This window comes from Hemicordylus capensis, chromosome 6 (assembly GCF_027244095.1).
Source record: "Hemicordylus capensis ecotype Gifberg chromosome 6, rHemCap1.1.pri, whole genome shotgun sequence".
In the NCBI taxonomy this organism is placed as follows: domain Eukaryota; kingdom Metazoa; phylum Chordata; class Lepidosauria; order Squamata; family Cordylidae; genus Hemicordylus; species Hemicordylus capensis.
In genome coordinates, this window is record NC_069662.1 from 40673220 (window position 1) to 40788205 (window position 114986).

At 42.2% G+C, this 114986-nt stretch overlaps 6 protein-coding genes across 10 annotated transcripts; all 6 read left to right on the plus strand.

The window, feature by feature from the left end:
• The first annotated feature begins 2192 nt into the window (after positions 1-2192).
• Positions 2193-7904, plus strand: HOXB7 (homeobox B7). Of its 2 annotated transcripts, XM_053265135.1 has the most exons (3): positions 2193-2693; positions 6807-6843; positions 6939-7904. In XM_053265135.1, exons 1-3 carry the CDS (start codon positions 2294-2296, stop codon positions 6994-6996), a joined length of 495 nt encoding a protein of 164 aa, XP_053121110.1. In that variant the 5' UTR covers positions 2193-2293; the 3' UTR covers positions 6997-7904. The 2 variants fall into 2 exon arrangements, with proteins under 2 accessions (XP_053121110.1, XP_053121109.1); XM_053265134.1 differs by having other exon boundaries at positions 6807-7904.
• Positions 7905-10656: 2752 nt separating this feature from the next.
• HOXB6 (homeobox B6) lies at positions 10657-21744 on the plus strand. Of its 2 annotated transcripts, XM_053265132.1 has the most exons (3): positions 10657-11032; positions 18556-18728; positions 20825-21744. In XM_053265132.1, the coding sequence occupies exons 1-3, from the start codon at positions 10896-10898 to the stop codon at positions 21082-21084; spliced, it is 570 nt and encodes a 189-aa protein (XP_053121107.1). In that variant the 5' UTR covers positions 10657-10895; the 3' UTR covers positions 21085-21744. The 2 variants fall into 2 exon arrangements, with proteins under 2 accessions (XP_053121107.1, XP_053121106.1); XM_053265131.1 differs by lacking the exon at positions 10657-11032 and having other exon boundaries at positions 18308-18728.
• Positions 21745-24080: 2336 nt separating this feature from the next.
• On the plus strand, positions 24081-27225 carry HOXB5 (homeobox B5). Its single transcript, XM_053266584.1, has 2 exons — positions 24081-24687; positions 26027-27225. Exons 1-2 carry the CDS (start codon positions 24081-24083, stop codon positions 26272-26274), a joined length of 855 nt encoding a protein of 284 aa, XP_053122559.1. The 3' UTR covers positions 26275-27225.
• Positions 27226-46677: 19452 nt separating this feature from the next.
• HOXB4 (homeobox B4) lies at positions 46678-49259 on the plus strand. Its single transcript, XM_053263633.1, has 2 exons — positions 46678-47191; positions 48824-49259. The coding sequence occupies exons 1-2, from the start codon at positions 46771-46773 to the stop codon at positions 49147-49149; spliced, it is 747 nt and encodes a 248-aa protein (XP_053119608.1). The 5' UTR covers positions 46678-46770; the 3' UTR covers positions 49150-49259.
• A 3613-nt stretch (positions 49260-52872) lies between these two features.
• Positions 52873-92553, plus strand: HOXB3 (homeobox B3). 3 transcript variants are annotated; one of them, XM_053263631.1, is made up of 3 exons: positions 52873-52910; positions 83641-84244; positions 88428-92553. In XM_053263631.1, the coding sequence occupies exons 2-3, from the start codon at positions 83767-83769 to the stop codon at positions 89192-89194; spliced, it is 1245 nt and encodes a 414-aa protein (XP_053119606.1). In that variant the 5' UTR covers positions 52873-52910; positions 83641-83766; the 3' UTR covers positions 89195-92553. The 3 variants fall into 3 exon arrangements, with proteins under 3 accessions (XP_053119606.1, XP_053119605.1, XP_053119607.1); XM_053263630.1 differs by lacking the exon at positions 52873-52910 and adding an exon at positions 77360-77427; XM_053263632.1 differs by lacking the exon at positions 52873-52910 and having other exon boundaries at positions 83628-84244.
• A 6792-nt stretch (positions 92554-99345) lies between these two features.
• On the plus strand, positions 99346-103067 carry HOXB2 (homeobox B2). The gene is made up of 2 exons (XM_053258858.1): positions 99346-99871; positions 101671-103067. Exons 1-2 carry the CDS (start codon positions 99490-99492, stop codon positions 102348-102350), a joined length of 1062 nt encoding a protein of 353 aa, XP_053114833.1. The 5' UTR covers positions 99346-99489; the 3' UTR covers positions 102351-103067.
• Positions 103068-114986: the final 11919 nt, after the last annotated feature.

The window sequence follows — 114986 nt, forward strand, 5'->3', positions numbered from 1 at the left end:
TTCCGCCTGGGTTTTTGGGTTTTTTCCCCCCTTAGTTTACTGTGAAAAAAAGAGAATGTATACTGTATACGTGAATTACTTTATTGGGGGGGCGGGGAAACTAATGCTATATTTTGTTGTTCTTTCTTCACTTTGTTCTATTGTCGAAGCTGGAGGCGGCGGAAGAAAGGAGTTACAATAAAGTTTACAAGCCACAATTTCCCCATTACATTGTTCTTTCTTCATCCTGCTTAAAATGTCATCCGGGAAGACTGGGAGAGAAGGGTTAAAAACGAAACCCAACAAACCTCCATGCAGACACTTGCTACTGTGATCCCAGGAAGCATTTGAGGAGACACGGAAGGAACTCAGGGCGAGTGGTGAAGATGAACCTGAATTGGAGCGGGGGTGGTGGTGTTGAAAAGAGGCCTGGATTATTAAAAAGAGTTGCGAAAATACTCGCCAATACCTCAGCTTAGAAGGCTGATGGATGCTCTTAGTGCCAGCAAACTTGTGTAGGTAGCCATGTTGGTCCTTGACAAAACAAACAAACCCCAAAGCCAAAGTAGGGTAATAACTACTTTGTTATATTTTTGCTCCCTTGCTTTGGCTTACACGTATATGTGTGCGTGTGTGTATGTGTACGGGTATTGTTACTGTTGAATTCCAAACCCATCGGATGCCGTGCAAGTAGAGATCTTCTCTTTTCTCTCTCTCTTTCTCTCTCGGAGAATGTGGCACATTGTCAGTTTTGCTGTCCTCAACTCCGCCCCCCCCCCCAATGATGTGCTTAACCATGATGTATACACCCTCCCTGTGCGCCCCCCGTCCCCCTGTTTTTTTGCAACTTAACCTTGAAAAGGTGGACCTCTGCCAATCTCTTAACAGCAAGGCCATCTTTATTCTTATTTGTCGTAGAGGATTTTGATAAGTTTCAATGAGACGTATTCCTTTCCAATTCCCTCTCCCTCTCCCTCTCTCTCTCTCTCTCTCCCTGCCACCCCCCCCCCCCTATTTTTTGGAAGCCTTCCCTGCTTCCCCAGCAGAAAGCCGAGTAACCAGCTGGTCACATTTTCCTTCTCACTGTAATTGAGTCCAGCAGAAAAGCTGACACGCTTAAATAGAGATCTGTTGTAATCTTTCCTCCTTACCCCCTCCCCTCCTCTCCCGGCCTTCCGCCACCAGAAAAAGCAAAGCTAGCTCCTAGACCCAACGCCTGTGGCAGTGGAATAAATTACACGTACCACGGAATGACGTTTGAAAGGGGAGATATTGGAGCAGAGAGAGAAATATGAAGTATCACTGCGGTCAGGCGGGTGTGGGTGGGGGGTGGGGGGTGTTGGAGGTGGTCCCATTAGTCCCTTTGGTGGATCAAGAACTATCCCGGAGCCACTGGAATTAAGCCCGCCTTGAGGCCATCGGATAGGGCGGGATGCATATGCCAAGGTTCGTTCCCCACACGTGACAAACAGACAGACAAACAGAGAGACAGACGGAAGATAGATAGATAGATAGATAGATAGATAGATAGATAGATAGATAGATAGATAGATGATAGGCCTAATTGTGGTGGATAAATTATTGCAGAGTCCCCTACTTCAGTCTGTTCCTCCAAAAGGCACTGGAAACAGTCTGGCGGGAAGCTCTCCTGCGCAGGTCCCATTGAAATAAAGAGGAGTTGTAAGCTGTCATTCATTTTAATGAGCCTTGCCTCGGAGAACTTCCCGCCGGATGATGCCAGCAGTTTTGACCATCTAAGTGAGCTCCTCCGCACCCCCACCCACCATCTCCTCTTTTCGCTCCCTCTCCCCTTTTCATTGTATTTTGCTTTCCCTCTCCGGTTTCTTTTTCTCTGCCCGCCTTAGCTCTCCTCCCTCTTCACTTGTCCCTCTTTTCTTCTCTCCCCCTCCCCTTGTCCTGCTACTCTTGAGCAACTGATATCACCGGTGGCTTATTGACTCATGTGCACATTTCCTCTCTTCCCCCGCTCCTATCTTGGGAGGTTTTGTATCCTATCATCAATAATGCATCGTATTTTATAAATCCCAACCAGGACTCCATACATAGTGTTTTCCCCCCTTTTCCATATTACAAGGGGGACAGCTTGGGGGGCGGGGGGGAGAAGTGGAGGGGAGGGAGGAAGCTACGCGCTGATTGGCGATGCCCAAATCACGTGGGCCAAAGTCACATGGTCCAAGGGAGGAAAAAGGGGGTCCTTTTTGGTGTAAATCTGGAGTCTAATTCCGTAATATATCACGGTACCTCGTAAAACCGACACTAAAACGTCCCGGCCTACAAATCACCCGGCCAGATTATGAGTTCATTGTATTATGCGAATGCTTTATTTTCTAAATATCAGGCCGCAAATTCGGTTTTCCCCTCCGGAGTGTTTCCTGAGCAAACTTCTTGCGCCTTCGCTTCCAATGCCCAGCGCCCCGGGTATGGCTCCAGTTCCACGGCCTCTTTCGCTGCCTCCATGCCTGGTTTGTACCCCAACGGGGGAGGCATGCACCCCCAAGCCCCCGGCATGTACTCCGGCAGCTACGGACTGGAAGCCAGCTCCTTCAACATGCACTGTTCCCCTTTCGAGCAAAACCTCTCCATGATGTGTCCGGGAGACGCGTCCAAGCCCAACTGCAACAAAAGCGACCAGAGGGACGCAGACTTGCGGCACGAAAACAACTTGCGAATATACCCTTGGATGAGAAGCACAGGTGAGTCCCCTGCGAGGCGGGGGGGACCTTGGGGAGAAGGGAATGGAAAGGGGTGGATGGGAGGGGAAGTTGTGTTGGTGGTGGGGGGGGGGAGGATGTTCAGACAGAACTCCTTTTATGACGTTTGCCTCAAAATGCCTCTCTCCCTCCCCCCCCTCCGCCCAGACCTCATAAGAAAGCCACCCGTAAATAAATAATTAAATAAATAGCTGAAATATTTATTAGTTCTGCTGTTCCTGTGGCTGGTTTCCTCTACGCAAAAGACAGCGTTTCTTGGGAGGACAGAGCTACATACATGGGTGGGGGTAAGGGAGTCGTATCTTCAGCACCCCACATTTCTCTCTGTCTGTCTGTCTGTCTTCTTAAGCTACTCCAAGCACAAAAACTTGGGAATAAGTTCCACTGAAATTCTGAAATCCAGCTCAGGGTGTTTAGAGTGTGACTCTCTCTGTGTGTATGTGTGTGTGTTTGTGTGTGTGTGAGAGAGAGAGAGAGAGGGGGGGGAGGGGGGCTACTCTATAATACGCTTTTATTTCTTTTCTTTTCTTTTCTCTTTTTTATGACACCAGGAACAAAAAGGAGGGAGGAAGAAAGGGGAAAGGGGCCGGAGAAGACGAGGAGTGTGTAATGTTTGATCTTGCTAGATGATATTAGAGGGTGGGTGTATTTTTTAATTTGTTAAACCACCGCTGAATAGACGACATTGCTTCGGAAATGGAGTTTCACACACACATCTGGCTCGTCTTTTCCCCTCACTCTTCGTCAGAACCTGCAAATTCCACATGTAACTAAATCCTCAGCAGACTTCCGCGAAAGGAAATCGGAAGGGAGTAGAGTGGTCAGAGGAGAAGGGAAGAAATATCGTCCCTTTCCAAATGTACTCAGAGTATCTGTGTTGCCTTTGGGAAGGTACACCTATTGAAGTTATTTTTTGCATTTGCGAAGATGGGGAGACCCTTCTGGGTTGCTTTACAATAGCTATGCTTGTTCTATCCAGTTCCCCCACCCCAAGTTATACATGAATTCGCTCTGCCCTGTAATCTGTCCATCCACCTCTCCATCCATCTGCTGTTGCTATTATTAAAGCCGATGTAATAGATTTGCTTAATCTATGAGTTAACCAGAGTATCAGAACACCTTACAAAACAAACAAGCAGAAGGTGTAGCGGAGGAACGCAGTCAAAAATGACATTTAATGCTCGAACCTCCTTCCTCCTGTTAGACACCGGCCGGTAAACACCTTGAATGATGCTCATTTCCATCTTCTTGTGAGAGGTTACAGATATTCTCCTGGTTTGGTGGGACTGGTGGCCCCCTCCCGAGTCCGCTCAAGCAATGTCAACCCTGTTACAGGGCCAGAAGAAGAGCACCTTTTCAAAGGTCCAACCAGAGTTAACCATGCAGTGGCTGAGCTTTCCAGTTACACAGAATGCTTCTTCAGAGTTGATGTTCAGGGGGGTGGGCAAATTAAAAGGAAGGAAACACAGCGTTACGCTTCGCTTGTCTGTAGACTTCCCAACCTAAAGTAAAGTAATTCAGGAAATAACAGGTGGGGGTTGAAACTTCAGAAGACCAGCAGCGACTGACTGCATACTTATTTCTCTGTCCCTTCACTGATACAAAAGGACGCAAGTGTAGGAAGACTGAATAGACCTCTGAAGCGCCAGAGAATACTTTTTTTAAAAAAAAAATTCTGCTAGGTGTTCTGGTAGACGGTCTCCAGGTGTTGGTAGAATTCTTCATAACCAACCTATCCCATTGCTCCTTTCCCCCAAATTGATAACAAGAGAGAATTGGTGGTTGGAAAACTGGAGGGCAACCTCCGCCCCTGACAAACACACACACACACACACACTCCTCCAAACATAACCTTGTCATTCGTGACTAATTATCTGCATATAAACATGATATCGTCTTTATATGAGGAAAAGCGCAAGGCACTGGGGAGTCTATGAGCAATTGGTTGATCATTGCCAGTTTCTTTTGATTTCAGGGCTTGAGAGCATAGCCACATTCATACCTAGGTACATACACCAGGGTGCATGGGTTGTAAACAAAATGCAAGACTGTTTCATGCCCTGGCAACTTAAGTATTAAAGCTGTCCGGTTAGGAACTCTACCCATCCCATTTCCCATCTCCCACTGTATTCACTTTCCTAGCGATTTGCCAGACTGTAATCTGATAGTGTGATAAAGGAGTTATCTTTAAAGACACATCATCTGCCAAGTAGCTTTTCAGTAGATGTTGGGGGTGGGGATGGCGGGAGACGGAGGGGGGAGACTAAAAATCCTAAGCTGCGTCTATATGTAAATATCAGGGGGCTTGGGGGAAGCGGGACACATCAAGGCACATTTCTAAAAAGCTCTGCTCTAATAGGTTGGCTATTTCTTTCTTACTTCTTGATCCATAAACCGTGATTTACAAATGATATATCAAAGCCGATTGTGTGTATTGGAGTGGGGGGACTCTCTTCTCCCCAATTCTTTGAAATACTGGCTACTAGTGGTGGGGCCGAGTGTTGGTGGCTTCTTGTCAGGAAAGAGAATCGGACGTGTTGAGTACAGTCTGGAGACGACACATTACGAACTATGGATTCCTTGCCAGTTCTCAGCGATTAATTCGACCTTAAATACTGTTAGGAGGTTTCCTTTCTTTTTTCTTTCTCTTCCCTGCCCCACTTTAATCTTTCTTGTCTGCTCTTCGGCTGGATTTGAGCGATTCTGTTGGCCAAAGGAGAATGAGTCTTGGTTCAACCCCATTCAAGAGAAGTTTATGGCGCTCCCTGCAACTGATTTTACAACCCCACATTCCACAGACATCTTATTTGCCCCCTCTTTACAGCCAGGCTGACTTTTCTGCTGTTCCTTTCTTGAACAGAAGACCATCGCCGCCCACTCCTCTTCACCCGACCCCACCTCCCTGTTTTGGTAAACAACAAACACACTAAAACTCCAAGAATGTTTCAGATGTAGACTCGTTTTGCTGGTGTAGGTACCGAAGATAAAATCTATCTCTTCAAAAGCAGGAGCGTCCAGTCTGCTACTGGATCCTACCCACCCACAGGCCGGCTCCACGAAATGACAGGGAAATTGATTTTTGGTTTGAATCCAGATTCTTTGGACGTCCGCTAAATAGTTGCGGTCAACGACCTGACTCTTGCTTTGAGGAGTTCCCACGTCAACCAACTGTGTCCAGCTTCCGAATTCCTTCACAAAAAAGACCCACATACAATTTTTTCTAGACCCCCCCCCACCAAAAAACAACAACAACACACACTCACACACAGAGCCTGGAATAGGAACACTCACATATAGCACGAAATGGGAACGAAACCACATTGCCCACACATTAACATTACTATTACATCAATACAGCCACTGAATTGAAGAAGCTGGCCAGATGTGGAAATTAAATACAGGGAAGATGATTCCTTGTAATGAAAACCATTCCATTTTACGCTGTATGAATAAAGCTTTATACTAGGGACACCTTAAGACAAGACAAATAACACAATTTTGTATTTAATAGAAAATTTCCACCGCAAGCATCCATCGCAAAGAATGTTTTGAGGAGGGTGTGGGACGTATATTCTAAAAAAAAAAAAAAAAAAAAAGCGGGGGGGGGGGCGGGAAACGACATTTTAAAATACCACATTAACATTCCTGGGGCAAAATGCTAAGCAATAGCAAATTGTCCTCTCTCTATTAAATCTGCAATCCTATGCACAGTAATTGGAGAAGAAGTTCCATTGGACTTACTTCAGGGTAAGCATGCAAAGACTCAGGCTAGACATCGGATAAATACCAATTTATGTTGAGACTAATGAGATTGCGGGAAAATACTGAGTAAGGGAACTGAAACATGGTGGCAAGGGAAAAAATACACTGGAGTATATGTTGGTTATTTAATTTAATTTTTTATCCTTCCTTCCTTCTTTTGTATTTTAAATTGTTTTTTATAATACCTACAATAACTTTTAATAAACAGTGGTTTGATTTGATCTGCATACCTGACTACTGAATCCAGACAGGGATAATACGAATTAAAATACAACACAAAAGAAGAAACAAACCAACAAGAACTAATCGGAATCTCATTTATTGTTTCCACAGGGACTGACAGAAAGAGGGGGCGCCAGACCTATACCAGGTACCAGACATTGGAACTGGAGAAAGAATTCCATTACAACCGTTACTTGACCAGAAGACGACGCATTGAGATAGCTCATGCTTTATGTCTTACAGAGAGACAGATCAAAATCTGGTTCCAAAACAGGCGTATGAAGTGGAAAAAGGAAAATAAACCCGCGGGCCCAGGCTCAAACAGCCAGGAAAAACCAGACGTGGAAGAAGAGGAAGAAGAGTGAAGAAAACGAGGGGGGAGGGGAACAAGAGTGTGAGAGTGTAAGAAAGAGAGAGAGAGGGAGAGAGAGAGAGAGAGAGGTGGGTGAGAAGAAGCGTGAGACAAACTGACTGTACTGTCCAGGAAGTTAAAGCAAGAAACAGAAATGTAAAAAAGTTAACCAGTAAAGACTGTACATTATACAAGAAACTAAACATCCAAACAAACTGAGTGGATGATCTCTTCTGTTTCTTGACACTTGGAAAACTACCTATATTAACATTTCTCTCCTTGTTTGTTTGTGTTTTTTGTACAACAAAAATCGATAATAAATCTACCTATTAAGTGTCTCTTTAGAATCAATATAAATAATGTTTTGTTTGCCTATGTGGGTCTTCATATAGTCCAAGTATTTGTAAGTCTTTTTAAAAATCTCTCGTGTATTTTTTTTAAATGGTATATGAAGTGAAAATGTGGACGTGTTTAGCACTTTTTCTTAGAAAACGTGAACTCCAAACGTGCGAAGGGAACACAACGTTTAGCATAAAGTGGCTGTTGTATATAATTCTATGAGATTTCTGTATTCTCCTCCTCCCTTCTTGGTAGATTTGTGCCTCTATGTCTGGTTATCGGTGCTGTATTTTTTTTTTATTTCTTTTGCTTATTTTTATTGGTGTATATTTTTACTTGTTCGACAATGGACTTCTTTTTGCCGTCACTAGAGATACCGAAATTAATATTGTGCTGCGTAAAACCGATGTATATGATAGCAAATAATTTAATAGCTGGCCAAGCCTTTTTATTTGTATTACGTGATTACTATGAGTAGAGAGAGGGAAAAAAGAAACATTAAAAATAATCTTACTGAATCGTGTCCAGTAATTTGTCTTTTCTTCATTCCTGCCCCCCGCCCTCAGGCACTGTGGTATGGGCACTATTTTCCTATACAAGCCCTGAATTTTTTTTTTTTTTGCTCAGCTCCGCTTTATTTCACTAGGGCTTCTGCAGAAGAAGTTCCTCATGAATTCTGATCTGTGTTCGGGCTCAGTTTCTGGATTAAAAATGAAAATTGGGATGTCCTCTTGAAACCCTCTTAATGTTTTACATCAATTTCCTTCAACGTCATTGCTGTACTTTAAAAACAATGTTCAGTGAAATTACTCCAGCAATGTAAAAGGGTCACAATACATTAAAGTAATCGTTTCTAAAACAGAAACACAGACACACCAAATACCTGCTGATGGCACCATATTTGTGGTTTACATCTTCCCGCTTTGATCATTCGGAACCCCAAAAGATGCAAGAAAAATGAAGATCACAAGAAACAACAATTAGCAGCAGCAAGAACTATTATTATTATTATTATTATTATTATTATTATTATTATTATTATTAAATCAATGTTATAATACCAATTTAAGACCACTGGGGGTGGGGGGGGGAGCAATGAGTTTTCTAGTAGGTTTGAGCACATTTCCTTTTTATTTATCCTCCCACTTCGGTTATTTTATTGCAGAGATAATTTCTTCAATTATTTGAATTTTTTCAAATGTTGCATCAAAATGAACATAAAACAAATTGTTGCAATTAAATGTAGGAAAATGCAGGAAAACAAAACAATCTCTACCATTTTCTACACTTCTCACTTTTTAAAAAACCACAGTATATGTTTACAGGTTTCAGCGACAAGAGTTTTGAAGTACGTGGGGAATTTGCTGCTATGAAATTGGCCTATAGGTAAGAATAATAGGGAACAAAAGAGATTAAAATGTTGTTTTAAAAAAATGAAAATCCTTCCTTCCTTCCTTCCTTCCTTCCTTCCTTCCTTCCTTCCTTCCTCCCTCCCTCCCTCCCTCCCTCCCTCCCTCCCTTTCTTCTTAAAATCAAATATGGTATGTTTAATTTTTAAAAATCCCACACACACATCCCCTCCACGATGTTCACACATTTAAAAAAATCCATGAACTAACAATTTTTAGAGATAGCATTTCAAATGAACAGGAGGGCTTCTGCTATCAAAGATTGCTATCTTTCCCATATTTCTTGTAAGGAATATCCTAAAAGATAATTACTTACAAGTTAATATTCTGAAAAATGGGAAAGCAGATCTGAGAAAGCAGCATCATTATCTGTCTGTCTATCTCACATACCTATAAACACACGTTCACACACGCATAGGATGTATGTGTATGTGTGTATATGAATAATATACACAAGCAGAGGGAAATATATACACATACTCGATGAATGCATACACATACCTATAATTATAATAATTATAATAAATAGAAGAATCATCATTGATTTACTATGGATGGACTGCTACACAGATTGATACACATAATCCCATGCTTGCATATATTTGTGTCTGTTGTGTGCTAGTGTTTAGGTATATCTCTATCTATCCATAGATATAGATAGATAAATCCATCCATGGTAACCTAATGACAGGGATTACGGTGCAGTATTCCTTCTTACTTTAAAATAGGCCAAGACCAAAAAAAAACCCCAACCCCAAATAAGCGGAAAGGCATATTTGCTTTCTTGGCAAAGCAAATTCTTTCAATAGATATCATTTCAAAGGCCGAATTAATTCTAGAACATTTCTACCTCCTACCTAATCCGATTTTGCTGCATTGGATCACTACTATTGTTTTCGTGGCATGTACCACTGCGGTAGTGGAAGCTTTTGAAGACGCTAGTGCGCCTGTGCATAAGATATGTACGTCCTTTCTCTCCCTTCCTTCCGTCCTTCCTTCCTTTCTGCATCTTATGTATGTACGTATGTATGTATGTACGTAGACATACACATACATATATACACATTCTTACATTTATACACATTCTTACCTATATACACATATGCGCATGCACACACGCGCATAGAGTGAGGGATGCGTGTTTCATGTCTGACTGTATAAATGCTTCTAACAACCCTTTGTTAGCCTGAACACAACACATTTCAACAGCGCTGGGGTTTTAAAAGGGCAACACTCTTAATTTCTTGATGAATTTCCAGAAGGGAAATCGCTCAACCTTACATACCAACCAGTTTCAGGGGTGGGGAAAACAAAACAAAGATTAGACCGACATCTCCTGCCTCCTTTTTAAAAAGCCCCCACCATTAAAAAAAACCGCACACCTATTGATTCCTAAGAATTGCCCCATTTCACCCACCCAACCACACGGCAATTACGGGCATTCATATAATTAGGTAACCTACAACATTTTAGTGTTCTTAGAGGTATGAAATACTCTGGAATATTTTAAGTTTTATAAAAGTAGGTTCTTTTTAACCTTTAGAATATAAGGGGTTGTTTAAGACCCCCGCTGGGAGTGGAAGGGGGAGGCACAGAATCTTTGCATATTCTTCTCTTTTGGTTTTTTTAAAAAAAGAAAAGATGGCGGCTGAGAAAAAGACTGCTGTTAAAGCAGTCATGAAGAAATGCAATAAATTCCTTGTTGTTTTATGAAAATTTACAACTTTGTGATAGAACTTTATGAGTGGCTGGGTTCTGCGATTGGCCAGAGCTGGTCATGTGGACTGCTAACCGTGAACATGAACTTTTTATGATTTCCCATGTGGTTATTCTACCATTCTTTTGGCCGCTGTACCTTGGGTCGGATCACTGTCCTCTGTAGGACTCTAGCCTCTTTTAACATTTTTTTTTAAACTTGCATGTATAACCTCGATAGGGCTAAAAATAGAGGAGGAGAAGGGGAAACACACACACACACACACACACACACACACACACATCTAGGAGTGAGTTTAGATTGCTAATATTATCGATTTTCCACCCTTCCCTTTCTAATTCTCAGTGTTAATTTTCCGTGCTGATTTTGGGTTGTCTGTGCTAATGATGGTGGGGGATATGGAGAATCTGTACTGGATGGAGGCTTTTGTCATTTTTCAAAGAGGGAAGTTACTCCATTTTCTGTGCAAAAGGACTCGGCAAAGGAAAAGCTCTCAGAAGTCGCAATGGACGGCTATCAGGTTGGGACAATATTTCTCAGCTAACACATAAAAGCAAACGCAATTCTGTTTCCCCCCCTTCTCCTCTCCTCCTCCTCTCCTCCTCCTCCCCCAATCCATAGAATGATGGGCGTCAAAAGGTAAGTTAATATATTTATCTTTTATTCGAGGTTATCTGTCTATATATTTATTTTAAGATTGTACGTGTAGATTCTGGTTTCTTTTTCTGGTCTTAAAAATATACAGAAACATAAGAGGGACACGAGGGCAGAGGAAATAGATTGCAGGGAGATATATACCGATAAATGTGGTATTTTTCTGTAAGTAAAGGGAAATCTAATGCTGGAAGGAAGGAAGGAAGTCTGCTGCAAAACGAGACTTGAAATATCCATGTCACCTGGGCATGGACTGTAAAGAGACTAGGTACAGCATCTATGTGGTGGTGGCTGCATTTTGCATACAAGTGGGGGTGGGTGGGGATCCAACCTCTGTGCGTTTCCCTTGTTTTTTCTCCTATCCCCTTCAAACCTCTTTCCCACCCGGCAAAGAACGATCTTGTCAGACTTGCTTGTCATCGAGCGAATCCACTCATTTTAGGAAGTTTTTGCACAGCAGCCAGTTCGATTGAGAGGCTTCTCTCCAGGGGGCTCATCCACGACGTAGGCGATTTTTCTTCCAAAGTGCTATTTGTGGGGATGGGGGAGGAAATATGATACAAATAATTAATAAAGAAAACAATGCTGAAAATAATATGCAGCGCTGTGATTTTAACTAAAGAGGAGGTAGGTTTGATTTTTTTTTTAAGCTAGCAAGAAAAGGAAATTAAATATGCCAGATGGACTAAGATCCAGTGCCAGTGTGGACTTCTTAGAAAAGTGCATTGTGTATAAAACGTGTGTGTATGATTGTATATATCTTTTTTGGATATTTGAAGCTTTTGTTTTTCCTGTGTCTAGGCACTTAAGAATGTATCGTGTCAAGGAAAAGTACATAAATCCTTGTATATACTGAGATGCTTGCTTTTAAGACGGGGGAAACATATGTAGAAATCTCAGACATTTTTAAATGTTTCATGTTCAGTTGCTGGTGGTTATTTTGTGCGTTTAGGTATGTGTTAAAAATAATTGATTATTATTTGAAAACGAATATACCGTATATAACCTACGAATCTATTGCTCATTTTAGCATAGAGTATATTAGTTATATAAGACTTTAAAAATAAATATAGCAAATATAAAGCTTTTAACTTCCTTTGTTTCTGATTATTATTTCATTGAAAGTACACCGCAGATCACAGCTAGGAGAAAATAAGGAACTAGGCATTTTCATATATAACTGTGATTGTTGGACATGGGCAAGACATTCTCTCTCTTTCTCTGTGGGTTTCCACCTCTATCCGTTGAAGATATTTGAAGTTGTTCAATAGCCATTAGAACTCTTCAGATTATCTGCCACTTCTAAATCAGCCCTTTTAAATAGGTAGCTCTACTAAGGAATTATTTCTGTATCTCCGTATAGCTCCTGCACATCTCCCATTCATTTCAAAAGGACTTGTGCAGGGAAGCTTCTTGACGGGTTGTGCCCATTTAAATAAGGTCACTAATTAAGGAATAGCTCTTGCTTAAACACCACCAAGTTGTTTATTTCCACACCCACCTCCCCAAAAAACAGAACGCCTTTTTCCTTTTATTTGGTTAGGAGTTGCAGTCAGTTCATTCTGTGCTGTTTGCTGCCATCTACCGTCCAACCCGAGAACTCTTCGGTTTTGTTTCCATGCTTTACGATGATTAATTCCCCATGAAAACTAGTTTAACTAGACCAAGATTTTCATTTTCTACAGATAATATATTTTTGTCACGTAATGGATTAGGCATGCCTTAAACATTCTGGAAACGAAGCTGTAGAGAATTTCCATCCATCCACTCCTTCATGTTGCTTAAAAAGAATCCGCACATCATAACATGGTATCGTTTTCATTTTTGGATTGTGTGAAATACTTTCACAGCCATCAGATTTTAAATTAATATTGAGAGACTGGATTTAGCTTTGTGTCTGTGTGTCTAAAATGACTGCTTTTATTAGAGAAAGAAACAGATGCGTGATACTAGTACACTGGTAAATGTACTCGGTGTTTTCTTGGTGAGTTGAAAAAATATATTCATATCGGGGAAGTTTCTGGTCATTTCTCAGTTATTATGTCTGGCTTTGCTTCTGTTCCAGTGAGCAAATCTCTAGTGGTGTCTAGATTAACTGGAGTGCTAGAAGCCTGGGTACATGTGTACACCCAGCATGATGATGAATCATTGCAAGTTACAGTGGATTTAGAAAGAACAATGACTCTTTCTCTCTCTCCCTTTCTCTGTTGCTCCACATTCCCGTTATGAAATAATGAGAGCGGTGTAACAAACCTATTTCCCTCTCCTCGGGCTCAAACCACCTTAACTCAAGCTACCAGGCGGTTCTCCTGCGCAAGCGCTATTAAAATGAATGGGACTTCCGCCAGAGACCTTCCTGGAGTTTGCCCACAGTTCGTTCTTTCATTCAAAATACTTTCCTCCCTTACAGCCACCAACATTCCTCTTTTGCCTCGGTGTCTTCCGGGTGTTTAAAATCTGTTCTTGTTGAAACGCTGCTTTTAGTATTCCCTACTCCTCGCCTCCTCTTTTTTTAGTCAAGCAAATCAGACAACACGCCGGCAGATTTTTGTTTTTGTCTTATTTTGCCCCCAAACGCTCATTTTCCCTTTTTGTTAATTATTAGCTAAACTCTTTTGATAAAATAATGAAGGGTGTTCCCCCGGCCTTCTTTTTTAGTCTTCTATGATCCCATTAACAAGATTATTATACACTGCAGGGGAAGTCAGGTAAATTAAACGTAAATTACTGGAAATTAAGTTTCAAATGGTTATGTGCTTGAAAGGAGGGAGTGGCGGGGGGAATAGGAGATTTTATATATATTAATATATGCCTGCAGGGGTCATTGTCTTATACATGCCAACAATGTAGGAAAACATCACTTAGGTGGAATTGGAGCAGGGCTATATATATGACAAAAGAAGCTCATCTCCTGTGAATAGCTTTATGATCCTAAATAAAGTCATGAGGGCTATTCATCTCTGTGTGCATGTCTGTTAAAGGGCCAGCCCTTCACTTTATGGTACCAATTCAAGTCTCATTTCTGCCAAAAAGAAAAAAGAAAGTCCTGCTAGTTTCACACTTCACAATGATGCTGAATTCCAACCTTCACATTTAAAAGGAGAAGCAGCTAGATGTTTTTGAAGAAGGGGAAAACATTTTCCTTCGCTTGCAAGTTTCTGGGCTGCTTTGACTTTTCTCTAACTTGCCCCCTCCTTCTTCCACAAAGCATTTCTCTGGCCCAGTCTGCCCAGAGAAATATTTGGGTGTTGTTTTAATCTTCTCATTTATCTGCCTCTTCTCTCCAACCCCCCAACACCCCCCCCCCTCATTCCTGGTGCTTTGTAAAGTTGGCTTCTGTGAAACAGAAAAAGCTGGAATGACCAGAGAAGAAGGAGTGTTGGGGGTGGGGAAGCAGAAACCTAGAGTACTTTCTTCACTACAGAGCACCAACTGCACAGTTGTAAATAAGACGCTTTAATCTTTATTTATTCGCTGCCATTTGAGTTATGCCAGGCAGTGGTTAAGATGGATTCCCCGGTCTAAGGCAAGGCAGGTCCGTGCTCTCCTGCAACAACAGGCTTCAGATAAGAGTTTCTTTGCTTTATGCCCGGTGGTTTGCAAATGATAGCATTTAACAGTCCAGGCCCAGAACAGAACTCTGGCAAGATATTATCGAATACGCCCAAGACCAATACTACTAACAGCAGCAGGAACAACAACAACTACTACTACTACTACTGCTACTACAGCAGCTCTGTAGATTGCTACACAAAGATACATGGCACAAGCACCTTTTACAAATACTCAAGATGGCATTAAATACAACGTAGAAATTATCTCGGTACCCACTCACATCCACATTCTGCCCCCAGATACTGTCAAGATATTCCATTAGAGAGAAGCAAAAGTGCTGGTTTATGAACAATCTTATGAGCAACCCGAGTCCCCCACTTTATCTTCCCTCCTATAGCAAGCAAAGCTGGGGAAGTGTTGCATACGTTCTAGCAGCACCCTCACCTTTTAAAATCATTTTCAGAGAGTGATTAATTCTTGGGAAATTAATCATTAAAAGCTCGTAAATTAATGCGAATCAGCGACACTAAAGAGCAGACCTTCCTTGTAGTAGTGGGAGGGGGGAGGCGCCTGTTTTTTTCTAGTATTTGGACAGTTGGCAATTAATTATTAGGAAGCGAACGATTTTTACGTGATTTAAACAAAAAAGTTTTCGCCAAACACATTAGAGATCATCCCAATGCCCCATGTTTGAAAGAGTTAAGTTTCTTAGTCTCAAACTGGGATAAAGACAGGCATAATATCTATTTCCCATTCGTACACACATTCTGTGTTTTAAAAAACTAACACTTTTACAAGTTTTTCAAAAAGCAAGTAGCACATTTACTCACTTATTTAACCATGAAGCTTTCAAAGGTCAAATATAAATCCTGATATCCTTGTTCACATGTGACATGTGCCGGTTTCTAAACAAGAACCTGAAAGGTTGTGTTGTTTTCAAATATTACACAGACACACACACACACAATTTGGCCAGTCCAACTTTTAATCCCCCCATCCCTCTTCCCAATTCCTTTTGTTTCCCCACACCAAAAGAGCAGTTCTATTTAAAGTTTGGATATACTTCTCACACAAGGGGGAGGGGGAACCTGCAGGAACCATTATTACAGGCATCAGAAAAGGGAGGGATGTGTGTGTGTGTGTGTGTGTGTGTGTGTGTGTGTGAGAGAGAGAGAGAGAGAGAGAGAGAGAGAGAGAGAGAGAGAGAGAGAGAGAGAGAGAGAGTTAAACAAACCCAACACCACCACTTCCTCTGCCTGTTATTTCCTTCAATTTAAAGGCGTATGTTCGAGGCGGTGTTGAAACTATGGGCTTCCTTGTCATTAAAGCTGAAGTTTACATCGCATCACATCTACATCGCAATCATGACTCGTTAATCCTCGTCAGGGAAAATTCGCACTGGTCATTCTACAGGGATCATGTAGCCGTGTAAATCCGATCTGGGAGCAACTGAGTGTAAATGTGCTGGATTATTTCTAGGAGTATGTGTGAGCAACAATTCCTAGGATTACAGGGAAGATAGATAGATAGATAGATAGATAGATAGATAGATAGATAGATAGATAGATAGATAGATAGATAGATAGAATTACAACTTAATTTGTCCAGATTGTGATGGAGACATCCTGTACATTCGGATAATGAGAAGTCTGGGCAAATTCGAGAGGCATTTATGTACTTTCGCATTGACATGAGTACTACTGCGGTTCATAGTTTCGCGTCGTCAGAATCTTTAGAAATCTATGGGAATAAAATATATTTCTTTATGGACAGACAAGAAAAGAGAGATTTTAGAGACTGGTGATATTATAGACAGACAGGCAGTGGAGGTGAGAGAAGGGTACAGGCAATTTGCAATGTACAGCTTAAAGTGGTTTAGCGGTTAAGGACGAAACTGGAATCTTGTATTGGACTACAGGTTTTATGTTCACAACCAATTTAAAGAGGAAAGGCAGATTAGAACATTCATCTATCCCAACAACTGTGCGAGACTGAAGGTTGTTCAGAAGGCAGCGAAATCGAAACTCGCCATGTGTGGTGTGGGACAGGAGAAGCCCAAAACTTCTCTTTTGACTCTTTTATTTGTGGGTGACTCTTTTATTTGTTTGTTTGTTTAAAAAAGAATAACCTAGTGAGTCCGAATTCGGAGAGACTTTTTCCCCTTCCGGAGTTTAATCTGTTCCCAATGAAAACTCCAGCGTGCAAAGTCAAGGGAGTCAGCCTTCCTCCTTTGCACGGATCACCAAAGAGAAGTGCAGCCGGCTCACCTCGTATCGACCACCCGGACATCATCTACCAGATGACCATTCCCTGCTGCCGTCAACATTTTTCGATGCTTGGTGATCAATAAGGAGTGTTCTTGGCCGTCAGACCAACCGCTGCCCTTAACTCTAAGCTGTCCGCAGACCTGGCCTTAACCGTAAAAACGCAAGAGGGCACAGTTCTTTAAAGAGATACGGAATATCCTCCGAGCCGAGCTTTCCAGTCCCACCAATTCATCTTCCAGATGAATATACACGGCGCCGCAGAAACTTATAGTGAAGGTTTGGATTAGGCTGGCTGATAATATGCATGTGAAGGGAGAGAGAGAGAGAAACGCGCACGGGCGCATACACACGCATTTTCTTTCAATTTATTAGGACAATATAATAGCAAAAGCGGGGTGAGATTGGGCGAATGTGTTAACAAAACGGTTCCCTTCATCCGTGCTTATGACCCGGTTTAAAGTACTTTGAACCAGCTCTTTGAGGCACTTCGCAAAGTATAGCCCCCTCCCTGCCCAAACACACACACACACACACACACACATACACACCAGGAGTGTTCAAACTTCCCACCCCCCAAGATCAAGAGAAGGGACTCTCTTCCCTTCTACATACACACGCACACACTTATAGATGTCCCTCCTTGTTCCTTTCTCCTCCAAAAATCCAAAGCAAAAAATACCCCAGAATAACGTCCCGCAGCCGGCCTCCCACGATGGAAATGACTAAACTTTTCCAGACGAAAAGAATTCACATGTTCCCCTTTCCCTGCCTCCATGGTAGCAGCAGTGATAATATGATATCTAATTTGTTTTCTTCTTCTTGTCTTTTCCCCATCTCCTCTTCCTCCACCAAATAAACCAAAAACAAAGCAAACTCTCAAATGTTGCATGAATGTATCTTTTCCTGGATAATTAGTATGTGGTTAAGGGGGGGGGAGGGTGTCTATTTGTGTATGTGGGATGGGGGGCCCGCTGTTGTTGTTTAAAAGTGATGGTGTTGGTGGCAGAGATGCTTTCGCTGGTTTGTTCTAGGGGGGTCCCCTGTGCAAAGCTAACCCCTCTAGGGTGCTATTTCGCAGTCTTCGACTTCTGCTATTGGTCAGCGCGTGATCAGATGGTTCTCTTTCCTTATGTCCCTGGTTGGCACGCGGCCATCCCCCTTCAGCTAAAACCCAATCTCCCATATACTGCTAATAGCTACACCGCTTGGACTATAAAACGCAACAAATCATAAAGACCAAGGGAAAGAACAGCCGACGTTCCTCTGGTTTATTATTATTATTATTACTATCATTATTATTATTATTATTATTATTTCCAATGAGTTCTTATTTTGTCAACTCTACTTTTCCGGTGAGCCTAGCCGGGGGTCAAGAACCGTTTCTGGGACAGCTCCCCTTATATTCCACGGGGTATGCGGATCCTTTAAGGCACTACCCCACCACTTATGGAACTGGGGGTGGTGGCGTCCAGGAGAAGGGTTACCCGGGCGCGCCTTACTACCAGCAAGCTAACGGAGCTTACAGCCGGAGCCCAGCCTGCGATTACGGGACATCTGGTTTTTACAGGGAGAAAGAGACAGCCTGCTCTCTTTCGAGCTTAGAGGACCCTGTTCAGTTCGGCCCGGAACAAGTCCGGAAGTCAGAGTGCTCGCAGAGCAAACACGTTTTTGGGGACAGCGAGGATCAGAAGTGTTCCACCCCAGTGTATCCCTGGATGCAAAGGATGAACTCCTGCAACAGTGAGTTGCCCTTGATTCTTTGTCATTATAATATATACACACGATATAATTACCAGCATCTGTGACTATAGACTTCCAGCCCATTTATTTCTAAATAGGAAATGTTATCCTTGTAGTCTGAGCTTCCAGTCAGAAGCTCAGAAACTTTCTTCAAACTTTTATACTACTTAGCTCATACTTCTAAAACGAATGATAGTTTCCTTACTTGCCTTCTTAAAATGATAAAATAAAAAGCTACATATTATTTGCTTGGGCTTCCTTCAGTTAGTTAATTCGTGTCCTTACCTAACTTTGTGTATCTATGAAGGCACGTAGATTATTGACTGAACGCCTCTGTCTTGTAGAACGCAGTGTTAGCTGTCACTCACTAGGAATGATTTAGGGATGTGTCTGGTGTATTTACACACACATGCACGCACACACACGCACACATACACACGATGCAATCCATAACACTCTGAAGTCACCCCGAATTGATTTTAATTTATCTGAATTGCATCCCCCCTCCCCCATCCACACACCTACCTACCTATGTCAATCCCTATCCCGGGGAGTGTCTTCTGTAACCCCAGCCAGCTGAATAATTTCAGAAGGGTTTAAATATTTGAAAGGAGAGAGCTACATTTTTAATGAAACTCACGCATAATGAAATGCCTGTCTGTAGAGGAGTTGCAAATAGTTTCTCTTTCACTCACTCACTCACTCACTCACTCCTCCATCCCCCTCCTCTTTCTGTGATGGACAGTTGCCTCCAGGTGCCATATTTTCCATGAAAATCATTTTTTACATAATAAAGAGCAACAACCCTTCCTTCTTCCCTCTTTATCTCAATACTAATTATTCTTTTACAACTCTATAACTAGGCTAGTGAGGGAGGGGCTGGAGGGGGGGTTATATCGCTTACATGCTGGAATCTATATGAGTTACCGATAAAATGGGGGGAAGGGAAATCATAGAAGGAGATGTGTAGACAGAGCCAGTAACATGTGATTTTTACATCACAGAAGAAGCAGGGCCAGCGATGCTGCCCAGAAGTAAAGTGGGCCGAGGAATTAATAACTTCGGACTTTAATTCTGTCCCGATGCAAGCGCAGTAAGAGGGCTATGGAAGAGGCAAACGCCTTCGCCGTTTTAGCACCACAAAATCCAGCCAGCTTTCCACGGCGACACTAAAAACACGCGAGTTGGAAAGCAAAGTCCCATTGATTTCTATTGATGTGCCTTGACATGCCGGTGGCACCTCCATCCTAACTCATTTACATGGAACCAGCCAGTCTCTTTGGTTCTCTGAAAATGGCATTTCTCCAAGTTAAGTGACTTTAAGATCACGGCCTTGAGAGTCACGCCATCCAATCCGCCCATTTACTCGAGAAGTCAATCTCACTCATTCCAGTGGGGCTCACTCCCAAGTAGGTCTGCATAGGACTGCAGCGTTAGAGTTACATAAACTCCGCTCAGTGGGGGCACTCGAGTCCCAAAGGCAGGGACAGCAAAAGCAGCACAGATCCCTTTAATTAGATTAGCTAATATTTAAAACAGAGACAGCAGGCTTTCGAGTTAGACTGAACTGCTCCTCAGAGGGTTGACAACAACACAATACACCAACACAAAAGTAAAACAGGTATCGGATGGCGAGGCAAGAAGTTTTCAAACTGAGACTGACGGGAGCCCACCTCACTGAGGCGACTCCAGAGATTCAGCCTCGTGCGTGAGGGATCCTATCCCCACAGCCTCCGTTCCAATCAAGTACGTTATGATTTCGGAAGAAGGCATAGTCCACAGTTTCCGAACGTGCCAAGGGGAGGGTATCCAGTCTAGGTTTTGTATTTCGGTAAATTTCTTTTCGTATGCAAGTTTATGTATATTCTTTGGTCAGAGCGTTTGGGTTGGGAAGAAAATCAAAAGGAGAGGAAAGAATGATTGGAGGGAAGTCAACACCCTGACACACACTCCCTCCCCCGACTCTCTCTCTCTACACACACACACACACACACACACACACAGTTAGCCAAGTAGTCATTGTCATGCATATTAGAAACTCCAGTAAATGTTCGGAGTGTCCCATCCATGAATCCCTTCTTTTTCTCTCCGCTTAGGTTCCTCTTTTGGGCCAAGTGGCAGGCGAGGACGACAGACCTATACCCGCTACCAAACTCTGGAGCTGGAGAAAGAATTCCACTTTAACCGTTACTTGACCAGGCGTCGCCGGATCGAGATCGCCCACGCTCTTTGTCTTACGGAACGTCAGATCAAAATCTGGTTCCAGAACCGAAGGATGAAATGGAAAAAGGAAAACAAGCTACTCAACTCCACTCAGCTGAGTGCTGAGGAAGAAGAGGAGAAAACAACGGAATGAGACAGCAGAGAGAGAGAGAGAATGAAGGAGGAAGACAGCAAAAATGCCAACGGGGGGGGCGGGCTCCAAAGGGGGGTGGGGAGAAGGCACAACCAAGACACACATTTTGTAAAATATCCGAGACTGTATGGCGGTGTTGGCCCACCTTCCTTTTGCACCCTCAGTCGCGTCCAGTAATCTGTTGTATCATAATCAAGGTTCTAGTCCCGTTTATTTTCCCACCCTTTCTATTGCCCCTCTCCTCCCACCACGAATGGATCTGTGGTGTTTTTTGGTTTTTTTTAAATCTAGGGCGTCCTTCTTAGGATTCCTACTAACTCTTGTATTTAAATGGAGGTGCTGCAATATATGTGTCAAGTTTGGGGGGTATTGATTGTCTTCATTTTGTAAATCACACGTCTCATGCACGCTTTTTACTTATATGTTACCTTTAAAAGATGTTAAGTTAATCAAACCCTAGGGTTTTTTTTGCCATTCAAGTCTTTTTTTTTTTAAAGGAAATATCTATTGAGAAGGAACAATTGCTACCCGAAAAGTATGGCAAAATTTTTAAAAGGGGTGTTTTTGTTTGTTTAATTTTATTACAGTTTTGTACAGTGTTGTGTTTGTAGTTTTGTGTTAGCTATGGAGATTTAAAAAATCCTCGAATAAAAAGCAAACAAACAAGTTGAGAAGAAGACTTGCCACATTCGTATTTTGGGGTGTGTGTCTCCGCTTCCCGTCTCTTTTCTTCATTTCTGAGGAAATAGTCTACCTACTGGAGCTTGTTAAAAAGGGAAAACCCTGCTGTTTGATAGAAGTTCTTTCTCTAACCTGAACAGTAAAGCAATTTTTTAAGGTTTGCAGGTTAGCACTGAAATATAAATTGGATTCTCTCCCGCCTCTCCACCCGCCCCACTCTCCAGCCTAATCTTAAATGAAAGACCTTTTCAACAGGAATATCTCCAAGTTGACATTTAACTTTAATATGGATTTTTCTTTATTGTTAGCGCACAAAAGAGTTATGAAGGGGGGAAAGCTCACCACACATATCTATAATAAATCAAAGAAAGAGACAAAACTGTACCCCATCATACATCTGCTAAAAGATGTCTAACATTTGTGTAGCCTCTTTCAAACATTTGACCCACTTCCCTAGTTAATTTCCCCCCAAACAGAACTAGTATACAACTCCAAATTAAATTAAAATGCGAGACACAGTCTATTCACTCTTTCAGTGCATGAAGCTGAAAGGTTATTCCAGCAAGGAAATAAATGAACAATATAAAAGCAGCTAGACCCATTCAAGGAGCATTTAAAAAAAACAAACAGATCCATGAACTATTCAAATACCTCCCCCTTCTCATCCTTTCTTAGAATTTAATTTTTGCATTAAAACAAATCTTTTTCCATGTTTAGACAAAACATGTTCAGAGAGTTCATCTGCAAAGAAGATTATCTAATGTTATTTAAGTATGCTTAAAATTAACTATTCACTCATTTCTATTGTCTCTCGTTCTCTGAGAGGAAGCAGCAAGCGAATAATTCATACTTTCTGCTGTTTCTGTGGTTTCCTTAGATGCATTTAAAATGAAACAATAGGTAAGGTCCTGAAACAGTAACGATGTTTTGCTTTGGCTACCCCAAATATACAGGTATAAATGTATCCCCTCCATCTTGTTTAATGACAGGCACTTTTAAAATCCATTAATGCAGGAGCTTCGCAGCTGCAGGACACTTAATCCTTATTGCTACTCTTTTCATTGACCGTAATTATTATAATTATATGTCACTTGCAATATGGCTCATAATTTCCAATGTGTTGCAGACTGGCTTTTGGAAATTCCTGAACTGTCTTGGAAGAAGAAAGGTGGGGGGGATGTTCCAAAAGTGTGGAATAAAACAAAAGATTTTTTAAAATAAACAAATTTGGCCCATTTTACTAGGATTCCATTACTACCAAATATATATTTGCTGTTTTAATGAAGGGTACGCTACAGACACCCTTCCTTTATGCCAATTCCTTCAATAGATTTCAAGTTCCTCCACTCACAGATGCCCCTTTCTGATATCTAAATTACAAAGATACTGAAATGGTGAATACTGATATTAATATTAATACTACTACTAATAATAAAAATAACACACAGTGCCAGTAATAATTATAGTATTGTTCAGTGCAAGGGTGTGCAGGCAACAATACTAGCATATGTTAATGCTGGGTGTTATAAGGTTTCCTTCACAGGGAAAGAGGAAAGGGAAGGGAAGGGAAAAGGGAAGGGTAGGGAAGGGAAGGGAAAGGAAGGACTGACATATTAGTTTTTCGTCAGGATGGACGGACTCTTGTAGTGTCTTGTTTAAGAAAAACTCTATAAAAGTATTGGGGTTATACCTTATTATAACTATAACTACTCTTAGTAAAAATAACAATACAATACACAATAGAGCACCAGTATTAAGGAAAATTCGATACCGCATTAAAAAGACATGTTATTTTCAGAAAGAAAGAGACAAAAGAGAGAAATAAAGCATCTGAAACCAAACTTTTCAGGTAAATGTTTATTTCAATAAAAAAGTGAACACAGAAGCAACGCGCCTCACTATTAAGGGGGGATGGGGTGAGTTAACCTCCATGGCTGCTAACTCTTCCTTTGCCCAGTAGGTGGCGCACTCCGCCAACAAGGAGCAATTTCTGGTTTCTGAGTCCTCCCCCCTTCTTTCCTCCCCCTTTTGGAAGCAGCGCATTGACATGGGCCTAACGATTCTCGGATCGTCATTATTTGTAACCATAGAGCATGAATTGCCTCTTGAGGTCATCAGTGAGAATTTACGACTGGTCAACAAAAGCACGTGATTCCCAAACGCACCCCCCACCCCACCCCCATATTTGGCCGCATACATAGCAAAAACGAAGTACAGTGCATCGCTATAATTCATTAATACATCATAAATCCTCAAGCACAGGGGTTATAACGACCACGAGCCCCACAAATCAAGCCCTCCAAAATACAACCCAAATGAGTTCTTACTTTGTAAACTCGTTCTCAGGACGCTATCCTAATGCCCCAGACTATCAGCTGTTAAATTATGGGACCGGCAGTTCCATGAACGGATCTTATAGAGATCCAGGCAACATGCACGCCGGCTCTTACGGTGGATACAACTACAATGGGATGGATCTGAGCATCAGCCGTTCAACCTCCTCCTCCAGCCACTTTGGAACGGTTGGGGAGAGCTCCCGCGCCTTCCCTGCCCAAGCAGCGCCAGAAAGCAGGTTTAGACAGGCGTCTAGCTGCTCCTTGTCCTCTCCCGAGTCCCTCCCTTGCACCAGCAGCAGCAGCAGCAGCAGCAACAACAACAGCGGCAGCAACGGCGAGAGCCATGGAGGCAAAGCAGCCTCGTCTTCCCCCGCCGATCAGGCTGCCTCTGTCGGCACGGCCAACACCACCAATTTTACAGAGATAGACGAAACCAGCGCGTCCTCGGGAACCGAAGAGAGCGTCTCCCAAGTCAACAGCAACGGCGCCAGAGCTCAGACAGAACCCATCGCCACGTCCACGCCAGCCACAGAAGGACAGAGCCCACAGATATTCCCCTGGATGCGAAAGCTTCATATTAGCCATGGTACACCCTCCTTTTTAATTTCGCTCTGTGTGTGTGTGTGTGTGTGTGTGTGTGTGTGTGTGTGTGTGTGTGAATATATATATACACACACACACACACATACGTACATATATGTATGGCAGGGCAGATTGGGAGGGGGATGGGAGAGGGAAATGCAATACAATCGCCTAGGGAGACCTTCTTGGTGGGTCTTTTATGGCTTCCTTTCCTGTTTCCCTTTTTCTCCTTCTTTTCCTTCTTCTACTTTTTGGGTTTTTTTTTAAACAGCCTTCCTGAGGATGGTTTGCATATCTGGGTGTCCCCCCTCCACATCTTAAAAAAGAAAGAAAGAATGACTGGTATGCGGGAGATAGGAGGTCATACTAGAAATACTAATACTAATACTAATACTAATACTAATAGTGGGTTTTTTTATAGTGGGGGTTAAAAAGGAAGGAGGAAAGACATGAGCGAGATTATTGAGAGAGAAAATAACAACACTGTTTTGGGCACAGATAGGTCTGTCAACCTCCCCACCCCCATTTTAGTGGCTGGTGTGACTATATGGGATAATGACAAACTCTTTTACTCTCCCCTCCCCCACGAAAAAAATGAAAGACATTTCAAAGGAGGTTTGAGTTGCAGAGTTCCAAGGGTGAAAGGATATTGACTTGCTTTAACATGCCAATGCTAAACACATTGAAGAGAAAGCAAGCCCCAAGGATTTCAGCGGAACTTGGTTCCAGTGAAATGTGACTAAGATCAAGGGGCGAAGTCAAAAGACACTGTTATGGATAGACAAATGTCTGCATTCTCTCGCCTGTCTTTCTCTCTGCTGGTCTGTCCATATCCACATATAATTATAGAGACATATTAGCACACACAGATGTGGAATTACGGATTGGACGGTCAGACAAATCTGAAAAAGCAAAGACTGGTATTCTGTACACCCTTACTTGGGAGAAAGAATAATTTAATTCAGAGGGGTTTACTTCCGAGGAAGCATGTATTGGATCGGGCTGTGAACTGTATAAACTGTCTAGGATCGAAAGAGAAAGAGAGAGGAAGGGCGACAAGGTTATATACACATCTATAATACTAGGTGAAATTAAATTAAGCTGAAATTAGGCGGAATTAGGTAGGCTGGAGTATTAAAATGAGGGATATTGACTTGAAGGAGCTGGCTAGGAGGGAGGAAAGCGAAGGTTTACACGTGCATTGAGGTGGTGGGGCGTGATTTTGCCGTAAGCGGGTGACCTTTTCAAAGTAAGCAGGAAACAGTTGAATCTCTCTGTCTATGACATAAAAATGAACGCAAGACCAACAACACCCAAAATCTTGTCCATGTATTATTATTCAGATATGACTGGACCGGATGGTAAACGGGCCCGAACGGCATACACTCGCTACCAGACCCTGGAATTGGAGAAGGAGTTTCACTTTAACCGCTACCTCACCCGCAGAAGGCGAATAGAAATAGCCCACGCGCTGTGTCTCTCCGAAAGACAGATAAAAATCTGGTTCCAAAACAGGCGAATGAAGTGGAAGAAAGATAACAAACTCAAAAGTATGAGTTTAGCGTCTGGTGGCAGCGCCTTTCAGCCATAAATTATATCAAGGAGGGATATGAATGAAGGAATAGAAGTGGGGTGGGGAAAAGAAAGAAGGAAGGAAGGAAGGAGAGAGAGAGAGAGAGAGAGAAAGTCTAAAACAAAAGAAGCAACAGCCAGTTTTTGAGTTTGGAGTACTGTAAAGTGAAGCACTTTCCATTCAGCATGCTGTTGATTTTTTTATTATTATTAAACAACTTCCGTGGTACTATTATTCCAGGACTGTGTCCTCCTTTGCTGCGAATTCCCCTCTTTAAATTAAAAAAAATAAGGTTATTTCCAGAGGCTTCTTTAATGCTCTAGGTGTTCTAAATGTTTGTGTCCGTGCTCTAACGATGCTTTCTGGAAAAAGCTAGCATGTTTTTTATTTTTGTTTTTTAATGTGCGCTCTTTAAATGTTTTAACTTATTTATAATCCACTGTGGAGAAGTAATGAGGGATTCTTTAAAAAGTTTACATCTTTTGGAGGGAATCCTACCTCTTTTCCTTCTTCTCAAGTCGGGGCATCCTGTACTTCAATGGCAGGGGGGGAAATTGAAAACATCAACCACAACATTTTTAAAAAATACAGTATATCTATATATAAACTCATGTATCTTTCTGTCTTTGAAATTGTCAAGTCTGTGATTTGGTTCATACTCTCTGGCCTTGCTTTGATCCCAGGCCAGTTCTGAGATTTTTTATTATTTTTTTTAATAAATGTGAGTGAAGTTCACTTAAAAAGGGTATACGATTGGACCAACCATTGTATGTTTAAAATGTTTGTAAATACTAGACATATTTCTGCAGTGACTAATAGGAAGTTTTAGTGGGCAGGGTGAATTCAGTGTTCTGTGTGTCTGAAATGGCATTTGTCATGTCTAAGCTGCCTGTTCCCATCTTTGCCAAGAAGCTTTTCGTATCCGTTTGTAGCCTTAACTTGAAGTCAAATAAACGTTTCTCCTGGCCAGAAAAATACCCTTATTTGTGTTTCTTTACACCGCACGTTGGAAAACGCCATCCCTAATATCACTCCTACGCGACACACACTTCAAAAATGCAGAAAAGTGTCTTCACACAACGCTTGGCCTATCTGCCAGGTTCTTCTTGGTGGCATTACCCCAACCCTACAAACTCAGGATACAACAACGTCGCCCTTCAGACGGTGTTGGTGCTGAACAGGAAAACGCAAGCCGGAGAAAAAGAAAACAATCCAGTTGTTACGTCCTTCAACTTTGCTTCCTTCCTTAAGCCCCTACCCTAAACACGTTTACTTGACAAAAAGTCCCCATCGATTTCAGTGGCCTTTACTTCCAAGTAACCGTGTTTAGGCTTGCACCCGTCTAAGTCCATACACCAAGTATTTTGGAGAACATCTGAAGTCATAACATTAAACAAATTGTCCTCTGAACTGCAGAGCGAAGTAAAATATACTATTAAGTTGTTTGGTATGTGATGATCATATTGTTCCTATACGCACAATTACATACATTTAGAATAAGATCCTATTGCCTTCAATGCAACACGAAAATCACAGCTGAAGTAACTTGAGAGTTGTAAATTTTAAGAGTTGTATAATTTTAAATTAAAGTTGTATCATTTTAATTAGAGAGCATTTAGTCTTTTTACTAAGCTGGGAGGCTGCCCTTCTCTACATCAAAGCGACACCACTAAAGTCTGACCGTTGTAATAAGGAAATGAATTACTGCTGATCTCCTTACATTCAAGTTTATAACTGTCTATCTCTCTCTCATGAAGTAAAATTGGTCTTGTGAACTTACCTCAAACTCTTTGGATACTTCTTAAATGGTTTTGAGAGGACTGGGATGTGAGTTGTCATTTCCAAAACAACCCATATTCTCGCCTTCCCTTGAATATACACAGACACACACACACACACACACATATATTTTACCCATAGCAAAGTAAGTAAGTATACCAAAAGTGGCTATGACATTAAGATGTCAAATGGATAGGGTTTTATCTAGAAGTTAGATCGTAAAAATCGCCCAGACCTCAGCCAGATACCCCTCACTGGCTCTCAAAAGTCACGTGAGGTCCATAAAGTTAGTTTTATGGTTTTGGGGAGTTGACAATGTACAATATATTTCACATTCTCCAGAATGTTAAGTGACATTTTAACTGCCTGCGTTGGCTTGGAAGGGGGCAGAAATGGGAGAGCACTTTTCCAGGCGAGATAAAGGTTTCTTCATCGCTGGGATAGGAAGCATTGATGGCTCAGTGTTTACTCCAGCGAGGACTTAGAAGCTGCTAACCTTAAAGTAAGTTTCCCTTGAAATACTATCTGCTTAAATGACTTTTAAAGGGCTAGGTTGTAATAGACAGGGCGCGGGGGGTGGGTGGGGGAGTCATGACGTCTTCTTTCCCAACTTTCTTCTGTAAAGAATCTTTTGCTTAAATCAAAATAGCGAAGGCCCCAGTTCCACCCTAGAGTGGCCCACGAGGATTTTAAAAAGGTGTACGTTTAGCGGAAGAAAGGGAAGACCTAAAATATCCCTTAAAGATGAATGGCGATAGCAACATTTGTGTGGGGGTGGAGGAGAGAGGTATGTATGCTCACCGGGGTTAGGGTCTTAACAATGTTAAAACACTTCAAGGGCTTATTCCGTGCTTGGAGGGACGGTGTCGATGTCCCATTTGTAAGCACACATGGTGAAGTGAGTTCCATCGGAACCAGGGGGACCGATTTCCTTGCCCCTACATTCAGCAAAGAAAGAGGAGGGGTGGGGTTGGCACACAGCGGAAGCAAAAGGCAGGTTTTCAAGAGTATTTCTGTCTGTTTTTAAATCCTGAATAAGTTCTGTGCAGGGCTTGGCCCCTTTGTAGTATTTTTTCGATTTATGAGAGAATTTTTGACATATAGGGAATCTCACGTGGCCTACCAAATTACACCTTCCCTCTTAAAATGTGATATATAATTTTTCTTCAGCATCCTTGTAAAGCATGTTGTACAACTCCACTTGTTGCTCTTTTGCATGGGAAGTTCTCCTGTGCAAGCCTCGTTCAAATGAAGCCAAGAGCAGGGTACTTCCGCATGGAAAGTGTCGATGTTTTCCTTGTGTCTTGTGCAGCCCGCTGCTATGCCTGTGTACTCAGGTGTAAGCCCCGTCAAGTTCTGTGCAGTTTACTTTCAAGTAAGTGTACACAGGGTGGCAGCTTGGGTGATCTAAACATGAGAATGGCCGGCCTTTGCTTTATAGAGCAAACTTAGTTTTTCCACTGAGGGAACTTGGTGTGAAGCGTGTTGCCTGTGGCCGGTGCCTCCCTCTTGGAAGCAGAAACCGAGGGAGGGAAGGGAGAGGAGAGGAAGACACAGCTCCATAGCCCACGAATGTGTTCTTGTTTGTTTTTTTAAAACTTCTCTTCTTTCAGTCCAAAGAGGACAAGCGTTCATGACAAAGCTATCAGGCAGAGAATTTCAGGATGGGACCAAATCCAGATGCTCAGCAGTAAATGGCTTATAGAGTTAAAAGTCCTTTGTTCTAAGAATACCTTAAAAGCATAAACATCCAGCAACAGTCCTGCATTTATTTTTCTGGATTTTAAACCTTTCGCCCTAAACGCGTATTGAACTGTTGTTTTGTCAGTCAAATCAAATATTACGAACACCACCGAGAAGGGGGTTGGTGGTGGTAGTAAATCTGATTAAATATTTCTGTCTTTCTATTTTTCTTTCTATCTTCCTTCTTTCCTTTCTGCCTTCCTTCCTTTGGAAGGCCCTAATTCTATTGGTTTCAAGGAAACTTTCATTCATGGAAAAGGAAGTGTTTAGGATCTCCTAGCCACTACCCACATAAGGCAGAGTCTTAGGGCTCCAAACTGACAGCTGTATTCTTCAGTTGTCAATAGGAGCTTCAGTCTGATCTCATGCAATCCTAGGCACACTTACTGTGGGATAAGTCCCACTGACACCAATGGAACCTACTTTCGGGTAAAGATCCTTAGGATCAGACTGTGCATCAGATTTTAAAAATTCAACTCTTCAACTTAATTGACTTGCTGATTTTGCTGGGAATTGCCTATGCTGGAAGCTTGTTAGCACCAACCCAGCATGCCCACCCATTTTTTGTGCTGCCATTTTGTGCTCTGTAAGGGAAACAACCAGTGAATGAGAGGCTCCAAGAGGATTTGCTTCTCTGCAAGCCAAGCACTTTTTAACTGATTTGCAACAATTGTGTTTTATATTTTCACTTTCCCTTCAAGAACTAGTGGGAGAATCTGACCAATTTTCCAACTTGAAATGTAGAATTATTCCCCGAATTTGCACACCAAATTTCATTCCAATAATGTTCAGGGGGCATAGCACATAATAAATGACCAGAACCTGCCAGAAAATTCCTATAAATACTAAGGCCTCAGGCAGCTAGTTCAGTTCAAACAAATGAAAGAGAATAGCCTATGGGCATTATGTAGCCAGAAATGCTCCTGTGCCAGCTCCTCAGAAATGGATGGGGCCTGAGCAAGAACACTAGTCATTTCAATCAGGCTTGTGCAAGAGAACTTCCCGCTGGATTCTGCTCTCATGTATTGTGGGGGCGGGGGGGGGGATCATCTTATCTGACATTTCCCAGTTGTTACTTCTTCATCTTTCCTCTCCATGCCTCCTTGGTTAATTCTTTTAAGGTAGGATCATTAAGGTAGGGACACATTTGGCAGACACACAATCTACCAATATCGCCTAAATGGCACCATGTTTGTGATTCCCCCCTCCTACCACCTTTAGGCGACACTTCCTATTATTTGTTAGGCTGTCTATGTTATTCTGTGCTTCCTGCATGTAGATAGGATCTGCATATACAAAGCTGTAACCTATACAATCTGTGTGATGATATTGACTGATCTGGATGGGGAGAGAATGTCTCAGACTTTATCCTGAATCTCTCTCTCTGTTCCTCCATCCATAACACACACTTGTTTTTGGCAAACATATGAGGCATCATGACACAGTCACAACTCCGCACTTTTAAGTCCCATTTAAATAAATGGGAAAATAAAGCACCTGCTTAAATATCTCTCATAGAATTAAATGGGATTAAAGGTCTTTAACTTTGGCTGAATCATAGCCTTGAACAGGAAGGACATTACTTGGCCCTCCACAGCAGCAGCTGTGACAAACCATCACCCACTGAAGTTTTTTCTTTCTTAAAAAAAAAAAAAAATCACACCTCTACAAGATAAGAAAGGGAAGCTACCCATTAGGTGAGGAGTTTAGAGGATGTTTACCAGTCACAGGATGGTAACTTGATAAAATATTGTGATCTCATATGATATACACTTTGCCAAAGGAAGGACTCTAGTGTTAATATATTGCAATATAGAATACTAGCTAGTGCTGATATTCTATATACCAACCATAGTTATTAAAAAGGTAGCACAACTGAAAGCTGTTAGACATTAGACAAAATTTTTGACTAGATATGCAGAGTAAAAGAGTGATAGATACGGAGCCAGACAATTGAACTTTGGATTTCGAAGACTGGAAGGAATACTGAACCTTATAGCTGAAGGCATTTTCACGATCTGTCGGAAACCTTAAGGATCCCATAATACTCTTTCTCCTATTTCTTTTTCTCAACCTTACTCAACCATTCTTTCTTCCTAACTAACTATCATTTCTTCTGTAGTTCTCTGTAGGACTAGGATTTTCTCCTTAGTGGATGGGGCAGTTCTGGGAAAAGCATCTGCACGCTTGCATGCAAAAGGTTCCAAGTTCCCTCCCGGGCATGTCCAAGATAGGGCTGAGAGAGATTCCTGCCTGCAGCCTTGGAGAAGCCGCTGCCAGTCTGTGTAGACAATACTGAGCTAGATGAACCAATGGTCTGACTCGGTATAAGGCAGCTTCCTATGTTCCTAAGGCATAGTAATACCTCACGCACCTCTTCAAGAGGGCTTTTCTCTCAATATTATGCTGTAGATCCCAAATCCAGAATTGCATTGACGCCTGCGGTCATGTTTGTAGGGCTGATCCCAACCGACACCATTAAATGTTAATAGGGTCACAGACAATAGCAAGAACAGACTGTCCCTAAACAGACGTGGCGGGTGTCTTGTTTGGCTTCTGTAGTGCCAGGCATATTTAAGAAAGTAAGGAGCTAAAAGAAAGATCTTTTAGTTCTGTTAGTCAGATGTTGAACGGGGGGCTATCCCTTGCACACCAAACCCCATTAGCTCTGTTCAGCACCATTAGCAAACAGAGAAACTGAAATTCTTTGCATTTTCTGTTCAATTGTATTCCTACCAAATTAAAAAACAAATTCCCATCTATATGGCACTATTAATCTCCGGGTGTTTTTCAGAAGGCTGTTTTTATTTCTCCGCAAATCTATTGAGAGGCTTCCTGTGTGCGTTGCAGATGGTGGGCAATCACTGGACAGTCAGGAAAAGTAGGAATTCCTCTTCTCCTGGCTTTTCTCTTGCTCAGGACTCTCCCCATCCCCATAAGGGGCTGAGAAAGTCTACACAGGAGGGTAAACAGGAAGACGATTCTGAACACATAGAAAACAGAGGATTCCTACAGAATTTCCTCTGTTGAATAGTATTGCATTCTTATCATGTGCAAGAATACGTTCTGATGGTATATATTTCGCAAACAGGAAACAGAAACATTCATCATAGATATACAATGTTTTATCTTGCACATAGTGTTTTCTTCTATACAGTAGATTTTATTTAGTATTGGTATTATCCCCCCCCCCACAAATGTGTTCAAAATCCTATTCTCATATATTCCTTTCTTCTGAAATGTGCTGTTTCCAACGCTTTCCCTGCTGTACATGGTAGAAGAACATGGTAGAAAAGGTTCTACTCCTGAACAATGAGGGGGGGGGCAAGGGCAAGAGATAGATAGATAGATAGATAGATAGATAGATAGATAGATAGATAGATAGATAGATAGATAATTACTCATCCTAAAAACAATTATATGACAGTAAGGCCCATTGGTTTCAGTAGGAATGGTTACTACATCCACTGTTCACACGGTTGGGTTTAGGATGGGGAATTTTATCCTTGCTACTAACGGGATTGTAATTCAGATGGTAAATTTGCTATCAGTAGTGGTACCCATCCTACCATAACTAGTGGCTGTAAATAATAAATTGCACACAAACAAACATGCCTGCATCCTTCACACACCCTTGCAAAAAATTAAATTAAAAAAACAACTAATGCAGTCCCCCTCCCCAAGTGTTTTGTGTATGCAAAAATAGTTTGAAACTATTCCAATTAATCTTTCAAATATTTCCTCACAGATTGGGTAGGGGGTTGTGGAGGAGTGGGGGATACAATCTGCTCCAGACCAGCCAATATACACCTCTCCAAGTAGTGTGTTTGTCAGGCGACAATAGTTGACTTCTTGACCACAAAAGGTCAGATCCAATGTTCTTTGAAGTCAATGGATAAACTCCCCTTGAACTCTGTTGTCCTCCTGATAACCAGTACAGCCTATTCATTGCACGCGCATGTGTGTGTATAAACCATTGTATGAATGTCCCTTTCTCTCGCACACACACACATCTCGCGCACCTTATACCCATCTACTAACTTTGCATGAATATAACCCACACAGATAAACATATTTATATAGATTTACTTATAGGAATCACAAACCATTTACTTCTACATAGTTTCATAGTTTCGTTCAGAGGGTGGGGTGGGGAAATATCCCTAGCATATTTGGTTTTTGACTCGCAGATTCTGCTGCTGACTTACTTTGAGGCAATTGCCAGGGATTTAAAATTGAATTTCACTGTTAGGTTGTGTGTGTGCGTGTGTGCGTGTGTAAGGTTTCCTATGCTTCTGGTGATAGCCGGCTGTAGAATTTCTTTGGGAGTGTTGAAGATTGGATATGTAGCTTTTGGAACAAAACTAAGGCATTTCCTAGTTTCTGGGAATGAAGACATACGGCGTTTGCGTGTGTCATTGTATATAATCAAGGCTTCATTTCCCTTGCCTGTATAGCAATGGAGAAGATGTTCCCATCTACTGCTCCTTCTCCAGTCCCTTAGAAGAGAAAACAAATTGACAGTAACATAAAGATTTGGGTTTCCTTCATCTCCCAAAGAGCCTCTGACTTGTGATCAAGCCAAATATCAGAAGACCCTACAGTGGTTCTAATGGGAAGCTTGACCATTGTTTCAGTCTGACTTCATTGGGATAAGCAGGATACCGTTTTCAATTGTACCCCACCAGATTCAAAGGGATGAGCTCCAAATTGAAATAAATAGGGACAGGTTTCCACCAAGGCTGAGCACTACTAAGTCCAATTCGTTTCAGTGGAAGAGATGTATGTTTAACTCCCCTATTGAATTCAATGGGACTTAACCGTATTTAACTTTGGCTCTCTCCCTCCCCTCCCCCGCTCTTTCTACACACACACACACACACACACACACACACACACACACACACACACACACACACACACTCTTACAGCACAAAAGCCTGTTCATTCTTATGCTACCATCCAGGTAGCCTTTCATGGCCTTGAAAGGATACCTGCCTTAAGTTTGAACCCCGCTCTTAAAACTGCAGTCTGAATTAAGCACAAGCAGGAAATGCCAGCGTCTAGCTAGGATTTGATTTTGTAAAAATCATAATAAATGTAATGTCTATGATTCTTGTATGTAAAAGGCTACGCATGGTCCTTGAGGTGCGTTCTCTCCCACCCACCCCCTCCCCTCCTTTCTCTTTTACAAGAACAAAAAAAAGGAGAGGAATTAAAATCTCTGAAAGGATTTTAATTAAGAAAAGTAAATGAAAAGGGGGCACAAATGAGTTGTGTTGAAGGGCGGGGGAGGGGGCACAGAGGAGGCAAAGGAAAGCTATTCTAAACGATTAAATCGCCATGTTAACAGTGTAATGGGGTTTGCATACTGAAGGCGGGAGAAAACGGTCCTTATAGCTCATCAATAATTCATAGGAACTCGGGATCATTCCTAGGTCAGCAGACAGAGAGGTAAAGAGCAGCAGCTAGGAGAAGGAGCTCCCGCGGCCCCCCCCCATCAAAATGCAATGGGTGACTCTTCCTCAAGTACCAGAGGAGCGTCCCGTTTTAAGGCCAAGATTCACTTTAACTCCTCCCCCCCCCTTTCTTTGTAAACTCACTTCCAAATGTTCACCATTCCTAACCATCTTCATTTGCTGGGCATGTTTTCTTTAAAAAAAATTTTTAAAACAATTACAGTCAGAGGAAAACATAATCCACAGGAAAGAGCGTTGGACAGGATCCCTTCTCAACCACTTTCAGTGCAGCTTTGGGCAAGTTGCTGTCACTCGCAATCAGTTTTTCTCAGACTGTAAAATGGGAATAATGGTGAGTCCTCGCCCCCCTCCCCCCCCCCAGTCTGTATCACTGCAATAATTATGAGGGCCTGGAATTTAAAGGTGTAGGATGTACAATACGTCCAATAAGGAACATGAAAAAAAGGAGAAAATGTTTCTGACTAGATCACACGCCGAATCATTACTTCTGGGGTGTTTTTGTATGTCTGTATTCGTTTAGTTTGCACATTAAACGAACATCCACTGTTTTCTAATCTATATTTTGCTGCAGTCCTCAAAGTTATTTGGTTATATCACTGGGAATTACATCCAACCAAATGCACTCAACGGGGTTGTTGAAAGCGCAGTTACAACTGATACTTAAGTCTGTGTCTTTTCTCTCCCCTCTCTGCCACTTTCATTTTTGGTCGTGTCAGATTGTAAGCTATTATTTTAGACTGCAGACCGCCTTGAATGTATTATCAGAAAGGCGGTACATACATGTGGTAGATAGGTAGGCAAGCAGAAAGTTCTGAATGTTCTTTTTGTATCTATAGGATGGGAACGGGGGCGAACTGTGTCAACCTGTCCCTTAAAAAGCTCTTAAGTTATAGAAAGATGTATTTCTGTATAAGCGACCCTAGGCTGATGTAAATCAGACTAGGTGACATATTGGATTTCACCAAACTTCTGCTGTTTACTGTTGATAAAGCTATGCATGTTTCCTCCTTGCCCATTTGTTTCTTCCTTTCTCTTATAAAACATAAGAAATGGAGCGGGGGGGGGCTTCATTTAGTAGAGAATGTGGGGCTTTCTTTGTTTAAAAAGAGGCAATAGAGGACGTCTTAAAAGTCAAGGGGTAGGTGGAAGGGTTCTACGACGTCTCCTCGAAATATGGTTTATATGTGTCATTCCTGAATATCTAACAAAACATTGGATTGTTAATTTTAAACTCATTCCCGTAACGTGAATGAACTTTGCAACATAGAATATTTGGGGATGAGGGTAGGGAGCTCGGGATGGGGAAAAGCGGCGCATTGCAAAGCTTGTAACAACTCCATACAGCCAGCAGAGCCCGCTTCAGACCAGTTCACAGCAGCCGTCCTGTGGTACTCGCCAAGCCGTTCCGGAGAGGTCTCTGAACCCTCCTTATCCCCACCGAGGTTCGCCCTAAGAACCGTTGTAGAATCCACTCTCCCCTCCCTTCGGAAAAAACACCCACACCCCGTCTTCCGCAGTTTTCTAGCTCCCCAACTCTAAAAGGAAGGTGGGAACGGAGGGAAGAAAGGCCAAAGCATTAGAACGGAGCAACGTGTGGAATCAAAGAGAGAAATAATCGCCCAGGAGTTGATCCTGACTGTCTCTTCCCTTTCTACCCCCCCCCGCCCCCTCTCTAATTAAAGAGACGAGTGCAGACTGGGAAGTATAAGGACTGGAAATGTTGAGGGAGAAGAAAGAAAGAAAGAAAGAAAGAAAGAAAGAAAGAAAGAAAGAAACCAGTTCTGTAGTCTCGGGAGGTGAATATGGTCTTTGGAAGGTTGGATAGCACGCCATTATAGCTTCAAGGGTCAAAAAGGCGAGGGGTCAAAAGTTTAGGCGGTGTGAGACCCGGTCTTGTGTTTGAGGCTGATAGACTGGATGTCAGTGCTAAAGAGGACAGGAGGGAGGGAGAGGGCGGGAGGCGGAGGTAGTGGTGTGTCGTAGTGGTGGGGGAGGGAGGGAGCGGGGGAGGGAAAGGAGGGCCCTTCCTTGTTTACTGGCCGGAGATGAGAGAATATGTTCGCGAGGTAAGAATTAGGAAGTGTAGATACGGCTCCCAACGTTATAAACTGCTGACCTATGAAAGGGGGGGAATAAGAGAGAGGGCCAGAGTGGAGTAGCAGTGTTCTGCGCTTGACATTGGCTGATGTGCTGGAGATCTCTCTCTCCCTCTCTCTCTCCCTCCCTCCCTCCCTCTCTCTCTCTCTCTCCCTCTCTCAGGAAAATATGTAGAACTCTTCAACATTTGTGGCTCAGTCCAGCGGGAAGTTCTCCTGCGGAAGCCCCACTTAAATGACCGAATGTTGCGGGAAAGATCAGTAATGCCCCTTCCCATTGCAAAGGCGCTTGCGCAGGAGAAATTGCCTCCGAAATGCCCTTTTACAGATCTCGAAAATCCTGTGCATGATCTAACTTTTATATTCCAAACATTTTTATAGATACGCCTATATGTATTTGACTGATGCGATCATGTACAACAGATTAAAATGCTAGAATAAGAGGTAGCAAGATATGAGTAAAGTAGCAGAGGGTGTTGTTGTTGTTGTTGTTGTTGTTGTTATTTCAGCACATTGACTTGTTGGTTCACAGTTAATATTAAAATATATTCATAACACAATATTATCATTATAATAATTGCTGTAATCTTCTGCATCGTCTCATGGGAAACATTTGCAAAGTTAGAGGTGTGTGCTAATGTACGAATCATAGTAAAAACATAACTGGAAACATACATATAAAAATATTAATGTGAAGAAAGTACAGGGTTGTTTTCAATAATACTAATACTAATACTAATACTAATACTAATACTAATACTAATACTAATACTAATACTAATACTAATACTAATACTAATACACAGAGGGAATAAAACTAGGGTAAATATTATACCCAAAGGCATTTTTAAAAACTTTGGATTTAGACTTCTTAAACAGAGTTCCGAATTTTAACTAAGGTAGAGAAGTTAAGAAAGTGAAATTTCTTCTAACTAATATGGTCCTACACAGTTGCCGTTCATTTCAATAGAGTAGAAAGGGCAGAAGAAATTATTGTTGGATCCTGACCTTATCCTTTAGAATCATATATGAAGGGCGTTCTCCTACGCAAATCCAGTAAATATTTAACGGCAGATTATCAGATTATTGGACTGTCAGGCTCAATATCCATTCCTCCTGAGCAGAATATTATAACAGTTAGAACAACAACAACAATGTATCTGTTTTATATCTAAACGTTTAGGGAAGAAAACTGCTGTGGTGACTTTCCTTCCTCAAAAGAATGAAACTGGATTAGTATCTTTTTATTGAAATCTTCTATTATCCTGATGGGCCTTGAGTTAGCTTGTTTTTTAAACGATTTGGCAGCCTTTTTTGTGTGCGTTTGTGCATGTTAAGCAGGAAAAAAAAATCCATATTTCCAAAAATGTATAAAGAAAATATTAAAGATTATTATTTCACACTTCAGAGAAATTGCCCACTTCCCTTATAACTCTTTTATAAGTGCCTTCATAGAGGTGTTTCAGTGTTTTTGTTTTTTAAACTGAATCGACTCATTCGTGCATTACTCCATTAAACGGCAGAATAATCGAATATTTTATTGGCTGACCAATTAACTTTAAAAACGATTGTTGTAAGAGTGGTAGTGGGTTCTGTTAAACCTTATATTAGATAAATATCCTATTTATCTTTGGCATGTACATATTTTGGATTTATGTCGCCCTTCCTTCTTAGAATTATTAATGCAGGGTATACTTTGGGGAGGGGGCTAATAAATTCGGATTTGTTTTCCCCATGGGGAGGAAACTCCATCATTTCAAATGGTCTTGGTATTCCTCTAGGAAAATAGGTGAAAGGAAAAATAATTCTTTTAAAACAATTCACAAAAAGCCAAGGAATAAAGAACCAGTTTAGGTTCTGTTTTAACTTCCTTATTATACCCCTGTTCAACAGTTATCTTGGATTTTAGCCGGTTAAATCCCATTTAACTGAAATCCCTCTATATGAAAATCACTTCAGTCAATCCGTATGAAAATATGCATTAGGAACGAAAGAGTCACTGCGTAATCCCAGATAAACCGAAGTACCCTGCTTAACTAGAATCTCATTGATCCTGTGCAGATCCTAAAGGCATCACTTGGAAGCAAGTCTCATTTAAACAAGTGAGATTTGTTTCCAAGGAAGCCTGCACAGGATCTGGGATGCAAAGCCCTGCTAAGGATTCAAGAAGACTCCAGTCCTAAACACAACATTCGCGAGTAAAGTCGATAAACCAAAAATATAAATATTTAAAGTTAAGACTGACAGGCTGCGGTTTTAAGCCCCTTGCTTGGACAAGTTGCAGATTGAGATGTGTTTAGGATCGGCTATTAAATCGACTTAATGGTTGTGGGCTGGACTGTTCCTAATTCGGACTGCTCCAGTTAACGAGTTTAAGGAGGGCGTTATCACAGACTACAGCCCGATCCCAAAGTGGCAGTCGTACTAACGCCAAGATCCAATGTGCGTTTATTTAGAGACGAGTCCCAAATAAGTTACTGGACATCATTTCCAAATATGCATTCTTATTCCCATTGGGATATATTCCTAGATTTGTTGAAATGGGGGGGGGGGAGAGAGAGAGAGAGAGAGAGAGAGTGTGTGTGTGTAAAGTGACAGAGGTTAATTCTAACGAATTGCAGAGGCTTTGCATGGTATTTATGAAATATCTCCATAAATGGGCTACCGTTTAAGAGTAACTTGGACAATCCATCTGGAGGCGCCTTTAATTACTTCACTTATCTCTGAAGGACAGTTATCACCACTCCAGGTTTGCACAATAATAAGGAAGAGGGGGAGGTGTTAAATGGGTAGCAACTCCCATTTGTTTCCGGAAGGTTCAAACCATCCAGGTATGAATCCCTGGCTCAGAAACACCAGCTCACTTTACTCCTAGCAAAGACCTCCTGCACATCCTACCCCTGAAGTTTCCATTTGCAGGCATAGTCCAGACGTCTAGAAAGAGCTCTTAGAAATAAATAAAACTAGAAGGGAGAAGCCGGCGGGTCTCTACTATTGGGCAACATTTATATCCCCGTGTAATATTGAGAACCTGGACAAGAACGAGGTTGGCTGCTTCTTCAAGGCAATTAGTGTAATTAGTTATTCATAGCAATGCTTTAATGCCAATTGGCGTTCCGAGGAATTATGCTAAATCTTTGCCCAGTGTGGTTTCACAGCTTTCTGCGTGTATGTATACCTGTAGCATAGATTATAAAGGTACAGCATATAAATCCAGCAACACTCACTACCAGCCAAAAAAATCAAAAATAAAAAATCAAATATCCACGATCTATTATGTTCTAGAACCTCCTAGACCCTTGATGAGTTATTAACACCTCTGGTGTCTTCAAAGGTAACGGTTTTCTTTCACCAAATGTCCTTCTGGGTATAGTTAAATCTTGTGGTAGATGTGGGAATATATGAAATAGGTAATATTTGACTGAAAAATGTAATTTAAATTTTGCTTCTGGTGTAAAAAGAAAACCAACCTTCCTTCCTTCCTTCCTTCCTTCCTTCCTTCCTTCCTTCCTTCCTTCCTTCCTTCCTTCCTTCCCCAGGCTCTTTCCTTCTGCTCTATAACATATTTCAATTCTGCTTGGAAAAGTCCTCTCTCCTGTTGGTGGCAAGTGTAATTTTTAAGTGGCAACTTAAAGTTTTCCTTCAGATGTCAGAGCAGTTGGATTACTAGTGGGTTGGTGTGATATTCCTCTCTCTCTCTCTCTAACGCTGTCTCTCTCTCTCTCTCTCTCTCTCTCTCACACACACACATATATTTATAAATCGAGAAATAAAGGTATCTTTTGCAGACATATGCACATACATATACAGAACGGACATTTACAAAAAAGGATAAAGAAGTCGCTGGCACTTGCAAGCGGTAGAGGAAAGTCCGCATTAAAATTCCTCGTTGAGGCATCTCCCCCCACCCTCCAAAGTAATGACCTGGGTAAAATTCAATATGACCGAGAGAACTATGCAAGCGTATTATAGAAAATGCGAGGGGGAGAGCCCCGGAGTGGGGTGAAACTCAGGTCAGCGCGTCTAACAAATATTAAAATGTTGGAGGCGCTCGGGACACGCCTAGCTGTTTAACAAAGACTGACAAAGTATGGAGATTAATACGAAAACTTGCGGGTATCCGAACCGAAAACGCTCAGTTAGGCCTATAGCTTCCTGCACGCTGGTAGCCAGCTATTCCGTAGGCTTTTTAAGACGATCGCTGAAAAAGGAAAGAAAAAGAGAGAGATTTCCTATGGGGGGAGAAATCTTTGACATGGAAGCGGGGAAGATACGGCAGAGGGATCCAGTTTTCCGGTTGGTATTAGAGGTTGCATTTTTGTGGTTGCGGCTGGGCTGTCTGGAACAGAAGGCTGCATTTGGTATCCTGAATTGGAAACGATGATTATTTTTAACTGCGTGAGCAAGAGGGAGATGGGGTTGCAACGTTTCAGATTTTGTACCTTGGGGACTGCAAAAGTGCGTTCGGGGTGCGGGGAGAAGTTTGTGGTGAGGAGAACGCTTCAGGCAGCCCAGCCCTCAACCTGTGGAAAAGTGATGGGATTTCAAAAAGGCTCGATCCCTAAACGCATTTCCTTGGGAGTAAGCCTGCCATTGGAGCTTGTTTCCCGGTCAATGTGTTGTAGTCTTGTCTGTGGGGTTGTGGTGATTGGAAGGGCAGTGCGTACCTAAATTAGGTTTTGAAAGTAAAATCAAGGGACGCAATACACTGGGAAGTTCTCTTGCGCAAACTCCCGGTAAGATAAAGGGGGGCCCCGTATGCATTATGTCCAAAGCAGTTAGAAAAGAGCTTGATTTCCTTGTGTAACTGATTTTCTTAATGGAAAGGAAAGACCTTGAGAGTTGTGTCTCTAGATCCTTTGAAATAGTAACTTAAGATTTGTATTGGCAGGTGCTTTATCTTGTTGGTTATGTGTGCAGCTTGTGTGTGCGCGTGCGTGTGAAATCTCTAGCTTCTGGCAAAGTTCCCCCAGGACCTTTAAACGTGTTATACCCTGTGTAGAAAGAACTGGCGAACCGACCTGTTCTATCTGGCTTAACTTTATTGTACCAAGCATGCCTACAGCGTCCCATGGTCCCATCTGCTACGGAGCTCTGTCTGCAGGGCTTCATTAGCTTGCCTCTTTGAAATGCAGAAGATGCCTGGGCTAAACGTGTCTTTCCAAACTTCCGAAAAGTTGAGACGTTTTTATTAGAGCAATCGAAAGTGACAAAAAGAAAAAAGGAAAAGAAGGAAAAGAAAAGGCTGGTGGTCTGGAAGGGGGAGAGGTGTATATGTGGGTAGGATAGTGTGGGAACATGGTTTATCTTTTGATTTTGGATGTGCGGAGACTGATGCAGAGAGGGGGAAATAATCTAAAATTTCTGCCAGACGCTAGGGGTGCTGGTGATGCTGAGATGAAACCCGCGTTTGTCTATTTGTACGAGGGGTTGTAAAAAAAGAAAAGAAAAGAAAAGTGGTGGTGCCTCTTTAAGGGGGAGACAGAGAGAGGGAGGGAGGGAGAATAGGCCGAGCTATTCGTTTCCCCCAGAGCCTATGTCTTGTGACAGCACTGGACTGACTACAGACGAAATAGGAAAAATTAAATCGGAAAGAAATCTGGGTCAGGCGGAAAAGGAGAGGGGATGCATCAAAGGTGTAGCGAGTTTACCTTTGTAGATCTCCTCGAGGGAAAACTTGAGAGTTTTTCTCTGCCCATCAAAGTTGTCCTGTAACTCTATAAATGTGACCCTAGTGTTAAGCATACTTACTTAGAAGTAAGCCACATTTAAATAAATTATTCGAGTCAGTATGGTTAGGTTGTGTCTTCTTAGTAGGAAATTGCAACTATTATTTCCGACTTTTTCTTTAAGTTCCTCCCAACATTACTTTTACAAAAGCCTCATTGAAATCTGTGTTGAATAAGAGTGCAATGACATTTTACCTAGAAATAACAAATCTTTAGGCTTTTTAAAGCTGAACAAGTTTATTCCTGCATAAACTTCCGTGGTCAAATAGTCCACTGTGCATTGAGAAAATTGTGTGTTCGTGTCAGCTGAACTGAATCCCGCACCTCTTAAAATGTTTTAGGGCATTTCTAGAGTTAGTGAATGTCCGCATCCTTACCTGAAAAGGAATCCGGTGGAAATCAGCAGTTTTTACTTCCAAGTAAATATGTTTAGGATAGGGATGACAGCTTGCTTTGGAGAGCTGATGCTGTTAATCCTAGAGGATGTGACAACCCCATCCTAAGTAGATTCACCTGAAAGTTAGAATTGCGGGTTTCAATGGCATTTAATGGTATATAGCGTGCTACATAATCCTATGCATGTTTACTCCTAAGAAAGGCCCATAATCTCCAATATTCCCTCTTAAGTGTGTTTAGCACTGAAGTTTTAATATGGTAATATCACTTAGACCCATACTTTGTATATGACCAATATCTGTTGATGGAGGAAATAGTGTAGAGGTGGGTTATACATTAATGTAGCCTTCACGACTTAAAGTTTTTCTTGGGGGGTGGGGGGCAAAAGAAACGTTCCAGTGCATGTTCTGAGGCTTTCCTTTGTTCCCTAACATGATGGATTAAAAACAAAAATTACGAACACCCTTACATGAACAAGTGTGTTCATCAGAACACTTCTCTCTCTGTCCAAGATATGCTTGTCTTGTTTGTGATTTTGATCTATTAATCGGTATTTGAGGATTCTATGCAACTGTTTGTAATTCGTAGTTTAAAAATCATCCCTCAACTGGATGGTGTTTAAAAGCAAAAATAACACTCCTTAGATATATATTTAGATGTTGAGAAGTCAGAATTCTGGTGATTGTGGCCATGACATGAGAAAGATTAGTCCATGAACAGTCCATAAGCAAACAGAGAATAAATCGCCCAGAACCTGAGGTTAGAAACACTAACCTACCTGAAGAAGAAGAAGCTTCCTTGTTCCTACTTTACCCTTCACTATTATTACTCTAAAAGAAGATTGGGGTCGGTTGTGTTTTTTTTAACCAGTTCTATTTTCCAACACCATTACAGGGAACAGCTGTCTACAGGAAACCGCACTCCTCTCCTCTTCTCCTACCCACAAAAGATGCATATTTTATTGCTTTATATCCCCCTGTTTCGGAAACGAGATGCCTTTGATCCTTTTTCCCTTCCTTCTTCCCTGGGGTGTAAAGGAATTGTCTTGAAAAAAGCTACACCCTGTTATCCTACCTGTTTTGATATTTGATTTCCAATTTCCCTTCTTTCTGTATTATCAATTGCAGACCAATTATGTGATCCAAAGAACTTAAAAAAACCTTTCTGATATGTGTACGTTATTTCATATTACAACGATATCTGACAAAAGGGTAATAATTTTCGTTGGAATAACAGTTCTAATAACCGTGATCTATCTGCTTGAACTGCAGCGGGAGGGAATTTATGTCAGTGTTTTTGGTCCACAAGTCTGTCTACTTACCTAATATCCATCGTTCCTTCCCTATTAATTTTTTCGGACTACAACTCTGAATCAGGATTCTTTTTGTGAAGAATCCACAAAAAATCCGGGTTGTCTTAGAGGTTCAGGCTAATAATCCCGCAATTTTGCAACTCTGTGACATAATGGTGTGTGTTGAAAGAAAATATTTCCAAATATACTGTCTCCTTTAAAAAAAAACCCCACCGCCAACCTTTTTTTAAAAAAAATGTTATTCGCTGTAAGCCAAGTGGAAGATTGGTAGCCAAATGAAGATGTCTCTCTGTCTTCTGTATGTACCCTGTAGATCCGAATTTGTGTAAAAGAAGCTGCGTCACAAATTCGCATCTAGGGGAATATGTAGTTGACACAAACGCTACGGAGCGCCCTCAAATGAAGAAGGAGGCGGAAAAAGGAGAAAGTAAATCATAGAATACTTTTCTTAGGAGGATGATTCCATATAGATATATGGCATATGTTGCTATTGGTTGGAAAAACCACCTCACAGGCTGCGTGTTTCTACCACCGCGGTGTGATCATCCTGATCGGATGATTCTCACTCAGGTATCTTCTGCTCCACAGATCGCAGGGAGAGAGCAACATTTCTCATCACTGCAGAAATTGTTCTAGAATTATACCCATTTATAAGCTGCGAGGAGGGTGGGAGGGACATTCTTGCCGGTAAACTTATTCAGTGCCAAGGGTGCTCCACTCAGAACAAAATAGCAGCAAGTCTCTGCCCCGATGGCTTACAAAAGGTATGGATATAGCGAGTCCTAATGACACTGCCATTCATATCTATGTGAATGTTGGATGTGTATTATGTTTTTCAGGACTTGACTTCTCCAGTTCATGGCAAAGCACCTATTGATTTTAATGGTTTGGGTGATTTCTGATGTGGCTGCACTAATAGGTTTTTGATGGTTGTTCATATTATTATTATTATTATTATTATTATTATTATTATTATCATCATTATCATCATTATTATCATTATTATCATCATCATCATCATTATTATTGGTATAATCTACCCTAGCCTTGCTTGACCCTCCATTTCAATGTTCTTTCGTGTTTTCTACCCCTGGCTGGGCGTGGGGGTGAAGAACCAGTCTAAACCAGAAGCTAAGTGTCCTTTAAAGGGATGGGTAACCCGAATTTGTTAATGACGTTTCTATCGATCTCAAATGAGCTCTATCTGTCTTTGCCACTGGCCCGACTCTATCACCTACCTTCATAACCAAAATGTAAGCACTAGCTAGAGAAGATGAAAGTAACATCGACCTAGAAGAATATTTGCTTTCCTCTCAATATCCTTTTTATTCCAATTAAAATATTTTGTATTTTGACTTTAAGACAAAACCTTCCAAGGAGAATGGAGTGTTTACTACAATAATTTTAACAGTGTGTGTTGGGCGGGGCGGGGAGCACAGCTGGAATTTGCGATGTCTTGGTCATGTAGAGATTATGGGAACCCCAGTATTCTTTGGGGTATGCAATTAAAAAGATTCAGATTTTTTAAAAAAGAAAAGGCATATAGGGCCTTTATTGTCAGTTCCGCTATTCGGAGTCCCACATAGGTCCTGATGCATTATTTCGGAAAGTAAGTCTAATGATTACTTTAATGCAACTTGCTTCCAAGTTGAATGTGTGCTTGCAAGGGAAGGCTAAAAGACCACCCCCGCCCCCCGCTTTCACCCTCTTGATTATTTCCTTATCCGGGAATCCCAGACAACCTTTCCATTGGTTCCTGGGGTCACATGGACATCTAACTTTGTTCACTTGACGGCAAAAGTAGGAGGGCTCTGAGAAACAGGAAAACGAGTGAGAAGGGGAGGGGAGGAAGGGAGAAGGGGGAAGGGGAGGGGGGACGAAATAGGAATAAATTTTAGTATATTTTTGGGGTGTGCGTGTGTGTGAGTGAGCGAGAGTGTGCGTGCCGGCGCGCGCGCGCCGTTGCAATTCCAAAATTAATGGCCATGAGTTCTTTCTTGATCAACTCCAACTATGTGGACCCAAAATTCCCACCATGCGAAGAATATTCCCAGCACGATTACCTTCCCAGTCATTCTCCGGAATATTTCAACGGCCAGAGGCGAGAAGAGAACTCTTTCCAACACGAGGCGTTGTACCCAGCGCGGTCCGCCTGTAACCAACCATCCTATCCTCCGTGTCAGGGCTCGGGGCACCAGCCATCGGTCCTATCTCCCAGGAGCCAGCATGTTCACGCTCCATCTGGACTTCAAAGCCACCTCTCCGAACCAAACCACACTTGCGAATCCATCACGCCAAGCCCACCGCCTTCCTGTAGCCAAAATTCTCTCAACCAAAGCCCATCCTCTTGCAAAGAACCGGTAGTTTATCCTTGGATGAAGAAGGTTCATGTTAGCACGGGTAAGTGAACCTTAAAGTGCCTTTCGCTTTATACTAACCTGCACCTCAAAGTCTTGTTGGGGGAAAAAAAAGCTTATTGCCCCCGTTGTAAAAGAACCATTCCCCTTGGAGATTTATGGTCTCCCTGTTTGCAGAGCGCTATAATTACATCCTCCATAAATTTTATTGCTCTTCTTGGCCAACTGCCTTTGAAGTCCCTGTTAACATCCTCCTCCAGTTTCTTTCTTTCTTTCTTTCTTTCTTTCTTTCTTTCTTTCTTTCTTTCTTTCTTTCTTTCTTTCTTTGGATCGTTCATCAAGGAAAGTTTTAAGGCGGACGGAAAGGTTGTTTATCCTTATTATTATTATTATTATTATTATTTCCACACATCTGTGTAGAAGTAGTGAGTGGAAGTCAACTTCTAATTTATCTTTCTTTGAGATTTTAAAAAGTGCCTTCCAGCCCGGAGTACTTAAAGGGATATTTAATAGAGTTCAGTGGCACTGACTTCAAGAACAGTGTGTTTAGAAGATTTGTTTTCCATATAGAACTTTATAAAACTTTGGGGTGCACAGTCAACTCTTCGATACAAGTGGACGTACATACATTAGGTAATAGTAGCATGCTAGCACGATCCACAAGGTACTTAAGGCGGAGTGTTTGGGTCTATGTCTGTTTAGCACCACTGATTTCGATGGGGTGTGTAACGGGCTGCAGGTCTATTTCACACCTAAGGATCGGAGTACTTTTAGGGATTTGGCTCATATATGCATGTGCCTCTACCCTTGCCTTTCTTTATGTTTCTCTATAAGCTTCTAAGATATTTTAAAACTGAAGTTCTGGACAATTCGTGATTTTGGACTCTGTAACTTAATGGTTCTCTCTCCGGCTTCACTAACTTTGAGATCTCAAATGCCGCTAGCCTTTGGAGTAATTGCAGTCACATCAATGGAACTACTCGGGAGCTAAGAATAGTTGAAGGTTTTGAGGGTTTCAGCGAGTTTGAGCCACGCATATTGTGTGAGCTTTTCATAGACTTTAGGGTTGTGCAAAGCTAGACAGAGACGTAGCTAGGTAGGAAGGCAGATGGGAAGATAAAATTATATGAGATGCAGTGGCAAAAGTGTTCATGGTGGGAGGAGATACATGTTCAGAGATCCACATTGAAGCAATTCGAATAAACGTGTGCTATTCTCAAAGTTCGAAAAATTGAACGGATCCTTCATCTGGATCCACCTCCAAGAACTGATGGATTTGCAGAATTCAGTCTTATGTATGTGTACTCGGAAGTGCCCCGAGCTCAAAGGGACTTATTTCCTACTCTGTGTGACCAGAGAGTGGAATATGATGCTGCGATCCAATGCACAATTATATGAGAGTAAGTTCTATTGAATTCAGTGGGATTTGCTTCCTAATCGGATTCGGAAGTAAGGATCCAGCCTGTTGAAACATTGTATGGTTTGGGGGTGTGTTTTGTTTTGTTTTGTCTTTTTAACTGCCACATTCCCCTTGTTTTGTTTTCCAAAAGAAGATCGCTTGTTTTTTAAAGGGGCAGTATAGTAACGTTCCAACCTCTCCTCCCCCACCCTGTCCTGCTCCCCTCCCTCTCTCCCTCTCTCCCTCCTCCTCCTCCTCTTGTGTTTCTTCATTCAGTCAACCCCAACTATACGGGAGGGGAGCCGAAACGTTCCAGAACAGCTTATACCAGGCAGCAAGTACTGGAGCTGGAGAAAGAATTCCACTACAACCGCTACCTCACCCGGAGGCGACGGGTGGAAATTGCTCATTCGCTTTGCCTGTCCGAGCGCCAGATCAAGATATGGTTTCAAAACAGGAGAATGAAATGGAAAAAAGACCACAAGTTACCCAATACCAAGATCCGGTCTAATTCTGCTGCCAGCCTGCCTGCTCAAGATGGGGGAGGAGGCCCCCAAGACCGAACCAATGGACCAACCCCCAATCCTACTACCAATCTATAACAGAGCGTGTTGTGTGTGCTTGCGTGTGAGTGTGAGTGAGAACGTGTGCGCTCAGAACTGATGTATGAAAGGGAGGAAGCGTCCTGGCTTTACTGTTCCCCTAGGATGAAACAAGGGGGCGTCGGGGGAGGGGGCGAGTGGGTGGGCGGGAACATTATTTATATGAGGGGAGAGGAAACAAAAGAGAATGAGGGGGGATAATTCCGTTGGCCGGAAAGCAGGGTTGTGTTTGGGGGTTAGCTTCTCTGTTCTATAGGAGATAGGGGTTTTCAGATTTGGCTAAGATGGATCCCTTTTTCATCCTTAATCAAGCCAAACTCGGGCCCATTTGTCATGTTTACTCTCGCGTACAAACGAAGGACCTTATGCCAGCCATTAGCTCGACAGCCAGAGTCGTCTTTAATAAATGAGGCCCAGTTTCACCTAAGGAGAATTGGACTCTCTCTCTCTCTCTCTCTCTCTCTCTCTCTCTCTCTCTCCCCCCCCTTCTCTTTTTCTCTTTCTCTCTCGGCATCCCTCTCTCTTCGTCCCCCTTTTTCCTCCTCTAAAAGCCACAAACCCAGTTTCAATCCAGACATTTCTCCATTTCCCCAAGGCTACAGAAAGCTGTTTAACAGGGCCCTAGATGGGAGAGCGGTTGGAAGGGGAAAATAAAATTCTTCAAGCCCTCCAAGGACTTCTTCATTGGATGGTGATATTACAATATCCCAAGAAAGGAGAGGCGCCATTGGGGAAAATTTTCAAGGAGGGGCCAGAAAAGAAAAGGGAAGGGAGGGTGGGGCGGGAGACAGGAGCAACCAATGCAATTAAAAAAATATATCTTCAAGTTAATTACCTAACCTGGAAGACCTGGAAAGCAGAGAAGGGCTGAACATTTAGGTCTATAAAGTTGATTATAATATAAGGCCATCTGGGTTCCAGTGGCTATGGGGGTGGGCTTCGTAAATAAGGATGCTCCTCCGCTGTCTTCACTCCTGCTTTTGAATAGAATGTGTGCATAAAGATGGATTTCAGGGAATTCCCTTGGGAAGTAAGGGGAGAGGGATGGAATATGCGTTTACTGTATTCTCTGACTCTGTCTGTCTTTCAGACTCTTTCTCTTTCTTCTATATACATGACATTCCGAAATGGTGTGATTCCAGAGGACTTTGGAGAGGGGAAAAGAATGCCCCCTCCTCCAGTTCTGTATAATTACCTCTCGTTGTTCTGTGTGATATTCATAAGAACATGTACATAGCCATCCATGGTGGAAAAATGAATCCGAAATAAAACATTTAATTGTGAATATGGCTGTCTGTGTTTTTCAGAATAGCTGTAGCAGCAGTAACAGCAGCGACACAATTCCTTTGTTCTGATAGTTTGCAAATCCCTTTTCCTTTCGATCAGATTTGTATTGTTGTCCGTTTGCAAGCCTACACTCCCCTAATGGAAACAAAAGATGTTTGACCATAGGGTATATCCTCCTTAACTACAACTAAGCCTTATAAGGGATGATTTATTTCTTCTAAGCATGCATTAATGTGGTTACATTTTGCCTTCCAAACGGGTTCAAACTCAACTTCTAGTCTGATCGTTTAATTTCTGCCTATCCAAACTATAAAGCACCAGTATGTTCTCCAACAGATGTTACTCAATTCCTTTCTTTCTTTCTTTCTTTCTTTCTTTCTTTCTTTCTTTCTTTCTTTCTTTCTTTCTTTCTTTCTCCTAGCATCTACCTTTTTCAAGGTATTTAATGCACTTAATGATCATAATTTTTGCACAGATGTTTCTCGGTGTTTGCAGGTTTCCCGTGTATTTTTATATTACAAAGGAGCCAGCCACTGCAATAGCTCAAACTCTGACAAGCAAATAGATAATCAAGAAGACAAATGACTTCTTTTGTGCTCCATAGCTCTTGTATTAATTTTCATTTTCTTTCTCATACAAAGTATCGAAAATACTGTTTAGGACGAAATAGCATTCCAGTTCTAAGTTACAAATTAAATATGGGAGGGGTGTGTGTGTCTGATACCATACAAAGCAAATGATAATTTTCTCTTTTAACAAATCTCCTCTCCAAAATTAACACAGCCTTAACTCAGTTGCTGGCTTAGGGCAGAATGCAGTGGGAAGTTCTGCTACAGGAACCCCATTGAAATGGAGGTCTCATTCATTTTGATGGAGATTGTGCAGGAGAAATTCCCACTGCATTCTACCTTTAGAATTATCTGAGAAAGTCTTTTCAACACAAGGGTTAATATATCCCAATAACCTTCCCTTGGGTCACGTTCTATCCATTATTCAAATAGTGCGTTATTTTACTGCTTTTATTGTACTATCAAAACTTATATTTCAATAAAGTTAGGAGTAACAGTGCAATCCTCTATTATTTGAAATTAATTTATACATACGTGTGTGATCTGCTTTGATAGATAGATAGATAGATAGATAGATAGATAGATAGATAGATAGATAGATAGATAGACAGACAGACTGCCTGGAAATCTGCTCAAAAATTCCTGTTTATTCTAATGAATATGAACATTGCTGCTGCCACCTCATTATTCGAAACCCTGTAGTTGTGGAACAATGTATTTAAACCTACCAGGAGTACTCTTGAATAAGTGGTTTATAATGGTAACCCCTAAATACAATCCAAACCACTTAATTCAGGATGTTTACCTTGATTTGAACAGGACTATTTGGGAATCAATGGATTGCAAGCACAAGAAATTTACTTGGGGAGGGGGGGAATCCCACTGAAATCAGTGAATTACTTTCAAGTAATGTTTTCAGGCGATGGTGATAGCTTGCCAGTGATGCGAACATGATATCCTGAAAAAATAATTGCTCTTGGTATCTCCAGCACTAAAATCATATTATGATGTTACCTTTTGAAAATGAATTGTTCATGTTCACCATACAACAACTCATACTTAAGCAAACCATATGCATGATTGTTTATTATTATTATTATTATTATTATTATTATTATTATTATTATTATTATTTAAAAATATACTTAACAGTGAGGGCTTTAGGGAGGCATGTGCCTTAGAGTAGGAGCTACAGCTGCATTTATACCAGCTATGGCACATATGGGGAAAGGAGAGACTCTTTAGAAAGAAGTTTGCATTTTGCATAGAGGGAGAATTATCCTGACCACAGTGGCTACATTTCAATGGCTTTTAGAGATTCTAAGGGATGGAGTCCTGCTGCATTTCAGGGTTACAGCAAGACTTTCCCTCTCTCACATAGTTCCAAACAAAACTTTAAAAGCATATGCTGGTAAGAATGTAGCTTCTATAGAACCAAATCAAAGCTGAAGGCTGTGAATAGAATTTAGGATGGAAATTTCTATAGGCCCTAAAGGTTCACAAGCATTGTAAGCAGACAGAAGCTGAGAAAAATGTGAGAATTATACCGAAAAAATCATTAATCATTTCTTTTCTTCAAATACTTATCCTTTCCCTATTGTTATTCAACAGCAAACCTCCGCAGACCTTCTGTTGGGAAAAAAGAGTACCCGGGAGCCTTGAATCTTTCAAGAGATCTTCAAGGGGAATATATATATATATATATATATATATATATATATATATATATACGTATGTGTGTATGCATATATAAATATATATGCGTGTGTGTGTGTGTGTCTACACACATGCACACATAGGCACACAATACTTTTACATTTTTGTATTTTTTTAAAAAATGGAAGCGTCTACTTCAGCCATGAACACCTTTGAGAATCTGGAGAAAACTCGTGGGAAGCTAAAAAGGTAACTTTTAAGAGGCTTGGCTTGTTCTTTTGAAATTGTATATTGCTTCACTTTTTCAGAATGGGGGCGGGGCAAAGTCTAACGTGTACTCATCTTAAAACCATGTCTTATGGAGCCCGATCCTATGGAGAATGCTTACTCGGAAGCAAGTCCCACTGTGTTCAAGGACCTTACTCCTACCTAATAAAGTGTTATGATGAGTTTCCTCCGAAGCAATTTTTTTTAATTTTCCTTGGAAGGAAGGGAGGGAGGGAGGGAGGAAGGACTCAGATAAGAGAAATTTGTTTGAACATACTCCATTTCAATTTTATTTTATTTTCTTCTGTAATGTGAACTGTATAGTTGAGCTTTCCAAAGAAAGTTATTTTCTTTCATGATAATGTGGGTGGGGTGGTGGGGTAGAGATGGGGCTCTGGGATTAAATGGACGTTTGTTCTGTCTTTATTTCTGCATGGGTGCAGAATGGTTGGAGTCTCTGTTGCTTTAGAATTCTATCCCAGTGAATAGTATAAGAATAATGCCATATATTGCATAGGTTCAGCTAAAACAAAGGAGGTGTGGCTTGTGAATATCTGGTAAAATTCTCGTGTGTGAAGTTTGTGTATAGATTTGTTTAAGGTTCAGTAGCAGAGGTGTGAATGAAGGACTATCTATCTATCTATCTATCTATCCATCCATCCATTTCAGGGTGGGGAAAGATTGCATTAAAAGAAATTGATTTAAAATTTGACTCTGGCGAGCTGTGGAGTGAGCATGGAGTTCATCCAAGGGACACGTTTTCTAAGCGATTAGCCTGGTATTGCAGCTACAGAATGACCCCTCAAAACCCCTTGACCTTTTCAGGACTGGACATTGTGTGCTGTGTAGCATTGCTCGTACAGAAACAGAGGCGGGCTAAAGCAAACTCTGGAGGCAAACGGGGAAACCAGGGCAATAAAAAAGCAAATAAATAAAACCCACTATCTCTGTAGACCTCTCCACCGCCTGCTCCCTAAGAGGACAGCTTTCCTTTGTCTGCGCTCATGGCTTCTTTCTCCTCCATTCAGGATATGTTGCTTAAGGTTTCTTTAATTATGGCCTTGGTTGTGTTTCATCCCCTAACCCAATAAATCCAGTCAGAAGTTCTCCTGCACAAGCCTAATTTAAATGCATAGGAGCTGCACAAGAACTCCTCAGGTTTGCTTATATTTATGCATGCATGCAATAAAGCAATCCTACTTGGAACTATTTGGATATCTTGTTCATTGTGGGGGTGATTGGCACATTTCCTATGGGTACTATTTTATAATCCTCATATGATATTGGATGAGGAGGAGGAGCACTGGTAGTATTAGTGCTGGTGGTGGTGGTGCTGGTAGTAGTAAGAGCAGCCACAGTACTAGTAGAGCCGCTTTCAAACATTTGCATTTGATCTGTTTTCGCCTTTCTGTTTCTCACAAGAACAAAGGCAGTGTTTTGATGTGTGTGGTGCTGAGAGTCACTCTGGGTAATTATGGCCTAGTTGGTTTACTTGGACACCTGGGTTTGCTGGAAGAGGAAGTGTGGCTGAGCGGGATGGGGAATCCAGCCCTCTTGCATCTTCTTCACCCCTTTTCTTCAGATTCCCTCTATCTTTTATTCTGCAGCCCCAAATGGTGTGCAGACAGACTTCTCTGTGATAGGCACGAAACCTGAAAGAATAAGCAGGCACTGCTGAAGGCGTTGATGACGTGGGTGGGTTTTTTTTGGTTTTTTTTTTTTTTTGATAAGCAAGTGTATTGCTTGGCTGAGAAGCATCAGCTGGAAAGCATCTTTATTGGGTTAAACTGGCTGCTTTGTCCGTCTTTGCTCTTTCTCAGGATGTTGATTTCTATGTTAAATGTCAAGCTTTCTTTAAAATAATCAAAATTTTCTGGTCATGATTTTCTAGGAATCTTATATATCCTGCAGAATGGAGGGCTGAGGCCCTCAAAGCTTAGTCAGAATGAAAATGCAGTAATTTATATTGTGTTTTGAAGACGATTTGGGGACACGACAAGCCAAGCCTCGTTTTACAAGGAAATAAAATGTAGTGCTTATCACCTAATACATCCTGTTGTAAATATATCAGTGGGGACATTTATACCTGCATGCACACTTGGACAGGGCTGAGTGAGACCCCAAACCATTAGGATCATGGATGCGTTGCCATGAACCATGAAACCGGCCATATATTGAACTTTTTGCTAATGTGAACCTTTCATCCGTGTCTCCGAACAAGTTAAGCCGGAGTAGTGGCATTTAGATTAATGCAAAGTGAAGCCGGGAGTGCTGAACGATCTTCAGCGCAGCCAATGCTACCTAAGTGATTAGTGAATGATCAGCGCCTCCGGGGTCCCCAAAAAGGCAGCGAGTGTAGCTCTTTCAAACGTTAGCTTTTGGCTGTGGAGAGGAAGTAGACTTGAAATACCAACCACCAAAGAGGTGTCATTCGTTGTCATTCATTGTCACGCCAATCCAGAGGAGAAGACATGTCCCTGATCGGCCCTCCCCGATGTGCATGTCTGAATATGTAAGGTGAAAATAACGGCAATGGTTTTCAAACCCAGAGATTGCAATATAGCTTCTCAATACATTGGTGGCGGGTGGAAGAGATACATGGAGCAGGGGGAGGGAAGATGTACCATAGCTGATAGCTAGCTAGATGTTATCTATCGTTCTATCTATCGATCGATCGATAGATAGATAACATGTGAGGACCAATGCATGCATAGGAAGATGTAGGGGCGGGAAGGTGTACACTGAGAGAAGGAACTTGAATTGGTTGTTGTTGTTGTTGTTGTTGTTGTTGTTGTTCTTCGGTTCAGGCACCGATGAGGAAGATTCCTCCAAGGAGTCCCATTGAAATTAAAATGACAAATGTCAATGGGACTACTCGAAGTAAGGTTCCTCAACACCGTACCTTTGTCTTTCCTACAAAGTGCGGGCGTTGCAGCCACCAGCCAGCGGCTCTGCGGCCTGGAGGCTCTTGGGCCCAAGCGCTGCGCTTTCGTTTCCCAAAGAGGGAAAGTCTCGGGCTCAGGCCTGCCTGGGAGGAACCCTCCTCTCCACTCACAGACGTTTGAAGCCCCGCCGAGGCTGTGGTTATTCAACAGTGAGGAGTGCAAGCTCTGTCCATGCTCTGAGACATTCTCTTCTTCCTCATTCTTTCGATGGTCATTTCTCAATTGTTTAGATGACTGCTAGTGTGGCTACATGTGTTGCAGGAATTTAGAGCAGAATCCAGGGATGGACTCAGGTGCAAATTAACCACTGCTTTTGGTTAATTTGGTTAAACACTCTCCCTTCCCTCCCTCCCGTCCCCACCATGTATTGTGTGTGTGTGTGTGTGTGTGTATACCCGATTCCTACACACACACACACACACCCCTCTGTTGCCAGATTTGGCTTTTTTTAAGCCAACACACACACCAACTCTATGATACAATCCTGCCGGCTTTTCCTTTGGAAACGTCCCTTTCAGTGACAGAGAAAGAGGAGGGGAGGTTGGCTGGCCAGGGAGCGGAGTTTGGGAGCTTTCTCAGTTTGATCGGTAGCACCCTGACAGATTTATGATCCCCAATAAAACCGGCGTGTTTAAATTCGTAAATCAATCTGCCTTTCCCACTATATAAACGTTCATTTTAGCTTGGGAGAGAAAAACCCGCTCGGATTCTCGCACCTACCAGGGCGAGGCGAGGCGCTTCCTTTACTTTGAACTAGAGAAGACAGAAACATCTTTTTGAATCAAAGTTGCTATTTTTTTTTTTTTTAAAGAGAGAAGGGGGGTGGTTTGGAGAGGTAGGCGGGTTTTTGTTTTCTTTGCAACCCATGGATTACAGACATGTTTTCCCCCCTTCTTTTAAAGATGTCTTTAAAGACATCTTTTAATTGGCTTTTTTAAAAAAAATGACTCGATACAATCCAGGCGGCTTGAAAACCCGAACCTTTGTTTTGAGGGGGAACTTGCCCTGATTTTTCCTCTGTGTGTTCAGTCAGTCAGTTCCGCGGGCCAAGACATTCCTTTTCTTATGCAACGTCTCCTCACCGCCGTGGAAATCTGTAGCGAGTTCTTCTTTTGTTCTTTGCATTTATCTCCTCGTTGGCTTCGAAGCAATACAAAACCGGCCCCAAACGCATTCTCTGGTAGCAAGTCCCATTCATTGCAATGGGATTTCCTTCTACACGGCCAAGTGTTTAGAGTGGGATGCTGTTGAAAATCAATGGGAGTTATGGTTGATTTAAAGCAATGAGACTTTCTTGGAGGTATGTTTTCACGAAAGTCAGCGCCACTTGCATCCTGATCGAATAAAACATTTGCCTGGTCCTGACTGGTTTTAATGGAATTTGATTCTAAGCATGAGAAGACTGCAGTCCTATTTCTAAGCAAATCCGCTTAGAAACAAGGCTCTGTCTCCCTTTGTGTTTTCACCCCAAAATACTGTGAGCAGGATTTGGAGGTAGTAAGATTCACAGAAATGAGAAGGGGGAAATGTCATTTTTAAAAACTCTTCTTTTTCAAGCAATGATTCTCTTCAGTCTAATGGGTTTGATATGCCTCCTTATTCTCAGCGACTAGCTCTCCCTGATCCTATTGTTCCAGAGACTTCTTGAAGAGAAAAACCCCGGGTTTGCTTTAGCGGATCACTGATTAATGCATGCTTCAAACGCTTTCCTTCTACGGAGATAAGGGTTCTTATTCTGTGAGGTGTGCTTTCAGCGTTAGAAGAGCCCAGAGGTCCAAGGACCATCAGGGAGTTGTACACACGCTGTCTGTCCCTCTTTCTCTGAGTGAAACGCAGAGCTTCGCTTCCTAGCTCATCCTCCTCTATCCACCCCGCCGTGCCACTGTTTGATTTGATTTTTCTGTCTATATAAGTCGCTGCCCGCCAGGCCCTATCAGTCCCATTGTCTGCAGGAAAGATGCCGGAGTTCTTTTATCACCTGGAAAAGAAGATCGGGGGATTATTTTTTCCAACAAAAATCGCACACTTAAACATATAAGCGACACTTGCTTCTTTTTCTCTCCAGCGCCTCTCTTTTATATATAACAGGACGGCATTACCGATGTTTGCACAAGCACGTGTAACTGTGTTTTACACTCTATTGTGTTGTGTAGAGGGATGGGTTCCTTAACACGGTCTCTTCAAAGTTCTTGTCAAGGAGATTCTTTTGTTTAAACATTCGTCTCCAAACTTCCAGAATCTGACTCAAAATTTCTTCTTCTTCTTCTTCTTCTTCTTCTTCTTCTTCTTCTTCTTCTTATTATTATTATTATTATTATTATTATTATTATTATTATTATTATCGATCGTTATTTGACTCTGCACTAAATGCAGAGTCCCAGACTTGCTTAGCACATTTATTCTTAGTTTCTCAGTTTACAGAAAGAGTGGGAGGAGTAGAGTAAAGAGAGAAGAGGTGTGTATGGAAGAGAAAGATGGAAAAAATAAAGATAGAAGATAAACAAGGGAAGGCATAGAAAGGGAGGACCACGTAGGTGGATAACAATATCCAAAGCGGTTTTAGACAATTATTGTAATCTCTGTAAGTAAGCCACTCATTCTGAAGCAATATAGCCGTACTTTTCATTTCTGTTCAATATTATTACATTCTCCTTCTGTTGAAAACCGTGACTATATTTATTCATAACACGTGTCTTTCCAATTAACCACTCCTGGTGTCTTCATAACGTTACATTTCGTATAAATATTTTTACCAAATAGATGTACCCATAAGTATGCACACACAGAGGCATACATGCATGCATGCGTATATGTGTATAATGTGACAGAATGTGTTTATACGTGTGTGATATCGATGTGATATATATAACGTATCGTTTCAACGTTCCAATGGAAGGTCACAGCGGCCCTCTCTGTGGATAGAAAGGGAGAGAAAGAGACCCCCCCGCCCCCCTTCCCGAGTCACGTGATTCATTAAATAATTAATGCAGAGGTTGCAGAATAGATATGTATTCGTCAGGAAAATCGCAGACATGGTCTCCTTGTGTCTGACGTGAAATTCAACTGTCTTTTTTTTAAAAAAAGCTCGCTCTCTCTTCACACACACACACACACACACACACACACACTCTCATAAGCCTATACCAGAGGAAGGGGGGGAGAAAGAGAGCGAGGGAGTGTGTGAGAGAGAGTGAGAGAGAGAGTGAGGAGGAGAGAGAGAGTGAGGGAGAGAGAGAGAGAGAGAGTGAGAGTGCTGCAATAAAACATTTCTCAGGAAGCAAGAAACCACGCCGAGGGCTGGACTTATTGTAAGTAGCGGGAGATCCCTTCTTGCCTCCCAGTCTGTATGTCCATGTAAATTTATTGTTTGTTATTAATGTTATTGTCGTAAAATGTGACAAATAGCCATCTTCATTTTCTCCCATTTCTCTTCACCCCTTGGTGCTGTGTATATTTATACCCATCTTGGAGATATATATATATATATATATATATATATATATATATATATATATATATATATATATATCACACGCACACACGCACACTTTTATCTTTTTCTCTTCTCAGACCTCTCTCTCTCCCATTCTCTCTCTCTCTCTCCTCTTCTCTCCTCTTTCTCTCTTTCTTGATTTATTACAATAAACATGTCAGTACCAGCAGCACCAACAGAGTCTCTCCCATTGTATGTGTGTGTGTCTTTGGGAGAGAGAGTTGTGTTGTTTATGGCATCGTCCGAGATAAATCATTTCTCAAACGAAAATGATGTGTGATCTTTCAGAACTCCTCTCTCTCTCTCTCTCTCTCTCTCTCTCTCTCTCTCTCTCTCTCTCTCTCTCTCCCTAGAGTTGATTATTTCAGACGACTTACTGTAATAGATCAAAAGCTAATGTGAAAACTGTATAGCTGGGGGTCTTAAATTAAAGCATCTGTGATTACCAATTAAGGAGAGATTTGTATAAATTTTGGGTGATGCAGGAACTGGGAAAACCTAACATCAAAGTAGCGGTTAGAAATCTTGGAGACCGGGACTTTCCCCGGTTTGCCAACCTTTAAAAACCGTCAGCAGTAGCAGATAGTGGTAGTGGTGGTGGTGGGGCTCTTGTGTAGTTGATGTGCTGGTTTCTCCGAGCTGAAATTCTCCGGGGTGTATAAGGATTCGGGGCACCGCCGTAGGGGAGATTCTCCTGCTCATGCTCTTGAACATCTCCTGTGCATCTTAATGGGACGTAAGCGGGAGAACTTGCCTGTGTATTGTGCCCAAAGTTTTTTCGAACACAAGGAAAATCCAGCCAAGTGGCTTGTAGCATTGTTAAATTTAAACATGACCACCTCTTCAGCGAAGGACAAAGGCGAGATGGTTAAGATGCTAAGTATTATTGTGTCTGCAGTGTAGGATCTAATACAACCGGTTGGCAAGATTGGTTTAGGTTGACTAAGATGAGCAGGGTGTCTGTGTGAGGTGTGTGTGTGTTTCCTTTTACTTTTGTCGTTTGAGGCTACGGTAGAACAATAGAGGTCACTTTTCCAAACCTGTAGTAGAGATCCAGCAATGACAGAACAATAGAACCCCCAGCAGGAACTTTGTATATGGGGTCGTTCTCCACACCCCGCCCGTCAGCAGTCCACAAATAATGTACTCCTCTAAACTAGGACTGCTTTTTATTAGAATTAAGGCCTTTTTTTCTTGTAAATATCGTTCGCTTTTTGGGTGGAATATGGGTGATATTATACATCCAGTACAGAACAGAGGAGTTAATACGGTGAAAGGTGAATGTCCCTAACAGCAAGATTTTAGGGTCTGGGGTCTTTAAAGAGTCTATGGTTTGTTTGAGTAAAGTCTTGGAAAGTAGTATTTGAAAGTATAGATGGAGAAGCAAACCGAGAGGCTTCCAGGGGGGAAACATTTGGTAAATTTGAACATCAAAAGACATTTATTCGAGGTTCCGAAGGTCTGATCCAAGGTTTAAGTACAATCGAGGGCAATGATGAGTCTGAGAAATGTTTCCGCTGACTTACATGCTTCGCTCTTTTCCTGTAAGTGAAAAAGAAAAGAAAAGAAGCCCTAAACTTCGAGCGTAGTTTTGTTTTGTTGCTCTGGGGCAATGTCAGCCTCATCTCTGCGCGCGGGGAAGGCGCCCAGCCACAGGTTCCCAAGAACAAGGGGCTGCCACAGACCTCACCCCTGGATGGGGAAGTGTTGGGAATGACCCTCCAGGCCAGTCGCTGGCAGCTCGATGAGAAAGGACGGCGTCAGAGGTTAGAGATGTTCTGGAAGGAAGAGAGCTCGGGCCGAAGGGCGGCGAAGGTTGCCCTTCTTACAATGCAGAAGGGCCCAGGAGTGAGGAATTTCCAGTGCAGACTAGAAAGTGGCAGCCCCCAGCCAACTGCCTTGCGGGTTGCCAGCTGAATCCAGAAAGTGGCCAGGAAACCGGCCTCTAAAGGATGAAACGCGGAAGGTGGAAGTCAGACGGGGCGGAGTTTGGCCATAAGAAACACTATCGCAACTTGCGACACGCAGGAGGCGAACAGAGCTGACAGGCAAGAGGAGGAGAGGAAGATGAAAAGACAGTTCGCACAGGATGCTCAGCTGAGGATCCTTCGCGCCCTGCTCTCCTCGGCTCCCCAGCCGAGTTTTAACACCGCCCCGAGTGGTGCTATTTTGCTCTGTCTGCTAGTGTAAACCTTTATGTAGTGCAATTAGGCCAACACGGCGACTTTCATTAAATATGAATGGCGACAAGGAGGGAGGTTCAAAGAACCCAGGGAAAGCCAAGTACTCCTCTTCTCTTTGTCAACGACTCTCTCTCTCTCTCCTTCCTTCCTTCTTTCCTTCCTTCCTTCTTTCCTTCCTTCCTTCCTGATCTTATCTATGATATTATTTCTTTCATCCACTTACTCAAGTGAACAAAAATTCAAGGAAGGAAGGAAGGAAGCTGGGAGAGAAAGAATGAAATGGTTGCTCAAAAAGACTTCTGAGCAAAACGGAAAGGGAAGGGATTCGGTATAGTTTAGGCAAGATACATAATTAAAAAATTGAGATGTGGCACTCTGACTATCCTTACCTGTTAACTTAATGGTTTAGATTCCCTAGCTGGATTTCAGGTTCTGTGGGGGCAGAGAATTCCATAACTCACTTGCCTCCCAATGTCTTGCCTCTCTTCCATTCAGTAGAAGGGGTCTGGAGGCACCTGATTCTCTCCTTGCACTGTCTCACAGAAGTCAGATGTACTCGAAAGAGCGAGATTATTAGAAGAAGGCAATGCGGATTAAACCGTTTCACTCCCTTCCTCCTACCCTTTTGTGGGCACAAGTATCTAACCGCTCTCCAGTCTGATCAGGAATTTAAATATTGGTGGCGCGAGATGAGGGAACGGAAGCCAGAGGTCTTCTAGGCCAGGGAAATGGAAGGATTTGCGCACACCTAGATCTCTTGACATGTTTGCTGAGAAATACATTATTTTACTGTCAGTGGATATTAGTTCTTGAACGGGCTCAATCCAACCAGAAGTCCTCCTGGGCTCCTGTCTAGGTCCCATTCTTTTTGATGAAGTTGGTGCAGATGAAATTACCACTGGATTGTGTGTGGCGTGTTCGTGGACACCAGCTGAGTTTTTATGATAGAATGTGCAGAATGAGCAGAATACATGAATGTGTACAGCTCCTAGCACATCATTAGACAAATAATAATAATATTTCGGGAATGAAATCTTCCTTCCTTCCTTCCTTCCTTCCTTCCTTCCTTCCTTCCTTCCTGTTTCCCCTTAACTTGGATCTGCTGGCCACCCGATGTCATTAAATCACATTTCCCCATCTGTGTTCATTATCAGTTTATTCATTGATCGGAGATAATATAATAACTTTCTGCTCCCGTTCTTTTCTACAAGCTTATAACAATGTGAGAAATCATTACAATTTTCGTTTGTGTTATGTGCATATTTCTTTATTAACTCGGTTAATCTCCAATGCCTCAGAAAGTTAGCAATACTTTTATAGATGATTCACGGAGAAATGAGATAAATAATATTTTAAACACTCGATACTTTATTGATTACACACACACACACTTTCAAATTGCTTATATTACTTCGAGAGTTTCTTAAACGTTTCTCTGACTACCATCACCACCTCTGTCCATTAACAAAATGCTATAGAAAGCCTCCCTCGAATGTGGGGTTCTTTCCTATTTTTCACCTCACACATGTTCCATATCTTCTATTATTATTATTATTATTATTATTATTATTATACAGATAGCCATTTCCAAATATAGTTTATTTTGTTTGGAAGTAGTCTTCATCGATATCAGTGTCCGAACATGTGTTGGCGTTTAAACTCTGTGTGCAGTCCTCATCCTTTTAAAGAAAAGTGAGTTTTATTCATTATTTAATTTATATATGTATTTGTATTTTTCCATACCGTCCTTTTCTTAAAGGCAGAGCAAACTGCAATATCACATCTTCCCTCACCCAAGTTCCCAACGCCCCTGAACAACACTTCAAACACGCCTTATAAACCATGTAAACCAATATTCTGGCAAACCCGCCACGAGCCAGCCCACATAAACTAATCTTACAGGAAAAGTTTCCGGAGGGTTCTCAGGTTCGAACTTTGGAGAGCTTCTACTCCCCCCCCCCCGCCCACCCTTGCCATTGGCTTCAGTGGATGACTTCACCCTATTTAATGCGCTCTGCTAAAGAGTGGTTTGAGATCAAGTAATCTCAGGACAACTTAAGTGGGACTTAACTTAAGTGGAACAATAAGATAAAATTCTGGAACCCCCTGCCTAAGAGGAGTGAAGGGTGAAACAAGGCCACTGTGAGCCTGCGTAATGCGCACTGCCTTATGTTCCAAAGAGTGCAATCAGTATCCCACTGAAGTCAATATGAAAGGTTGCTCTGAGGTCAGTAGCCAAAGATTCTGGCTATATCTGCACCAACAATCGATTTATTCTGGCTGATCATTTGCAAAGGGTTATATCAGCCCTGGGCGAATAAAACAAAATTAATCTGGTCATTGCACACACCTTAAAGTCATCTACTCCAGCCAGGGCCCTTCACGTCAGAACCCCATTGCACATTCCTAAGTTTGTCCAGTACAAAAAGGCTTGAGATGCCAAGCATTCTGCCAAAAATGTTACTGATATCAACGAGACCTACATAAGAGTCTAGGGCATGGCGTAAGTGGAGACCATGAAAAGACCGAGTTCTCCAATGCCAGAGGCGCAGGTAGGAACAAAGAGGTGGGTGGAGTTCACACATGACGCTAAAAACTACAATGATCCTCTCTGTTTGTCTGCACCAGTGAATGTCGCTCAAGTGAGACAGAAAGGAAGAGAGCCGCACTAGTCACTGCAGGGTTTTTGCAGAAAGGAGGGTCTGCATGTAATGGTTGTTTCTGCAGGTCCCGCCTTTGTCACAGGAGTTCTTAAAAGTATCTTGCGAATACTATTAAGAAACTCCTAGTTCCGAACATCAGTTTCCCTAAAACCTAAGCAAACAAAACAAAACAAAAACGAAACGAGACAACGTTGGCACCCCGATTTTTAAACTACATATACATTCATAACTTTTGGAAGTAAGTTACATTGACTTCAAGAGGACTCACTTCCAAGTAAGACCAGGCAGTTATGCTGATTAACTTGGAACGGTGGCGATTTTACTCTTGCACCCAAGTGGGTGTTCATGACTAAAAGTTCATGACTAAAGTTATGCTAAGTTATGCTATGACACCTCGAGCTGACGTGCCTCTTTTGTTAGTGAGTTCCATTCACTTCACCTCAGGTTACTGTCCTGTCATGAGCCTAACCAGGTTGCAATACAGAATAGCAATACCCGCTAATGTCCAGATCCAATATCTATTGGGCACAGCCTATCTAGTTCTCCTGCACAAAATCTATTGGAATGTATGGGAGAAATGTTGAATAAGTTCAATTTGTTTCAGTGGGCTGTATTTCCAAGTAATATGCCTGAGATCAGACACCAAGTATATATTTTAGAAGTGTTCTCAGCGAGTGTGTGTGGGGGCGGGGGGGGGGGGCGGGTTGTGGTGAAAAATGTTGATGGATTAGGAATAACAATACATTATTAAAATATACATAGATAGTGTGCTCACAACATATTTAGTGGCTGATAGGAAGAGGAAAATTACTCCAAGTAGTTCACTTGAAATTAAAAGGACAAGTTGGGTTATACCTAACTTATTCTTTTAATTTCAAGTGAACTCCTTGGAGTAATGTTCCTCTTCATATCAGGCACTAATTCTAATTATCATTATTCAAACCCACAATAGCTGGTATTCTGAAGCCTATAGGCCAAGATAGGAGCATAGGACACTGCTATACCGAGTCAGACCAGTGGTCCATCTAACTCAGTATTGTCTACACACAGACTGGCAGAGGCTTCTCCAAGGTTGCCGGCAGGAATCTCTCTGCCCTATCTTGGAGGTGCTAGGAACTTGGAACCAACCTACTGTATGCAAGCAGGCAGGTGCTCTTCCCAAAGTGGCCCCATCCCCTGAGGGGACTATCTTACAGTGTTCACCTGTAGTCTCCCATTGAAATGCAACCAGAGCAGACCCTGCTTAACAAAAGAGGCAATTAACGCTTGCTACCACAAAACCAGTTCTCCTCCCTAGATCTTCAGAGCACTGACAGGAAAATCCCACGGATTTCAACCAGGACAAGTTTAGTGTGCTGCCCTTTCTCATATTAATGTATTTAGGGATGAGGATGTATTAAGAAATGTTAGCCTGCGATCTGAATTGTGGATGGGAAGTTTGCTCATGAGACCTTCCTTTTGTATTATGCTCACTGTGCGGGTGTTACTGGAAATAAAGAGCACTTAAATCAATTGAGTAAGCCACCTAATGGCGCAGCGGGGAAATGACTTGACTAGCAAGTCAGAGGTTGCCCCGCTGGTATGTTTCTCAGACTAAGGGAAACACCTATCGGGCAGCCATGATATAGGAAGATGCTGAAAGGCATCATCTCACAGTGCGCAGGAGATGGCAATGGTAAACCCCTCTTGTATTCTACCAAAGACAACCACAGGGCTCTGTGGTCGCCAGGAATCGACACCGACTCGACGGCACACTTTACCTTTACCTTTAAATCAATGGACCTTATTTTCAGACAATTTGTTAGGGTATTTGTTAGATTACTTTGTAGTTTACAAATAGTTAATTGGTTAAAAGACGCAGAAGTAAATCTTACATACAATAAAATGTGGCAGACAGCAGAGTCCAATGCCATCCATATTGGGTGTATTAAAATAACCGTATTTGGTTTATTAAAAATAAAACGACGAGAGAGAGGAAGGCAGGCAGGAGAGGGAGAAGGGGTGGTGGTGGTTTTCTCTCTCTGAGAAACCCTTACTAGTTTTTTTGGTTCCCCCCGTCCCAGAGGACTAAGCAAGCGTTTGGAATCAGTGTTCCATTCCGATCACTCTTTGGAGTAGCAAACAATTCATGTTAGTGTTTGATTACTACTGTCGAATCCTAAACACGCGGTAATAGGAAGTAGATCCCACTGAACACAATGGGAAGTTCTTCCAAGTAATCGTATCTTGGACCAGGCTGCAAGTCATAAACTAGTTAGATGTGTAGAGATGCCTTGTAGATTAGTATTGTTTTGGCCTTTGTAAAAAGAGACTTTCGTGTCGTATTTGACTTCAATCCGTTTTAAAACAACGACACACAACTTCGTTTACTAAGGTTTCCATTCTAAGGATCAGAGGCGACAATTAGAATTTAACAAAATAAAAGGCCAAATCAGCCATAGACTAATTAAAAAAAGTCGAAGCGTATTAACACCGGAGTGCTCCCAAATATGGCGGCAATGCGAGGGTCTCTAGGACTGGGAAGTCGGTGGCTGAACCAACCTAATCCTGCAAAAAAGGCTAGTCCTTTGTTAAAAGGCCAACGTCTCTGAGCCCTTGTTTTCCAGACAAGATCCAGCGCCAGCTGCAGGCAGCTGTAGAAAGGGTGGGATGAGGAGGGGGAGGTCGGCCTCCCGATTCCACGTGAATTTATTCCTTTGTTCCTGGCTCGCTATCACCCAAAGGATACAATCCGAAACCACTTCCATGTAAATCAATAGTTTCAAGAAAATCCATTTTAGATCCTGGTGGAAAGAAAGAAAGAAAGAGAAAGAAAGAAAGAAAATGCTAGATAGTGTGGATGAATACAATACATGTATAGAATAAGGATAAAAGCAGGGAATGGTGCACTGGAATAAAAATTAGAATGTTTCATAGAAAGATAGATAGATAGATAGATAGATAGATAGATAGATAGATAGATAGTAAAATTAAAGGAAGGAAGGAAGGAAGGAAGGAAGGAAGGAAGGAAGGAAGGAAGGAAGGAAGGAAGGAAGGATTTGGGATTCAAAGAGGAAGGGAAGGCCACTTTTAGCAAAGTATGAAGACAGAGAACAGCTACCTAGACAGTCAGAAAGACACACAGCTGCCTAGATAGATAGATAGATAGATAGACAGATAGATAGATAGATAGATAGATAGATGGTATTAACATGCCATGAAAGGCCGTTCCCATTCAAGACCTTTTCTCCATGCCTTACCTTTCCTTTCGTGTTTAATGATAAACCCGTAGATCTGCTATTTAAAACATGGCAATAGTAAAAAATCTCTCATCTGAGCCACTTTGGCTATATAAATATATATTTACAAAAAGTGATAACTTGCTAAGCCTTTGCTTTTCTTTGATACATTTTGTGGGTGTGAGAGAGTCTGTTGGAAAAAAAGACATATGGAATCAATTTTGTATCCTGACGTTGAGAACCAGCCAATTCCTGTTGGCCTCTTAAAACCAGAATCCATTTGGTCCCCCTCTCTCTGGCACCTCTTGTCAGTCAGTAGGATCCCCCTCTTGTAACATTTTAAAGTCTTTAAAAGGAGAAACAGTCTTGGCAGGAGACGGTAGAAATCCCCCCCTTCATTTTTGTGGGGAAGAGAGGGTAAAATTGTCCTTAAATAAAATAAAAAATCCCCGTATCTTCGACTTGCGACGGATAGACTTCGGGAACTACTATATTTTTGCTTCACTCAAGTTGGAATCCAAGCGAGCTCCCCAAAAGCAAAGCATCCTTGCGGTGGAAACCTGAGCCCCGAAATCCACAGGACAGATCTTAGCAGCAAAATCCACCGAACAACCGTCCTGTAGTCTCTCTCCTTCTCTTTCTTCGCTTGCTCCAGGTTCTTCCGACCCTCTTCTGCCGCCTTCGCTCCTTCTCCTGAAACCCTTTGGTTGCGAATTACTGCAGGTAAGGAGTTTAAAAAACAAAACCAAAAAACCGCCACTAAACCGCTACACAACTTCGGCGGGTCCTAGCATAGGAATTCCAGGGCCGTTGAGATTTAATTAATAGCCATGACAAAGCTCGGAAGGACGTCCATTGGTCGGTCTGAATTCTAGCTTTAGGCACAGCCCCCCCCACCCTCCACAAAAACACCCTGTAGCCTGTTCAGGAAAAGTTGGAAGCTGGTGATATATGAAATCAATGATATTAATGATCTCCTAATAACGCATGAATATGGGGCGTCCAGTACAAATAACATAAATGAGAGGCAGGTTGCTTCTTGGAAAGTCAGTGTTTGGCCCAAAGCAGATTCTCCTCCCCCCCCCCCACTACATTTGTTAAAGGTTTAACGCCTCTGGACTGTTTGAAAGGAAAAACTACAAACGCTTTTTGCGGGGTGGGAAGCTGGGTGTTAAACAGGGGGATGTGATTTATGGCGCTGAGAAAGTTGTGTTTATTTGAGGTGACTGCAGTCAGGATCAGCCTTTTCCTAGAAGACCAAATCTGTATCTGTCGAAAGGAGGTACCATCCCCTCCCTCTACACCCACCCATCCACCCTTCATACTTGGCTCTCTTTTGTGTTCGCCAGTTGTGGTTATCTTGCTGGAGTCTGTAGTAAGCAGGCTTGGCCTCCACTGAACGAGCAAGGTCTGGCAGAGATGGTGGGGATGCCTTCTAAGGGACCGACCAAGTCTTTCAAACACTGGAAGACTGAAGCTGGTATTGGTGCACCTTACCAGTTTATTTACTCCCCCCGCCAAACAAATGGAGTACCTTTGTTTAGCCCGTACAAGATTTTGGAGAGCAATCCAATGCACACTTACTTGGAAGCCGAAGTAGCACAGCGTGAGTCCTGTTTCCGAGAGAAACATTATAGGATGGGGCTGCACGATTGCATAGGACTGGAGGAAGTATGTATCACGTTTACTATGTATCCCGTTTACATAGGAGGAAATCCCATTTAACTCAGTGCGTTTGCTTTCAAACAAACAAACATCCATAGGATCTTCCAAATGCATGTTAGATTCTTCCTAATGTTTCATAACGGAGGATTCCAGAGACGTTAAAGGCAAATCTTCCTTATATTTTAATAGCCAGCCAGTATATAGTCAAAAGAGTTGTATTGAAAGGGATGCTTTTAGTCTAAGAGACAAAACTCTTCCTCCAAAGGGGGAGAGGACTCTTTCTTTCATTGCTCCTTAAAATTACTCCTGATATAAGTTTCTGTTTATTAGGAAGAGAAGCGCCTTTTCTTTCTGAATAACAGTTGCTCATGCATAATCCTTAGGAAATGAGAGGTTACTATGAACATGGTAGATACAAAACAGGAATGTAAAATGCATAAAATGGCATTTGTTGAGAGTACAAAAGCCTTCTGAATTCAGGGTGGCTTGTATCTTCCATGCTAAATAGTTTCTGAGACCATGCTGCCGCTATAAACATACACCTTTTTATTTTAAAAAAAGGAAAAAATCCACCCCAGTGTCTAAGATTTCCTGCGGCAAAGTAAGGCCATATTGGAGGAGAGCAGGAACTCTGCTCTGTGAGCATCTCCCTTTCCTGAAAATTGCTTTGCATTAAATTTCCTCAGCTCCAGAATCATCTTCCTTACTAGCCTCCAGCTAAACTTGATTAAAAAAAAGCTGCTTGATGCGTTGACAGATGAAATCCAAGAGGAAACCACAAGGCCCTTAAGTGACCCTAATTTAATCGATTTTATCATAAATCATCAACTTGATGAAGAACCAAAGTTTTCACTGAAGAAAATTGATATTAATGGAGTGGCTGCTTCTTTAATTCAGATGTTGTTTTCCACCAGCTCGAAGACAAACTCTGTTGACAAGATTTGGTCACAAACATATTTGGGGATCATGTTTCAAAAAATTATCTTATCTTAATTGGAACCATTTAGGCACCAACACAGCAAAGAACTAGGAAGAGACTCTCGGACTGTAGCAACTCTTCATTGCAGCTTTAAGGGTTCTAGACCAGAATCAGGTTTTAATATTTGCAGCATCAAAGATCAGATAAATAACCTCTGGTAACCCATGAGAGCAGGAATATCAGTCTTCAGAGAATAAAATGAAGTTGGACCATTAGTATCTCCCAACCTTTTTTGGGAGAGGTGGGCTGAAGATAACAAACGTATTTTGAACAAACATTAAAATGCAGTTGCTTTTTTGACCTAAAGTTTATTAAATAATAATGGTGGACATTCCAAAATGCATATGTTTGTACAAATTCCTTACTTTTTCAAGTAGGTTTGAGATGCAACTCCTGACTTCAACCTAAGGCCTTAATGTCATGTATCACAATAAGGCTATTGAGGCACTGTTAAACATTGGCCAGTTTGCAATTCTTCATCTTCCAATTAAAAATTAACTCTTGACCAGTTATGTACCAGTCTGTTATGGATGCCTAGGTCCCAATTAGGCTTTAGGTATGCTGATGAATTCCAGAGATCAAAGACAGGAAACTGGCCAAGAAAGCTACTGGTTAATATGTGAAACCTAACAAATATAGGTAGACATAGAAAACACAGAGAAAGGCACACAAATCCTAACCATATATATCCAAGTAAGTGGCCAGGCTCCCACAGACAGAGACAGAGATTAGAGTTGCAGTCAGGAGGCAACTAACTCTGGTTTACTGTAATCGACTGCAAGGAGTTTCTTCCAAATAAACTGAACTGTGGCGTGTTCACTCCACAGCCTCCTTATTATGTATTTATTTCTATGTTCTGTCAGGAAAAGTGGATAACATTAAATGACAATGGGCTTTATGGCTTGTTCTGGTTTTATTTTCAAATACCTCAGGACTATTATTTTGTTATGACAGAATTAAAAACTAATTTGTCAACATCCAGACTAGTTCCATCATCTTGTTAAGAACAGCCCAGCTGGATCAGGCCCCGGCCTCTATACGCCAGCATCCTGTTTCACACAGTAGCCCACCAGATGCCCCTGGGAAGCCCACAGGCAAGAGGTGAGGGCATGCCTTCAGTGGGATAGGTAGTCCCACTTAAATGTCATGACTAACTTGTGGGACTACTCATGAGTAATTTAGTCTGGATGACAGCCAGTGAAGAATGCGGGTGACATGAGCTCCAAAAAGAGTTGTTGGGACATTTGCTCCTGTCTGCTTCTTCGTACTTTTGCCAAGATCCAAAAAGCACAATTCTGCTTTGTGTCATCACATCAGCATGCTCCTTCCCATAAAGAAGCTAGTTTTAAATTTAAAGTAGTGTGTCAGGAAAATGAAAGATTGACTTTTTCTGAAACTGAATGAAATGTTGTCCAGCAGAGACCAGTCTCTAATGTCCAGACCACTGGCCAACCAGTTGGGGTTGTATATTCTGCATGTTGCTAGAAAATGTAATTATCACCTAATCCCTTTCCCTGTTTTTGTGTGTCTTGGAAAGGAGATTTTCACACCAAGAAAAATTTCTCCCTGAAACTTATTGTGCTCTCCAACTCCTCATTATATTGCTATTTCTGACTGACTGAAACAAAATTGAAGTTCTGCCCTCAACAGTTCCACCTTCCTCTAGGATTATTCTTGTTATAATAGACAGATGTTAGGTCACAGAGAGCTTTTGTTTTATATACATTCCAGCCCTTAAACAAGTTTATCTGCAGTAAGCAACCCACCATAGGATTTCTTTCTAAAAAGTTTAGGATAGCAGTGTTAGGTGTTTATAAAGTTTGACCTGAACTGAATAAGGAAGGAAGGAAGGAAGGAAGGAAGGAAGGAAGGAAGGAAGGAAGGAAGGAAGGAAGGAAGGAACTGGAATTCAGGGAAGGAAAGAAGGAAGGAAGGATGGGTAGGTGGATGGATGGATGGACATGGATTTGGGATTCAAAGAGGGAGGGAGGGAGGAGGGATGGATTTGGGATTCTAAGAAAGAGAGAGGGAGAAAGAAAGAGGGAGGGAGGGAGGATCCCAGATATGCTATTTTCTTCCAGGAAAACGCTATTTTCTTCCAGTTAAAGCTTTTATTGTAGTTCATGGTGTTAAGAGATGGAGCGTGGGTGTTAAAGTGAGCCCCCTCCATGCTAGCTAGCAGTAACTTTCTAGTAAAGTAGGAAGTGTCTCCTCAGGCATCCATGTTCAGCCCTAGCCAGGAAGAGATAACAATGCTGAAAACTTTCAACACTGGAGGAGGCCACGAAGGGTAGAAGGTTAAGAGAAGCAACAGAGACGTCTCTCTTTCCTAGTCAATTCCACCCTTCTCTTCCCCCCCTTCTTCCTTTCTGTTTTCCTTTGTTTGTTATGGCCTTGTTAAAAACAGAGACTACACCGCATTGTGTGTGTGTTGTTTATATTATTCCCCGCGCTCCACTGTTTTCCTCTTCTCTCTTTTCTTCTTCCATATCTGTAAACATATAAAGTTTAAACCAAATAGCAGCCTCACAAACAACCAGTGTGAGATAAATCAGGAGATGGGTGAGACTGAGAAGCCGTGTGAAAAATCAAATTAAGGGGGCGATCAAAAGGGAGAGCGTAGAGAGGAAAGAGTTGGTTCCAAACGTCTAGGTATAGGAGTCATGTGAAAGCATTACTTCACCCCTTATTCTTGAATTTGGAGGAATTTGGGATAAATATGGGGGTGAGGGGTGGGGAGAGCCCTTGTCCTGCGCCTCAAAGCTAAACAGCAGAGTAGATTCTTATGACTCCAGTGGAACGTGATTCCAAGTAAGACCGCAGTCTTATGCACACTAAAGAGTGATATCCCACTGAACTTATTGGTATTTATTTCCGATTAAATATACCTAATAGGATCGTGCTGTAGAAGTCTTAGCAAGGGCAGCCTCGTACCCCGATCTGAAATAAACTACTTGGTAGTATGTATCCTTGAAAGAGACTTCCATGCAATCCCAAATGAATATTTTGGCATATGGTGGAAGATTTATTCCACTCATCTAATCTTCGTGCTTTTAAACTATCTGTTGGACTGTTACGTTGCACACACATGTACCCCATCAATGATCAAGGGTGAAGAGGTACAAACAAGGCAAACATACATACATACATACATACATACATACATACAAGGCAAACTGGCTTTTCCCAGAGGACAGAAGATGGGATGGGTGGAGGTGCGAAACAGAAAGAAAGAATACAGGGAGTTTGTCTCCTCCTCTTTTCTGTTGTTGCTTATGTTTCAAACTTCGGAGGCAATTTAAAGCAACTTCCGTTGATTGTCCATTAATCCGGTGACTTATTAGGTTTCGAAACCAAAGGTCGTTGGGGAGAAAGAGTTACAATCCATCAAGGGAACCAATCGGGTGGGAATGCTGTTTTATTCGAGTGGGTTTCTGGATAGAGATTGTGTGCATGTGTGGCGATGAGGGCATTAAGAAAGAATGAAGAGGCATAATTATTCTGGCTAACTTGCCCTACACACGTACACATTCCTTTTCCAGTTTGGCGTACCCATGCAGTAGGTGGTAAAATGGACTATACCACTTCAGGTTGTTGATAGGGGGTGCCTATTTAGAATGCTTCCCCATGTAACGACGCTCTCTGAAAGCAAAGAACTAGTGCATTAGGAAGAATGGTTCTACCCAGCCTGCTCCTGACTCTGCTAGCTTTCTACGGGCAAGAAACTTGTGCAAGGAAGCATTCAAATATGTTCCCCTTCTACTTGCGTTCTGAAGTGGTGCAGTCCATTCTATCACGCAGAAGTCTCTAATTCTGCTGTACGGACCATGGACCAGGCCTCCCTTATCACGGTTTCCCAAAGTCTTTTGGTTGATGGTTGGATTAGTTCCTAACAGCGCAGTTCTATGCACGTTTACTCAGAAGTAAGTCTTACTGTGTTCAGTGGAGCTCACTCCCAGTAAGTATATTTCGGTCTGCTAGAGTCCATCACCCTAAAACGGTGTGTTTGGTAGTAGGTCCTGTTTATTTCAATATGATTTACTTTCCAATAAACGTGCACAAGATCTTTGCCCCAGCCTCGCCTATAGCCCCATTCTAAAAAGGTTTACTTCGGAGATTGCGTCTCTGCGTTTACTGGAATTTGTTGGTTGTAAGCATGCTTAGCATTGCAACTGTACTTAGAAATCTTGCTGCAATACATCCTCCAGAGCATGGTCTGAGGGTGCATGACACAAGTGCCTTGCTGAAGCTAAGCAGGTCTAGAAAGGAAAAGGTGGGATATACTTAAACAAAACAGATGTGCATAGGCTCAGAGTGCGCACGCATGGGATCCTACTCAGACGTGATCTGGAAAGGAGGTAAGGTCAGTCGGACTGTTTATGATCCATATTCTAGATCAGGCTGAGATTCCAAGCTCATACACTTGATGTAAGCTTCATTAAACCAGTGGCAGCAATTGCTTATAATCCAAGGTTTTTAGGACTTAAATCTTAAACCAGTTCTTAAAACTTGCAGGAGATCGCTGCAATCCTAAACTTTTTACTTTGGAGAGATCACCATTGATTTTCAGAGAAACTCACTTCTATGCACACGAACAGTCGTCTTATCCACTGTACATCACGACACCACTAAATCCGCTGTTTGGAAACCACATTTCAGTTTAGATTATTAGAGCTATGAGTATAAATAGTATAAAGTAGTATAAATAGTATAAAATAAAGAGAGAAAAAGAGGGGAGGGGAGGAAGAGGTCCGATAAATGGAACAAGACTTTTCAGTCTTTTCAAAGAAAAGGAGTAATATATACTGCAACCTGCTGCTACTATAGTAACATTCAGTTCTAAGGAAGAAAAATGAGATATCTATCTATCTATCTATCTATCTATCTAGATAGATAGATAGATAGACAATCTATCTATCTATCTATCTATCTATCTAATTTTTGCAATTATTTTGCTATGTAAACCTTTTGTGAATTTTTTTTTTGAAAAGCGATGTACAAATAAATTAAAAATTTAAAAAATGTGATAGATAGGTAGGTAGGTAGGTATGTAGATAGATAGGCAGTGTTACTGAAACCACCACCACACCAATAGCGTTTAAACACGTTATAAATGGTCCACGTTATGCACAAAACTTTAGGTTAAGGAAGCACAGAGAGACACTCTGATTTATTTCTTAAACAGCAATCACAACAAAATCGTGAATGAGAAATCGGAACGTCTTGTTCATTTCTGCTGCTTTTCCTCATCAATTCGCATCCTATTGGAGGATCCTGGGCACAATCCAGTAAAAAGCTCTCCTGTACAAGTTCCATTCAAATGAATGGGAGCTGTGCAACAGCTTTTGTGCTGGGCGAGACAGGGCTGGTTAGTCTAAGAAGAATTGTCCCACTTCCCTTTATAATTGCAAATCCTCTAGAACTGGCCGTTACTTCTCCATCATACTAACGCTCTATATTTATGATAGGTGTGATCCGTGTCCGCCCCATCTCAAACGTATAGCTCCACCTCCACGCTGTTTTATCCTTGACAGACAAAAGCCGGCAGTCGAGATTTAAGAACATTAAAATCGAATAAACACGCCCTAAAGGTGCCCAGGGCCGATTCACAAGTACATATATACCACTCCGTGTCACTGGACTAACGCAGCACTGGATGACTCGCAGCAGAACTGTTAACTGTGATAGTGAACAACAACAATAGTAGTGGTAATGGTAGTCATGTTAGTAACATCCCTTCGTCTGCGTTGCCTTCACTTTCTCTCCACTTGTGTGTTTTTTTAAACTGAAAAGGTGTTGTTTTTGTTGTTGTTGTTGTTGTTGTTAGTAATAGTAGTAGTAGTACTAGCAGTCGTCGTATTGACAGATGTCGTCTGTTGGATTTCAATCGTGCTTCAGAAGCACTCCAAAAGAAGCAGTCGCTTTATTTATACTCCGCAGAACGAATAATTTAAAGGCGATGGAAGAAACGGCAAACCTCTCAGAAACTGGTGTAAGTGGACCGGTGCCCACTCGGTGGCGGTTCAGATGGGCGGGAACCTCGAGCAATAACAACAACAGCCCGGGATGACGCTGAAATTATTGCCAGAGGCCTCCGCATGTAGAAGGGGGGGGGGGTCCGAGGCCTCCCGGGCGTGATTTATATTGCCCAGGTCCCGTGACACGCAGGGATGCCGTGCCGAGGAGGAGTGCGGCTGTGTGGTTAGCGGACGTTTTTATTACAGATTAATAATATTAGCATTCAAAACGGAAGGCCGGGTTATTAGAGCCCAGGAATGTTTCCCCAAACGAAAATATTTTTAAATGGCCTCTCTTCCCTCCCCACTCCCTACTCTCTCCGTTTTCTGAGCCATCCATTCCCAGCCTGCAGCGATCAGTCTCCGAGTGGTCCCCCTTCTACATATTCTCGGTTAATTATTGGGCGGGAAAACTTTCTTTTTCTATCAACAGTGGTTAGGTGCACGTGTGAATGTCAAAAGCCTTGTCCTCCTGTAGCCCAATATATCTCAGTTGAATTAAAGCCGAGATCCTGGGAAGACTTTGACTTCCGCCATCTCTGTTGATAGCTATTCGATTTTGTGCCCGCCCTATCACTAGGGCTGGGGATGTGCCGAAGTCGTTGTACTCGCGGAAATAAACGAAGCTCAGTTGCAAGCATAGAAGCTGTGCGATTAATCTAGCCTGCCCTCTCACAGGGGGTAGGGGGAAGCTTTCAAATCCTTAAAAAAAAGAAAGAGAGAGAGAGAGAGAGAGAGAGAGAGAGAGAGAGAGAGAGAGAGAATGGATGATGTGATGATGTGGGACTTCTTTCCTCTGATAAGTTATTATTTTTCTTTTATTTGGGAGCCATGCAATCTTTACCAGGAAAATAAACCAGTTGTCTTTCCCCCCAAATGAAAAAGGTATCCTGATAACAGTTAGGACAACCTAAGAGGCCTTAGAAGTTGCAATCCAGCATGCATGGAGCAGCTGGTACTAAGTTGGGATGGGGTAAAATGCGAGGGGCCTGCAGCCCTGGATGGTCTTTAAAGTCCTTTGGTCCTCGGAATACAGATGGAATTGGAAACTTCTGAGGAGAGCTGAAAACAAGGTTAAAATATTCCAGCTTTATGAGACATTTTCCGTCAGAGTTCTTGAGTTTGTCAGTGTTGAGGGACAGGGGAGTGCAATTTTTGCCTATTCCAAGTGATTTCTTCCACTTCTGTTTCACATTCAGCTCTTTTGAAGTTCGACTTACAGACCTCTGCGACACCCTCCAACTTTTTGTCTCTCCTCTCTCTTTTTGAACAGGTCCCCTCCTATCTCAAATTGTACTTCTCCCTTGTATCTTCTGGATCAGCTACCTGGGAATTGGTAAGTTGTAAGAAATCATTGGGCTAGTCGGGTCACCCCAAAAACGCACCCACAGCCTCTCTCCCCGCAGTTCCAGAGACATCCCGCAACATTTCTTACCTTCAGTCCTGCAAATAAGCACTTTCTTTCTGCCCTTGTCTTGCTCTGAATCTCTGTTCCATGCAGTCCAATTCTATACATGTTTACTCAGAAATAAGCACCGAGTTCAATTGGAGTTCCTCCCACGTAAATGTGCATAGTATGCAGTCCTATGCATACTTACCCGGGAGTAAGGAAGGACCATTGAATTCGGTTGGCCTTTCTTCCAAGTAAACGTGCATAGGATTTAAGCTGCAAGTCTCTCTTGAGGACTAAAAGGACATCTCAACTGAAAATCCAAACCAGATACTGTATAGCAAAAAATACACCTACACATCGTCCTACAAAATCAGACTCTTCAGACTTTTAAAAGAGGTATTTTATGCAAATATATAAACTGTCCTCCAATCGTGTAGCTGAGGAGAAGTGTAGAGCGTTTGTTCTTCATAAAACGCATCTTTACCATCCCTGGTGGTAAAAACACTGAAGGTCACAAGTGGAATTCCATACAGCTTATGTTGAGAAAAAAAGTTCTTGAAACTTTACAATCGATGGATATTATGCAGTCTGGCGTCAAGTTCCGAGGTGGTCTTCCGAAACACAAAATAACCTACCATTGCTTGGATATCTGTGTTTTCCTTTTTAAACTAATTTAAAGGAAGGCGGCCCATGAAAAACTAATATTATCCAGGTGGGGAGTCACGGGCAAATTGTGGAGTCATTTGTGGATATGAAGGACGAAGCTGGGTCCAATAAAAGATGATGACAGAATTTCCCGCTGCAAAAGCATCCCAAAATATGCGATAGCCTAGAGCACAAGATGTAGTGTTGGGATGGAAAAGCACCTCCCGAGAAAGAAATGAGCCAACTCCAGAGTTCCTTCCTTTCGTGAATGCCAGTTCCCTTCGATTCAGCAATTATGCCTCCGCCCCCACCCTCCCCAAGGTAGAGTTGGCAAGAAGAAGTGGAGAAGAGGACAATAGATCGGGATCTCTCTCTTTTTCTCTCTGATTCACACACACACGCACCCAAAAATGTGCGGACACCTCATTTTCTTCCTCCCACACTTAGTTTGTAGGGCCCTTTGGTGTCAGCAGCTAAAGCTGAGGAAAAACATTTCATCTTTCTAACCAACACTGCTTCTGAGCATGGAGCAGGCCATAAATCTTGAATGACACAGAGGCATTATCTATCTATCTGTCTATCTATCTATCCATCCATCCATAACTTAACTTTGTTTTCCCAAAATCACATGATTTCTTACAGCTCCATCCTAATCATTGTGTCAATATATCACACACATCAGACAGGATCTAGACTAAGTCATGACTAAACACTATTCGAAATAAATAAGGCAGGTTAGTCATGACTCAGCCATAAAACAATCTGGGTGACTCTGGGCCAGTCACTTCTCTCTCAGCCTAACCTACTTCACAGGGTTGTTGTGAAAGAGGAACTCAAGTATGTAGTATACCGCTCTGGGCTCCTTGGAGGAAGAGCGGGATATAAATGTAATAATGATGATGATGATGACGACTAACTTAAGTCCCGTTAATTTGAATGCGTCCTGCCCCCTATGCAGGTTCCAGGGGGCGCACGTGCAGTTGCCATACTCGGAAGCAGTTACATATATCCAGGCTTACTATATAAACACTGCCAAAATTTCAGACTGTCCTTCCCTTATATTACCCAGAATGTTTTGCAAACTTTATTTTGCCATTGCTACCATCAGGTTTCTGTCTATGACTTCAGTGTGTTGTGCCTCCCCAGCACCGAAAGAGTGTTGTCACAATTCTGTCCCTTTTCTAGATGATGCCATCTATTTTGGCTTGAGGGTCCGAGTGGGAAAGTGAGGGGTGCCCACTGTAGCTTTATTGAAGGGAATTTGGAGGGGGGGGGAGCAGAGGAGGAGAGAGACAGAAGAAGAAGAAGGGGTGGGGGAGAGATCTGCCTGTGTTCCAAAGATTTATTAGCATAACTTGACACCTAATTGCGAAGCACGTTAATCAATATAGCTTTCGCTATCCTGCTAGGCCTCTCTGTCCACCACGTCTCGATTTGCATATTTTCTTTCTACGACTGACGCCGTCAGGAAGCAACCTTGGCGTTTGCCCAAGCCCTCCAAAGCAGAAACCCGTCATCTCCCCGCCTCCAGAAACGAAATCTCTAGATATCGTTCTTCTAACGCCCCCCCTCCCTCCGCCTTTTAAATCTCCGGGTGATATTTTTTTAAAAATTTAAACTTCATTCTTAGCATTGCCTAGATGAGGATTTTATGTCAGCTATTCTTCCTGTCCCCCCCCCACCCCCTAATAGCCTGTCTATCTGTCTGTCTGTCTGTCTCTCTCGCACACACACTCCCTCTCTCTTGCCTTCTGCTGTAAAGCCAGAGGCCATTGTTAACCGTGAACAGGGCGTACCAAGACTATAGGGCAGCCAGAATCAAAGGATTCCCTATACATCTTTGGATGGCTGTCTAGCATCTTGTGGTTTCTACCTCTTCTCACCTTCCCCCACTCCTCCCCGAACGGGTGGGGGGAGAGAGAGAGGACCCGAGCATCCCTCACCGTAAGCTCCTATAGAGATGTCCCCCCTCCTGTTGGCGTTATGACCGGATTTCTCTCTGTAGATATTCCTTGAACATTTTTTTAAAATCCGAGAGGAATGGGGGGAGCTCTGCTCGCTTATTGATTGCGTTGCTTGCTGGCTGCGAAAATATATTATGTCTGCTCGCCGCGCTGCTCTCGTCAGAGGCTAAGGTAAGGTGGACCGAAATAGGCTATCAGTTTGTGAATGGCGGAGACCGTGTCTCCATGATTTATAGCTGTATGACTCGCATCGCGGTTCATGAAGAGTTCACAAGCTTTAAGCTTCCTTCCACGCAGCGACTCTCTCTCTCTCGTTCTCTCTCTCTCTCTCTCTTCTTCCCCCCTCCTTCCCTTCCCTCCCCTTCCTTTTACCCCCCCTTTTCTCTTTTTGCTATTCTCACCCCTCTATTTTCCTTCCCCTTCCCCCTTTTCCTTTTCATCTAGAAGGCCCTTTTCTTTCATTCTTTCTTTCTTTCTTTCCTTCCTTTCTTTGGAGGATTTTTTTTTTGCCAAGGAAATTTCTTAATGTAGCGATGGTTTGCTTTGAATTAGGGTGTTCGGTGCCCCATCTATTGCTTCAGTATATTATTATTATTATTATTATTATTATTATTATTATTAATAATAATTATTATTTCTTCTAAATAATATTTGGCCCAGTCCCGGGAATTGTGCCTTCAGGGAAAAGGTTCTCCGGTTTCTCTCATATTCAGAGAATAACTGCACATTTTAGAGTTATTTTTCCAACATGGAGGTTAAAGGGGGCGAAAGAGCTGCTATTTCTGTTTCCTCCCACCCCTACTCAAGTCGATCTTGTCACAAGCCCTTTAAGCGTCTTTTTTACTCTTTGATTCATGTTGGGGTTTTTTTAATCGCCCTTTCTGCAAAAGTTATAGGGAAGAAAGGCGTTTATTTAAAACCTGGGTTCTTCGGGAATAAACATTTAACTTAGAGAAGGAACTTTAGGGTTAGCATTTCAACAACTAATTGCAAATGTGTTCTAAATTCCCATTTATTATTCCGATGGAGATGTGTGTGTGTGTGTGTGTGTGTGTGTGTGTATGTATGTTTAACAATTCCTTGGAGTAAATCATTTACGATTCCACCCGTCTTCGACTAAGATAAATGACCGGCATTTGGGACGTGTTGAGAGACGAGATACAAAAGGGGACCCAAATCTTGGCTACTGAAGACACAGACTACCTTGGATTTATTTTTGAGAAGGTTGGAGAGGGGATTAATTTTTAATGTACTGCTTAATTTAAAAATAAAACAATTTGCCGCCTACTTCGTAGGCCTTTCAGAGCTCTCAGAAAACCCAAAACAGACCGGCGGGGCCTAGTGGAATTTTCATGATGGTTGAAGTCCTTAGTCAATTTCAGGCAGTCTAGTCTTTTATAATCAAATGAATGGTTCTTTCTCTCTCTTTTAAAAAATAAATTCGTAGCCATGAGAGCCCTAGGTTGTTTATGTCTGCTAAGAAATACTTCTCCCGAAGCTGAAATAAGCCAGCGACAAGATCATTCTTTCCAGTAAGACAGAGCAAATATTTCAACAGCCGGCCTCTAGAAAGCAACCTTGCTTTCCCATTGCAACCCATGGAAGATACTAGGGGATCACAACGGTGGTGTTTTAGACTTATTACGAAAACTACACAATTTATGCAGGCATAAATCAAGGAGAAGGAGGAGAAAGGGGAGGTGGGGCGAGTGGGTGGGTATGAGGTCTGAATTATATTTAGATTTTTGAATTGCATACGTATAGGAAAGTCAGGAGGGAAAGGTTATTAGTAGTCGCCACCCCGCCCCCCATCCTCAGCAAAACGGACGGAACTGGCCAATGTTGGGCCATTCGATTATCTGTTCAGGAAAGGAAGTGCAGTTTAATGTAGCTCACTGGAAATAGGCTTTTTGAAATGGAATGCGAGATCGCTCAGTGCAGGATTCTCCATATATAGGCCTCCTATGTGGAGTGTGTATGTGTGTGTCAGCGTGTGTGTCTATGTAAGATAGAAAGACAGACAGATAAATAGATAGATAAAATTGTCCTCTCTCAACAGATTGATTTTCCTGTCCATTGAATAATTCTGGTCTTATTTCAGCGTTCCAACCTAGGCAAAGTTCACGTTCCATTGGAGGGCTTTCTTTCTTTCTCTTTCTCTTTCTTTCTTTCTTTCTTTCTTAATTTCTTTCTTTCTCCAAGGAAACGAATGACCACCCAAACAAAAACAGTTAAAATCAAGGAGGCCAAATGGTTGGTTGAGAAGCTTGTGTTTTGCTTCGGGTTGTTTTTTTTTTTTTTTTTAAGAATGAGAATAAACAGAGTGAAACTGTGCTTTAAGAAAGAGACCAAATTCACACCTTGAGTGGCAACTGAGTCAAGATTGTAATGACTGAAGAGGTTTCCAAACTGCAACACTTCAAAGGGCCAAACCAGAAAGGAATGTAGTGCATGACTCTAAATCTGACAGTGTCCCCAGCCATTACCTTGTCCTCTGGAAGCAGGCAAATTTGGCAATATGTCAGAATTTGAATTCAATGTTTTGAAAATGTTAACCTTTCACTTATAAGTTGACTCTGAGATACTTAAAACTAAATACTGATTAATGTTGATTATTATTTATTAATAAGCAGTACATATGCAACACTTTGGTTTGTTTTTCTGAGGTTCCAAAATCAACAACATCCATAATAGGGACTGATGAGGAAAAATAAATCAAGTTAAGAGGATCTTAAATTGTAATTTTGCAATAGGAATTCAAGCTAGAAGAACTTTACTTACCTGAGAATTCTAGCCGTGTGTGTGTGTGTGTGTCGATAAGGATCGAGAAATGCTACCGCTGGTGCAAAATGCTACCGCTGGTTATTCACCTAATCGCTGTGGGTCTATCAACTTTACATCCCGCATCTACACTCACTTTAGCCGGAGGTCGGTCCTGCTGCTTTCACTGTAACTTTGGCTTCCCTGATGAGTTTCTCCTTTATAGGAGGTTCCTTTAAGGAATGGTGAAGGAGTAGAGATTGAGTTTGGAAGACGCTCATTCCGTAGCGGTCATACCTTTCTTATGGGCGTGGAAAAACGCTTTCTTTCTTTCTTTTCTTTTTTGCAAAAATGTGTGTTTCTGTGTGAGTACCTATATACATGCATGTGTGAACGCACCCACATATTCAGTATATCCAAACCCTGTAGGGTTAGGTTGAATAGCCTCGAAGAAGTCACCTTTTGCTGCTGAAGGATCTATATTTTGAACTCTGTAGGAACAGTCTTGGGCAGAACCACAGAGGAGTGCTTCTGGGCATTGATTCGGTCAACCACACGCGCATAGGCAGGCCATGTTTGTATTGAGATATATTGGACGAGGCTGCTCCAATGGAGAGAACAGAGGCGCGCCCAAGAGCGGCAGGCAGAAATCTGTTCGCGGCAGCATCTGCTAGATCTGCTCCACACCCTCCTCCGTAGCCAGCTATTCATGTCACCAGCCTTTTCAGTGGCCAAGATGGATTCATAGGCCGTTCAGTATCATTGTGTGTGCCTTCTAACCTTTCAGGTCAGCTTCCAAGAGACACCGGGGAAGGCCTCCTCACCACGTGACCTTGGGGGTGCCAATGTCCTTCCATGAGGGGGTCAGCAAGAGCCTGGTAGCAGCGAGCGAGAACTTCGGGGAGCCCCAGCGATGCAGAAAACCACCTACTACGACACTTCCACGCTCTTTGGGGCCTACTCCTACCAAGGCGCCAATGGTTTCGGATACGAGGGTCCTCCTCCGCAGCCTTTCCAACCTGCGGCTCACGTGGAGAACGACTACCAGAGGCCGGCCTGTACCCTTCAGTCTCTTGGCAACGCCGCCCCCCTGGCCAAAACGAAAGACCTGAACGGGAGCTGTATGCGCCCCAGTTTGCCACAGGAGCATCACCCGCCCCCGCCCGTCTCACCACCCCCAAATCCTGCCATCACCACCACCTCCACCAACAGCAGCAGCAGCAGCAGCAACGGGGCCAGCAGCAATAACCATAGCCAACCTGGGGGGGTCAAAAGTGCCCCCAGCAAATCTAGTCTGGGCTCTAGTAACGCCGCTCTCACCAAGCAGATTTTCCCCTGGATGAAAGAGTCGAGGCAAAACTCCAAGCAGAAAAACAGCTCCCCCAACACAGGTATCTGCTTTTGGAATACTTCCCTCCCCCCACCCCATATAAGTCTTTCCCCTATCACAGGCAAAATTGAACTAGACAGCAGGGCAAAGAGTCAGATGTCCAAACCTTCCTATTCAGAAGAAGATGAGGGTTGAAAGAGAATGTCTATGGGCACAAACTAGAGGGCCGTTCTCCTGCACAAGTCCTATTAACATTAAAAAGTACGGCTCTACACCGACCACTGAGATTGCAGCTGTACAAGAAACAGAAAGGGCAGGGTCCTTCCCTAGAATGGTTATCAGAGAGATTGAGAAAAGGCCTCTGTTTGGCATATGAGGATTAAAGATCAGGTGAGAAACTAGTCAGGTGACAGAGATGGAGAGTGAGGGATGGAAAGTGAGGGTTAGGGATAGCTCAGAAAAAGGCCCTGCTCAAGAAGTTGTATCTGAGGGAGAAAGAGGGGGTGATATAGTTTGATAGCAAAGACAGGGGGTGTCTGTCCCCAAAGGAGATCAGACAGTACTGGCAGCAGAGAACCAAGATAGGGAGGCAGGAAGGAAGGAAGGGTAAAGGAATTAAAGGGAGAGTTAGAGAGACTTTTTCCTGTCTGTTTAACCATCCATTCCTTATATCACTATATTAGCACATCCACTGAGTCACCATTCTTCTCAAAGGGCAAAATAAATTTGGGGATAATAATTAATCAGATGAAGTTAAAGGCAACTACCTATACTGTATCTAAAAAAGAAACTCATACCAGATTCTTGCCCCCATACCCTGGAGCACTGAGTATTAATTTGTGTCTTCAAGCACTAATATTTTATGCCGGATCAAATTAGCTTGCATGCATGCCAGCTGGTGAACTCAGGGCTGGTTTACCCATGCAGCATAATGAGATGGTAGAATCCTGAGATGGTAGAGTGCGTTGTCTCATTTCAGGGTGCAAGTATCATCCATCTTTATTTATTTTTATTTATCTATATAAACCGCTTTGGGAACTTTTGTTGGAAAGTGGTATATAGATATTCGTCATCATCGTCATCACTTTGTAATATTCTTCCTTTTTTTTTTTAAAGACTACTGGAACTAAGACGCACATGAAGGAAAATGGTTCTATTCCAATCTTCTCCCTGCTGGGTTACTTTTCTTCTTCCAGGGAGGTGTTGTTGGTTTAAATTAAAAACCACCACCACCACCTAGAAGAACATTTAAAATGTGTTCCCTCACCTGCAGTCTGAAGTGTTGCAGGCCATCTTACCATTGAAGGACTCATTCTGCTTCATGTGTATAGCAGGCCTCATTCAAAATAGACAGAGGCTCATTATTAATTTTAAAAACCCAGTTTATATTTCCTGTTTCTTACACCTGACAAAATGTGTTCTCATCAAAGCCTAAGAAGTGTGCTGTACTCCATTTTATATGTCATTGGTGATGCTCAGTGAGCAATTAATTTGCTACAGTGTTAAAGTCTACTGTTACACCATCTCCACCTGTTATACCAGGCAAAACAGCTTTAGTCCAGATATAAGAGAACACAAATCCTTCCTGGGAGGACTCTGTGCTTGATATATAGATTTTAGTATTATTAAGGATAGCAGATTATATATGGGGCAAACTGGTAGCAGTCATGGAAGTCCATGAATTTAACTGCCTCTAGAATAACCCATTTATGTCAGACTTCTAAACACATTTACTGGGAAGCAAGTGTAAGTTATTTCTGTGGAACTTATGTCTAAGTATGTTTAAGATTTAGCTCTTACTTGGGAGTAAGTTCCTTTAAAGTCAGCTAGATGTCTTTCCAAATGAATAGATTTGTTTCCTGGTGTACACCTACCATAATTATTTTGGATGAGCTTCTCTGGTGAAAGGCAGGTGCCCTTGTACAATGTGGCTTGGAGACATATACTGTGATGTCTATCACTCTAATTGGATATGCTATTGCATAAAATGCAGATCTGGATTAATGTATAAATCAAGGCTATAGACAATGAACATGTTTTATGCCTGTTAAAAAGCTAGACTATGTTGTGTTTTGACATAGCTGTTCTCTGACAAATTCACAACTTTTATTCTCCAGTAAATCTTCCCTATATTGTAGTATGAATTAAACTTTATGTTTATCAATCAACATATCTGTTGGAAATGAGAAAAAATATGAAAAAGATGAGACGCTATCAAACAGTCTAAAAATGTTCTACCTTATACAAGATGCCTATGATAAATACAATTATTCCAAAGCACATGGATGCTGTTATAGGCTGTGATTCCATGTGAAAGTATCTGGAAGTAAACTAGTGAGCAGGAACTCCAAGTAAGTGCCCTTAGGCACTTACACAGCTTACATTAACATCTGTGTATTTGAGCAATTATTAGAATTATGGTACATTGGAATTAAGGACTGGTTCAAACATGCATGTACAACACTTGATAATGCAAGTGATGTACATCTGTCCATGATGTCTGAAGTGCTGTGAAAGTCCTGTCTGTGGTGTTTTGATGTATGGTGGTGTTTCACACATACAGATGACCACTTCTGGCCAGTAAGTGATGGATGTACATGTGTGAACTCAATCTCTTCCTATGTAAATGTTTTGAGAATCCTTATGCAATTTATCAAGTACTCCATTTAATATGTAGCATTTCTACATCACTTTTCATAGTACAAAGTGCTTTACATTCCTGTATAGCATGTAAGAGGTAGCAAGCATAGCTCAGTGGCACATTTTTTGCATCCAGAAGGTATGAGATCCAGTCTCTGGCATCTCCAGGTAGTTCTGGAAAAAACCTCTGTCTGAACCCCTAGAACTGTTCTCTGTCAGCATAGACAATATTAGGCTAGATGGACCAACGAATTGGCTCAATATCCATTAGAGAGTACTGTAAACATTACATCGTAAATAGCTGCATGCTTAAATTGCTAAAATATGTAAAACCCAGCTGTGTATTTGATACATATCTTTGGGCGTGTATACCTTACATTCCAGTCTCTATGAAGTAAATAAGGATCTATACATGCAGCACAATGAGGCAGTAAAGTTCTGGAATAGTAGGATGGAGTACTCCAAACACATAAATACTCCCCTACACAGGGATGGACTAGAACCTTTGTCCAGGATGTGCTCACTTTCTTCTTGGAGGCTCATTAGAGGAGCAGTTAAGTAAAGATTGTATCACCACCTGCTTTGTGAAGTGGTCAAATCCTACTTTTTGACCTCAGGAGTCTGCCACCTCACTTTGCTGCATATGTAGCAGGCCAAAGTCCCACTGATTTCCAGTTGAGCTTACTCCCAATAAAGGATTGCAGCTTATAGCTTTAGGGTCAGTCCCCATCTTATTGAACTCAACTCAACTCAACTTATTTTAAGGCAGAAGGTTTCATGAAGATTAGTGTTTAATTTCTAGGAGGAGAAGTGCTGGGGCTTCTGGCTTGCATGGAAAGCTTGCCTTTCACTTCTGAAAGTCTTTACCCTTCATTTCAGGTGTGTAAAAGTTGGAGTCGTTATTCAGGGATGAGAAAAGACTCCTCACACTTGGCATCAGAACAGGTTCCAGGGCTGAACTGAAACTAATATTATGCCATATATATCTTAGCTGTAGTTGAATTTGCATTTGATATCTATGGTACAATTCAGCAGGATGTTTTTCTGCATAGGCCTCCACTGCAATGAATGGGAGCTTGTGCAAGATAACCTCCTGCTGAATTGTTCCCTCAGTAAATACACTCTGTGCATATATTTGAGAATCACACATTGGCACTGCATATACATATATATTCATTCACATCTGCTTGTTCTACAGAAACTGGCATGTGCTTTTGGGCACTTGTTAAATTGTACAGCATAGGAAGGATCCAGACGATGCAGGGTTTGTGTAGACGAGTGCCTGATTAATTTTGCTTTCCAAACACTGCCCACTTGCCAGACGTAATTTCCTTTGAAAGGGTCTGCTTCAAAATAATCGACTCCCAAATAAATAGCTCTGGATTCCTTTTCTGCATGACATGATCAAATTTTCATAAAGCGAGGGGGCAGCTTTGGAGAACAGAACTCTTAATAAATGACATGATTATGGAGTGGGGACTGGAGGAGAAGGAGGGGAGGCTGAAGTCTTCTCGCCTGTTGGAGGATTTATTAAGAGGCCTGTGCATTCAATTTTCTGCATGTAAGTAATTATCTTTGATTTCATTTCCCGACCTTCTTTGCAGAAAGCTGCAGCGGCGAGAAAAGCCCTCCGGGCTCCTCGGCTTCCAAGAGGGCCCGTACAGCTTACACGAGCGCCCAGCTGGTCGAGCTGGAGAAGGAGTTCCATTTCAACCGCTACCTTTGCAGGCCCCGCCGGGTGGAGATGGCCAACCTGTTGAACCTCAGCGAGAGGCAGATCAAGATCTGGTTCCAGAACCGGAGGATGAAATACAAAAAGGATCAGAAGTCGAAGGGCTTGGGGTCCTCTTCGGGGGGGCCTTCCCCGACGGGGAGCCCTCCCCAGGCCATGCAGTCCTCCGCTGGCTTCATGAACGCCCTGCACCCCATGACTTCAAACTATGACGCCCCGTCTCCACCCTCCTTCAACAAACCCCACCAGAATGCCTACGCCATGCCCACTGCCTACCAAAACCCCATCAAAGGCTGCCCCACCCAACAGAAATACGCCAACACGGCGCCCGAGTACGATCCGCACGTCCTACAGGGTAACGGGGGAGGCGGCTACGGCCCCCCCAATATGCAAGGCAGCCCGGTGTATGTTGGCGGAAACTACGTGGATTCTATGCCCGCTTCCGCTCCCTCGCTTTACGGGCTGAACCCTCTGCAGCACCACCAGCCCCCCAGCATGGAGTACAACGGGGCCCCCCAGATGGGCTCCAACCAGCATCACGGACCTTGCGAGTCCCACCCCACTTACACAGACCTTTCCACCCACCACGCTTCTACTCAGGGTAGAATCCAAGAGGCGCCCAAACTGACCCATCTGTGATGAGGGGGCAGGACTGACTCGGTGGGGGAAGTTCATTGGAGAACTGGATTTGAGAAGGGGTGTTGATTGGCTAGCTGGGTTGGCTGGTTTGTGGTTGTGTTGGGGGAGTGTTGGTGGGCTCTTCCTTCAAAAACATTTGTGTCGAAACCCTTAAAAAAACCTTTCACCTGGTGCTCTGAAAGTTTGAAAACGGTTCCCAACTGGGTCGGGCATCATTGCACCACTTCTGAGCAAATAGGAATCGAATCGACGTTCATCAGGGGTCGACTTCCCACTGTTTCCATTTCTAAAATAAGTAGGGGGTGAAGCCTTCCCGGAAGTTACGTAATTTGACCTGGAAGCCTTTCCAACAGTGGCTTGTGCTTCCTTGATGGTGAAGAAAATGCACTCTGCACATGTTCAGAGCACGCTACTATTTGTTCCAAATCTGAGCCCCTTAAAAACAGGCTCCGTGACTAGCTCTAGAAAACCCAAGTTTAAATCAAGGTCTGGTCATCTCCATCACTTAAATCGAATGTAGATTTCTTGTCCTCCATGTAGGAATCTTGTTTCCCTTTCTTCAGTGTAAGATCTTAGTGACCAAAACGCAATTCCAAGCACGCTCCATCTCCAGCAAATTCCACATTTCAGTGGAACTCAGGCCAGTTTTACATATTTCCCTAGAATAAAATGTAAGAGTTCTTGGCTGTACTACTTCACCCTGTAGGTGGGGGTAATATTTTTGAATGACTTCTGGTGAAAAACTTCCTGTATGTAATAAACTAGCACATCTTCTTCCTAACATGCTGTTTTCTACATGCAGCTATATTGGATTTTGGTTTATAAATGGGAAAGCATTCCAAAACATAATTCTCCACCTGAAGTTTGAAGTGGTACAGCCCAAAACTTTGCCACCTCAGTCTACCACTTCATTTTGTGTAGCTTGTAGACTGACTATTACTCTCAACTAATGCTTAATTCTAAGCAGCCCCTGCTGGAAAGACAGTTCCACTGAAGTCAGTGACTGACATGATGAGCAAGAGTACTCAAAGCAGTTCACTGAAATAAAATTTAAAAAGCTATAGAACTACTTTGAGTAGCTTTCCTCATAATGCCAACCAGTTAGATTTATTTCCAAGCCAGACCCCTGCAGAGCAACCTCAAGGGGAATACACAAGGCCACAAAACATATCTAGGACTCCAAGGCGACCTAGTTTTCTATTAAAGTACTTCAACCATTTGTTTGTCTCTACAATCTAAGTGGCAAAGGACTCACCCCCTCCTCACATTCACTCCGTGATAATGGGTGGAGTGGAGCTTCTGAAAGTAAGTTGTGGTAGTTATTCCAGATTTTACAAAATGTACCTCGTAGTCTTGTAGTGTACACCCTATAGAGACCAAGAAAATGCATTTATATATTCTAGCTCCTTTTATTTAATAGTGATTGATTATGAAAAAACGGATTAAAATAGATTGCCTAAGGTTATAGCTGGTGCACACAATCCCCAACATACTTGCTTGGTAATGAATTATTGAAATATATGAAGCTAAATGGGTATGGTTCAGCAATAAATTATTTTATGCATTTCCCATTCATTTCAATGGAACTTGTGCAGGAGAACTTCCCGCTAGGTTTTGCCCAGTAGGTCTCTCCTTCCACTGAATATTCCAAAACTAAATACATACAGTTGGAATGAAGCCCCATTTCAAGGGTGGTACCAAATAAATGTGTTTAGAATTGCAGAAGACCATGTGTTAGAGACAATCAGATAGAGGCACAGAAAACAAATAATTCAAACTTGAAGGGTTTTCCAGAATCAAGGCCAGTTGGCTGAAACAATGCATGAGTTGGGTGGGAACTCGAAAGCGAACTTAAATCCTTGACCTCCTTGAAACATCTGATACATACTTAAACAACTCATGGAGCCAATTAATCAATTCCAAGTTTGCATTTCATATTGAGGTTTCGACACAAACGTTTTTAATGTAGAAAAGGGTGATGATTTTTTTACATTGAAATCCGAACGAATAAACAATTCAATCTCTCTTTTAAAAAAGAAATGAAAGGAAAACACAAATCATACAATATGTGCACATAGTTGTGGATCGTGAATACATCAAGTATTCTTCACACTGTCCCCGTCTAAATAATCTGTCAAATCACAAATTTATTTTAAAATACATTTAAGACACTGAGTGAAAAAACCTTCATAATACCTTCCACGCCCACCTTCTCTCCACCACATACAAACTGTTGAACCTTCCCTCCTAAACAGGCTCCTCCCACTTTCCTCCCCCATTTTTTCAACCCCTTTATTTGAAAATATACACTCTTGCACATTCTTTATGGCCACGTGTTTTCGCCTCCCTAAATCCTACGATCCACCAGAATCTTTCAGAAATTGAGGGGAGAAGATTGAGGAGCCCTTTTGCAAACTACTTTATTTTAAAAAATTAATTAATTAAAATATATGACAAAATGGGGCGGGGCGGGGAATATTAAAAATTAGGAAGCAAAATGGGGCCGGTTTGCCTATGTTGACCCCCTGGTGAAGTGACTGCTACGCCCCTTTCCTGAGGATCTGTTAAGGGCCGGGGCAGTCTAAGGCGTCTTGCATTCATGTCTGCGCCTCTTCTCCTCTTGAACGTGAAAACAGGGTATATTTGAACAGAAACTGATATGTCCTCCAAATAGAAGCGGAAGTAAATGGTCCTTTGGGGAGGGGGCTATTGCTTGACGCTTCTTCTTTGGTCCGGCATCCTTCTTGCACTTAGAGTTTACATTTTAATGGGTATATATACCAACTTTTGAAGGACACCCCTTGGAGACGTCTTTCAATGGGGCTGTGCGTGTGTTCCGGTGAACATTCATATATATAAATATATATATTATATATTTATTGGTTATAGCCAGTTTTAAACTATTTTTTCTTTGGTTGCTTTTGTATTATTTATCCCCAACATTATGTATTTATAAGGAAAAAAACCCAATATGTACTTTTTATTTTTAGTATTTACTTGTTATAAAGGAACATGTGTTTTCCCCTTGTCATTGTACAACCAAGACTTTCTTTCCTTTTCTTTCCTTTTTCTTTTTTTAGTTATTGTAATTTAGGGAAAAAGCCAGTAGTTACCTTTGTACTTAAAATAATGTGTTTAGTTCTACTGGAGGCATGAAAGCAGAGCCAGAACTGTAATTGTATAGTCCTGAGTTAGAAGAACTAGCTACCCCCTCCCTTTTCTCCTCTTCTTCCTCCACCACCTCCTCCTCCTCTTTTTGGAAACATCTTTTGTTGTTCTTTACAGTAGATAACTTCAGTTCTTTGCTTAAGGGTTGTCTGTTGATCCAATTCTTGAATAAACTTTCTGTTCTTAATTTGCTCCTGTTCCATGGGTCAGATTTGAAAACAGGCAGAAAAGAGCGGTTTGGTAGCCGTGAAACAGTCAGAGGTTTTAAAACTAACATTTCTAAATGCTTCAGACATTAACGAGGAAGATATTTATCAGTTCGCTCGTCTCCCGCTTATCCCTTAGGTTATGACTGCCGTGGCTTGATTTTACAGCTTATAAAATTGGAACACTTTTCCTAGCTGATTGTGTTTACTTAAAAAGTTAATCGCTAGGGGGTTCATTTCTTCTCCGGCTCCCCCTATCTCCGCCTTCCTTCCCTTCCACTTTGAAAATCTTGTTCTAAATACTCTCACGCCAATTAAAATTACCCCTCATCTTCTGCGGATACAAAGAAGGGCGATCACGTGCCGTCCAGACGAAACAGCCATTGGACCTCAAATGAAAACAAAGGAAAATGATTAATCATAACAAAAGGCACACGGGGCTTTCTTGCTGAAATTAAGAGAGAGGGGGGGGAACCTGTCGTGAAATTAAATCACTAAATAAAACAAGAAAGGAGTTGAAGGCAGATGCTGCTTTCTCTGTAGAAAGTGAGGGGGAGGGGAATGTGCTAGAGCAAAAAGATAAGATAACGCCTCGGCTAATTTGTATTTTATGCTCCCAAGCCTTAAGAAAACTTATTTTTACAAGCAGCTCGTTTCCATAAAACGTTTATGATGTTGGAACCGAATGTAAACGGCCTGTCAAATTAGAACGTCACGTTTATATGGCTGTAGGAGGACTGAGGTCGAAATGCGAGCTTTATGGAGGAGAGAGCTTGGGACGGTGCTGGGCGGGCAACTCTGGGCGGTTTTTGTACTGCTGCTGCCGCTGCCAGCACCATGCTCGCTCCTGCTTCTCCTTCTGCTCCCACTACTACGAACATGTGATGTATTCAGTGCAACCACAGTGCTAGGCGATGTGCCGAAGGGATGGGACGCAGCCTTTCCCTTAGGTTCTTTCTCCCTCCTCGCTTTGGTGGTGTTTTGTTGATGACTTGGTTTTACTTATGAAAATCTCAGCTTGTGTACAAGAAGCAACATTTCTTCCTAGTTTCCTTGGGGTTGGGGAATAAGAAAAAAACAACCAAAACAGAACAGTCGTGGATTTCCTCCAGGAAGTGGTGGAGTGTGGGAAAGGCTAAAATATCTTTCTTAGGATTTCAGAATGGAGAGGCCAAGGAGCTTTTCTGCAACATCCAGGGCACTTCTTATTCAGAATCTGCCTGTCTGCCTCACTCCACAAAGAGGCACCTATATTAGCAGAGGGATAGCACAGTTGCTGATGTCTTCTTTCCATTTCTTTTTCAGTTGTTATCCCCTTTAGGACAAGGAACCATCTCCTCATTCCTTTTGCTATGTAAACTGCTTTGAGACCAGTTTTGTTTGTCTTGAAAAGCAGTATATATAAATATCCATCATCATCACCATCATCATCATCATCAACAACAACGTCTGTCTATCTATCTATCTTTCATTTGTGCTGATCTTTGATTGTAATAAACTCAATTGAAATATCTCTCATTGTACATCATATACCAGAAACACAACTACTAATTAATGTTATCGTATAACAGACAATATTAATTTGTTGTGTTGCTGGTATATGAGGTACAAGGAGAGAAGGTGGTTGGTAGATGGGATGGCACTGAGCATTGCTATGGCACTTATTTATTTATTTATTTATTTGATTTGTATACTGCCCTTCCAAAATGGCTACTTCTGAGTCATACCTCCTCTGCTCTTTGGTCAGTACAAACAATAACAAGTAATCAACTCCTTGGTCATAACTAGAATGTTGTGGGTTCTTCAAGCCCTGATACTAATTTTGGTTGGTTGATAATGGCTGTGTCCATTATAAGAGGAGGATGATACAACTAATATTAACAGACCATTGGTTCATCTATCCCAATATTGTTTATACCCACCCTGATTAGCAGCAGTTTCCCTAAGCACTCGTGGAGGCCTTTTCCAGCCCTCTTGCCTCTTTGTTCACGCCAGGGACTAACCCTGGAATCCCATATTCACTGCCACTGAACTATCTCTGAAGCCATAGTTATAAAGACTTGATTCAATCGTTCTAGAGTGAGAGCTGAGAGTTACTTCAGTGTAGCCAGAAATTCTGCTGCAGCAGTCATGTCTGAAAAGAGGAACCATGTGGGTGGAACAAACTGAACCATGTAAGAGGAATCTCTGTAAAGAGGAACAAATGACATGGTTCATTTTTGCACTAGAATCATTCACTCTCAGAAGACAGTATTGTGGGAATCACCTGGAAGCTTGTGGTTAAACTTTACACAGGGCCAAAACAGCCATTATGTTGGCCATGCATAAAGTGTCCCACATGCAAATGCACTTATCATGTGAATTGGCCAATTCATGCGTAGAATTAGCACATCAGCTATAAGCCCACTCAGGCTATCAGTTGCTGGGATCCTTTCATAAATAAGCTGATTCACATTGTACGTGTATTTACATATGGCATGCATGCATGGAACATTTGCAGGAGCATTTTTACAGTGGCCACAGTCATGTCAGTTTCATCTCACATGCTACTAAATGCACACCACAAAGATAATATCTGATCCAGACCTTAGTAACAGTGATGTCTTACTTCCATTTCCCCACTACTTTCTATAGGATTACACTGGAATAAATGTCGCTGGAGTGAAGTCTTTTAGAAAGAAGGTTGGATATTGTTCTATAACCATGGTTGTCTGCTCTTAAGTTGTTGCTGTAGCATAGTATAAATGAATCACATTGTGTCTGCAGTTTGCAACCAAGTAATTCCACACATATTAGATGAAAGGGGTTTTGGATGCAACATACATTCAATAAATACACCCATTCTTTTAAAGTCTAGTCAGTGCAACTAGTCTCTAATCAATGAATAAGAAAAATATATTGTATTTACAAATAGGCATGAACTTCAGGCCAGAGGGCTTTGCAAGGACAAATATGTTAATTTTGTTTTATATTTGATTTTTCTTGTTTTCTCAGTATATTAAGTTCCATGGATAGTTCTAGTCTTTATGCAATCATAAATAACAATTAAAACAACAGCAACCCTGAAGCACCCTTTCCCCTGCGTCCATGACTGTAGCTGGGTTATGCTCATCCATGCAAGAAGTAATTTAATATTCTGTGATGCTATAATTTAAAAGCATAAGAGCGTGGAAACTTTGATTGGGATCTGATCAAACAACAATAGCCAGGAATGTAAGGCCCCTCCCCCCACCATTTCCCTGAATGCGATTTTATGGATGATATGACTTAGCTAAAATATTGGTCATCATGTTATTCAGACCTGTATTCAAGGGTTTCCTGAAAGAGTTTTAAAAGAAGTGAATGCAATGCCAGTAAAAAGGTTCATTGTATTGCACACCATGGGTAGAAACATTAAGGAGAAATCGTACTCCTCTTTGCCTTGTAGTAGTATTGCTCCCATCATCAGCAATTAAGGAAATTACACTAAAATCAATTTGATTTGGTTTTAAAAACCACACACTTATGATCTGATGCAAGAGAACTTACCTTTTAAATTATTTTGTGTCTTTTGGCAGGGAAAATCTAATATTATCTAGGTATATTTGGCTAGAGGATGCATCAAATAAGGAATATCTGTCTATGGGTCCCACCCCCAATGGTTGCAAATTGCTCTTTAAATATGCAATAAATCCAGTTTAAGTGAGGATTAACTTGTCACCGGGTGCAAAGAGGCCTCTTCTTCTAGAATGCACAGGAAAGTTCACACTTCAGCAATACATCCACAGAGTGAAAGACCCCCTTTGCATTATATACACACATGCAGAGGATCTCTCTCTCTCTCTCTCTCTCTCTCTCTCTCTCTCTCTCTCTCTCTCTCTCTCTCTCACACACACACACACACACACACACACAATATTTCCAACAAATTGCACAGACAGAATCTGTTCCATTGGAAAATAATACAACAGTATCCACATTGATACTTAATTGGCTCTTAAACGACTTGCTATTGAAATGGGGAGGGATCAGGTTTAATGTTTTATCCCCATCCAAAAATCCTTGCAGCCATTCCAAAATTTGTCATATTTTTCGTTGAATGTGCTTTACAAGTCTGTATTTGTATTTAGTATGTATATTCTCATATTTCAGCCTTTGCAAACCAAGTCATTGGTATTCTTGCAATATTTGTACTTTTAAAAAACAAATCCTCATGATAAGCCACTTCACACAAAACCATCTCCATCCTCATTAGCAAAATGCACACATGCAAGGACCATATCCTCTGTACTTATGATATTTTAACCATGTGGCAGCAGATCATCTTTATGCTTATAGCCAAATTAGGTTTGGATACAGTCTTAAGACTACAAAACCCATAATGCAGTGTCACTGTAGATGAAATACCTATGGACAAATGGATCTGAGGCCTTGTAAGCAATTGACAGCATTGAAGGTTTCACAGGGCAAATGGAGTTGAAGTTTGATTGGGCAGATGGATTTCCTGTGATCTTGGACTGGAAAATGGAACTGAAAATGGAATTCCATCAGTGGGTTTTGTGCATGCCTAACTCAAGCATTCAAAAATAATTGCTTTTCAAACAACCTGTCCCACTTTCCCCCATATTCTTTCAGCACTCCCCGATCTTCTTGTCAGCTAATGTAGGTGGTGGCATTCCTTTGCCTTTGTTTCACAGCATTTTTACTCCATGTTTGGGACAGCAAATCCTCTAAAGTAGAAATAGAATCTTTTATGAGTTTGCGCAGATTTAAACCAAGCACCAGTGCCACAACTAAGGCGCATTAATGTGTATTTCAGCAATACTGAAATCTCATCCTCATCATATTCTTAGGGGTTCTCTACAAAGTTTAAAGAGTCCTATCCTACAGAGGATGTATACACTCCTGTCCTAAACAGAACTGTGTAGTAGTAGTAGGAGGAGGAGGAGGAGGAGGAGCAGCAGCAGCAGCAGCAGCAGCTGCTGCTGCTGCTGCTGCTGCAGGATGGACCTGACTCTGCTCTGCACACATTAAAAACAATCTAGATGCAAAGGAGCTGAAAGTGAAATAGAGGTAAATAAGCAAGAACCCAACTACATCCATTGCATTTTAAGTCCCATCAGATTTAAGGGGAGAGATTTGTGCTTATATCTCCCCATCCAAATCAAACAATACTGTTTAAACAATACTGTTTAACGTTGGCTGCCCTATATGACTGCCTAAATGGTTTTATCCTACTATTAATGTTGGTGTATCACCCCAAATCACACCCAGACATGGCCTTTTGACTACCTATTTTACTACTCCTAACATATTTGTTAGTTTTCCAGAGCCCATCCTGGATTTGCATTCAAGGACTTTGGGAACTGTTTCTTGCCCGCACTGGAGACTCCCATTGCCTCCAGATGTAGGAGTTCTTTTTAATGCCACCCACACGGCTGTTTGAGTTGACAAAAGTTCCTTAGCTTTACTGCAGTTTCCCAGCCTACTTTCTACTTCTGGTGGTGGTGGTGCTGGGGGGGGGAATAAATGGAGCATATATAAACAAAGCCAAATAAACATCCTAACTTTTTATAATTGCCTTTTGATTCATTTTATAGATATCACCCCCGTACAGCCTACACATTACCTTATTTTTACCTTTACCAGTCAAATCCAAAACTTGAAATGTATCTTCTCTTAGGAATGCTGATGAGCACCCAAATTCTTTAGGATGTTAGCAAAGCCGGGGCTGTCAGAAGTCTTTGGTGAGAAAAGATTGATCGCTTCTCTTTCTCTCTCCCCCACCCCTCGCTTTCTACTCTCTCAATTTGTGTGGAAAACTGCAAACACACACACACAACACCCAAAACCTTTCTGGAAATATTTTTGGATATAGATTATGAACTTGTTTTGTAAAATAAACCCATAAAGTTGAGTTGATTGATCTAAGATAGATATATTTGGAAGTGCGGGGGTGGGGGGATGTATGTAACTGCAATTTTTTTTCTACTGTTGAAGAAAGCCCTTTTGCCAATCTTTGCCTGGAGGAGGAAGGGGCCTTTTCTACCAAATCAGTAATACAAACTGTTTCCCCCCTCCAACTTTAAAAGTTCCATCTGAACTCAGAGGGTCGGGAAGATGACAACTCCTACCAGGAGTTCTTTTGAACAAAGTTTTGTACTGACCTGGATTTTTCTGCTTATAATGTTTTCAAATGGCACATCCAAATAAATTCAAGTCTGATATTTCCACGTTTTCTTTCATTAGGTTTCAGTATGCCTAGTTATACATTACAAGTTTCCTGATTCTTCTTGGGCGATTTCTTGTTCATCCTTTGGGTGAGAAGAGGATGGGTACCTTCTTTCCTAATTCCTTCTTCCCTCCTAGATTTGGTTAAGGTCAACATCTCTGTCCCAGTGGTCAGGAAATAGTTAAGAAGACAGATTTTAAGCACTATCCCAACCTCTCTCTTCTTTCAACTCTTCCTTCTGTAGCATCATCCTTTGGACAGCATTTGTATCCAAAAGAAAACCCCAATTCATTTGTATACTCCAAAAACTAGGGGTGTTGCTACTGCTGCTGTTATTGTTGTTGTTGTTATTATTATTATTAGCCACTAAAGGAAAACATACTTTCTGTTTTCCACCAGGCCGGCCCTGCCATTGGGCGAGGTAGGTCACGTGACCAGGAATTGGCTGCAATTTATCCCTGCTCGTCAGTTTAATAGAGCAAGGTCCCCATACGCCTGTATTATCAGCAATATAAGATTTTTATTTATATATAAAAGGGGGAAGGAGGGGGAGGAGGCTACAAATAATATTAATACTAAAGCGATATAATATATTGGAAGGGCCTTAAAGATCCATCGTTCCTTCCCCTGTCTCTTTCCCTCCCTCCCACCCACCCACCCGCAATTTCCCCCTTCCCCCTCCCTTTTGCACTGGGCCCCTGGAAAAAGCCATGAATTTTGAATTTGAGAGGGAGATAGGCTTCATAAACAGCCAGCCGTCGCTAGCGGAGTGTCTGACGTCCCTTCCCGCTGTCCTGGAGACATTTCAAACTTCATCAATCAAGGAACCACCGACGTTAATTCCTCCTCCTTTGGAACAAACCCTCCTCAGCTTGGAGCCTTCTTCCAGCAGCCAGCCTACGCCAAGGAACCAAAAGAGAGCACGACATGGGCAGGCCCAGAAACCCACGCCCCAGCCTCCTTCCTTGGCTGGAGAATTCCCCTGGATGAAGGAGAAGAAATCCTTTAAGAAAGCCAGCCAGGTCCCTGCATCTTCTTCTCCATCGTCCTCTTCCTCCTCAGTGCCTGGATCTGCCGCTGGTTCTCCTGCAGGTCTGTTTGCAATCAAGGGGAAAGGCTGGGGTGAAGGGGGGAAAGGCGTGTATGTCTAGGGTGCTATTGGCGAGCTTTCGTGGACAGAACAGACATCCAGTTATTTAAAAGGCACTCGCTCAAAACACACCATCATGATTGTCTGACTGATTCGAACCTTATTCAAAGCAAAAAAACAAAAACAAACCCATATTGGAATTATAGGCTTTCTTTCTTTCTTTCTTTCTTTCTTTCTTTCTTTCTTTCTTTCTTTCTTTCTTTCTTTCTTTCTTTCTTTGTTTCTCCCCCCCCCCACTCACTCCAGTCAAAGCTTAAAACTCTGATAGGCGTAAAAAAACCAACACCCATCCTTTTTATCATATTCATTTTTGGCCTCATGGTTGCTAAATCGTTTTCTTCGCCCCGTTGCCTTGTGGTTGTTTAGGCTCTGGTTATTTACTCTTATGTAAAAAAAACCCTGATGTCTTATGTAAAACCTGAACAAAAGATGCAACAGACAATAATTCGACTACTGGGGGTGGGGGCGTTTTTTGTGAGCTGCTTTTATTTCAAAAACAGGAGAGAGATGGGTGGAAAGAAGGTAGCGGAGAAAAGGAGAGCCCTTTACCCCTCCCCCAGTTCTCCCAACCATTCACACGGCATCCTGTCCATCCATTTTTCGGATGCAAGATGCTTCCATTTCGAAATTCACTCCCCTCTGTCCCACAACTAAATTAAGCCCATGGGATCACCCAAGTCACCAAGCCAGAGGAGAAAGGGGTTCCTTCCCTTTTGCTCAGTGCCCTGCCCCCAGACATACTCATCAAAGGTGCAGGATTTGTACTACCCACCGATGGACGTCCTCCAAGGGACCGGAGGACCCAGGAAGGCGGGTGGGGTGGGGAAATGGGGTGCCTCCCAAGATTCCCTATTTTCCAGGCGGTGCTTTAGATAGATAGATAGATAGATAGATAGATAGATAGATAGATAGATAGATAGATAGATAGATAGATAGATAGATATGCCAAAGGAGTATCCCTTGTCTCTGGAGCGCGCCTGCGCGCTACTCTCTCCATATTCTCTTTTATTTTTCTTCTTTCGGTCAATGCAGCTTTGCCATTTATTTATGCAGTTTCCCCTTCTCGAGGATGATATTGGTATCCTTTCCTCACCACCACCCCTCGTGGTACCTGAGGTAGTGTAGGAAAGGGCAAGCAAGAAAAGTAGCGTCTTCTCTTGAAATCGATGACAAGAGGCTGGGATGCGTGAAGTAGAAACGTGGCGTGAATGGTGATTTCTCCGTTCCAGAGCGAGGGTGCGAGAAGCTCTTCCCTACCATCGAGCCCTCCTCCAAAAATACACACACACCCACTACACAACAAGGGCTAGCTGCGTTGGGCTCCCTCACGTTCCATTTGTTTGTAAGAGCTTAAGTCAGTCCGTGTTTCACGGATTTGTGTGTGTGCATGTGCGCGCGTCTGGGGGGTCCCCCGCAAGACCCTTCTCCCGTGCACAAAAAAGACACTAAATTCTGAAATTGGAACATAGGAACATAGGAAACTGCCATCTACTGAGTCAGACCATTGGTCTATCTAGCTCAGTATTGTCTTCACAGACTGGCAGCAGCTTCTCCAAGGTTGCAGGCAGGAATCTCTCTCAGCAAATTGTTCTAGACAACTTAAGGAGGCTTTCCTCTCCGCCCCCCGCCCAATTAAAAAATAACATGGGCACAATCCACCGGGAAACAGGTCCTTTACCTAGCCTACTTTCATTTCATTTCATTTTATCTAATTTGCATTGTATTTACTCTCTCCCTAAAGACCTTCAGGGCTTCTTAGACAGCAGCGGGAGCGGCTCTCGGCGCCTGAGGACGGCTTACACCAACACGCAACTGCTGGAGCTGGAGAAAGAGTTCCACTTCAACAAATACCTCTGCAGACCCCGTCGGGTGGAAATCGCTGCTTTGCTGGACCTGACCGAAAGGCAAGTGAAGGTCTGGTTCCAGAACCGAAGGATGAAGCATAAGCGGCAGACGCAGCACAAGGACACGCCCGAGGGCGACCCTGGCTACACCAGCTTGGACCCAGGCAAGGAAGAGGTGGTGGAAGAGGAGGGGGGCAGCTCTCCGTTTGGGGACCTCCTGGAGCTCCCTTGTCATTTCCCAGCCAGCGGCAGAGAGCCGTCGAGGGTCCCTGCTGGTTACCTGACACCCACAGAAGAGAGAGCCGCTCACGCAGAGCCAAACGGGCCAGCTGGCGCCCGCTCTTCCTCCTCTTCCTCTTCCTCTTCGGACAATGCCTTCCTAGAAAGCCAGAAGTCTCCTTTGTTGCCACCAGATCTCAATATCTTCTCGGTGGATTCCTGCCCACAGACCTCAGAGGGGCTTTCTCCGAACCTGCAGGGGTTCTTAGATAGCCCAGTCAATTTCTCGGTAGAAGACTTGGACTTTTTTACAAGCACACTTTGTACTCTCGATCTGCCACATTTGAATTTCCAGTAAACACCCAGCGACTTTTCTGATCTGCCTTGGGTTATGTGCCCCTATAAACGCACACACAGGCATACACACCAACAGCTAGCTCCGCCGGCCATTTAAGGCTGCCCCCACCCCTCATCGACCCCTCCCCAGTTCTGCTCGGCACCCCATTGAAAACACATTTCCTTGGAAAGATGTGTGTGTGTGTGTTCAATGGACCCCTCCGTTAAAATGTTTGTCACTTTAAAAAAAAAGAAGAAGCACCATATGTTTTGGCTAACTTCAGGTATTTTATATCTTTTAAATATTTCAAAAATCGAAGAATGGGACCAAAACTGGTGCTAGGGAGCAAGAAACAAAATATGGGCAAGAAGATATTCGTTTATTTGTTTAAGAAAATATACACTCTGGCCTTTTAAATATCTTCAGAGCTAAGATTCCATTCCATTCCCCTCCCCCGCCTATTCCCTACTGACCATTATTAGAAATTCTCCACACGGGAAGAAAATGTTTGTCAGTTTCTTAAAAGTGAATTTCTCAGGAAGCAAAACAAGACGTTTAGATTTCTTAATTTAAAAGCAAGATAGAAAGAAGAAATTTTAAAAAGAAAGCCGAAGGTTTTGCCTTTTCCTTTTATGTTTTAGAGGTAGATTATTTATTGAAATGCTTTAATAGTAAAATGCAAATTATTTATTGTACATTATTTTCATAGGTTAAATAAATGACTTTATAGTCTTAAAATGCTGTTTTCCTGTTGTATATGTATATATCTCTCTCTATCTTTTTTTTTAAAAGGCAAACATCTGTTTTAATATTCTTCCCTTTAATATGCACTGATATGTCATTCCTACTTTAATTCCTATTAACTGTTTTTAATGGGAGGGATAGGAGGAGAAAGAAAGGACAGTGGCCGTTGAGTAATAGGAATAAAGATGTAAAAGGCTTTCCAAACGAGGCCACGCTTAATCTTTTTCTTTTCTATTTTAAAAACTGAAAGATATAGATTATGCATTGTATGAATTTATAATGCAGTAGAGATCCTTTACAATCAAAGGTCATTTACAGTTTGAAAAATTGAATTTATTTAACTTTTTTTTAATGTTAGAAACGTTTTGTCCGAAGTGTTTTTTAAATCTCTTTTTTTTTTTTCTTGGAAGGGACAAACATTGAGCGCAGCGCTCTCATTTATACTGTATCTTAATAGCACAGACAGGAATCTACTACAAACTCGCAAGGGAACAGAGAGTGAGAAACGGAAACATGTAAGCGGAAAGTTGTTATTACAGTAGCGATGCCCGACTTCCTAGTCCCCCCACCCCTAAAAATTGCGAAATTAATTCTTTTTCTTTTTTCGTGGAAAAGAAAAAAATGCAACTTATCTAAAGCATGCATCCACAGTGGCTCAGAATAATTATAAATACAAAAGAAAGAGAGAAAGAAACAGAAGGCAAATCATCCTAAGTGGCCGCAGTACAGCTTTTAGAAATTATTTCTTGTTATAAAAGTTATTACGGGACAGCTGGAAAGAGGAAGCGAGAGTCAGCTTCCTACATTTTCAACGATCTGGAGAAACAGTGTTCCAAATTATGACACACACGTAAAAGAGGGAGGAAAAGAACTGAATGGTTCATGCAGCAGGACCTTCAATCCAACATGTCTAGTTACCAAAAAGACGAAATAAAAGTCTCGAGGTTTTCGATGGGAAAGGTTCTTTCTTTCTTTCTTTCTTTCTTTCTTTCTTTCTTTCTTTCTTTCTTTCTTTCTTTCCTTGTAGGGTGAGGTGAAATAGGAATCCGCAATGAACAATTCTGATTATGTCTTTCCCAGCGCCCACTTTTGAGATTTTTTGATTCCAACATCTAATTTTAAACATCAAACCCGAAAGAGTGATATCCAAAGTGGGTGGTTGGTTTGGGGCCGAAGGATAGCGAGAGAGGTTGCTGGGTTATGAATGAACAGCGGTCAGAGGAGAAATCACTGGTGGTGTAACACATACAATGTACACAGAGAGAGAGAGAGAGAGAGAGAGAAATAAATCATATTACGTCTTTGCTAAGTCACTGGTGTTTCCCCTAACTTGGCAGAATTTTGGGACGCATTCAAATCGCATTTGTGGGCCAAAGTAACACACTGAGATCTTGGAGGAGGAGGAGAGGAGATGGGGGTGGGGGGAGTAGAAGCTCAAAATGGCGCAGAAATTGAAGGCTACACAAGTCGAAGAGGTGGGGGAGAGGTGCGAACTAGGCAGCCATTATAGATGGAAGAAATTGTTCTATTATTTCTTGCGATGGGCGGCAGACGGCAGAATGATCGTAGGCGGATGGAATGTTGGCTGTGATTCCGAATAAACATGGAGGTTCTGAGATGTTCCACCTCAATTTCATAATATTTTATTCAGCAAGATTAAACCATTATGCTTATGGACTCTACATCTAAGGATTGTTTCATTAAAGCCATTTTAAGTATTACCAACACACGTTTCCCCTTCTCTGCAAATAAACATCCATTTCTTTTCCTACATTAAAAAAAAAAAATCCTTTCTAAGAAGGATTGGATAATAGGAACCACATTATGGAAGGAGAAACTACAAGCTGCTTTTTATGTGTATAAACTGGTGAGAATAAAATGAAAACAGGGTCCATTTTCTTTCAAAACATACCCTCTCGCCCTCATTTTTCCAGACAAATATGATCAGGGAATTCTACTTCTGAAGTCCAATACAGGGAAGAAAGCACATAAAATAAAATATTATTCATGTTTTTCCTGAACAAACTGAAATATGTTCTGCAAGTAGACAAGCAGACACCCTATTATCTGTGTGTGGGTGTGAGTGTGTGTATGTGTGTGTGTGTATGTTTAGCATCATATGGGAACAACCATAACACACACACCCAAGTATTCCTGCTGCTAATTTCTGAGACTGCTTACATTTTATTGATAACATCTTTACACATTTGATTCTGATCCAGCATAGGGTGATCTGATCTGTAGAAACAGGTTTTCAGATTTCTTTCATTGCACACAAGACAATGTTGTGGGGGGGGAAAACCAAAACCAAAACTCACGTACAGGCCTGTCTGAAAGAGAGGCTGGGGTAGCGGGGTGGTTTACTGGGCCCCCACTCAGGGGCATAACTATAATAGGGCAAGGGGAGACAGTTGTCTGGGGGCCCACTGCCTTTGAGGCGGGCCCAGAGGCAAGTCACATGACTGACTCCCTCAGCCGCGCACCCACCCCGGCTTCCTTCAGTTGTATTCATCCTCCGAAATTGATGTGAGTGTTCAGACCTGGAGCTACCAGAAGAGCATGTCTTTCTCTAGTACCATTAAATGACTTGCATTGTCCACAGTTTACAAAACCTTTTAACAAATACTTTAGGATGATGCTCTATTGTGGCACGTACGAGATATATGTGTGTGTGTGTTTGTTTGTGTGTGTATATATATATATCTGTATGTGTGTGTGTGTGTGTATCTCTATCTATCTATCTATCTATCTATCTATCACTATGCTTTTTGTTACCACTATTCAGCCTCATTTAAGCTTTCTTTACTTCATGAGCTGAGCTTCAGTGAGGAAGGGGACCATTTTAAAATCTTGTATCTGGCCCCACTCTAACCTTGCTATGCCCATGCCCCCACTCTACACCAGACCAACAGAGCCCCTTCTGATGCTGGTTGGGCCAGAACAATATTGATTCATCATAGAGGGGGCTGCAAACTATTCTCACCTTTGGTCCCCCCAAATCTAGAGTCAACCCTGCTCACGTAAGTGCCTAGGCTGCAACCAGAAATTCCGGTCCAATGAAGAGAAGAGCTCCTGCACTCCTGTAGCCAGGCCTGACCAAAACATTTTTGATGCCCAACATGTACCACACTGCCTCACTGGCACCGTTAAAAATATGGGCTCCCCAGGTAACTGCCACTGGGCAGCCAGGCTGACCCTATAAGCCTGAGTCCTGGGAGAAGGGATGACCTCAGTGCAGGTGCTTCACTCCCATTCTACCCCCAATCAACTGTTCTTCAGAGAACCATGTCAGGGCTCTGGGATCTCTGAACTGGAGTCTGGATAGACCTGGTCTCACCCAGAGAACTATGGGTGCATGATTGCTGCTGTACCATCACGGAGTAGCAAAGACTAATTAACATGTGGGTTCCCTCTGGTACAAGGGGTAGGGTTACGCATGTGTTGCTCTGCTGCTGGATGCATACAGACACACACACTAATGGCAAATCAGTAACCATATCCATGATAATAACAATCATCACCACAACAATAATAGTTGCTGTTATAGGAGTAATGCTTATTGAATGTATGCTGTCATTCTGCAAGAGAGAATATGCTGTCTGCCTTCCAAAGATTACAGTGTATATCGGTTATCCCCATTTATCTTCACATCAACCCTGTGAGGTAGGTTAACTTGAGAAATATAGCGACTGCCAAAAAGTCCCTTAGTGATCATCATGACTGCCTGGAGAGTTGAACTATATCTGCTATTAGTGATTCACTGCACAGAAAATTAAAGGCTATGCTTCATTTGTAAAATGAGATATTGGGGTGGGTGGGTGTTCAGTTCTGCCTGGCAGCCTCTGACTCGGAAGCCTTTCTCCTAATCCCAGATGTATGTGAACAAACTGAGGTTACTCAGTGGTGAAGGAAAGGCAGCTTGCAGACATTCAGGTGGACACTCTTCATTAGTAACTGTTCATATGCCCCATGGCTGTGTAGGTGGAGAGTGACTACAGGATTTGGGAAGTGTTGGTGCCCACCCTGGGATAAAATGCAAATTTCAGGTACTGCTGCTCCTTGACTTGCACTCAGTTAATAGCTGCACTGAAATAGTTGCCCTGAGCAATATGGTACTGGAAGGGTGAGATATACACATTTTAAACAAACAGTTTGCTCTGTCCTCTGCCTTAACCCCTAGGTCCCATGGTACTGGCAAGGGGCAGTTAAGAGCAGTGTTCCCTCTAACAGGTGTTGTTGACTACAACCCTCATAATCCCCAAGCAAAAGCCATTGCAGCTGGGGATTCTGGGAGTTGTAGTCAACAACATCTGGGAATCCCTGTTAGAGGGAACACAGGTTAAGACAGTGATTCTCAAACTTGGGTCCTCAGGTGTTATTGGACTTCAACTCCCATAATCCCCAACCAAAGGCCACTGAGGCTGGGGATTATGGGAGTTGAAGTCCAATAACACCTGAGGACCCAAGTTTGAGAATCCCTGGGTTAAGAGTACCCTATGCACTGCACAGACTGAAGATTTTATCACAAAATGGCAACCGCATGAATTCCTAGACCGGTCAGTTCTTCACTGCACAGCAGCATTCTGTTGAAACTGCCCTTAAGATTCTATAAGACTGGCTGCCTCATTGTCATCTCAGACTGCCCAGTGTTTTTGTTGCTGATGATGCTTGTCTTTTTGCAACTGTAAGATTACAATTTTGTGTGTGTGTTTAGCTCATGGTTATTTCACATGCATCCTGGCGGATGTATAACTCTGCCAGAAATGTGTTGCATATACCCACGAAAAGCACTTTGAAAGGGAGGTGCAGGTCTGCAAACCTGCCATACATATGCACAAAGAAGCCACACAGAGCTACAGTTTCCCTGTGCATGGGCACCACATTTTCCTAGAGATGTGAACAAAATGAATTTTTCAATTTGTTTTGAATTAGAATCAAATTCTGAAAATTCATTTTGAATCTGAATCAAATTTGAATCTGGTCCAAAAATTTGATTCAAATCCAAATTGAATTTGAATAGATTCAACCCTGTTTTGGCACATTTTTTAACCAATCAGGGGGCCTGAATCATTTTTAAAAGGTGCCAAATGGCTCTTGAATCAAATTTGAATCAAATTTTGAAAAATTCAATTTGAATTTGAGTCAAATTGCCCTTTTCAGGGGTGATTCGATTCTAATTTGTGTCACTTGAATCACCCAGGTTCAAGCTGAATTTGCACATTCCTACAATTTCCCATCCTGACAGAGAAATGTGTTACCTTCAAACATTATATTGCTCACCATTAGATGTGTGGTGGACACCCAGGAATCATGTCTGCCATATAAAGTGAAATGTGACCCATGCAGTCCAATCTTATGCACACTTTATTTGAGAGAAAGCCTCACCGAGTCCTATAGACTTAGGACTCAGATTGACTTAGGAAGAGACGCCTTCTGAAGCAGTGATTCTCTCAGGGGCATAGCTAGGGGAGAGGGGGCCTGTGTTCGCCCCTCTCCCTGGTGACCCCTTGAAGTGAGGGAGATAATGAAGGAAATAGGGAGGGTTGGAGCTGGGGGCCCTCAGGAGTTGGGGGCCCCAGGTTCTTTGAACCCAATTATAGCTACATTCCTGGATTCTCTTTATGTTGAGAAAAAGGGGCACCTTTCAAAAAAAGGGCAAAGTGATGATTCTCTCTATTAAGCAGGGGGAAAGCTACTGACCCCATTTGGCCCCAGCACAGCATCCCTCTAGTGGCTGATGTCTACTTTGTGTTTCTTTTTAGACTTTGAGCTCTTTGGGGACAGGGAACCATTTTCTCCTTATTATTCTTTTTCTATGTATGCTGCTGTTTTTGTCGAAAAGTGGTATATAAGTAGTGTTAGTAGCAGCATCAAATTGCAGTCATGGTTTCTTTTAGATTGTGAGCCCTTTGGGGACAGGGATCCATCTTATTTATTATTTCTCTGTGTAAACTGCTCTGAGTCATTTTTGGAAGGGCGGTATAGAAATTGAATAAAAAATAAAAAATAAAATAAATAATGGTTTCTGCACACCTCTAACACCAGTCCAGCTGCTAATGCTGGCCATTGGAAACAAATTGCAGGACTACCTTCTAGTCCACATGGCTCAGACTGAGCTCTGGTGACAATATAGATAACTAATCATTCATGATTCTTATCTGTCTATATCATTTGTAGTAATTAGGAAGATAACTATATCAAGGGCTTAATATGAGACAGGCAGGGCTCAATCCCCGAATGGCTTTCCGTGTGAGGACTGTCTCAGAGGGGCTGAAGTAATCTCAAAAAAGCACATGCTCCTGAGCATGTGCAGAATACAGTTGTATTTATTTATGTACTTACGGATGCATACATATACAGCATTAACAATGTGCATTATGATTTGCCAAGTTTCATGAGTTAAATTTACAGTGCCTGGCTCCCAAAGAACTTACAGCAGGAGGAGAATACAACAGGGAAAGAAATGTCGGGAGACAAAAAGTAAAGAATTAACATTAGCAAATGTAATTTAATCTCCTTTGGTATGGTTAAAGCTGAGGATGAGTGTTAGCCCCTCTACAAGTGAAAGTCTTCACAGAAAGGGTGAGTTTTGAGGAGGAATCTGAAGGAAGAAAGGGAGGTGGCAATAAATGTTCTCTCCCCACCACCACCTTTAGGGCTATGCAATTCATGTCACCAAACAGGGATGCTATGAACAGGGTGCCAAAATTTGGGGAGGAGGTACTTCAGAGGGATGCCATGGAACAAAACTTATGCTTGCATTTTTCATCCAAGGGAACAATGTCAGTTTTCTTACAGAGCACCAGTTAGCCTAGAGCCAGCTAGCTGTCTCTCTGCCTCTCTCCACCTCTCTCTATCTCTCTCTAACACAACAATGTCCAGTTAAAGTTAGGGTTGCCAATTTTTCAGCCAGCCACCATAATCGTATCTTTAATGGCAGCTTGATGTGCAGGCACTAGCAGGCGATTATGCTTATCTCCACACTGCAAAATAAAACAAAAACATAACAAAACCTGACAACTTCTGTGCATCAAAGTGCTCTTAAAGGCACAAGGGCAGGGCAGGTCCATTTTTTCCTGATCAGTTGGCAATCCTAATTAAGGCACATGATGACCCTAATCTGAACTCTATTTGAAGGCTCCAGTATCCTTCCAATCCATATGTCACACACGCCCCTTAGCCTGAATTCTCCCAGTAGTGGAAACTGTGAGGGACGGCTTTCTATGGTTCATTTTGCCAAGGCCTCAGGTGCAGGCTCCTCCAATCACAGAAAAGTAAAAAGGTGTCCATCACTGTGACCCCGAGGCAGGGACCAGATGACAGGAAACAGCTCCTGACCCCTGGATGGGCTATCCTGACAACCAGCCAGCAATGGCTTCTAGGACTCAATAAAAACTCAGGGCAGGGTCAGGAAATGGCCACACATCTGGCCCCTGGGGATGTGGGTGGGGTGAGCAAAAGCATGGTAAGCCTGCTTACCTCTTTAGTCAGCAGTGGGCCCCTTCCCACTGTTCACCACCCTAATGGAGGTTTTCCGGAGAGAGTATGGGCTGAGAGTGCCCATACTCAGAAAGGACATGTACCAGCACCTGGCTGACCAGCATCAGTCTAAGATGACAGTCCAAAGCTGAAGCAGAGAGAAAGAAAAAGGGGCAATAGCTGTGCTATTTAGATGCTGTGACTGAACCTCTTAATGCATTACTGGACAGCAACAGGGTAGTTCTTCATTCTTCATTTCCCCCCTTTTTTCTATATTGCAATCAGATTAAAGGCATCATCTCACACTGCGTGGGAGATGGCAATGGTAAACGCCTCCTGTATTCTACCAAAGACAGCCACAGGGCTCCGTGGTCGCCAGGGGTCGACACCGACTTGATGACACACTTTACCTTTATGTAGACATAATAAAGAATGATAATGCATGTAATTATAACTAGAATACAACCAACACAGGAGAGGAAAAGAAGGGATTAAAAAACAACAACCACCTTCTTCAAGGATATTTAATGTAGGTTTCAAAGCATAAACAGTTCATTGAAGTTTGACCAAATCTCTAAGAATTCTTCTTCTTTACCTTGGCGATGAAAAAACTTGGTTCAAATGCAGACAAAGAATACATATCAGTAATTCAAAATTGTAATTCAGGAGTAAATTTGCCCTTCCAGTGTTGCATTATAATCCTTTTGGCAACACCCCAAGCATGAAGAATCCACAGTTCTTGATGTAGTGCTAAATTCCATATGCTGGGGATATATTCCAACAAAACATGAACGTCCTTAATGGACAATGATAACTGCAATATCATATTGACTACTTTATGAATTTCAAACCAAAATGGTATGATGACCGGACAAGACCACACTATATGTGTAAGTGTACCCTTGTACATATTACAATAGCAGTCTGCAACCATCCCACTTCATTTTTTATTAAGCATATCCAAATAAAAGGAATCGTCGCAGCCTCAAGTCCAGCTGTTGGATTCTTCTGTGAGGAAGTATGACCAACTGCAACCTCTTCAAGGTGGAACTCCATGCCTGGAGTGGTGGGAAACATAGCAATCATATTTCCATATATAAGAAGAGCTCAGCTGGATCAGTCTGAAGGTTCATCTAGTCTAGTATCTTGTTTCCAACATTGGTCAGCAATATTCTTCTAGGAAACTTACAATCAGGGCATAAAGACAATACCCCTCCCTAGTTGTTGTACCCCAACATTTGGCTTTCATAGGCATACTGGTTACAAATATGGAAGAACTAAATCACGACTGATAGACTTATTTTCCATCTGTCATTGGACATCACCACAGCTTGCAGCAGTGAATTCCTTTATTCAGTTCTGAGTGAGGATGTATTTTGCTTTCTCTGGTCTGAATCTAGTGCCGGCCAATTTCATTGGGTAACACTAAGGAAGAAGAAGAAGAAGAAGAAGAAGAAGAAGAAGAAGAAGAAGAAGAAGAAGAAGAAGAAGAAGAAGAAGAAGAAGAAGAAGAAGAAGAAGAAGAAGAGCTCTCTTCACTTTCTTAACACCACTTATAAATTTATAAACCTCTATCACATCTCCCTTCATTTGTTTCTTTCCTTAGCTAAAATGTCCAAATAATTCATCCTCTGCTTGTAGGGAAGATGCTTCAAATCCTAACAAAATGGTGAATATTGGTAACACATTTGGCTTGGGAAAAAGTGAGGGTGACCCCATTCCTTTTAGACTTGCACAGAAGGTTGGATGCCCTAGGTGCATCTTTTACCACCCCAGTGTTGCAGTAAGAAAAGCCACACTTCATGGAATTTTTCCCTTTGAATTCCTACAAGTTCAGGAGATATCACAGGGTTTGGAACTGACAGTCCTGATAAATGGAGAAACAATTACAACCAAACTGACGAACTATGGATATACCAAAAGCTGCTTCTATATAGTAACATCAGTGACCAACGTTAAGTGCTTCAGTAGGTTGTGTGTTAGTTCTGAACTTTCTCACATCCATTTTAAGATCAGGAGTAAAATATACTGCTGCTGTTTCTAATCATGGAGATAAGAAAGTAACAGAAGCCCTCTCAAGGTCTGGAGCTAGCAATCATACTACTTTCCACAGGCAGAACCCACTACATACATATTACCTCTCCACATCCCATGCACAGTCCAGACTTTAGCATGCTGGGTGTCTCCAGCAGAAAATTAGATTCACAAGGTAAATGTAGGTCCCTGGTTCAGTCTCAGATATCTTCATGTAGGGCTCAGAAAGATTCCTGTCTAGAGAGCTGCTGCCAGCTGGTATAGACCAGGGCTGCTCAGCTTCAGCCCTCCTGCAGAAGCTGGCCTACAGTTCCCACAATCCCTGACTATTGACCACTGTGGCTGGGGATTATGTGAGCTACAGTTCAAAAACAACTGGAAGGGGGGGCTAAGTTGAGCAAGCCTGATATAGACAATGGAGCGGCTCTCACGATCAATGTAATGTTGATTTGATGAAAATCTGAGATCCCTGTCACGCACGCTCTCCTATGGAGCATGTCATGTGAACCCAGAATTTTTCACCATTCTCCATTTGGCAACATGCCAACCTGACATGGAACCAACATGAAGCGGAGATCCATAATCTGAATCTGAAGTTGGCTTGACTATGTCAATTCCATGTCAGGTTGGCACATTGCCAAGTGGAGATCAGCCCCCCCCCCCAATCATCATCAACATCATCATCATCATCATCATCCTGGGTTCACATTACATACTCCACAGGAGCACACACACAGTGGGAATCTCAATTTTTGTCAAATCAACATTTCATTAATCATGGGAACTGCCCCAGAGTTGACCTGGACAGATCAATGGTCAATCTACTTAGTGTAAGGCAACTTCATATGTTCTCACTGCTAAGTTATTTGAGTGTTTATAGAGCAATGCAAGCAACACCCCCTGCTAACCAGGCGAAGAAGCAGATTCTAAAGTGGTAACTCCCTAATATTTATCAAAGAGAGAGCCCTATTCATCCCAGTGTAGCATCTCTCCAGTGGCTGTTGCGGATGTCTCCCTTGTGGTGTTTCTTTTAAAATTGTGAGCCTCTTCATTTACTCATTCTTTTTGTTCCCATTCTTTCTGTTGTGTAAACTGCTTTGTGAACTTTTTTTTTGAAAAGCAGTATAGATATATTTTTAATAATAATAAGAAATCATAATATTATCTCTCCACCCCAAATCTCACCAAGCACTTTAAGTGTGGAAAGGGCTACCTTTCTTCTTGATCCCACCACATATGCCGATCGGTCAGTCCCTGAGCACACACACAAAAAGCATCCATTGAGTCTCACCCTTGGACACTGCACTGAGCTACAAAGCTGTACCTACTACTTTGTCTCTAATCAGGCAGCCCCAATGACCCAGGGAAGAGGAGAGGAAAACAGGATAATTTGAACCTAGAGGATGTGCCTCAACAAGTCTAAACCTTGGAGCCACAGGAACAGAGGAAGCTGCCTTATATCAAGTCAGACCATTCGGTCATCTAGCTCAGCATGGTCTACTCCGACTGGCAGTGGCTCTCCAAGGTTTCAAGCAAGACTCTTTCCCAGCCTTATTTGGAGATGCCAGGGACTGAACCTACTGTAGAACCTTCTGTATGCAAGCAGAGCTCCACCACTGAGCCGGAGCCCTCTCTCCTGAGGGGAAATGTCTTATAGCAGACAATGAGGTGGTTCTCACGATCGCCAAAAAGTGGGCTAGGGGAACCTAGCCTGCTTTTTGGTGATTGTGTGCTGTAACGGGAGCTGTGCGGCTCCCAGCAGCAGACCTCACTAATTCCCCCTCCCCTTAATGCAGCGAGCACTCTGTTAACCTCGGCGTTTTGCTCGTGTGTTGTCGCAGCACGCAGCAACACACAAGTAGACCGGGAGGCTGCAAGCAGCCTTCTGGGCTCGGGGGGCGGGTCTCTCCAGGATGCCCTGCAGGAACTTCCGCGGCCCCTGATCCCTGCAGCCCCTGTCGGCTCCCGTTGTGGGTGGCCGATCATGCGGCAATCATGTGGGTGGCTGATCAGGCTACCTAGGGCTGCCTGGCAATCGTCTGCGGGGAGAGAGGGCTAAGCCCGCTCTCCTCGCTAAACCCCTTACTGCGAGTCTCACTGATTATGAGACTAGCCTTAGTGTCCACATGTAGTCACCTATACACATGCAAACCAAGGCAAAGCCTGCTTAGCAAAGGAGCAATTCGTGCTCACTACTGCAAGTGTGGCTTTTTCAGTGTGGAGGTTGAGACCATGGAACATGCAACATATGCCTTTGAAGATGTGTCTTTGACCGTTTGCATTCATAACTAGCACTCATACATGTGGAATTAAAAATAAGGATGTCCAGACCAGATGCATTGACTTTCTGGCACTCTAGAGGTTCAGCATTGCTACTGTTAAGATATTGAGCCCTAGGAT

Coding starts and splice junctions, on each gene's coding strand:
- HOXB4 (XM_053263633.1), top strand. CDS start 46,771: ATGGCCATGAGTTCTTTCTTGATCAACTCCAACTATGTGGACCCAAAA. Junction 47,192..48,823: donor GAAGGTTCATGTTAGCACGG/GTAAGTGAACCT, acceptor TTCTTCATTCAG/TCAACCCCAACTATACGGGA.
- HOXB6 (XM_053265131.1), top strand. CDS start 18,308: ATGAGTTCTTATTTTGTCAACTCTACTTTTCCGGTGAGCCTAGCCGGG. Junction 18,729..20,824: donor AAGGATGAACTCCTGCAACA/GTGAGTTGCCCT, acceptor CTCTCCGCTTAG/GTTCCTCTTTTGGGCCAAGT.
- HOXB3 (XM_053263631.1), top strand. CDS start 83,767: ATGCAGAAAACCACCTACTACGACACTTCCACGCTCTTTGGGGCCTAC. Junction 84,245..88,427: donor AAACAGCTCCCCCAACACAG/GTATCTGCTTTT, acceptor CCTTCTTTGCAG/AAAGCTGCAGCGGCGAGAAA.
- HOXB5 (XM_053266584.1), top strand. CDS start 24,081: ATGAGTTCTTACTTTGTAAACTCGTTCTCAGGACGCTATCCTAATGCC. Junction 24,688..26,026: donor AAAGCTTCATATTAGCCATG/GTACACCCTCCT, acceptor ATTATTATTCAG/ATATGACTGGACCGGATGGT.
- HOXB7 (XM_053265134.1), top strand. CDS start 2,294: ATGAGTTCATTGTATTATGCGAATGCTTTATTTTCTAAATATCAGGCC. Junction 2,694..6,806: donor CCCTTGGATGAGAAGCACAG/GTGAGTCCCCTG, acceptor TTGTTTCCACAG/GGACTGACAGAAAGAGGGGG.
- HOXB2 (XM_053258858.1), top strand. CDS start 99,490: ATGAATTTTGAATTTGAGAGGGAGATAGGCTTCATAAACAGCCAGCCG. Junction 99,872..101,670: donor TGCCGCTGGTTCTCCTGCAG/GTCTGTTTGCAA, acceptor CTCTCCCTAAAG/ACCTTCAGGGCTTCTTAGAC.